Here is a 130,802-nt window from a genome sequence, read left to right on the forward strand (position 1 = left end):
TACCTCGGTTATGTAAAATATCAAAAGAAACGACAACGCCACCCACATAGCTACCTTGTGTTATTTTGAGATGGAAGCTCCATTTCCAGCACAGAAGCAAATTATTTTGGAAGATTATTTTCAAATTAGAGTTGGTCAAACAGAGAGACTGCTGCATTTCCCAATGGCAAGTAATATTGTGGAATATCCGGATGTCTCACCAACATCCATGATTATACTTTTATTCGGATAAAAAAAACTTTTATTTAATTGCCAGATAAAGGAAATGTTTAAGGTATATCATTGGTATAATCAAGACAGCAGTCTTATTTCAGCGAAAAAGACGGGAACACACTGGGAGCCAGGAGGTAGATTCTTCCCTTGTATTTGGTGCAGAGCTTTGAGAGGGTCTGTATGCTTTAGGACCTCATTCTCTCCACCTGAAAATGTAGCTTCCAGGATGGAAATGATTTGGGGTTTGCATGTGCCAGTATATACAGCAGACACAAGTGTATGTCAACTGTCCCAAGGAAGGAAAGGACTCCTCTTTTTTTTTTTTTTAACAGTCCTGAAGTATTCTTTATTGATAGAAATTTAAGGTTATTCTGTTAGATTATTTGACTTTATTGTACATATGCCATTTGTTGACAATGTGATGGTTTTTACAATAGTTTCTAGTGTATAGAGATTGCTAATGATACAGAAAGGGACAGTTCTTACATGAAGTGGAAACGGAAGTTATTTATACCAAATGTTGTTTTGCTGGGGCACACAGGTGAAAGGCTGTCCTGCTAGAGCAAACACCGGAAAGACTGTTTTCCTGAAGCAGACACAGGGGAAGGGATGTTCTGATATAGCAAACACATGAAAGGACCCTTGATGAAGGAGTCTAAATATGACCCCACAGACAGTGGGAGAAGAGCACCGTGCTTTGGTTCTGTTTGCTCCGCCCTGACATGCATGTATTGGTTTGCCTTACATAGCATTGTTGCACTCAACTTGTGATTCACTCCAACACTGAGGAAAACTCACCCAAGAACTGCCTGTGAGGTTCCTACAGCAGTTGCTGCTTCGGTGGCCTCACCTCAGTCCAGTTGGCGAGCCTGGCGGTTTCTTCGGGATTGAACTACAGCTGCTGGTTCGTGCCTGGTGTCTGCCGGCCAAGAGGACTGGCCTGCTGAGTGGTATTTGGTGTTTGCTATGGGACTGAACTGCTGCCAAAGAAGACTGAGCTCACCCCCAGAGAACTATTGCTGAACAGGTCCACTTCCCCCATATCCTAATAACTGGTGGGTGGTAGGGTAGAGGAGACGTTGAACCCTTATTAAAAGTAGGCTGCAGAAGTGTTATGCCTACACAATCCTTTTTCCTTTTCCAGTGATGTATCCAGAGTTTGATTTATACAAGGGGTTGGGCTGAAGGCTACTCATCAGAAGAGATATATGTGAGGCTGCCTTTCTCTCTCCAGTTCTACTGTGAGTAGTGCAGAGACTGGCACAGTCCCTTGTGAGTGCCACCAAGACGGCTTCTGAGCCCTTTCTATTTCAGTGGCGTTTGGCTCCATCTCAAGCCTGAGTCATTTGGCTAGCACCCGTGATGAGACATTACTACTAAACAAAGCATCTGGGAAAATAGTGTCCCTGACGATGTGACTTCTCGACAGCGGCCCTTTGATATCTCTGGTGGTGCGTCCCTAACAAAGTGCTGTTGGAAGCCCTTTCTGCTGACTTTTAACTTCAAGGACTGCGCAGAATTCCTGGCACGTTGAGCTGTGAACTCCTGAGATTAGCAACTGTGCCACAGCTCTCTGGTTGCTAGATGTGAGTTTGAATAAGTATGAATTTACTCTAAAAGTTAAGCCTAAAGAGGCTTAAAAACCCAACTAGGTCCAAAATCCACTCTTGTAGGACTAAAATTAAAGTCTGTGTGAGTGTGCACCTTTGTGTGTTGTGTATGTGCAGTGTATATGTGTGTGTAAGAGAAAGTGTGTATCTTTGTGTGGGACATATGTGGAGTGTATGTATGTGTGAAAGAGTGTGTATCTGTATGTTGTGTATGTGCTGTGTGTGTAATATATACATATATATATATAAACACACACACACACACACATATATATATATGTTGTATGTAGGTATATTATATGTTGCTTGTGTGTGTGTGGTATATAAATGTGAACATGTAGGTATGCTTACCCATGTAGACATATGAAGAGACCAGACCAGACCATCAGGTGTCTTCCTCTTTGCCCTTGGGTTTATTGCCATGAGTTGGGATCTCTCTGGGAACAGGGAGATTGTCCTCTTTGGTAGACTGACTGGCCAGCGAGCTCTTGGTATCTGTCTATCCCTGCCTTTCAATGCTGGACTTCCAGGTGTCTGGAGCCATGCCTGGCTTTTTACTTGGGTTCTGGAATTCAAGTCCTTATGTGTACAAAAGTGTGCCTAACCCATCAAGCCATTCAGCCCTTTGAGTTAATTTCTTCCTTACACCCCCAATATGATTTGGCTCTTGGTCTTGTTTGTCCAGGTTACCTGTAAATTCAGAGGCAAACCGTAGATTAAATACATGGATGGGTGAGTACTCTGGATAACTACACCTTGCACTATTTTATATAATTTCTGATAATTTCCCCTAGTGCCAATGAGAAATTATAAACATGAGGGGCCACAGAGATGGCTCAGAAGACAGAGCATTTGCACTGTAAGTGTGAAGCTCTAAGTCTGGATCCCCAAACCCATGTAAAGCCAGATATGGTAGCATGCATTTGTAATCTCATCACGTGTGCTAGGTTAACTGGACCTCATGCTTTGGGGGATTCTCCTCTACCTATTGCCCATCTCTCCACAGAAGCAGTGGTTATGGAGGCTCCTTGAGAGAGCTTCATTGATTTATGTAAAACTTGTTTGAACCCTGGCTAGATGCTAAGTTTCATTGTCTTCAAGTAACTGAATTTTTGTTATTGATTAACTTGGCAAATGTAGTTGATGGGAATAGCTAAAAAAATATGCTTCACTCTTTCACACAGTCCACTTGGCAATGTCTGTCAATAGATGAGTGGACTTCACAAGTAAATTGTCTTAAACCCTTGCATCATTTTCCCTATAAAGCAAAGGAACCATTAATATAGCTAATATTAATATAATTAATATAACATACATTCAAATGTTAAACAACCCATTTTTTATTTATTCTTCTCTTACATACTACATCTCTGCTGAAGTTCCTCCTCCCTCCTCTCATCCCAGAACCCCCACCCTCCTTTCTCCCAGACCCACTCCTCCTCCATTTCCCTTCAGAAAAGAGCAGGTCTCCCAGGGACATCAACCTGACAAGTTTTAATAAGACTATACATAAACCTTCATAACAAGGCTGCACAAGGGCAAGGCCGTCTCTAAAACAGTCCATTCTTGAATCTCCTCTTTGCCCATCTTCAAAACCCCCAAGGGGGTCACTCTGTCTGTATTGGCACTCACAGTTGACTGGTACCCTCATGGGGTGCTGGCTACCCAAACACAGGCCATCTTTCCTCCTTATCTTGCTAACAGTTCACATCTATTCTACCCTTTCTTGCTTTCCCCTAAATGCCTACTGAAACCACAAATGCTAAATCTGATCTTTGCTCTCTCTGTGATTATCCTGTGTGAATGATTACAGATGCAAAAGACACACTTAATTAGACTGGATCTTCATGCTCATCACCCTGTACAAAGCTTAAGTCCAAGTGGATCAAGGACCTCCACATCAAACCAGACACACTCAAACTAATAGAAGAAAAAGTGGGGAAGAATCTCGAACACATGGGCACTGGAGAAAATTTCCTGAACAAAAACAATCCAATGGCTTATGCTCTAAGATCAAGAATTGACAAATGGGATCTCATAAAACTGTAAAAAGCTTCTGTAAGGCAAAGGACACTGTTGTTAGGACAAACGACAACCAACAGATTGGGAAAAGATCTTTTACCAATCCTACAACTGATAGAGGCTTATATTCAAAATATACAAAGAACTCAAGAAGTTAGACTGCAGGGAGACAAATAACCCTATTAAAAAATGGGGTTCAGAGCTAAACAAAGAATTCACAGCTGAGGAATGCCGAATGGCTGAGAAACACCTAAAAAAATGTTCAACATCTTTAGTCATAAGAAAATGCAAATCAAAACAATCCTGAGATTTCACCTCACACCAGTGAGAATGGCTAAGATCAAAAACTCAGGTGACAGCAAATGCTGGCGAGGATGTGGAGAAAGAGGAACACTCCTCCATTGTTGGTGGGATTGCAGACTGGTCCAACCATTCTGGAAATCAGTCTGGAGGTTCCTCAGAAAATTGGACATTGAACTACCTGAGGACCCAGCATATACCCAAAAGATGTCCCAACATATAACAAAGACACGTGCTCCACTATGTTCATAGCAGCCTTATTTATAATAGCCAGAAGCTGGAAAGAACCCAGATGCCCTTCAACAGAGGAATGGATACAGAAAATGTGGTACATCTACACAATGGAATATTACTCAGCTATCAAAATCAATGACTTCATGAAATTCATAGGCAAATGGATGGAACTGGAAAGTATCATCCTGAACGAGGTAACCCAATCACAGAAAAACACACATGGTATGCACTCATTGATAAGTGGCTATTAGCCCAAATGCTTGAATTACCCTAGATGCACAGAACACATGAAACTTAAGAAGGATGACCAAAATGCGAATGCTTCACTCCTTTTTTAAAAGGGGAACAAGAATACCCTTGGCAGGGAATAGGGAGGCAAAGTTTAGAACAGAGGCAGATGGAACACCCATTCAGAGCCTGCCCCACATGTGGCCCATACATATACAACCACCCAATTAGATAAGATGGATGAAGCAAAGAAGTGCAGGCCGACAGGAACCAGATGTAGATCTCTCCTGAGAGACACAGCCAGAATACAGCAAATACATAGGCGAATGCCAGCAGCAAACCACTGAACTGAGAACGGGACCCCCGTTGAAGGAATCAGAGAAAGGATTGGAAGAGCTTGAAGGGGCTTGAGACCCCATATGAACAACCATGCCAAGCAACCAGAGCTTCCAGGGACTAATCCACTACCTAAAGACTATACATGGACTGACCCTGGACTCTGACCTCATAGGTAGTAATGAATAGCTTAGTAAGAGCACCAGTGGAAGGGGAAGCCCTGGGTCCTGCCAAGACTGAACCCCCAGTGAACGTGATTGTTGGGGGGAGGGCGGTAATGGGGGGAGGATGGGGAGGGGAACACCCATAGAGAAGGGGAGGGGAGGGTGAGGGGGATGTTGGCCTGGAAACTGGGAAGGGGAATAACAATCGAAATGTAAATAAGAAATACTCAAGTTAATAAAGATGGAAAAGAAAATTAGACTGAATCTTTTAACACTGCAGTTTTGCACCTTAACTGGCTCTTAATTCTTTTTTGACTCAAGATTTATGTGTTAGCCAGGGTTCTCAAGAATAACAGAACTTATAGAATGATCTTTCTCCAATGTCTCTGTCTCTGTCTCTGTCTCTGTCTCTCTCTGTCTCTCTTTCTCTCTCTCTCTCTCTCTCCCTCTCTCTCTCTCTCTCTCTGTTTTTCTCTCTCTCTCTCTGTCTCTGTCTCTCTCTGAGATTTAGTAGAATGATTACAGGCTGCAGTCTAGCTGATACAACAATGGCCAGCTGTGAACAGAAGTCCAGAAACCTAGTAGTTATTCAATCCAGGAGGCTGGATGTCTCAGCTGGTCTTCAGTTTACACTGGAATCCTGAAGAAGTAGGCTTTAATGCTTGTGACAGAGTGGACTTATGAGTAGGGTGAAAGCCAGCAGGCAAAGAGGAAAAGCTTCCTTCTCCCATGTCCTTATAAAATCTTCCAGCAGAAGGTGTGGTCCAGGTTAGAGGTGGGTCTCCTCAGCTCAAAGGTATGTCTTTGCCACCTCAGGTACAGATTCAAGGCATGTCTTTTCCCAGCTCAAAGAAATCTTGATTAAGATATGTCTTCCATCCTCAAAAATTAGGATTGGAAATTGGTCTTCCTATTTCAAATTTCTTCTGTCACCATAAAAGCATTTTATCCATCCTTAATACACCAAGCTACAGGCTGATGACGTGTAAACTCCTTAGACTCAACTAGACTCCAAACCTAACTATTTCAATTGTCTTTGATACTTCTCCTTAGAGGTAGCAAACATTTGCACTTTCATAAAAGACATTATATCTTATATTTAACACCACAAAGATTCTGAACAAGAATCTGCATGAGATGTACCCACCTTTCTACAGGAGAGTAAAAGGAACTTTCACTCTTTCAGTGCCTGAGAGAAAAATCACCTTCCAATTGACCTGTCAGATGCATTACATCACTTGCCGTGGGTTTGGTTCACAGAATCTATATCAGGTGATGCAAATCTACCTGTAACTCCAGCCCAGGCATCCAATGCTCTCTTCTGGTCCCTATAACCACATCTATAAATGTATATGCATGCTTAAAGTAAAAATGTTACAAAATTTTTAAAAAGCAAATGAGATTCATTTCTTAGTCTGAATCTGACATTTGTAGAAACACTATGAAACTGTGTCTCTAAAATACACATAGAATTTAAATCTCTCCCACATCCAACCACCTCCTCAGGTCCTCTTTACCTCCACATTCAGTCCCTGGTGCCATTCCTGCCTGCATCCCACAAGGGTGTAACTGCATTTCTACCTTAGTTCTTGTTGCTTCTAAGCATCCCCTATGTACAGGAGTAGGAGGGAGTCATTTAAAACAGAAGCCACGTGATTATACTTCTCAAGCTTTCTGAATGTTTCTCTTGGTGTGGATGGATTCGCCTCCAGGGTCTTTTGTTCTGAGGTCTTTGTTTCTTACCAAGTTCCCAAGATCTTTGATACTCTTTGGAGTGTGTGTGTGTGTGTGTGTGTGTGTGTGTGTGTGTGTGTGTGTGTGTGTGTATGTGTATTTGAGTGTGTATCTGAACGTGTATTTATGCAGTCTGTGTGTATGTTTGTATGTGTGTTTGTGTATTTATGTATGTGAGTGTGCATGTGTGTGCATGTGTGTCTTTTATCACATTCAGATTCTAAGGGCTGCCACAGCTTTCTGTGTGCAACCAGGAAGAGTAGAGTGGGACCTGCCACTTGATACCAACTGACAGGAGTTAAGTAACAACTTTTTTGAGTCTCAGTTTTCTTATTTCTTAGGGCTTTAGAAATAATGCTTATCACACGGCACCATGGATGTCATAGGTAGATCTTCAATGTCCTGCCAAAGGTGCATATTCTTTCTGATAGGAGTCTAGTGGGAGCTCATGGCAGGAGAGCCTTTGATGTGAGGAGAAGACTCCTGGGGCTTTGACTGTTTTTCATTCCTTCTTTGCTTCATCTACTCATTCATTTATTCATTCATTCATTCATTCACTACTTCACTCATTTTTCATTCTTTGCTTCATCCTCTTGTTCATTCATTCACTTCATTCATTTACTTCATTCGTTCACTCACTTTCTTCCTTCTTCCTTCTTTGCTTCATCCTCTTGTTCATTCATTTCATTCATGCATTTCCTTCATTCATTCTTCATTCCTTCTTTGCTTCTCAGTCTCCTTCAGGCAATCCTATTTGTTTAGATAAATTGCTACCCTGCCATGCTCCCATGCCAGACCCACTCTCCCCAGACTAAAGTCCCTGAAGCTGTGAGCTTAAAAAGCCTTTCCAATGTGTAAGCTAATAATAGGAAGCTTCAAATCCACATCACCTTCATCTCCTTCACCCTCATCACCATCACCATCACCATCACCATCCGAGTCATCACAGTCATTTGCCATTTCTAAATCATTAACGTTTGATCGAAACATGATATTAAAGCATAATTCTGGGCTCAAATCACTGATTTAAGATCTTGTCTACTTGTGTGGACCTGTGCGATGTATCTATAGTTTTAAGGTACGGGTATCTAAAGAGCTGGTACAGACAATGCTTGACAATCAGCCCACCTCAGCGTTTACACTCCTTCTATGTTCACTTTTGCTAGAATTCAACCATGTTTTGTAGTTGTTGAGGGCAAGGTGTGCCTGATACATCTTTATATATACAGGATGAATAATTCCAACATACTAGGCTCTAAAAGTATTAAAGTTGGAGTTATATGACTAACTTGAGGAAAGGGTGGACAGATAAAAAACACAGATGAATGGCAAACAAAACACAATATAGAGCATGGTAAGTTATAAATCAATATTGTTATTCTCTAAGCTTTAATATCAGTCATACAAAGAATATGAATTCAGGGCTGCAGGGCGGTACAGACTGCAGGTTTTATTTGGGGTCTCCTCTAATGAGGAGTCTTCAGAAACCCACAGAAACTTCGTCTGGGCCATCAAGGTGATCTTTACTAAACATGATCTGCATAAATACATATTCCAAATGAACTTAAAGGACTCAAAACATTTGACGTTTAAGTTGAGGGGCAGGCAGGAAGTCAACAGAGGTACAAAAATGAAAACTGGTCTCTGTGTGTGTCTGTGCACATATATGTGAGTGTGTGTGAATGTGTATGTTCACGTGTGTATGTTTTTACATGGGTGAATATGTGTGTGTGAATGTGTGTATATATGTGTATGTTTGTTTCTGTGTGTGACTGTGTGTGTGCGCGTGTGTGTGCTTGTTTCTATGTGTGTGTGCGCATGTGCATGCATGCGCAAATGCATATGTGTGAGTCTGTGTGTTTGTTTCTAAAGACTTAAGGGCTTAACCACAGCCTTGCTCACACTAGGCAAGCACTGTATCATTGAACTACATCTCCAAAACTCCCTTGTAACTTTTTATTTCCAGATAAAATCTCACTAAGTTGCTTAGTGTTCATCTTGTCATTCCCCTGCCTCAGCCTGCCATAGCTGCAAGCACCAGGACTGGCTTTAAAGACTGATGTGTTTTAAATTTTATAGTCTCTATATTCTCTACTCTGTTTCTAGGACTGTGTTTGTAAGGATCTTTGTGTTTTGTTTTGTTTTGGTTGCTATAACACAATGGCTCAGACTAGAATTGATAAAGAATGGGTTATTATTCTTGCTGCTTCAAAATATGGCAGAGCGCGACAATGATGAGACAGAACAAGTGTGCCAGAAAGAGCTTACTTCTCACAATCCTCACTCCCAAGGCAACCGATGACATCTTATTCTCTGCATGGCCTGTTAATGACAGCCGGGCTTGATCTAATCACCATCCAATGTCTCGCCTCCCAGAGCTGCTCACCTGAGTATGGAGTCTCCAAACCATGAACTTCCAAGGAACACGAACCCCAGCAGTTTGATCATGTTTCTGATGTGGTCACGGTTGGTTAAATTGTAGACCAGCAGGCAGGGTACCTATTTGTATAGAAATGTTGTTTTCCACTGCTGTTTCAGAAACATGCCTCTCACATTAGGCTTCTTCATTTGTCCAAAGACACAGAGAATGTTTTAATTGCTGGTGACAGCCAAATAGATAGAGACTAAATATTTGGTGAGCTGGTGAGGGATGTGCCTTCATGTACTCGCGTGGTGCGGTCTGAAGGTCTCTGTGTTGCATTTCAGATGATGCATGCAGAGGTAAGGAGCAGGAAGTATCCTTCCAGTGACAGGGAACTTCACAGTACCTGGGAGGAGATGAGGCGTGGTAAACCCCTGTTTCCCTTTACGTAGTCACACTGTATATGTGCAAAGTTACAATGTAACATAATTTACATGTTACAGTTTTTTCCTCCACCTTTCCCATTTTATGAAGGATGAGCAGAATACAGAGCAGCTTAGAGGTTGGGTAACCAACGTCATTTCATTGGTTACCTGCCTGGTGCTTTGAGAATTCAGTGTGAAAATTATTATTTTTACCTGTGAACTCAAGTCTGCAGAAAGCAGTATCCATTAAGAAGTCACTTCTCTGTTGAGTGAAAGACATAGCTTTGGTCAAAATGAGAGGTGTGCAGTTAATTTTGTTCACCTTAACTAAGAGTTCACACAGTGGGAAAGCTTTAGATCAGGTCTCGTTTCTGCTGAATTGTTCTCCATCTATTTATTTATTTACCGTTTTATTCCTGCACTTCTTTGTTGACACAGGGTCTTACTATGTAAATAAAGTTAGCTTTAATTTGGCATCCTTGTGCCTCAGCTTGTAGATATGCACCACCATCCCTCTGACTAAGCTTCTTAAAACAAACTTGAGGTTGAGTGTGATGCTGCTTGCCTATTATTCGAGCAGTCCTGAGGATAAGGGAAGAAGTTCAAAGCCAGCCTAGGGTACATAAAACATACTGTCTTCAAAGACGAAAACTGGATAACACACACACACACACACACACACACACACACACACACACTAGTTTATAGTTTATAGCAATGACCACAAAATCATCACCAACCATAATATGGGTATCAGCTTTTCGTAGAAAAAGATTTTGAATTGAAAGATCATTACACAGCTAAGGGTTACTCATTAGATTATATACATTTGGAAGAAAGGAGACTTTAAAATGTGACCATTTCACGAATGTGAATAGCGTGGTGTCTTAACATGTCAACATCTTTAGGTTTTGTGGAGAGCATGATAGGACAGTTTGAACATCTATTTAAAAATCTGTAACAGGAATCTGTAGCTTTCTGAATGCTGGCAAAAGTGTACAAGTGGAAAACTGACCTAATGTCAAGGATCGTAGTGACAGCACAAACGTACTAAACAGCTTATTAGTATCCCCAAACACGGGTGGAGGAATCCCAAACCCCAGTGCTTCTCATCCTAGGTATTGTGCAATGCAGACCCTGAGCCAGCATTGTCCAGCACAGTGTCACTCTCTGGTTCCTGCCAGGTGACCTAGCTCAGGCTGGTTTACTAGATCTACACTAGGTACTGCCCTGCAAGGAGAACACTGGCGCCCTGCTGTGGCACCAGGGGGCCACTGCCACTCACAAGCAATCACATCCCCTTCATCTCAGTGGAAGTGATAACACACCCAGCCCCCTGGAATTCTTTTTTTTTTTTTATATATTTTTTTATTATTATTAACTTGAGTATTTCTTATATACATTTTGAGTGTTATTCAAACATCCCCTCCCCTCCCTTCCTTATGGGTGTTCCCTCCCAACCCTCCCCCCTTCCCTCTCCCCAATGTATCTAAGAATTGTTAAAGCGGGCATGAAGCGAAGACGTCCTGGAGTTCATTACCTTTGAGTTGAGTCCTCAAAAAAAAAAAAAAAAAAAAAAAAAAAAAAAAAAAAAAAAACAAAACAAAAAAAACCTCAGCAAAGTGTATGACAATGGTGAGCAAAAACTCCTTTGTACCAGTTACAGAATGAGCAAAAGGCACTGCGGTAGGAGCTAGTGAGACCATTCATAGATCATAGGGGCTAGAGAAGAGGAGTGGGAGGAAGAAACACAGGTCAAACTGGGAAAATCACTGTAGGATTATGGTCTTTTTAAACGGTGCGGAAAAAGCCATGAACAGGTTTTAAGTTAGTTCAGACAGTATCTGACTGTTGCTTTCATTCATTCTGTGGGTACAGTTAAAAGCAGAGTTCCCAGGGGCTAACCTCCTTCACAGGACCCTTTGAAGAAATGGCCAAACCAATGGTAACATAGATGCCACATTAGCTTTCCTCACTGTGGCAAACACCCATTCATAGCAAGGAAAAGGATAAAGGATAAAAGGTTTGTTTTAGCTTTCAGTGAAGAGCATTCAGTCCATGGTTAGTTGATGCCACTGTTTCGTGGTCTGTGGCAAAGCAGCAGAGGGCATGACAGAGAAAACTACATACCTCATGGTAGCCAAGAAGTAACAGAGAGATGTGCCAGGGTCCCAAAATGCCCTTCAAGGTTTTGCCCTCAATGACCTAACTTCCTACCCTTAGAACTCACCTCCTAAGGGTCCACAGCCTTATAATACCACTCCACACTCATCACTCATATGTGTGATGTGTGTGTGCACACACATAATGCATGGTTGGAGTTCATAGGACAGTCTCAGGTGTTTGTTAGTCCTTGCCTTGTCTCTCGTTTGAAAGGGGTCTATTCTTGTTCACTGGTGTATATGGTAGTCTCTCCGGCCTAGGAGCAACTGGAGATTCTCCTGTCTCAGCTTTTTCTCCAGAGGAGCACTGGGCTTACAGAGGTGCAGTATTGTACCTGACTCCACATAGGTTCCGGGATTCAAATTCAGGTCTGCATACTGGCTCTGCATGGGCTGAGCCATTTCTCCAGCCCCAGAAAGTTGCTCTTTAACTCTCCCCCTTTCACCCACAAGACTGAATAAAAAGATTTACCCAAGTTTTATAAAAAAAAAAAAACAACAAACCTATTAGTCTTTATAGTAGCAGAGATTTATAGAGTATAGGGACTCCAGTGTATCAATGATCTCTGTAGATACTCTAGACAGTGATGTGGGCTGTCATTCATCCTATGATGCACAGTCGCTCTCAACACCTCATGCTTAGGGATAGCTGTCTGACTGTGTGCTTGCCCTCTTGTGATGTCACTGTGCCAAGGACTAGCAGAATTGTGCTTGCCCTTCTATGATGTCATAAAATCTAAGAATAACTGTCTGACTGTGTGCTTCCCCTGACCCGGTGATGTCACAACTCCTAAGAATAACTGTCTGACTGTGTGTTTCCCCTGACCCTGTGATGTCACAACTCCTAGGAATAACTGTCTGGCTGTGTGCTTGGCCCCTTTTGTCATCACCACATCCCAGAAACTGGCTGCTTATTCTCCGAAGAACTTCATTCTATTAAGAATTATATTTTTTAAACAACCCCTAAAATATTCCTTATTGTTCTATTTGATAAATAATCTAGAATTGGTAGTATGGGGTGGAACCAGCTTTGGTAAGACCAGGCCCCGGCGTGGATTTCTTCTAGATATTTAATCTAGAAGGGTGTTCGTGTGTGTGCGGTGTTTCACCTGTAAAATAGATACAATTTCTCCCTCCCAACTTCGGTATTTGTGATAATCGAAAATTCAAGGGAAAGTGCTTTCCCAGCACCTCTTCTGGGGAGACAGGCATTCAGGAAGGAAAGCACATTACTTTAAGAATGGGTGTGTGTGTGTGTGTGTGTGTGTGTGTGTGTGTGTGTGTGTGTGTTGATCATTGATATGCAAATGTACAGCAGGAAGGAAAAGGGGTTGAGCTCTGCCTGTTTTGGTGAATCTTTACCAGAAAACAGTAATCTCTTCACAGCCAGTTTCATTTCAAAGCTGAAAAACTGATAGATCAACAGCGACATTCTGTGTCGATTTTGTATCAACCCTGAGACTCATTCCGTTTCGGGCTAGAATGGTCCCTGCCTTTCCAAAGGCTCAAATGCTTGCCTGCTTGCCTCGGCTCAGATGGCTTCTGCTGACTGACATCTCACAGATTCTGTGAGAATTTTCTGTGTCTGACTGAAGGGTGTGTAAACAGGAGCAGAGCCATGTGGAAAAGATAAGAATTTTATTTCATAGATTTACGGGGAAACGGCGTGGTTTAACTGTGAGACAGGTGGTTTGCTTTTGGTTCCTTTCAGTTTCTCACTGTGAGAACACGGGGACAGTGGGATCGCAGGCAGGGCACCTGGCAAGGCCCCTGCGGAAGGTCGGGCTCCGGAGAAGGGCCAGTTGGCGCTGGGAGAATCCCGCTTTTCCAAACCGCAGCCCGTCCTGCCTGTAATTAGCCGAACAAGTCCGTCTAAGCTAGGCAAATCACTGGTTTTCCACGAAATAGTTATGTTTCTGATGTCCTCAGACAGATTCACTCCGAAGCCTAAAAACAGAGACTTTTTCTTCCCCAAAACTGGGGGAGGGAAGAAAAGTGGAGTCCACACTGTTACAATGAGTGGAAAAGCGGGGAGCGTGGGAGCGCTGAGTTCTCAACGGGGAGTTTCGGTGCGCAGAGAACAGGCTGTGTTCAATGTGCTTTTCTCCCGAGGGGAGCGAAGCGCAGCTCTTCTCTTTCCGAGGACCCAAGCGACTAGGTAAGTAGGTCTCCGCAGCATCAGGCAGTGGCCAAGGCTCACCAGTTCCGCCGCGCCTGGCGTCGCCTCCCTGCTTGAGCCCGCGGCGCCTCCTCGCGTGCCAGCGCCCCGGGGTGTCTCCTTGCAGGAGCCTGCGGGGGGAGGGGACAGGGCGCGACGCGTGGGTCGCGTTGGTCCCAGCCCTGATGGACGGCCGACGCTGCCTCCGGGGCGGGGACAGTTCAGGCCACCGTGCGCACCGCGCACCTAGTGCACCCACAGCTCCCGGCCTCCCGGGAGCAGCGGCTCTTGGTCCGCGGTGCCGGCTAGAGAGTGGCGCGACCTTCGCTCCCGCGTCGACTGTGGGTTGCGGCAGGTGCACGTCGCACCGGGTCCCCGCGTCCTCCCGCCCCGCCACCCGGGCGCCGCGCCCGCCCCGCCCCCGTCCCCGCCCGCCCTCGGGCCGCCTCGGGCAGGGCCTGTAGCTGCCAGGCATGGGAGGGCGGCCGCCTGCGGAGGGCGGCTGAGCGCGGCGGAGACCGCGCTGTGGCCTCCTGTTGCTGTGTTCTACCCTCTGGGCCCTGCGAGGTTCACAGCCACCGAGCTTGCTGGCGGCAGGGCCCCTGCCCCGTGGAGGCTGTGGCGTGGTACTCTCGCCATCCCGTTGAGTTAGTAGCGCTGTCCCCCAGCGATGCGCTGAGGGTGCCCAGATCCCTACACTGGCGTCCTCTGCTGCGCCTAGAGCCACCGACCCCATGGGCCCCTCAGGCACTGCGCACAGAATGCGGGCGCCACTGTCTTGGCTGCTGCTGCTGCTGCTGTCTCTGCAGGTGGCAGTGCCGGCGGGCGCACTGGCTGAGACCCTGCTGGACGCACCCGGGGCCAGGGGTGCCAGCTCCAACCCGCCAAGCCCCGCCAGTGTGGTGGCCCCGGGGACGACGCCGTTCGAGGAAAGTCGATTGCCCGTGTTCACCCTGGATTACCCCCACGTGCAAATCCCTTTCGAGATCACTTTGTGGATCCTACTGGCTTCCTTGGCCAAGATTGGTAAGGAACTGTACCCGTGGGTGGGGGCGGGGACGATCGGACTAGGGATCCTGGTGGGTGACCCGCCAAGTAGGCAAGTAATTGGTCTCAGATAGTGGCCAGCTCCTCCTGCACCAAGGCAGCCTTGGACAGACAGATTAGCTCCTGTGGTTGAAAGATCTCCTGTTCGTAATCGACACTGGCCTTGGAAATCCGGGAAAGACTGGCCCATAGCATGAGACCCACTGCAGACTTCTGCTTTGAACGTCAAGTTTGACAGCTCTGTGCAAAGTTGAGGGAGACCTGCATGCTGAGTGAGGCAGTGCACAGCTGAATTGCGGATCATCTACAAGTAGAGAGCAGAGAGGAAGTGGGTACGATCTTGGACGGCAGAGGGTGTGTTGGCAGGACACACACCCTCCTCGTGCCCCTGACTGATGAGGTGCTTAGACTGGGACTGTGGACACCTGAGTGCTTGCCAGTGCCCTGTTCCTCCTCTCTGGGCTCTTCACTGTCTAGAAAGCCTCTTCTTTAGAGGTAACTGGAGCCAGGGAGACCAACTATCCACAAATAATTAACCCACTTGCCCTACCATCCCCAAGTTGAGCCCGTTTTCTCATCTGTTAGCCTGACCACTCCATCACAACACTCGCTCACAGTTTTACTCCGTATGTAGTATTAGAATACTAATCTCTCTCGCTGTACTGTTCAAAATGTATGAGATGAGGAGAGCATGGTATTTTCTATGTTTTATGCATTCACCTTGTGGGATGTGGGTTTCCATACATCTCAGCCATTCTAGGGAACCTTTCTGATGAGCAGGGGAGAGGGCACCCATGGTTACAACACAGGAAATGCTCCTCTGACAGAGGAGTATAGCAACTGCAGTGTGGCTGTGGAGAGATGAGGGGCTCACATCCTGGCCAGACCTATACAGACCGTTTTCAAGGATGACTGGAGTCTGGTCAGTGTGAACTGTTCACCAGAAACAGCATTCTAGACTGGAAAGGGGATGGGTCTAAGCAGGCGGCAGGGGGAGTTTGTAAGAGTGTGGAACTTGCAAGCTAAACCTGGAATTGACTTCCAAGGTTAGATTTAAATCCATTAGCCTGTAATGGTGATAAACAAAGGTGTCCTATGCGACATAATGACTCTGCCGTCTGTAATTGCTGGCTCCGGCATGATTGACTAGCTGTGTGTTTTAATTCCACCTGAGCAATGGTGTAAGGGACATGGGCCTCCCTATCAAGCAAACAGCCACATAAGCTCATGGCCTCTAATAATAGCCCGAGATGCTCTCTCTTCCCATATCCCTCACAGCATCCCCACCCCGTAGGGGTGTGCAGGTGTGAATACTCTCACCCGAGAGAGAAGGGAACCAAGGCTGGAAAGTTTACACTGTGACCGACGAAGTCTGACCCACCAAATGCACACAGGTAGCTCACCTCTGGGTCTCCCCCTGTGCCTGAGTCAGAGCCCCAGGAGGGCTGCATTTGTGACCTTTTCCATTATGGACTTTTCTGCTCTGACACCCTCTTCTGTTCTTCACCCCTGATTATTTTAATCAGATTAATTACACTAATAACAGCCGCTAGTGGGCACTTAAGTTCATTATCCCTCATTTTCACAGCCCTCATCCTGGGTAGATATGATGGCCCTGCTTTGGGGGAGGAGGAAGCTGACACATGAGGAAGGTTTGCTGATGGATGGAGAGACCCAGTTCTAGGCAGAAGGGTTGGATGCCTCATCTTTGGTCCTCCCTGAAGGCTTGTTCCGGAGTGAGGATTAGAGGAGGGTGGATTTGTCCATTAACCCAGGTTGTCAAGGCAGGCATGCCACTGGTGACAGTGGTGACCGTGCTCCAGACAGCCACCGTGCTAGCTGGCACTTCTGTTGCTTTTCCACTGTCTTCTGCTGTCTCTGTGCTTCTTGCCTTCTGTCTTGATCCCTGAGCTCTTGTTCTCTTGGGTGGCCTTTGGGAGTCCTCTGAACTCAGCTGTGGTATTCCACTCATCTTAATGGACATCGTCATCCTAACTGTGTGGGACTTGGTTAAAAGTCTCCATGCTTGCGTGAGTCAAAGTTCAAGCGCATGCACCTTCGTGTCTCTCTTAACCACAGTCTTAGCCCAGGGTCCTGAACTCCCTGGCCCTCTTCCATTTTACATGCCACTTTGCCCTCATGAAGTCGGGTTTGACCATAGTTCAAACACGTTGCAGGTGTATTTCCCCAGTCCATCTGCCTTCCTTGAATTCCGTACTTCTCTGGCCACTGGGGCAGGTTAGAGATGACAGGACTTGTCCATTCTTGTCTCTTTCTCAGAGAGAGGTTCAAGTAGTCAGGTGCTGGCTCCTTGAAATAGATCTCAGAAGAGGAAGTGGAGTTTTCGAGTTAAAAAGGAAATCTGTTTGGAGTCTTTTGCTCTTTTCTTCCTATTTTGCAACCCAGCCTTCTCTTGCCTCCTTGGATGCTTCCGAAGGAATGTGCAAATACCCAGATATACCAAAGTCTCCTTTCCACATGCCCTCAAGTCTTTCTTCTCCAGACCCTCCTCTCTCTCTCTCTCTCATCACCATCTCCTCCAGACCTCCTCTCTCTCTCTGGCTTTTGAGCAAGATCACCCAGGTATTGCAGAACAATTTCATGGGCCAGGAAAATAAGTTCTGAAACAGAAACCGTGGAGATTTGTGTTAAATATTTACATTTTACATATCAAATACAGTTTATGCACTTAGCTATCTGCAAGACCAAAGCATCCATGCAGACTTAGAACTAAAAAAAGAACTGCATATTGTAACTGCTCAGCTTACCTGTCTAATGTCAGTTCTAACTGCCTGTAAGTTTATTAAGCTGTATAGGCTTTGGGTCTGGTTAATGTCAGCGAATGGTGTTTTTATTTATTTGTAGGATTTGATTTTTAACAGCAAGGTTTATTTTAGAGTTCGACAGGTTCTGTTTTAGACCTTGTGCTTGAAAGCTTTTGTTTGGGGGTGGTTCACTTACTGTAGGTAGCTTAAGTTGCTCACATTTGGGAAAGATGATGGAGTTCAAAACACACGGAGACGTGAGGTTATGGGGCAACACAAACGCCAGCTCATATAGAAACCGTGGTTTCTGTTTGGAGCATTTTAATGGAAGTACCCAGTGTGCCAGGACCTACCTGCTCAGAGAACAGGGAGAAACATTCCCAGTGATTAATCTAAACATGGATGAACAGGTTGCACCTAAGAACACTTGTAGGAGGTTTAAATACCAGTGGTGCACTTAGAGCGGCTATCTAGATTGCATTGCTTCGGGTCTTGGAGGCATCCTTAGAAATCAGAAAGCACGCTCGTTCATCTTGTTTTACAAAAGGCATAAGTCAACTTATCTTCTCCTTGCTTTATCTGGTTACTGGGGGGAAAAGTCAACGTCCTCATTATTTGGCTAGAGAGGTAGTTTTGCGGCTATAAAATGTCCTGCAAGCCTGATCAGAGAATTGATGAGATGGGCGTGTGCAGAACACTCTGGTTGAATGGGGAAGAAAAAAGAGCGCAGTGATTTTAGCCCAGCTTGCTTTTCCCTTAAGACCTCATGGCTCTACCCTTTAGACTCTCACTGTGCACACATATTTCTGGCAATGTGTTGATTCTTTTCTTTTCTTTTTTTTTTTTTTTTTTTTCAGAAAACTCTGCACAGGTTGCCCCAGTGAACCGTATGTGCAAGGATACAGCTCTAAGCTGAGAGTAAGAGGCATCTGGAGGAAGAGGCTGAGTGCAGACCCTTCCCATGCTTGCCACTGTCTGCTTTGCTTTCTTTCGTGAACTGGGCCATTGAGGGCTGTGCTTGCCCTACCGAAACTGAGTGGCTATGACTGTATATTCTACTTCTGCTCAAGGTTCAGGGACAAAGCAGTGACTCTCGTGTTTAAAGTAACTGAATTCTGGTCTTTGTTCCAGGATTCTCTGTATGCCCCATGTACAGCATTGGGGTCTCGCCCAGGATGCTCCATTTGCTTTTCCTACCTGGGTGGGTGGTCCTGGTTACCCCTGTCTTTTTTCTATTTTCTCGGCCCCACAACTTGGAGTTAGGACACAGCATTTCTACTGTTCTCCATCTTGTTGTCTGGGAAACACATTGTGTTGTTGTTGTTGTTGTTGTTGTTGTTGTTATTGCTATTTGTTGAAAGGCAAAACACTTGTCCCATGAAGACGTCTGTCCTTGGCTTTGGGCTACCTTAAGTTTAAAACACGAGTCTCAAAAGTTGTGTATGTCCCTGAATTTAGAGATCTTTATCTCTGAAAACGTCTCCTTCTACTTACTCGCCTCACACTTCGTCTACTTTGTCCCAAGCTTCTGTGCCATCTGGGGAGGGGCATGGGATGAAGTTCTTGTTCTTCAAATCTCATGTTGTACAGACCGTGTGCCCGCCGCCATGCGCTCTGACCTAATAAAGCCAACAGAGCGGTCAAGGTTCTTTTCTCTTCCGAGGACCACATATGTTCAGGGTCATCCATATGTTTCCAGTCTGAAAAAGGAAGGCGGTAGATTTTTTCTTTCTTTCTAAAGATGAATTCAGGCATCACAAAGATGACACCAGGACACTGTCATCACAGCGTTCTCATCTTTACAATGACAGCAGTGGTATTTATTTTTCTGTTTTGTTTGCTGCTTATGAACTTTCAAAAGGATAACTTTATTTACCATTAGCAAGGCACTTAGTTCTTGTAGAATTTTCATGTGCTTGGTAAGCCCCCAACACACACACACACACACACACACACACACACCCACACACACACACCACCACCCACCCCACCCACCCACACACACCACCCACCCCCCACACACACCCACCCCACACCACACACACACACACACACACACACACACACACACACACACACACACACACACACACACACACACACACACACACACACACACACACACACACACACACACACACACACACACACACACACACACACACACACAACATAGAAACATGTTTTCTTTGTAGGGCTATAAAAATTTACCTGTGAGTTTGGTGGTTTTGCTATACAGATAGGTTAGATTTGGGGTGATGACTCCATTGCTTTAAGATCTACAGTCATAGTGCTATTTGGTTTAACTGCATATTTTTTGAGTCAGTTTTGGGTCACTTATATGTTCGTATCATTTGAACTTTTACTATTGCTTAAAGATTTTTTTAGAGGCCTTAAAGTTCTCCTTCTGCATTCATGTGCCCCTTTCCTTTTAACAGTTTTATTCTTGGCTCTCATCATCTTGATCAAATATATATATTTTGATCTTATATATATATATTTTTTAAAATCATTCTTGCTTATTGGTCTCCATCTTTACAGCCTTCGATTCTACTATTGGTGCTTTCTCACTCCTGTTTTCCTTGGCTTATTAATTTACTCATCAAACTGAAAGCTTGGATCATCCGTTGTTGCATTTATTTTTCAATATTATGGCAGTGTTCACCTCACAAGGGCGATAATTCCCACAAACCACATACAATCACTGCTGTCCTAACTAGGTATCAAATACATAGGTTTTGTGACCATCTGAGCTCCAAGATTAACATGCACTTTTGCTAAAACGACCCAGGGAAGAGGGCAGAATAAGTTTCTTACCTTAGTGACTGGAACTCCTAAGTGGTCCTCTTTGTCTTCATTCTCTCTAAAACATGAGCTAGGACATGTTGTACCTTTAAGACAGTGTCACAAACAAGACTGGTTCATGGTATGTTACGTTCATATGAATTAATCTTCATTACAAATGAAATATAATACAAAATCTATTCATATCACTGGATCATATCACAGCATGCTTAGCCTCTAGAGTCAATAAAGATACCTTATAAAGTCGAATTATTCAATGCCAATCTCCTTGCCAGCTGCTGTGATTCAAAAGGATGTTCCCTAGTGTGGTGGCGATATGCACACCAAGAGAAATGCTGCCTCTGTCCTACTTCAGGCTCACTCTCAGCCTTGATAGACAGGCATTCGCTGTCATCGTCCTACATTTAAAAAACCATACTAATAAACACATTCAGACTGTTTTTTCCTCAAGACATTTCATTTTTTATTAGATTTGTTCATTTTATTTTATGTGTGTTTCATCTGCATGTATTTAGTATGCTGTGTGAGTGATTTGCTCATTTTATTTTATGTGTGCATGAATGTATGTACGTATGTAAGTATGTCTGTCTGTATGTATGTTTGCTATGTGAGTGCTTGGTGCCTGTGGAGGTTGGAAGAGGGCACCAGCTCTCCTGGAACGGTCTCCTAGTTGTTAATCTCTGTGTGCATGCTTGGAGTCAACCCAGGTCCTCTTCAAGAAAAGCAAGCCCTGTTAACCAGCGAGCCATCCCTCCAGGTCCCACAACTGTGTTTTGTTTTGATATTTAGATTTATACAGCATCGATTACATTTTGACTGGAGAGGTATGCTGATGACTTCTACGATGGTCTCAACTGTTGTGTTCTGCTGGGTTAACGTGAGATTTTTTTCTATGTGAACTTGAGAAGAGTCAAGAAAGTAAAAGTATTAGTGTCACATGCTGTGTACATACCCGGGCATGTATGTGTACACACATACATATACCACACACACATACACACACATACACACATACACACGCATATACACACATACATATACACACATACACACACCACATGCACATACACACCCACACATACCACACACATACACACACATACACACACATATACACACATACATATACACACATACACACACCACATACACATACACACACACACACACACGCACACACACACACACACACACACACACACACACACACACGAACAAGATGTCATTGTGACATTAAGCTCTTCAACGCTACTACTGTGTTTTGGCTACATTATCAGTTCTGGCCTGTGTAGAAGTGACCACTAAGAAGGGCTACTTGTAATCCCATCAAGTTTTACTTTTATCTGGTTTACCCCAGCACCTTAGGTGCATACTGACTTAGTATTGTTACATCTGGGTTCTCCTTTACAGCTTCCCTTGTGGCTACATTTGATCTTTTGTATCATTGTTGTTACTCAAAATAGAATCAGTTTGGTAATCCCTTTTCTGTATTGGTGTTGACACATCCATATTGCCCACAGGCCTCTCCTATATGTTACTAGGAAATTAGCCACATCAGTTTTATTTAAACATACCCCATTACACCCCACATAACTGGATTTTCTGCCTCTAAAAATGGAAATCTCTGCAGTTTAAAACAGGACTTTTACTTCACAGATCGCAGTGATTTATTGGGGGCTCATTTTATTCTATGCTTCTGCTTAGTGCCTTTCTTTCCTTTTCCCCCAATACTTTGACTTTGCAGCATCTTTCTTATTTATCAAATGCATTTCTGCCCCACCCATTCCCCAGCCTCCCGTCTTCTGCCCACCTCCGTCAAACACAGCATTTGTCCTTTCCATAGTTGCTATTAGCCTGCTCCCAAAGATGTTTGAACTTTATGTTTTTACAACCCTATGGCAAAGTTCAAGTGATATCAGAAGGGCTTTCTATAGGTAGCATTTATCTAGATTGACAAATGTGTTCAGGATGGTTTCTTTATGGTCACTTTCACCTCTTCTATACAGTTTCCCTTCTCCATGTATGTTCTTCAGGGAATACTTGAGGAGTAGCCTTGGTCTTTAGTTTTATTTAACCCATTCCTCTACGTGGCATTGGTTTCACCTGGGGCTTCATAGGTTCTAGACAAGTGCTCTGCCATTGAGCTCTGTCCTCGCCCTAATGTCATTATTTTGGTTATAGTCTTCAATGAAAATTAAAGTGAACACAGGATTTTGACTTATTTCCATTTGATAGATATGTTGTCATTGCTTTCTGCCTTCTCTGCTTTGGGCCACTGTGTTACCTGAACTTCAGACTTGTGTGTGTGTGTGTGTGTGTGTGTGTGTGTGTGTGTGTGTGTATTTATGCCTTACATTGGCTGTAATTTTTTTCCATGAGCTTAGCTTCACCAGGGGACGTTTCTTTGGTTGAGTCTGTGGACCTTCTAACTTGTTCGTACAACATAGTTCTCAGTGCTTTGTTTCAGTGTGTGTTTTTCTGTTGGCGTTCTTGTACGAGTGAAATGTGTTCTCTGTCATTGCTAAGTTTCTTCCTGGCCCAGAGCCACAGAGAATTGTCCAGTTTCCTTTCCTTTTTCCCTGGCTACAGGCATTTGTGTGTGTGTGTGTGTGTGTGTGTGTGTGTGTGTGTGTGTGTATGTGTGTGTTTATGTGTGTACTTTTTTTTTTACTTAGGACAAAGTAGTTCTTTGAGAGTCAGAAATTTATGCAAGAGCCCTTCCTCTACAGGTCTAAAGTCTTATTACCTGTTTTCATATAGGTGTTAAAATAGGTCCCAGTACAAGGGGTGTGGGTCCAGCTCTGTCTGGAACTCCCCTGGCTCACTGTGGCCTAGGCACCCACTGATATCTCCTGCTTTGATCTATGTCCTTATATCTGGTCTCCTAGGCGTTATCTTCTATGTTGACCCAGGCAACTAGGCATTGATATTATAATCTGTACTGAGAGGGGGATTTGTATATATATTAATATATATTATTATGATGATGGTTGGTATGAGGTTTTTAAAATAAATAGCTTTTTAAAAATGTAACTAATTTTTGTGTGTGGGTGTGCGTGCGTGTGTATACGTGTGTGCTTGATTTATATGTGCTATGGCAAGGTGCATGGTACATGTATTGAGTTCAGAGGATGAGTTTGTGGAGTCTCTCCTCTCCACCCAAGCTTAAATAAGTTCCAAGCACACAGTAAATTAGATTTGCATCTTCACTCCCTGAGACATTTTGCCTTTACGGAAAGATTTTCATACATGGTTTAAAGTTAAGGGCTAGACTGTGATGGCTTCTCACTTTGAAGTGGATATGTGTACTTTCCTCACAGTTGGGCCTGCAAAGTATATGTTGTGTTTGTTTCAGTATCTATATTTCCTTTCTTAAGCTAGCTCAGGAGCCAAAGAGTATTGGAGGAAAATGTACCCCAAAGTACATTAGAAATAGGGCAAAATCCAGTTCAATGATCGCATTCTGGCCTTAGATTTCTGGTGAGTCTTCAGCTCCTTGGGTCTCTCATTTGATTGGTAGAAGTTGGGCCATGTCTGTCCCTTATTCTTACTAGGCCTATGGACAATGTGAAGATACTACAGATAGCAAAGCTTTCACTTTTTAAGAAATAGGAACCGAAGCCAAGAGAAGTGTGTGTTTATTTTCTGAAAGCGTTGTGTGGCCATGGGTGGGTTGTCGTCCTGAATAATGCCTGCTAAACTGCAGCTGACTCACTTGCAATTAAATCTTTTTAAAGTAATGAATCATAATTGAGGTACTTCCTGAAATAATTCCTTACACTGTCCGCCACCCGTCCCAGGCTTTCTCATCTCGATGTACAAAGTTCACTCCTTGTTTGAAGGTGTCTTTATCTTCTTCTACCTCTCCACTCATCCTGTAGACAGAGACGATAGTGATTCTATCCAAGCTCTCCACGTGACTGTGCCTGACTCACGCTTGACAGGCAAATGCCTTGGTATTTCTTCATGTCGGCATATAAGCTTGGAAAAGAGAAGAAAGTAAAGAAAGGCATGATTGTATTTGGAAATTTATACTGAAGGGTTCAGGGTGTATGGCTTGTTGGCAGATACTTTATTCATTCATTCATTCATTCACTCATTCACTCATTCACTCATTCACTTATTCACTCATTCATTTGTCTAGCCATTCATAAGGACCTGAGTTTAATCTCTGTAGAAAACCACTTTAGAGATGCGCACAGGTTTTCTTTTGTTGTTGCTTTTGTTGTTTGAGTCTCATGTAATTCAGGCCATCCTTGACTTTTCTGTAGAGACAAAGAACTCTCTATTCTCCTGCCTCTGCCTCCAGCTGGGATTACAGACGTGTATGCTACCACACCCTGACAAGATTGACTTATCCATGTAAAGTACCTCAGGCAACCACAGGGCTGTGAAATAACTCCATTTCCATATTTCTGTGTCTCAGTCACTGATAATTGTGCTACTCCCAATTCCTGAACTGGTTTCCCAGGATCCCAAGGCTGGAGCCCTGAGCACTGTAGTGAGATCAGTCTTGTTTTCCTTGCCCTGTTGCAGGGAAGAAATGGATGACAGTCTCATAGTTTCTTTCCTAAGATAATAATGGCTAAGCAGGACACAACATTAGTCCCACCAGCTATTGGCTACATGCTTACTTAAATGGTTCACGTTGTTATGTAGTCTCATAGTAATGCAAAAATGTCATCCAAAGTTTCAAAACATGGAAGAAAACATGAGGTTCAAAGAGCTTAACTACATTGCCCCAGCCAGTCCAGCTGGCAGTGGTTGACCTGGGGCCAAAATTATTTCATCATTCATCTCTGTGTGGTGGTGTCTGCTCACTTCTTGGAAGAAAAAGCATATTGGATTACAGGTAGAGCTCTGTGTCTGTGGGGCCTGCTTCTGTGCAGAAACAGTGGATCAGAAACACTACAGAATTGCTAGATATATATGAAACACTTGAATATGAATGTCTTTTTCTTACTATGGTATGGTCTGGTCTAGTCTGGTCTGGTCTGGTCTGGTCTGGTCTGGTCTGGTATGGTGTGGTGTGGTGTGGTATGGTATGGTATAGTATAGTATAGTATAGTATAGTATAATATAGTATAGTATAAATAGCATTTACATTGCTCATGGGTTATAAGTCATCTACAGATCACTTAAAGTGCACAGGGAGGACATGCATAAGTGGTATGTAAACATTGCACCAATGCATGTAAAAGACTTGATCACTTGCAGCCTTTGCTGCTGTAGAGGGATTCTGGAGCCAATGTCCAGAAACCGCAAAGATCAATGATGTCGTACTCCTACCTATAGTCTCCAGAGCGCCTTGGTGGACCCGATCTGTCCATTCTTTCCTTGGAGACAAAGAGCTGTCCTTGAGACTCATTCTTGACCCTTTTACCTCTTTTGACCAGGTTAGACCATCACCATAAAAATCAGACCACAGTGGGTGTTCCACCAGCTTCCTTCACGGGGTAGTTGTGGTAACCAACCAGAATAAATAGGAATAACACACAGAAACAGCTGGTGGTCCAGAGTGAGAAGCAACATGGTTTCCTAGCAACACTCCAAGTTTGGTGGGATGGAAAGAACAAGGAGGGAGAACGTGTTATCAGCACCCGAGCTGGTACACATGTCTAGAATTTCAGAATCTTGATGTGGCCTTTTCTATTTGGTGGTATTCAATGTTTATGCTTTGAGATGCCCTGACCTGTAACTTATATCCCACAATTCCATTTACCTGTGATCATGCAGAGTCAGGGATGAATCATCTCATTAATTTCAATGGTCTTATTTCTTTCAAGAGATAATAATTGGGGTTGGTGAGATGGTTCATCAGTTAAGAGAAGACCAGAGTTTTGTTCCCAGCATTCATGTCATGGGATTTGCAACCACCTATAACTACAGGTACTAGCTAGCACCTACATTCACATACCAAAACACACAGACACACACATACGCACACATAACTGAAAAACATCTTAATAAAAGAGTATTCAAGGGAGAATAATTGCATCCACTTGACTACTTAAGTAAATCCCTGTAGCTATTCTATTTATCAGTAGCAATTTTTGTTGAACTTACACATTGTCTAACTTATAAGTTCAAATTCATCATCAGCGTGGAGCTGCATGCAAAACATAATACACATATAGGGTGTCCTACTATGTCTGATTTCAGACAGATCTGGGACTATGTCCCCATGGATCAGAGGGAGGATGCTGAAAAAATTTAATATGTTAAGGAGTCAAAGTGAGGGGAACGAGGGCTACTATATGGATTCTAATGGATATTTAATGTGAGAATTCTAAACGTGTATTTCTTGTTGTCACATACATGCATCCTGTGTGACAGACCATCATGCACATTCAGGCACATAAGCACATACAAGTGGCGTGCACTAGAAGATGTGGTCATTAAGCAGGAAGGGACAGTGTCTATTAACTCACGGTCTGGGACTGCATATGGTACTTATTAAAGAGTCAATAAATAATTATTAAGTAGGTGAATAATAATGAGAAAACCTTTTTTGTTTCTCCACACGCACATTGTACAGTAATTAAGGTAACAATACACCCTGTATGACACCTGTGGTTTAAATTTATTGTCCTGGCACATGTATTATTCATTTGGCCTTTCACTCTCAAATATCTTAGCCTATCCACTTGCTTATGATGGGCATTCTATTCTTGAACATACCTGACTGGTCCTCTAAACTCTGGTGCCCAGAGACCCAGCTCTGCCACTCACTTAGCCACGAATCTGACGTCACAGGATGACCCTCACTCGCCTTTCTTATTTCAACTATGAAATCCGATGGTGGCAGCTTTGTCACTCAGCTGTGGTTACAGCAGAGTCACTATGCTTTGAACTTGCTGTCTTAAGAACCTCAGACACGTGGCCAGCCTCGGGGAGAACAGCTTTCCTCCCAAAGCATAACAGCACACTGCAGAAATCCATCCCGTCCGCTCGTTCCATGGGAAGTCATTCGCTTATTTAGATGTTCTGGCCTCCTGCTGTTGGTGTTATGAATAGGCTTCTATCCAAGTCATACATATTTCAGGTTCCAGTGTTGTGTAAGAGCAAACACGGAAAGTCAAATGCCTACTTTTGCTTAGTTTGCCATGAAAAGGAAAGGCAGAGAACACCCACCTCTAACCCTAGATTGTCCTTGGAAATTGAAGGTTGAGCAGCCGGGCTCTGCATGTAGGGGCTATTACAGGCAAGGTGTGCCCTTCCCTGTGAGGGCAAGCTAGCTCTATGACACCATTCTGGCACCTCCCTGGCAGCCCAGAGCTGTCATGAATATCCATGGATAAGTCAATAATGCATAGGCAGTGGAAAAGAACTATAACTCTATAACTATATGTATGATAAACATTATATATAATGTATTTCCAAGTACGTGTGTGTGTTCTATGTGCAATTATTTAAGAATTTTATGCATGTCATATATATGTACACACATATATGTATGCATGTATACACACATATATGCATATATATCAATCATTCCATCTCTCGATGTCCTCTCTGATCCTCTTCATACTCCTGTAGAGCTCATTTTGCTTGTCAGCGTGTGTGCCTCTCTGCATACAATTAGAGCTGCTGAGAGGAGCATGAATGAAGGGTTATTTCCTTAGGAAGAACAACTTACCAGTGGCTACACCACAAGTTATATGACTTGCCCGAGCTAAACAGCCATTAGCTGCCTTTAGGGTATGAGGGATGGGTGAGGCCTCATGAGCCTCTCCTTAGGCATGATAGAATATTGACAGTCCCATGGGAGGTGGGAAATCCTGGGGGTGGGAAGATGGAGTTTTTATGGTTTTTGAGACAGGGTTTTGTAACCTAGGATAGCCTAGAACTCAGAATCTTTCTGCCTCCAACTCCCAGTGGAGGAGAAACCTGCTGTCCATCAAGGAACCCAGCTGTATCTTTCCCATGTGATTTTTCACTCCTAGTCTTCATGGTCGACAAGAAGGCATTATTAGTGTCAACCCTAGGCTGCTTCTTTAGTAGAATGGCATCCATCTTCCAGTCTGGAAGATGATGCTCACTGCAGCTCAAGGGATTCACAGTTTCCAAGGAAATCAGAAAACATCCTGCCCCTGTGAAACAGCTCTGTACCTCCCTCCTCTCGTAACTGCATTACGCTGCCCAGGCCAACCTTCTCAGCTTTGGCACCCTTTAGTTGGTCATCTGTGTATGAGTGGGAGACCATCAGCTGCCTCCACAGAAGCTCGGCACACAGACCTCTTGTTCTTGTATGGTTACAATGTTACAGTTAAGACCAGAACTTCCTTTTCTGCTCAGTTATTTCACAACTGCAATCTACTCCCTTCCTCAGGCTAGGACAGACTTTCTTTTATATTGTCTTGTGTTCCTGCTGATATTCATGTACAGACAATCTAAGGCAATGCTTCTCAACTTTCGTAACCCTGTGACCCTTTAATACAGTTCCTCCCGTTGTGGTGACTCTCAATCATAAAACTATGTCGTTGCTACTTCAAAGTTGTTATTTTGCTACTGTTACGAATCGTAATGTAAATATCTGATATGCAAGGCCTGCAAAAGGGTGGTTCAACTCCAAAGGGGTTACATTCCCAAACAGTTCCACTGAGACCTAAAATTCAAACACATTGGTCTCTGGGGCCATTCTCAAACCACCACCTTCTACTCCCTGGCCTCCAAAGAACCACCAGAGTACAAATATCTCCCATACCCCTGTGGTGGTTACCGTTGAGTGCTCGTAACCACTTAATTGAGAAGTGAGATTCAATGGCAATTGCTGGCAATTGTGGATTCCTTTCCTCTACTTCCATCTATTTATTTTAAGTAACTGGTCACTTGGCTTAGCAGCCAGCCTCCTGGAGGAATAAAACTCAACCATAAAATCAAGTTCCCACCCAAGGTGGTTGCAGGGGTGGGGTGACCTCCTTGGAAAAACTTGTATCACAAGGACATTGGGATACAAACAAAGAAACCCATCAGTCATTTAGTAACACAGGGTCTGGAAGAAAGGCAGGTCCTAGGTTTAACCTCTGCCCCAGAGCAATAGAGTAAGAACTACTTTGACCTGTTGGCCTGGGTGGAAGGTTTTAAATTCAGCTTAAAGCACACCCAGGTCCTTGTCCCTACCGGTTGATCTCCTTCCTTTGGCTAAACTGTGCAAAGGGCGGATTCAGAAAGAGTAGCTGGAACTTAAGGACACCAGAACTTGATCCAAAGAATGCGTCTGCACTGGACAGTCACCTGGGAAGAATCTTTTCAGTTTGAAATTTCATTAAGTTCCTTTGTCAGATGGTATTTCTAAAATGTGTGGAGTTGGGGCGGGGACACAAAATACTCCGTGGGGGACCGGGAACAGGGGGAGAAACTTAGAGAATATAAAAATGGCTCAACAGGTTCCTCACAAGTTGAGTGACCTCTGCTCGGACTTCTCCCCAGAAACATGAGACCGGTACTTTTCTAAGTAGGAATCCTTAGCATGTCCAAGGGCAACACTCTCTGTTTTAACAGCGGGATCTCATTTCCCACCTGGCTATATGAGAAATTTCCCTGGCACCCCTGGATGACTTTTCTCCTCCTGAAGAGGCACACGTTTCACACCCAGACAGGATATATGCAGAAAACATTGCGAAACTCTCTGGGGTCATTACTGTTAATTTCTGGAGCTGAATTAGAGTGTGACAGCACGCAGCCATTTTTAAATTACCAGACTTTCTTAAAGGTGTCTCTCTTGTGTATTTCACTGTCACTGTGTTCTGCTCCCAGAGAGTTGTGCATAGTAACCAGGATGGTAACAGAACCGGTGCTCTTCTGCTGAATGCTGAGGTCTGAGTATGCTAGCGGAGAAAAAAAACTGGCCATCTTCCAAAGCAGAGGATGGCCCTTACAGCCTTCCTCCCTCCTGGCTCACAAGTCGATTAATTTGAGATGATGCCCACCAGCGGGAAGGGGCCACCCTATCTGGGTACATAATTGGTTTACGTTTCATAGAAAGTTCAGAACTATTTCAATCAAAAGTGAGTCCATGGTTGAGGGAGAAGCCAAGTGCTCCCATGGTTGTAGGTTTCTGTGTTACGCCTCCTCTGTCCTTCAGGGGGAAGCTCAGCTTGCTTTCTTAGGTGGAAAGGTAGGACATCGGTTTACTTTGTATAGCATCGAGATACAAAATAAAGCAAAAAAAAACCTGTGGAGAGGTGTTTGTTACCTGCTCCCTCAGAGGCTTTCCTAAGGACTGGGACAGAACTCTTGACAAGAGGAACTTAATGAGGAAAAGTCTTTGGGTTCATTGTTTGGAGCAAGGGGTATAGTCCATGCTGGTAGGGAAGCAAAGCAGTTTAATATGTTTCGTGTGCTCTAAAAGTTTCCATAATCATGAACAGCCCTCTTCTAAACCCCCAGAGTCTCTAATATAGTATTGCCTGAAACTCAAGACAGTCTCTTAAATGTAAGCCCCCATAAAACAAAACAAAACGAAACATCTAATATACAATAGTACATGGCTTATTTGGGGTCATGGTTTGTGGGCCTTGATAGAGATAGAGAAGGCATGGTAGCAAGATAGCTGGCCATATCATGTACACAGGATGAATGGTCCTGAACTCAACTTCTCCCTTCTTTCTTTTTTTCATATTCTAGGATCCCAGACCGTGGGATAGTGTTACCCACATTCGGGATGGCTCTTTGCATCCTGAGTTAATCTTCTTAAGTACTCACAGGCATCCGAGAATGGTCTCCTAGGTGATTTCAAACCCAGTCAAATTGATGATAAAGATGAACCATCCTTCCTGCTCTCATGCATGCCTAGAAGTCATTACTGAGGTTGCCTGGGGAAACTGTGGTTGTCACTTCCTTGAGACCTATTTAGGTTTGTACTAGAGGGCGATGCCTTGCTATTATGTTATAAGAGAAGGAGTCCAGCAAGGGAACTGCTCCTTTTATAGTGTGCTTTGTGTGGGCTCAGCACCCTTAGCCCATAGGGGAGCTTCATCTGGAACTTCTTACCCAGAACTGACCTGAGCACTAGGGGCCTGAAGATACCCTGGCTCTGGGGGCTCCTGCTTCAGTTCCCCATGAGTGGGTGTATTGAGTGTTATACCCAGCATTATACCCAGACCCCCTCCCCTGTTACTATTCACAGCATAGTGTTTTCAAAACATCTAGGTGAGTGAACAAAAGTTTCCTGTTATTAGAGGGCAAACGGAGCCTGCTTTCAATCTTTGTCCACATCGAATTGCTGAAAGACACATCTTTGCCTCCCTCTGTGTATGTATGTGTGTGTGTGTAAGTGCACACGTATATGTGTATGCACGTGCGTGTGTAACAGTGCATACTTATCTTTATATGTTCCATATTCAGAAGACTTTGAGTCTGTGAAGGGAATTACCAAGTTACTGCTTAAAGCACTAAGTATAAAATTTCTATTTATAGATATTGGAGGACTCTATTGAAAAAAGTTTTTTTCCTGACTCATTTTATAGATGTTTAATCCATTACACCAAGCTCTTTGTAAACAATAAAAAATCCTTCTAAGATTTGATCTAATTTTTTTCTAATTACCTTGACTGCAAATAATAGTCTGAGATTGAAGAAAGGATTCAGCCAATGATTAAACCGGGGCATGAGTCAAACTCTGTTTCCAGCCCTGACTCTGTGATCAGATTAGGATTCTGCATCTGTACATGGGGACAGGGGTGCCAGGATGGCTGTTCACAGAAGTCCTTTTATCTCATGGATGTGGACCTCAGCAACTCTGTGCTGTGCCCTGGACCTGCAGTGACCTCGTCCACGGATGGAGAGCAACCAGCTACAGATATGAGTCTGGAGAGAGCCACGCGGGCTCTGAGCAGCAAACCTTCCCTTACAGGATCAAGGTGCTGAGATGAAAGTCTGTCTGATAAGCTGTGGAAGGCCATTGACTAAGCTTCGTTCCTGTTGAAAGGAAGATCATGTGTCTAAGAAGAACAGAGAGGAAAATGGCAGGGTTTGCCCGACTTCCACCACAGTCATAGCAGTGATGGTTGGTTTTCTCAAACTTCAGTGTAGACACAAATCAGCCAGCAGGAGGCTCCTAGGTGTCTCTGTTCTCTTCAGCATGAGAGAGGGGAGAAAGAAATGGAATCAACTGAACCCTAACCTGACTAAAGGGCACCACTGCCCAGCTCTCGGTAGTTGACATCTTGCAGAACTGAGCATAGGGTGTGTGATAGAAGATGGACCCAGTTCTGCTGGTTTTTTTTTCCCCTAGGGAGACACGTAGGAAATTCTCAGTAAGAAATCCCTCCATTTCTAAAGATGAGTGCATTTGTGGAACTGCTCCATAGACAAGTAATGTGATCAAGCAGTCAGCCCACTGTGTCATGTCAGGTTATAGACTAGCCTAAGATGTGTCACGTGACTTGAAATTTCGTTCTTATTGCAGATGCCCAACTTATAGTGCATTAGTTCCCTGTAAGTTAATGTTAAATCGAAAATATCATTAATTCAAAATAGTTAATAAACCTAACCCATGGGATAGCTTAGCTTAAGATCATAGCAACCAGAGCTGTGGTTCTCAACCTTCCTAATGCCGTGACCCTTTAATATACTTCCTCATGTCGTGGTGACACCTAGCCACAAAATTATTTCATTGCTACTTATGAAATTTTGATGCTGCTATGAATCCTAATGTAAATATGTTTAGAGATAGAGTTTTCATGCCCCACAGGTTGAGAAGAATGAAATTGGAGTCTTGGTTGTTTCCCCTTGTGACCACCTAGCTGAGTGGGAGCTGAATATGAGATGCTCACAGGACAAACTGGACCATGCCGTTCAGAAAAAGATCAATATTCCAAGTCTGGTTTCCATCGAATGTGTAGTCTTTCATAGTCCCCTGAAGTGAAAAAAAGAACAGACAAAAAAAAAAAAAATCCAAAACACAGGGACTTCATCAAATCTGCGACTTCGCACATGGTTATATTTGAGGAGTCTAAACCTATTCTGTGGGATGTGAGTGCCCTCAAGATGAGTGGGAATTTATTTGACAGGCAGATTAACACTGAAGAAAATCAGTACAGTTTCCTGCATGCAATTACAATGATAAATACATGCAAAGGCTCTGGGCACACGCCAAGCAAGAGCCACATCCCCAGACCTCTGGCAGTAATTAATCACCTAAATGAAACAGCTCCTTTACAATTGCTAAAAAGAGGTGGTTGCCTTTAGTTAGGGATAAAGATCAATGAGTTTTGTATGTATAAAATTTTTATATTGTAATTATTCTTGTGTTCTTTTTCATTGAGCATTTTTATTAATTTAAAGGAAGAATGAGTGAATAAACACACATGTGGGAGGCGGGGCTATCACGGCAATGTCAGGCTGTGAGAGGCAGGGCTATCTTGGTGTATGTCATGCTGTGAGAGGCGGGGCTATCATGGTGTATATCATGCTGTGGGAGGCGGGGCTTTTACGGCATCATATTGCAATGCAATCAAGCATTTCTCCATTTCTTCCCATTTTGCTCTGCGTGTTTTTATAAATTATGTTTTCCTTTGAATGGCCAACAATTCTCATGTATCCTTTTCCCTTTTAAAAGAGGCCACGATCACACATTTCAAAATGGAGTCCAAAGTGCCTTAAAGAGGCTCGGCTCATGCTCTTTGTCAACAGATCGGTCAGGGTGACATTTTCCGGATTAACACAACGTGTTGCTTACCAGCAAATATCCATCCGAGCACAGCATCCTCTCTTCCACCTGCTTGCTTAGCAGTGTTTACGCAGTTAAATCAATACTTAATGTTGCGCTTACACCATTATTTTATAACAATGGGAAGGAGGGGTACTAATGAAAGTGAAGATTATTTTCTTCACGATGATATACCATTTAAAATTGGCCATCTTGATTTTAATGAAATAATTTGATGACAGGGTCAGCAGTGATATCATCTTTTCTATCTTTGACAATTCTGGGGGTGGAGGGGTGTATCTTCCTTCCTTTTCTCGGGCAGGGGCTGGGAGTGGAGTATAGTCGTGTAATTAATGTCCTCAGAATTGGCTTTTCTGACTGGGGAGGATTCATTGCCATGCAGTAGAAATGAAAGTCTCACATCTCGCATTCTGATGCTGCATCAATGGCCAGGTCAAGTGTTCCCGAACTCCTGTGACGGCGGGTGGAATCTAGATGGCCCGCTCAGACCTTGCTGGTGGAGTAAGACCACAGTTTCTTCTGCGGTGTTTGGCTGGAGTAGAGCCGTTATTATTTGAAACTTCTTTCCTGTTAGGTGGATTCTTTCTAGGTCTCTTGTCCAGATAAAGCAGATCTGTGTTAGGTCCTTGGTTGTTTCTATCCACTGGGATTCCCTGGCTGCGGCTTCTTTAGTTCAAGTGTAACGATATTAGAAGGAAAAATAATACTACCAAAAAAAAATCTATAAACGATGGAGAGTCTGGACTGGTGACTCACTGAATAAGAACACTGATGCTCTCCTGAGAACCCAGGTTCAGTTCACCAGGTTGGGAAGCACCTACAAAACCCCTCAGTATTCTGCCATCCAGACCTGGAGTTGGAGCCAGGATTCTTCCCATAATCTATCGCTCTGGCCTGTTTTGCTTCATGGTTAAGGTCAGGCGCGACAAATGAGAAGCGAGATATGTCTTCCATCTTCCTGGGGAGAGAGATCTGGTCATCTTCGTTTAACCTTCATTTTCTTATCCTTCATTTTCTTCAGACTTTTAGTAAGATGACTTCAAACATTACCATGGTTTAAAATTTTTCTATTTCCATGACTTTTTTGTTTGCACTTATTTTAATTTTATTAGCATTATATGAGTTTGTCTTCACGCAAGCGTACAATGCACGTTGAGTGTAGTCCCTGGTACCTGACTCCCCGCCCCATCGCCCACGAATGCCATTGCTCCCCCTGGTCCCTTGACAGGGTTCTCCAACCTTCTGGGTTCTTTGGTATGTTGCCATCTGTTATGTCCATGAACACACAACTGATTTACAAAATAACAAATCTAGAGTGTTTTAAATATTTTTTATCATTTTACATTGGGCTGAATCCATAGCTACCCTAGGCCACATGTACGCTGAGGGCTGTATGTTAGACACCTCTGAAACAATATCATTCCTATTTTTTGTTATTTATACAATATTTGACTTCATGTGCCTGTAAAGGTCAGAACTCACAATTGAGAAAAAACTTGCAACATTTGTTCCCTGAGACTGACTTTTAATTCAGTTACTATTATCTCTGGTTGTATTCATTTTCATACAAACAATACAATTTTGTTCTTCTAATGGGATTAAAAAAGTCATACCATGAGAATAAATTCTATTTCCTCCTTCTATTCTGTCGATGGCCTCTTATCTGGACTTGCAGTTTCATTCCAATGAGTCATTAAAGGTGAAATGAAATCAGATGTTAGCATGTGAGGCAGCTCCTTGTATGTTTGTTTGTGAATTTTTTTTTTGTATTTTTCCCTTTCTAATGTTTTTAACCCTGACCTGAAGAAACCAGTAGCCAGGAAATGCCAGTGGGTACAGACAATCAAACACCTAACACTGGTCTGCTTTATCTGGACAAGATAATTGCAAAGAGTCTGTCTTGCATATGTCCCATAAGTTAGCATGAATCCTCACACATGACACAAGAATACCCGTGTGTAAGTATCTGCCATGTGTTGACTTGAAGTTCATCAGGCACATGCACAGGAGTGGCATAGCTGGGTCACATGACAGGTTCCTTTTAGTGTTTTGAGGAACCCCCTTGCTGATTTTCATAGTGGCTGGGCTAGTTTACATCCCTTCTGGTAGGATGTAAGGGTTTCCCCTCAGACATCCTCTTTGCAAGGCCAACATTTGAGTATTATTTGTTTTCATGGTGACTGCTATTCCGACTGGGTGAGATTCGATCCCAACGCAGTTTTCCCTTGCATTCCTTTGATTGTTTGAGAACTCTCTGTTCCGCTCGTTAGCCTGTTTGTTGCATGGTCTGCTTTTTGCTGTTTAGAGTTTTGGGTTCTTTGTGTACTCTAGGTCTGCATCCTCTGCGAGAGGCTACCTCTTCGATGGATTGCTTCCTTTTGTGAAGTTTCACCTCTTTCTGTTGGCTATTGCTTCAGCAGGTGACGTCCTGTTCAGACAATGCTTGCCCATACCTGGGCGTTAAAGTGTTCTTAGCAGTTCCAGAGTAGCAGGTCTTACATTAAGGTCTTTGATCCATTTTATGTGCATGTTCATAAAGGGAGAGAGAGACCAGGACCTACTTTTATTCTTCAGTGTACAAATGATCAGGTCCAGAATTTGTCAAGGAGGCTTTATTTCCTCCATCATATAATTTCAGAATCCTTGTCAAATAAGAGGTGGTTGGAGCTGTGAATGTTTATATCTGAGCCTTCGGTTCTAGTCTACTGATCTACATGTGCGATTTGGTGTTAGAGCAAAGGCCTAAATATTCCTACCTTAATATTCTTTATTTTCTTCATGATGATGGTCCTCCTTCTCTTAAACTATGACCAACTGGGAGTTTTGTTGTTTGCTATATTGAGATCAATCTCATATAGCCTAGGCTAACCTTGAACTTTCTATGTGCTTGAGGTTGACCTGGAGATCCTGGTCCTCCTGCCTCCTCCCCCCAAGGGCTGTGGTTACAGGTGTGACAAATGCACTCCACCCAGAGTCTGTCTTTTTACAGTTGAACTATAAAGAAACGTCTCTGTGTATTTCTGTTACGTCTTGCTATCTACACAATTCTGTAATGCCAATTAAATTATGCTGTCTGTCCTCATTGGTATCTGGCCTCTTTCTTTATGAGACATTCTTCTGCCTTTATGTGCCACTATCTGGATTTATAGTTTCATTCTTATGATTCATTCATGGTGCAATAAAACCATATGGCAGTGTGTGTGTGGCAGTGATTTAGAACGAGTATGACATCACATCTTTAGAAAGCCGTGGCTCTTCCATAGTGTTCTATACTTACTGCCTGCTATTTATTCTAGGTAACTCTTTAAGCAGAGTGAAGTTGTTTAAGAACATTCTGGTTGGCGTTTTCTGTCTTTCTTCCTGTTGTTCTCCAACTCAATAATGACCCACTCAATATACAGTTGGTTGAAGTAAAACTGTGGACCCCTCCTTGACCCCCTCCACCCCCAATCTCAGGACTCTCCAGGTTGGCATTGTATGTTGGAGCAACAGTATCCAAACTTGTTGATCTGACCCTCTCTTATGTGCACCTTCCTCTTGATGAAGGCCGATTCCTAGCTGTTCAAAAACATGCTGAGAGCAAACAGTCCTTTACAATCATGAATCTAGTCATAACCTACCTCTGTTCACAAGCATCCTAGATCTCCACATTATTCTCTGAAAAGATCCAAAATCTTCTCCTGGCCCCAGAATTGACATGTTCAGGCATTTGCTTGTTCTTTTCTTTCTACTGTGTTCTCCTTCACTCTCTGAGCTCCTGCCAGACTGGTCTGGTTGACCAGAAGTCTCCCAGCCTAGGGTCTCTGTTCTTGTTCTTTTCATTCATGTTTTGGAAGGAACTTATACCATGTTTAGACTCCTTTACTTCACTTGGGATTCTTGTCTCTCCCAAACCACACAGATATGAAATATCCATGAGAAGGACTGTCTCATGCTTCTCTTCTTTCCTCTATGTCCTCATTATCACCTGCTTTTGTGCATTCATATAACTTCTGTGTCTTATCATTGGATGGCCACTACTCCGCTTGTACCAGTGGTAATGACTAGTATGTGGTTGCAAGAAATGTAGATTAGATGAAGCAAAAATAATTTGATGAGGTAATGATTTCTGCTTCCTCTATTTCTTCCCATCACACACAAAATTATAGTAAATATCCCCAGTGCAATATTCTATGACTTTTCAAACCTATGAGCACAGTATACGAAGAAAGAGAGATCCTTATTATCTGAGAGTTCTTTTTTTATTACTAAGTGCCCATTCTGTCATTAACTCCTTCTTGTGTGGAGACCATCTTCCATAAGATTGTTGACAGGGCTGTAGTTAGTCCAAGCTATACTAAGCATTTCAGTCTTAGTTGTTCATAGACTTTTTCTTTACCCCGATGGTTAATCAGATTCATTTGTTTTGCCTCTTTGGGTGTTCTATTTTATTTCTAAATTTCAGTCTCTGGTTTCTTGAAAGTGACTTCTTTCTGTTTTTATCCATGTATGAATATGGGGTGACCCTACCATCTCTTCACTGGTTTCCTCTCACAGTGGTAGGGAGGTGGGTCAAGGGGTATTGCTTACATTCTGAGCAGTGTAGATCATTGCTGAATCACAGTTCCTTCAAACATGTCACAGCAAGTCCTTCTGGACCTAGTCTTTCCCCGAGCCTTCCTTTTTGCTTTGTTTCTCAAGGAATTTAAAAAGGCCTCATCAACCAATCTTAATGTCACCTTCACTCATGAAGCTTTCTTGCATGTCCTTTTCTGCGATGCTCTCCACTCCTATTTCTCTGTCATTTGTTGCATCTCCTCTATGATGACATTGATCATTATCTTTCTTCCATCATCAATTTTTTTCTTTTTTTTTCTTTTTTCTTTTTTTCGGAGCTGGGGACCGAACCCAGGGCCTTGCGCTTGCTAGGCAAGTGCTCTACCACTGAGCTAAATCCCCAACCCCCCATCATCAATTTTTATGGGCACATCTCATCTACCAGACTAGAGATGTGTTCACTGAATACAAGGTGTATCTGTGATCTAGGTCATCCAACCCTCATTGACAGAGGATGCTCAATAAATCTATGATTATGGGCCAATTCTTGTCTTTGTACCTTTCCAAAGTCCATCCTGGGTGGGGAGTCATTAGCTTTCTCTTTAAGTGGCCAAGTCATCTGGGAAATTAAGTAGCATCTGAATTCTGTTCTAGGTGATTTCAACAATGTTTGACGATTCAATTCTATTTTCAAAGTTTGCACTATTCTACTAAGATCTGTGTTTTGTAAACCCAATAGGTGTAATATTTAATGAGAAGAAAGCCAGTGTACATTGAGCTAAAATATGTTTGAGGGCGATTGTTAAATTAATCTTTCAGTCTTAGTTTATGACTAAACGTTATGTCAAGTCTACATGCTTGGTAGTATATTTTTGAATATATCTTTAATTAATTTTTATTATCATTAATAAAATATCTTTATTTTAAATAAAAAGATACATTTTAGTAGAAATATATCTTTAAAATATTTTAAAATTAATTATTTATTGAATTCTATTATTTTGTATGTTATGTATGTGTTTCATGTCTTAAGTATTTGGATTAATAGTTTACTTAGTATGATTTACTTTCTGAAATACATTCTACCCAGTTTTTACTTGAATTATATTATAAGAATTCTTTGGAATATCTGATTAAAAATAATGCTACTATTTTCTGTCTGTTATGTCCGGCCAATTTCCTTACTGCACTTCTGTTTCTGGAGATATTTATCTAGTTGTTACGTAAATAGAAATACTTAAAAAAAATAAACATGTTTTAGGCTCAGACAGTCTTGCTTATTCCTTTCCATACCTGAAAACAAGCTTTCATAGCAATTATTCCATATTCTTCTCTCTTTTCCCCAGTCAGGTAGGCATGACTTACATAGACCATTACTGACTCTCAGGAGAGCCAGCCCTAGGCCTCAGGGATGGGACAGGCAGCCAAAAATCACTGCACAGTACCACCTCGGTGCCCACATGTGATTGTCCTGTGCTTAACTCAAGCTTGGCAAATATTCGTTCATCAAATAGATGCTCTTATGTATTTCTTCAATCCGCTTTAAAATATAGAACAAAAATCAAATGGAATTGGGACATTAACATTTGTCTTTAGCTCACGCTAATGCAGCTCCTCAGAGAGTCTCAACTACTCCTTTCTGCTAATCCCCTGTCTTTCTTGAGCTGTGTATGGATGTGTATGGATGGATGGGTGTGTGTGTGTGATGTATATATATATATATATATATATATATAGAGAGAGAGAGAGAGAGAGAGAGAGAGCGCTCTCTACTTGCCTTACCTGCTTGGTTTTTATTTGTTGATGTTTTTACATTTATTTTCTATGCTTTTTTCTGATTCTGACTTTTACATTGTTGCTCTTTGGTGGATCCTGCTATCTGAAGCTTCCTGTATTTTTTCTGTTTTGCCCTCTTCCCAGAATTTGATAAAACAGGCTACTGTAGTAGCCACATTGAGAAAGTGTAGTAAATTAATCTTAGTGATTTTACTTTTAGGCAGATGTTTAGCTTTTAAGCTCAGTTTATTTCTAGACTTGTATGTAGAGGGAGATTAAATTCATGTCACTCTTGGGAAGGAGTATTGTACATTGTATTTTTATGTGAGTATATGCTTGTTCTCTTACTGAGATTTGTTACAATAAAAATAAAACAGTAAAAATTTAAAGCACTATCATTGCAGAGTTTTATATGCTTGTAATAAAAATTGAATGAGAAGAAATATGATAGCCCTCAAACAATAAACAGAACTTACCAGGAACTACAAGTAGCCTGTCCCTGGGTAGGTAAGGGCATAGCAGCCTGCTGTCCATGGATTGGCTTTGTATGGTGCATGGACAGAGGATCATTTCCAAATGACCAAAACCAAATTTAAATAAGAACATGGCAGCATGTGGAACTGTGCAGGAGTCTAGTTTCAAAGTTCGTAAATAAAGCATCATTGGAACATGGGCACAGGGATTCACTTTGTTGTTACCCATAATGCATTGTTTCATTTGCACCATGAAGTCAAACTGAAACGCAGCCTGCATGCTAAAACTATTTATTCTCTAGCACAATGCTGAAAATCTTGGCCACTCTCTGAACTGCCCAGTATTATCTCTGTAGTAGTTCATATCAGCCTCATAAAAACCAGCAACAATTTCCTTTGTTCTTCCCCCCCCCCCTCTCCAATGCCTGTTACATTTCTTACTAATACTAGGAGGATTGGACATCCAGGCACAGTGACTTCTGTCTACTGAAGTTAATTTCACCTTCATAAAATACCTAGAGAGAGAAACAAACGTATGTACATAGTGAATGTGATTGTGTGTGTGTGTGTGTGTGTGTGTGTGTGTGTGTGTGTGTGTGATATTGAAGAAGTCAGTTAAAAAAAACTATAAAAACTACCTGTTTTGGTGATCAACTGATTCCAGTTGGTCACTGAAGCATAGACGTGGGAACACAATGGCTTGTCTACCAGGGTGTCACAGGGTGCCCTTCATGCCTCTGCTTTAGTACCCTGAAGGGCACTAAGCTGAGGACGCCGGTGACCGCCTTTCATTTAATCCCATCTTGATCATGGAACAGCAGAGCAGATTCAGCAGCTACTGTCCTATTTCAGGAAACGGTCACTCGATCCATTTTGACAGACAAGAGCATTTATATAAAGTCCCAATTGACTCACAGAGCGCGTCTGATGCTGCCTGCTCCTGATTTCGCCTTTGGTTGATTTTCTTCCGGTGCATATATTTGCATATATCCTTCCGCCTCCTTGGGCCTTCTTCCCATTGGCCTGGCATTCTGATTGCCCCCTTCTTTGCTCTGTTCTGTTTGCTTCTCCGCCGCTGTTTCCTGTTGATTGAGGTTTTGGTGAGAACTTTGTTGTGTGGACCGACAAGCATTCCCGTCTGAGATACATGGACACCATCTCTGTCTCTTGTCCCTTGCTTCAGCTCATATGTTATTTGCCATCCTCTGCTCAGAGGCCTTAGGAGGCGCTTTCCACACTTGGAGAGCTTCCCTCCTGAGTGTGACAAAGCCCGCGGTCCCGAGGCTGAGTTAGGGAAGGGAAAGGAAACATCAGTAACAGGAGTGGGTGTCTCTGAAACCAGGCTTCCTCCAGTGCTGCATTGCCTCCAGGGTTCATGGTTTGCCTGCATATCATTACAAATGTTTTCTCCAGCTTTTTCCTATGAAGTAAAGGAGGCCGTTACAATTCTGGGCACTGGCAATGTTGCATGGACAGTTGCCGTGCCGTGTGGTCCGTAACCCAGTTATTGCTGAGGATTTTTACCTGGGAGGTATATATTTCACTATCTCACAGGTGAGTCAGAAGAGCCTAGATACACTAGTCACCCAGCCTCAGCCCTACATAAGAGAGTGGGGAAGCTGCGTTCCAAACTGGCAAGGTAGTCCAGTGTGGCAACTTCAAGGACCATGGTTCTGTTCGGGGCTGAGTTCCAGGAGGCAACGAATTGTGTGCTTGGATCCTGGGTTCCCCAGGAGGCTTGTTGCTGGCATGTTCTTATCATACAGGAAATTCTGGCTGCGAGAGGAGGCAGCCTGTGGGGAGATGGGGTTTTGGAGGACTTCTTATTCCATTTCACAATGAGGTCAGTGGGCCAGAGGCCATGAGCACGGGACAGCTGCTCCCACTGGCTACATTAATTCCACTTAGTACTCCAGCCTGCCAGGCCGTAGTAAGAAAACAACCCACAATAGGTCATTTGAATACCCCACATACAGATGTTCACTTTATTGTGTAAAAATTACTATTTTATATTCTTCCAGATTAAGTTGCTTCGGCTCATGGAGTCTCACAGCTCAGTATGTCATGCTGTTTGTAAGAGAGTTTCACTTATTAAAACAACCATGGCAGTGGGTCTCTGGGAACGTATTCCAGCTTGTCCACACACCTTTCCTATAATTTTGACACCTTTCTGTTTTAGACCATTCCTGGTGCTGCAACCACACTGTAGACTGGGAATTTTTTTTTTAAGGGGCATTTATTTTCTCATGGTTTTGAATGCTGGGAGTCTAAGACCAAGGTTCCAAACCTTGACCTCTAGTGATGATAGTCTCATGTGGCAAAGGCAGAAGGGCAAGGGAGGAAACATGGAGTTTCCCAAACACGGAAGGAAGGCTCTTTTTTAGCTCACAGAGTGAACACAGATCTGCAAGTCTCCTGTCTCCAAACGGCTTGCTGTCTTATCCTTTTCACCAACGCAGTAAGCTAGTGAAGGGTGAACAGAAGAGAGAGAGCCTTCTTTACACGGGGAAAGCAACTCAAACAAGGTAGAGGGTCACTGTGTGGGAGTGGGGATCTAAAACAAAACAAAACAAACAAAAAACTCAAAGATATATGTGGGTCCAGTGCACACAGTCACGTGTACACACACACACACCCAGGAATCTCTGAGCTATTTGGTGATGGTGAGAAATCAGAGTCCCAGTCCTAGCTCTCAGGCAGGCCATGCGATACCAACTGTGAGCAGTTCTTCCTTTTACAAATCCACAGAGAGTAGATCTCAGAACGTCTGGGTCTCCCAGGACAGTAAAGTTAACCCCAGGAGCACGGACAAATTTCCCCCTGAGACACTGAGGGAATGAGTCTGTCATCCTGCAGCCGCAGGTTGAGTTTTTTTTTTTTTTTTTTTTTTTTTTTTTTTTTTTTTTTTTTCTGGGGCTGGGGACCGAACCCAGGACCTTTCGCTTCCTAGGTAAGCGCTCTACCACTGAGCCAAATCCCCAACCCCGCAGGTTGAGTTTTGAGAGTCAGCCTCTGGGAGTCTGAAAGATGAGAGAAGTCTCCCTATATGAAGAAGTCTCACTATGGAAGGCACTGTAAGATATGGATGCAGGCAGACCATATTGACTAGGTGCTTGGAGAGAAATGAGTCACGAAGATGAGAACAGTGAGGAAAGAGCCGTCGGGCCTGAGGAGAAGTGGTGCCGAAGGGCAGTGTTTTCATCACCCTGCCTGTCACTACAGTGGCAGAGAGGTACACAAACGGTCCTCCAGAGAGTGCCACAGACGTGCCTGATACACGGGGTTCTCAGACGGGTACCTCAGATGCACCTGATACATGTGGTCCTTGCGAGGGCATTTCAGATGTGCCTAATATGCATAGTGCTCCTCCGGAGGGTGCCTCAGATGTACCTGATAAATATGATCCTTGGGAGGGCGCCTCAGATGTGCCTGACATACCTGGTTCTTGGAAGGGTGCCACAGATGCACCTGGCACCTGCACCCCCTTTCCACCACTAGGGCGACTTTCTGATCATCTTTGTACCAGTACAGCCTTTGCCACAGTGTCTTTAAGTTTCCTGTTGCTGCCATGCTGGCTTCCACTGCGCATCATTGCTGAGGCTGCCCAGTGTGCCTGGTTCCCAGTTTAAGAGTCAAGGTCCCAATCGTCTCCCAATGTTCCGTAATCTGCATTCTGTTGTGTTAAGATGGCCTCGGCTAGAGCCATAAGCTTTTCGTATTCTGCTTTGATTCTAAAACATAAAGTGTCTCGGGCTGATGTGTTGTTACCTCACTCTCCTGAAGCCTCTTCAGTTGATCTCCAAGGGATGTCACGTTCATTCCTCACAAGCTTTCACAGTCAATATGCCCCTCCCATTTATTCTATGACAGCCACTTCTCAGGTGTCCTCTATGTCAGAGGCACACTGGGCTCCTGCATGGAGTAGAAGATACAGCTATTTCCTTCCCCTCCTTTCTGCCAAGGCTCTTATGCCTGTCTAGGAGGTTACTCTTTAAAGTCCACATAGTGCTGGCTCCTTGTGGATGTTCTCCTTAGCCGATACCTACATTCAGCTGGATCACCTGTACCAGACTGGAGTAATTCAGAGATACCCCTGTGTCTCCACTTGTTTGGAAACACTTCCAGAGGTGGAGCTCAGTGTGTATATATTCTTCATAAAGCAGTCACTTAACATACTTTTTTTTATTTGTTTTTTTTCCCCAACAATGTCTGTCTGTGTAACAGTCCTGACTCCCCCGGGCTTAATTGTAGACCAGTCTGGTCTTGAACTCACAGATATCTGCCTTCCTCTGCCTCTCAAGTGCTGGGATTGAAGGCGTGTGCCCCACAAACAGTTCTTAGTAAATTTACTTGTTTTTTTCCCTTAAGGATCCCACATCTCAAAGATTAAACACATTCTGTATTAAAGTGAAATTAAGGATAAAGCAAATACTAACCTTTATTGACAACGGAGGAAGGAATAGAACTCATCTCTAAGATGACTCTTGACCCAAACCACCATGGTGAGAGGCTAGAGGGCTTGGCCCCTTGATTGTCACTTCAGTGTTTAAAAACATAAGAACAACTTCCTTGTCTACTACCTACTGGGTTTAGGTTAGGATGGAGTGAAACGTTAATGGGAAGATGTTCTGAACAGCATTGACTTGTTTTAAGTATAAAATTGCATTGCATGGTTTAATAGCACCACTAAGAAAGTGCTTGTCGTCCAAACACGAGATTTGATAGAACCCAGGCAAACAAGCTGGGTGGATTGGCATGTGCTTGTAATCCCAGAACTGGAGGAAGCTGATTGGTCGCTGGTCAGATTACCACGTCCTTGCTAGTTCAAGGCCCTGTCTCAAACAAACAAGCAAACAGACAACTGAAACAACAACAGCGGCAACAACCAACTCAATGTGAACAGCTCGGTCCCGAGAAACAACACTAGAAGTGTCCTCGGGCCTGCATAAGAGCCTCCCAGAAATGGAAAACAAATATTTATGTCCTTCTCCTAGTGTGCTTCTCCTAATGTAGAGAACACCTGAGCAGAAAGAAGGCTGTGGTGAAGAGGAGAGAAATGCTGAGTGCACACACGCAGGCAAAGATGTTGTACTGGCATTGCCACAAAGAGGAGCAGGGGCACGCACGGGGGCACACACGACACATACGCACAAATCTCATCGTTCTCTCCCATTTCTGCACAGCATTTTCAAAAATGTAATAAAGATATAGAAGCCCCCACATTGTGCCACGGAAACAACCTGTATTTATAGCATTTGATTTCTGGCTTAGAATTCAGTTTATGCCTCAGTAATATCTCTTGCATACACATAAATAGGTAAGTGTAAACTTTTCAAAAGTGGGCCATTTTGCAATATGGAAGCCAAGTATAGTGATCTTGGGGATTCTGAAGTTATATCCATTGTTGCTATGAGAACTAATACCCCTTTTCTTTGACTCCTGCATAACCCAAGCTCTGTGTTTCTCTTAACCAGGTTTCCATCTCTACCACAAGTTGCCCACGATCGTGCCGGAGAGCTGTCTTCTCATAATGGTTGGGCTTCTACTTGGTGGGATTATCTTCGGTGTCGATGAGAAGTCTCCCCCTGCAATGAAAACAGATGTGTTTTTCCTATACCTCCTGCCACCCATTGTTCTGGATGCTGGCTACTTCATGCCTACTCGACCTTTCTTTGAGAACTTGGGCACCATTTTCTGGTATGCTGTGGTAGGCACACTGTGGAATTCCATTGGCATTGGGCTGTCTTTGTTTGGCATCTGCCAGATTGAGGCGTTTGGCCTCAGCGACATCACCCTGCTCCAGAACCTGCTCTTCGGCAGCCTGATCTCAGCTGTGGACCCTGTGGCTGTGCTTGCTGTCTTTGAGAACATTCATGTCAACGAACAGCTCTATATTCTGGTTTTTGGCGAGTCTCTGCTCAACGATGCAGTCACAGTGGTAAGTGGAACAGATCACAGAGTATGTGGGAAACACCTACCATTCATACTGTAGAAGGCTCGCCAAGGATGCAGTGGGAACAACCAACCATGCTCATCATATCTTTCTGTATGCTTACAATACTACAGGGAAGTATCTCCCACATAACAATGGGGCAATAGATTCTATAGCAGACATCAGTTGGCTTCCGTCTAAACCAAATCATTACTGAGAGTGCTATCTAGACATAGCATCAGATACACAGGTAAGAAGAGCTCAGTCCCCCAGACTGTCTTTTGCTCATCTTCAAAGGGTAATTGCAAACCTTAGTTTGCTTGACTTGTAATTTTAACCAATGGACTGTACAACAGAATTCCCACATCTCCTCTTTACTGGAGAAGCTCACAGAGCTCATAGATACTGGTTTAATGTATCAATGTTGCAACAGACACAGATGAAGGGGCTTACCAGGCAAGACCTGGGGGGAAAGACATGAAGCTTCCACATCCCCTCTAACATATCAAGCCCCCACATGCAAGCTATCCAAAAGCCCTCTGAACCCACCCCTTTGGGTTCCTTTTACACAGGCATGATTGATAATATCATTGGTCATAGGTTAATTACATCATTGTACATATGTTATCAATTTCACCTTCCACCCTTACCCTTCCATGAGAAGATGAGGATGAAAGTCTCAGCTGTTGAACTTTGCCTTGGTCTTTTCCATGGGCAGATTCCCATCTTGCTGAATCTGCAGCCACCAACCCATTGTTATCGCTCAAAGATGCCGGCCACTAAGAAGAGTCTACAGACTGGATGTCTGGGAAGGGGTGGGAGCACTGAGTACATATTTCATTATATCAGAACCCTCCACTTTGGTTAATGATCTTATGCTGCGATCTCGAAACTCTTAATGCACATTTTAATTAATTACCTGTATTTTATTTATTAGGGTATAATTGGCTCCTTGTTTTCATTTTGCAATGGGCCCCCAAAGAGGGTGTAGCCAGCCAGCATCTTCATAATACAAAGCACGAGCACCAAGTTACGAAGCAGAAACATGACTGTGGCCATTGTATCTCTGATGGCTTAGTGCTGTGGTTTTTCTTTTTAAAGTAATGGTCTTAGGTAATAATTTGAGAGACCTCAGATCCCTGTGAGAAGGGAAGCCATTAGTATATACAAATTGTACAACACGTTTGAAGAGACCTTTACTAGTGATATACATGTATATCACTAATTATTTTAATTATCTCTTCATTATCACACACAGAGTTAAGAGTTTTCATTAACTTTACCAGAGTTCACTTCTGCCTCGCCTTCTGAACTCAGGCAAGGAGTCAGGCAGATGAAGCAGATCCTTCCCTGATCCCAGATCCTTCAGAGATCTCTCCTTTCAGTACTTACAGTCACATGATCCTGAACTGGGAAATTGGTTGGTTTGAACTAGTGGTGTCAGAGGGAGATGGCAATGGCAGCCATTAATTCCTAGTGAACAGTTTTCTCATGCCCAACTCTTTAGACAACCTATGAAGGAGGTCCTACCACACTGTAGATAAAACTGAGGTGGACAGATTGAAGCGTGTTCACTTCCCATAACCTCACTCTTTCCCCCCCGCATTACCTCTTGTCTTTCACATTCACGACTCATTTGACTGTGTGCATTGGAAAAAGCAGTTTTCTCTTAGTTATTTTTTACTGCAAAAGCAGATCCTTGAAGTAAATGAGAGTATATATTTTTTAATCTGATGTGCATTAGCTTCAGGTGGACATTAATATGGAGAAAATAATTTGATAGTTGAGTCATATAATTTTAGAATAGCTTCTAAGAAGATATTTTCTTCTAGATAGCAAGTTAACTTACTCAAATAACCGCACTCAATTCATACATTCTATTATTTATTAACAGTGATTGGTCATTAACTTTCGGTATTAAATTTTAACTAGAAGCTGCCATAACAGTTAAGACATTTTATAACTCATTCTAATTTCCCCAGGCTTCAGGTTTTTCCCCTGGGACTTATATTTATATGTAAATTTTACCCTTGCTAGAGGAGATTATGGAGCCCTGGATGTGCAATTGTTAGAGTGAGTCTATTTAATGCAAAAGAAAACTTAGAAGGAAATAAGACCACCTTGCTGGATTCCTTCTAAGGGAAAGTGAGGTTGCTTTCAGAATGACGAGCAGTTTATGGGGCCTTCTCTACCACCCAGAGAATCCCTTACCCAGTTAGATCAGTGGTCTACTCTGAGTGTTTCCAGTGTCAGATTTCATGACGGATCTGGATAACTCACAATTCAAAGTGTGCAAATGCAGCGGGAGACACTGAGGTACCTCCTGCACTTGCTCTCCAGGAGGCCCAGCCACGAGCTGTTTTGTGGATAGAGATGGATGGCTGCCCCAGTGAAAGCCAAAGAGGAACAAAGAAAGCATGGCGGGTGGGTGTTAAAGTGGAAACTCTCATCCGTGGTCAGGACAACCTAGTGGGTTTCTGTGGTAGGCCACGTGTGGCCTTGCAAGCTCTCTCAAAGCATACACTCATGGAGTATCGGAATAGTCTCCCAGGCTTGCACCAGATGACAACAAAGATAAACACCCTAATATTATTTCTCTCGCAGAACTGATTACATATCGCACCGAACTGAATCCAGGCTGGGAACAACTAGAGTAATGGTGTAAATGGTTATTTGTCTTCTCCCCAGAGTCCTTCAGAGAACAGGCATGGAGACATTTTACTGATGATCCTCGACTCAATCCCAGAGTTGTATCACCAGGAAAAGTTTTACTAACTTGTGGACTATGAAAGGCTGAGAAAATCTGGATCAGCATGCTTAGAGTCAAACAAGTAGCATCACCAGGAGTTGAAGATTGAGGGATATCAGTAAAACAGAGCAAAGCTGTGTTACATCAACCCACCCCTTCTTATCATGATAAGATCATCCAGAAAGGTTAAAGAGAAGAATTTCTAGCACAAAAGTATCTCAAAGCTCAAGCAATATTGAATCTAGAAGTTGCAGAACAAACTCACCATGCTATTATCAAAGGCAAGGATAAGCTAGAGTCAAGTAGGGAGATAGCACACAATTAGAAGACTAAAATTGTTTTCAGCTAGCATTTGCATGTTAAACCTTTATATTTATGACAAATCCAAGGGTGGTCCAAATTTCCAGATATCAGAGACATCCTACTGTTTCCACGTAGTCTGGCAAGTTGACTTACTCACATGGTAACACACCACACCATGCCAGTGCAGCCATTGACTGCTCTAGTTTTCTAAGAAGATTCATGGAACTTTCTTGAGTGTTTCCTCATTATCTACCTGTAGCTAGGCTTGGGAAAGGACAACAGGCTTTGAAGATAGAAGTGAGTGATGCATCCTGCTGGTACCTTATTATGGGCTGTGGGTGGAATTTCACTTAAGGGTGGTAAACAAGGAACATTGTCCACTCAACCTAGACCTTGCAAATCACAGAATTATCTGAAATTCGTGATATAAAGTAGTTATACACTGTGTTTCATAATAAAGTGATTTGCATGCTAGTTTCCAGAATAAACAACTTTATTTGCATAATTTGTTCTATATACCTTCACTGAATCGATGCACATTTAAAATCTGAATTCAAATTGTTTAATTCATAATCTCACATGCACATATATGTAAATCATCACAGCAAATGGGCCTTAGATAATATGACAGGCCGAAGAACACTCAGCCATCATATTAGCCTATTAGTGATTTATTACAGAGGTGTCGACTTTGGGACAACACCTGGGCTACTTGTGTCACCCACATACATCATTATAATACACACATGTAATCATATGTGAATTAAACTTCAAATCTTTTTTGTATATAGATTATCTCAGATAAGCTTAGAGCATTTAACTAAAATGAACTCTCTGTATAGTTATAATTAGTTCCAAAAGATTCAATATAAAGCACGTCGGAGCTTATGAAGACTCTCTGATCGTAGACTATGCTTCTGCCTTACCATTTGCCATTTGCTCCAGCATGGCGGCACTGGTATCTCGACAGTAAACTGGTCAAACTGGACATTCTGCCCTTGTCCCAAAGTAAAGTATTTGTGACTGAGCTTCGCTCTTTCAATATTTAGAGCAATACTGGAAGCGGAACACTGTTTGGTAAATTGGATGGTTTGAGTAGCTAGGAAAAAGGTTTGGAAGGGTTGTGACTGCGACTCTGCTGATATCAGTTATTTCATGTACAAGCACATTCAAGCTCCTTGCTCAGTCTTGTCAGTGTGATAGGTGGAGGAAGGATAGAGGAGGAGGAGACTGTCTCTGTATCCCTCCGGGAAGAGGTTTCTTATCTTGTTGGGGGAAACATGGTACTCAAGGGAAAGGTAGCCACTACAAAATAGCAAAGTGCCAACTGGTTTCTTCCTTCTGTATGTTGCAGGTCAGAGGTAAGGACAATTCCTAAAGGCTGTAGGAGTCTGGGAAGGCCCTTGGGAAGAATCAAGCTTCAGTAATGATATCTTGGGAGACAGTTCCCAGGCTTAGGGGATTGTTTTCTTCAAGGAAAACGACAGTAAAGAAAAACACAGAACAGAATGGGGATATACGTTATGTTTTGTAGAATAGTAGAACAATTCTACCTCTGCCTTTTCAGGGTGTTGTGGGAAGCAGTCAATCAGGAAGGAAGCAAAGAAGGAAGGAGAATGAAAGGGAAGGCGAGATACGTGTATTAGGATTTCTCAAAGCTGGACAACAACCAAAGACTTTGAATCTCGAGGCTAGAAAATGAAAAATCCAAGTGAGTAAGGTAGATAGACCAAGGGAGAGATGGGCTCTACTAGTGCAGGCTGCTGAGTCAGGATGGACCTACAGCATCTAAGTAGAACCAAAGGGTTCAATGCAGAAACTGAACTGACTAACCATAGCACACTCTGGGAAAAGCCACTTCTCCTGAGACACTGGAGGCTGTTACCTTTGTCTTTGATAGTGTAGAGGCAAGAGATTCATGTATCATCTTTTAAATCCTATAAGGCAGTAGTGGTGGCCCAGAGCTGTTATTGTACCCTGATTCTGCAGCAAACTCATGACAGAAAGTAAGAATTGGTACACCCACCAAGCAGGACAAAAGAAAGAAGCCATAAAAGTTGATGACTCCAAGGATCTTGTAATTCAGAGGAAAGGAGGAAACATTTATGCCAGGTCTATGAGGTAGAAGACTTTGTCAATAACTGAGATAGGGCCAGAGGGTCACAAGCGTTGGGTCATGGCTGCTTACCAGGAGGAGGCTGGCTCATGAGCTCGTGTGGAACCTTCAACACTTCACTCAGGTCAGGAAACTTCCTCTCCAACATGGCATTTTGTGTCATTTGATTTCTAAAACACTTGATTGATTTCTACATTCTGAGAACCAAATGGAGGTACATCTTAGGCCTTTGTCTCCGATGCGCTCATAAGCTGGCTTTAAAAAAATTCTGAGTGTTAAATTCCACAGTGAAAACAGTAACAGAAGGGTGGTTTGAGTTAAACAGGTCTCTGCTTCTGTGGGAAAAAGCAATGAGGCTTCGGAGTCAGTCCTTCCCCTCCCATGTAGTGCTGGAGCTTCCACACGGGGGAAAACACGTTGCCCACTGAACATGAAGCGAGTAGCACTCTTTTTTTTTTCCTAAACCCATCTGGTCCTGGGCTCATTTTGGTTGGGAGACTTTTTTCCCCCCATCTTTATTAACTTGGGTATTTCTTATTTACACTTCAATTGTTATTCCCTTTCCTGGTTTCCCAGCCAACATCCCCCTAACCCCTCCCCCTTCCCTTCTCTATGGGTGTTCCCCTCCCCATCCTCCCCCCATTACTGCCCTCCCCCTAACAATCACGTTCACTGGGGGTTCAGTCTTGGCAGGACCCAGGGCTTCCCCTTCCACTGGTGCTCTTACTAGGATATTCATTGCTACCTATGAGGTCAGAGTCCAGGGTCAGTCCATGTATAGTCTTTGGGTAGTGGCTTAGTCCCTGGAAGCTCTGGTTGCTTGGCATTGTTGTTCATATGGGGTCTCAAGCTGAAGTCTATTAAATCAAGACTTCTAAAAAACCAAACAGGAATGGCCCCGTTACTTTAGAGGCATAAAATGTGTGTGAAGCTACAACATGTTTATACTGTACATGATCACATACCATGTACAGATGACCTCTTTAAGAAACACCCTCAGGACTTTACATGATACTAGGCATGCTGCGTATGTGAGTGGAGCAAGAAGGTGGGATCTGATGTGAAGATGAGTTTCCTGGAAGGAGGACTCCTTCAGTGGGGTACCCACATTGAAGGACGGGCTCCCTCCCTGTCGTGATTCTATGATAGGACCCTGTAAAGTAAGTGTATTTTCACAGCAGACTGATATGTTTCCCTAGGACATGCGGCTTCTGAGCCATGGCAATATGTGCAGGTGTGGCGAGCAAGTATTTGAAAATAGCCTCCCTCCAGGTAGTAGCTGAAAAAATTAACAATATTAACAATATTGTTAAATATTAATATTTTAGGAATAATTTGAGTACTAACTTTGTAATATTCTCTTACTTCTCAAAATATTTATCTGAAAAGGCACCAGGACACTTTTGTCAAAGATTTTATTTAAATCCAGACTATTATTATATGTGGCAATAACTACACAATAATTTCCCCTGACATTGAACCGATCTCCTTAAAAGACTTTGTCTGTGCCCAGGAGGGTGATCGTAAGGAAAACTAGGAAGAATATTATTATTCTTTCTCATGTGTATGCATGTGGTGTGTGTGTGTGTGTGTGTGTGTGTGTGTTATGTATGTGCGTGTACCTGTGTGTGCATGTGGAGGCAAGGGTAACACTGGGAGTCTTCCTCCATCATTCTCCAGTTGTTTTTACTGAGGTAAGATATCAAAGCTGCACCCAGAGTTTGATAATGCCAGGTCACTTCTGAGGTCCCTTGTCTCTCCTAAGATTTCAAGCAGGCCTCCATGCCAACTCAGAATTTGCAAGGGTGCTGGGAACTCAAACATTGATCCTCAGGCTTGTGTGACAAGCACTTTAACTGCCGCCATGTCTCCAGCCCCAGCAGAACTGACCGTGTGCTTTCTCATCCGCCCAGGTCCTGTACAACTTGTTCAAGTCCTTCTGCCAGATGAAGACCATCCAGACCGTGGACGTGTTTGCTGGCATCGCTAACTTCTTCGTCGTGGGGATTGGCGGGGTGCTGATTGGCATCCTGCTGGGATTCATAGCAGCGTTCACCACCCGTTTCACACACAACATCCGGGTCATTGAGCCGCTCTTTGTCTTCCTGTACAGCTACTTGTCCTACATCACTGCTGAAATGTTCCACCTTTCAGGCATCATGGCGTAAGTCACCCACCGCTCACAGCCCGATTCCTGAGTTTTATTGAACTTTTGCTTTCTAATGTATTAAGTTGGCTGACTTATGTAAAAGACTAGATTTTCTTATCCTTAGAACAACTAGAAGTTGATTTCTTTAAAACCTTTGGTTGCGATGAAATGAAGTATCTATTATCCAAACTTATGCTAATGCAATATGGAGCTAACATGAAAAAGGTGCTAAAATTAATTCTTGAGTTTCCTATGAAGTATAATCATGGACTTGATTGTTGATCTGGAACGGATACTAACATTTTATGAGTCCGATCCCCATGCTCCTGGTGGGAGGCTGCAAAATATTCCAAGCAAGGTCGCATCATCTAAACTGCCCATGGAGTTCTAGAGCTGTTTCTGTGTGTCTAGTTGAATGAGCTTACACACAGTAGGTGTGTTGGTAACAGTTTAAACCCATTCAACACATGATACAATGGTTACGATCCTATAATTTCAGGATAAATTTAAACAGATTTTTAAGACATAGATTTTAAAATAGATTATCTTAAATATGGAACTTAATTTTTTTGATGAGGAGTTTAAATTATTTTGAAGTAATAAATAACTTTATGAGGTAAATAAAATTAGTTATTTATTAAGTAACATATTTATTAGGATACGTTATTATATAATACTGTATATTCATATATAAATAATAAATAAACAATAGTTACTGTTTTAGTCACTAACTGAGAGGAAGGTTTTTAAAACTTGTCCGCGTAAGCTGCAGATTGGTAGTGTTTGGATCATACTGGTCTTCCGGGTGTTACACTGAAGGAAGCTTGTCAATGAAGCGTTGTCCCCCAAACTATATCGTTATATGGTTGCCCTTTCCTTGTGGCTAGTGAAAACATGGTAGTAAAGAATAGTGGAACTCCTGCCTTGGTTTTTCTTTGACATTCAGTTGTACCCTGTACACTGTAATCTGTGTGTCAGGGTGTGGGGAATCTATTTAGAGTTCCCCCTGACCTGCTGTAGATGGGACTTTGATTAAAAAGCATTTGGGGTCATGCCTCCTGGCAGCCCATTCATTTCAGAAGCAGATAGAGTCTGTGAGGCAAAGAGGCAAAGGGAAGAAGCTGAACTCGCCGTCATAAAAGCCACGAGTTAAAGGTTGTGTGGTTTTTCCTTTCAAAGAGAACCTAAATAAAGCAGCGTATTAATCCGGTTTGACCCAGTAATGAAACGTTCCCAGTTGCTATTCATATCACTGTGTGACTTCCAGTGTCCTCGCCGTTGTGTGAGTGGCATCATTGAAAACGTGTGATCAGCTGGTTACAAGGTCTGTGTGGAGTGTGGGCTGGGCCTGGTGTCTAGTTCTACAAACAGGTTTATAGGAACCTTGAATTTCAGAATCTGTCTCTCGGACTGTGTATATATAGAACATGTTTAGAATGCTCAAGGTGGCCATGAATAATTAATCATTTTGTACAATGTTCAAGAGTGGAGATGGGGATCCCTGCAGATGCTGAATGATGGAGAAGTTGGATGAGGGTGGAAGTGGGCATGGGAGCAATGTTAGGGAGTCCTGGAGTATACTTGACTTAATGCTCCCCAAATCACCACCAACCAGAGACCAAGTATTTGACCTCAAACTTATAGAAGACATCTCATTCAGACAACCACATCTACATTGTACCAAAAATAAAAGAAATATTAAAGAAGAGATCCCGAGAGATTAAAACTTCCGTGTATAGCCATTATCCACTGATAGTAGATGGAAGGGTGTGTTTACATCAGTATGCTGGTTCTCTCAGAAGTGGGGCTCTATGTTCTAATGCAATGTGGTCAGCAGGCTTCTCAAATCATGAATGGGTATGGTGCTTCTGTAGAGTACATTAACAGGTACATTTGCAAGCACTCTCCTTGAAGTTCCCTGTTTGAACTTCAAGGCTGTAGTTACTAATATCCCTAAGACACTGGTCAGGGCATATAGCATTTCTATGTCAGGAGAAGTATGCATCCTGACTTTTCTTATGGGACTAACAAATTCTTTTGGACTTAAGTTGCATTGAGCCTAGAAATTATTCTCATTCTTCCTGTTACTTAGACTCTTATCATTAAAAAAAATCTAAGTTTAATGGAAGTTAAGATGCCAAGGATGCTGAACATGCTGAGTTTTCTCCATTGTTTGCTGGGAAGAGACTGTTATCTCAGGAATGTAAATAGGCAAGAGGGTAGCCAGGCGATCGCAGATTCTATGCTCCTCAGTAAGGACGTCCTTACTACTAAGGAAATGTAGTCTACTTCCGCTTTCCATGCTTCCTGACTCTCTCCGTAATGTCTTCCATTCTTCCCTCTCCTCATATTGCCCTTGTGGACTCTGGCTTTGGGTCCAGGAGCTTGACCTTAGCTGAACTCTTAGAAAGCCAGTCCTGGAATGATCCGGCAGTTAACACAAGAGTCTGGTTGGAAAGAAACTTGCTCTGTAGAACAAAAGAGCTGAAATCTGAGCAGACTTTCAGGTGGAAAGTGGAATTTGTGAATTGATTACAGTGAGATAGCAGAAGCAGGTGTCCTCTGGGCATCCAGAAGGTTGGTTTCTACTGCTTATTGTCACGAGAAGGTAGTCTGATAGCCACCCAAGACAACTAAATCAAATACTCTGTGGTGGAGGTATAGCTGTCTTCAGGCCTTCCCAGGGCATTCTTAGATTCAGATTTGGAGTCCACTTTTGTGGTGTCGCCTAATGTTTCGGTACTTCATTGAATGTGAAAACACCATTTCTGCTTACAATCCCCTGTATTTTTGGGTATATTTAGGGGTGTGTGTATGTGTGCATTTTTGTTTGTATGTGTGTTTGTGTGTGTGTGTGTGTGTGTGTTTGTATGTATGTGTGCTTGTGTGTGTGTGAATGTGTATGCCTATATATATGTGTCTATGTGTATTTTGTGTGTCCATATGTGTGTTTTGTATGTGTATATGTGTGTGTGTCCATATGTGTTTCTGTGTGTGTGTGTGTGTGTGTGTGTGTGTGTGTGTGTGTGTAGGATGCATCTTTGTCTAGGTGGTTCCAAGTTTACTTTCCATGACACCAGGCTTAAAGCCACAGGAAGGTTTTCATACCACCCTCTGCACAAAAAGTGCTGCATCTCAACAGCTCTGGACCCTTTGCATTATCAAAGCACGAGTGAAGGGACAGAGAAGCAACAAACAGGTCTCATAGGAATTAGAAATTCTTGGCTTCTTTATGTCAGAACATGCTCATCGTGACCCCCCTCATGATGGGGAAACTACCTTTTTTTTCTTGAGGGCTCTGACTGATGCTTTCACTCTCCCCAAAATAAAATCTATTAAAAAAATGAACTTTCATGGAAATTTGTTCTCTCCCTTTGGATCTGGTTCTCAGCTTGTACCTCACACAAACCCCTGGGGTCAGATAAACATGTTATACGGAAAAGAGCTACTTGGTCTCTATTGTAGTTTATGTGCACAGGGAAAGGATGGGTTCTCCCTCCCCTGCCCACACACACACACACACACACACACACACACACACACACACACACACACACACACACACACACACACACACAGACACACACACACACACACACACACACACACACACACACACACACACACACACACACACACACACACACACACACACACACACACACACACACACACACACACACACACACACACACACACAGGCTCCAGGAATTTCAGAGAAGAGAGTGATTTTCAGAGCTTTCTTCATGTTTTAAAAGTGTAAATAATTTCATAGAGTTTCTCTTCTGATGGATACTTCCTAAATATTTTCTATCTGCTGTTCAATTATTGTACCTGATTTATTGCAAAGAAAGTAGGAAGTGGTAGCTTTTTAGCATCATTTAATGGATGTGTCCATTGGGAACCTATTCACCTGCAGGCTGTCTTGTTGGGTAGGATTTATAGCTGTCCTCTGGGTCTCCAGCCTGGTCCATGTTAAGAAAAATGGGGGAGGGAGAAGAAACATGAAAAAGAAGGAAAAAGGAAGTTCTAGAATGCAGATGTTTCTAGACTGTTTGCCTCAGAACGGAAGTCTCAGCGAAGGTCCAGGCTGTGGCTCGAGTGGTCCCTGCTACGATGAGCATCCTCTTCTCTCTCCGTGTTTTCCTTTGTAGACCTGGCAATTGCCCCTTGTTCTACCCTTTGAGAGGAATGAGAAAGCTTATCTTGTTTTCAGTGTAGTACTGAGTCTGAGTTTCTCTATTAATTCCTCCAAAGGTTTCTAAGGAACCAGAGACATAGGTCATTGACAAAGAATATCATTCGTTCACAAAAATGGCAAAACTGAGCAGATCAGGGTCCAGAAAGGCTGTGGTAATGCGGGTTTTAGCTATTTTAACTTTAGGGGGAAATAATTGAGAGAAATGTGTAATTGGTCCATTTGCATCTGATGGGGGAAGTATGAAGGACCACGTTGGAGGAGTTTTAGGTAATTTAAGCTTGTGCTGCTGGTTCAAATGATGAGTTGGGACTGTGGGCTTTTCTAGGGAAGGATGGCTGTGGGCTCAGCCACCCTCAGCTCGTTCTTCACCGTACTTTTCAGCATCCAGGAGCTTATCACTTCCAGACCCGTGGGTATAAAGTCATTTTTCTCCATGACAGAATGAGTAGGTCTTTTACCGATGCTGTCAAAAAACTGTAAAAACCTAAGAAATCACAGGAAACCACCGGGTACACAATTGTGGCCTATTTTAGACACAAGAAGACAGATAGAGTTGGCTGGAAGGACACAGAGACAGAACCTGGAGCCCAAGATCTCTGACGTCATGGTCTTGCACTTCTTCCTGGGTTACTGTGCCTTACACACACAAGAAGCAGTCGTTGTGTATTTTCAGTTGTGGTTTATACCTTCCCTGGTATCATACCTGGGCATGACCAAGCTCTTTGAAATCAGATATGACTACTCAGATATACTCAGGTATACAGTAGAAATTATGTCAAAACCAGGAAAACGGTAGGAAAGTAAGAAGTACTACAATCATTGGAGAACCTTTAGGGAAAAGAGAAAACAAAGGAACAAACAAAAATCTTAGTATCTTTTATTAGCCCTTGCCCAAGTTTGCTTTGACAACAGGATAAGAATAGTTTTAAAGAGGGGATTTGAAATGGAATAGCCCAGAATTGTGTAGGTAAGTTAAGAACTCTTTTGTATTTATTTCTGTGTTTTAAGTTGTTCACTTAGAGTCAGCTGATGGATGCCAGGATTTACATGGTATTAGTTTTTCCTTCTAGCCCGTCTAATGTGGGGGCCCACAGATAGCTTTTGGACATCTGAAATGCAGTTAACAAAAATCAAGTAGTGCCCTCAGAGGAAGTGTTTGCTATCAGTAGGAAAAAGAAATATAGAAAATCTCATCAGTGAATTTTAGTTTAATTAAATGTTGAAGCTCATGATATTTAGTAATTTGGGCTATAAAAATCAGCATCACCAATTTTTATGTGTGTGTGCTATGCTGCGTGGGAATAAGAAACCAGTTCAAGAATCACCTCTATCAGAGTGTCGTGTGGGCATATCCATGGGACAGTTTCACGATGATTGATTCGTTTGCTTGATGGAGGGGGTCCAGCCCTCTGATGGAGGAGGTCAAATCCACAATGGGCAGTGCTGCTCACAGCTCTTTTTGTGAAATGGATTTGTAATGTGTATAACTTTCAGTATTAAAAGTACATTGGGTTGCCTCCTCTTCTTAGAAAACAATGTCAAATCATTATTTTTCACCTGTTTCAGGATGCGGGGCATTTGCGTCTTATCCCAGCATTTGAAGGGTGAGCATTTTTGAAAGGACCCCCATGAGTTGGAGGACAGCCTGGGCTGCAGAGTTGAGATCCTGCCACAAAGGCCCCAAAACAAAGAAAAGGCATTGTTCTTGTCTCCATCTTCTTTATAGAAGGCTTGGGAACGGTTAGTGTAGCCCAGCGTTGGAGATGATCAAGGCTGGGTTTTAACACTGATGGCCAGCCTTCCTTGCTTCCAGGCACAGTTCTGATTCTGCCTGCTGGCCACACTGGTGTGGTGATGATGCTACCATCTAAACACATGTTGGTTTCCAGGATGCATCAGTAGGATGAACCAAATAAACAATAAACACTGTGACTGTCCAACTTAAGAAAATCAGCACCTTCCCATGGTGACATTTGTCTAAATCAGCAGAACACTGACACCATTTTTCCTGCAGGACCTGGTTACAATGCTGGGCTTCTTAATATCAATACTAGAACAGATTAGGGGTGCTATTGGACATTCCCCAAAGAAAATAAAATATGTTGATGTTTGCCTGCTAAGTTCAAATGACAAAACGGTTCGGCAAACTGTCTCAATCCAAGAACTGATTCTGCCTTGTCCCCTTGAAGAACAAAGACGTTTGTGTGATGAGACAGTGTTGCCGCCACTAACATTGGATGGTTTCTTTACTGATCCCTTAAAACAAAAGATGCGTGATAGCACTGTTGACTTCTGTTTCAAGAATGACGAGTTAAAGAAAATCACATTGCTTTCTATTAATATTTAGTCCAAACTATAAAACAAGATAGTGAATTGTAAGTCAAATTTATTGATTTATTGCTAAGGAATAATTATCTCTTCTTTCCAAAACTTTTTTTTTTTTGGAATTGATAATGAAGTGACAGTCACTTTCTAACTAGAATGACGTTTGACTTTATTTGGGTATTGATTGATTGACTCCAAGAAAACAGTTTAAACCACAGAAAAATGTAAAGGGTTTGAGGACTTAGTTGTACAACATTAAACAACTTAGAGTGAAGTATTTAAGTACAAGGGTGTCATAGTTGGAATTTTAAAAGACTCCCTAAACCCTGTAGGCTGAAGGCTTTGTTGCCAACCTATAGGACATACTAAGACATTTTGTAGGTGAGGTTGAGTGAAAGGAAATGACATCACCCAGGGTGTGCTCCTGAAGGGGATACTGGGGTATGTGCCTCTTCCCCTCCCATTTCTCAGCCACCATAAGGCAGTTTCTCTGACACGCCTACTGATATACTTTCCCACAGGCCCAAAGCAAAAGGGCCAAGTGACTACTGTCTGAATCCCTGGGTCCAAATAAGCATCTTTTTCTTTTAGGTTAGGTATCACATGTTTCTACTGATAGACTTCCACCTAACACAGAGTGAGTCAAGGTGTGGCCTTCCAGTGACCTATTGGACACCTGAAGGCAATTACCTCACCTTGATTTAAAAGACCTCAATTTGTTTCTCATTTGTCCGCTGTATGCGGAGGCCCAGACCTGGGCGACTCTGAGGATGAACCATGTTTCACAGTGAGCAGCCATGTGAAGCTTCTTTTCATGCCAAAGCACACTTCTCTCTCTCTTTCTTTCTCTGCCACAATCAAAGCTCTGAGTTTTCACTGTTTCCAAAAGAGTTGGCCAAGTGGCCCAGCCTGCCTTCCCATGAGTCCTCACACTTAATCCGAAGCTATTTGAGGTAACTTGAGTCATCTGGTGCTCTTGTAGCCAGGTGCCCAGCTCAAATGGGAGAGCAAAGCTCTATGACTGAGAGGAATAGAAACGAGGCATTAAAATATGGGGGCCACTCGATTATGTGAGTAAGTAAATTCCCAGCAAAGACGGGTATGGATCACTGGGGACAGGACACCAAAGAATCCCTTGTTCACCATACCATCCCTTTGTCCACACCGCCCTCCTCTGTGTTGGGTACTTCAGAAACATTAAGTAATAAGTCATATAGACATTATGTATCTGCAACCTAGCTGCTTGGAGAGTGAGGGAGATCTATCCATCCAGTTCCTGTTAGGAAACATTCCCAAGGAAGGACAGTGATGGGCTCAATGGCTTGGAGATGTGATTGAATGAATCAGTCTACAGACCAACCCTGCTTCATGAAAAGTGAGAAATGTCACCAATGGAAGGCAATGGTTTTACAACTGTCCTGGGTTGAGAAAACCACCCAATGCATTAGGGGAGGGGAAACCACTTTTTAAAACTAGGATAAAAAGTTGATGACTTTGGGTGAGATCTCACTGATAGGAAAAAAATTCTGAGAGGATGGGGAAGCAAGGTGGAGGGTTCCAGGATGAGATGCAGCGGGGTCTCCAAGGAAATGAACTCGGAGGAAGGGAGGAAAACTGTCTCTCACCTTGGCCATGAAGGTATCTGAAACCCATTCTGTGCTTTCCGCACAAAACAGATACATTTGTTACTCTGTTACAAGGAAGGCAGCAGCAAATGCTTTTGTGTCTTACACCATTCCTGTGTAACTGACTGCTGGACCGTTCTGTGGGGTAAAAGCCAAAGGTTATAGCTCTAAGCCGACCAGCTGCCTCCAGGGAGAAGGAAGCTCCTCAGGACAGGATGTGCAGCTGGTGGCAGGAAGAAGATGCCTAGTTGGAGACTGAGGAAGGGAGAATAGCTGGGAAACAGAATTAAAACACCATAGCCCTCAAATCCCTCATTAGCCTTTGGGCCCACTTTCAAACAAAAGGTTAAGTAAGGCAATCTCATGTCCTGTCCATTTCCCTTTCCTGAGCCCTCTGACTATGTTCCACCTACGACCACTGCATACAGCCACCTTGACTCTCTTGAATGAAGCAAGGCATCTGCACCTTCCCAAGTGTTTCCACTAATGATGTGACTCATGGACATACTCTTCTAACACATATGCCACAAGAGACTCCAGGAAGCAGCCACTTGAGCTCACGTTCCCAGGACACAGGAGCAACCTTGAAAATACTTTGTGCCTAACAGTGTTGCAAGGGCGTTGTGTGGCAGCCCCCATGCCCAGTGCCATGAGAGATCTATCTTTGCCATGCCCATGTGGAGGGCTCCATTTTAATTTCTATGTTAGAAGCAGACCAAATCTTTCTGGTTCTTTGAAATCTTTCTTAACACTCTCCAGCTAGCCACTCAGCTTCAGAGTCCTGTGTTTCCTTTTGGTTCGTTGAATTTTGGACACTGACTTATGATCCTTCCTGTAATCCTCCTGCACCAAATCACGTTTACACCAGCTTCTGACAACCGATATGTAAGCACGGAGCTGAACTGAAGTTGAAGTAAGTTGAATCGAAAGCCTTTGTGAAAGGTAGAGGAAGCAACATGGAGCCTGCGGAAGAGGACGAGGTTAGAGGAGTAACCCACCATTCCCAGTAGTAGTTCAAGTGATTCCCATTTTTCATATTTTACAGAAGAACGTTCAGTTTTTATGCTTGAGTCTTCCTCTGAAAACAATTTTGATTTGCATTTTGTAATATGTCAAACTCGCTTTCTCTTGGTCGCTGAGTTTCCTGGAAGAGACAACTCACTCTATAGTAAACTCATGCTCTGGAATAATTGATTTACTTCACATGAGTGAATTCTTTTTCTGAGAACGTACATTGTGCCCAGAGGCACCATAAGACCTGGATTGAATCAATACAGAGAAAGTTACTGGATAGGCCTTTATCACTCCGAGGCTTGACTCCAAGTATGCCTTCATGTGGGCAAAGTTTTCATAGAAAAAAACATAGGAATTTTTGTCTTATTCCTGTGATTTTATTCATGCAGTTTAATACCACATGCATATTTTCAGTGTAAGCTAATTAAATATGCAATGGTCTATCTCCCAGAATGCTCCAAAGTGGCCCTGATTCTAGAAAGAACTTCATAATCTTAAGAACAAAATTGAAATCAGAAAATCGACCACTCTGTTTTTAAATGTACTTATTCTTATAAACTTCTAAATAATAGGCATGTCCCCTATGGAGACACACAGACGCATGTCTGCACATCTATACAGAAATGATACCTGCATTATCTGTGTAGCACAGATACACAGGTGTATGTGTGTGTATACATGTGCATACATGTTATCTTTACAACCAGAAATCTGCCTCTATCCCGTGCTTTCAGTACTGATGCTCTGTCCTTTTAGCTTTAATGACCATGACCATCTATCTAGCCAAAGGACCTGAACTTGGTGGCAACTCAGGTACAGAACCAAGCTAAGCAGAAGTGAACACAAGTCTGTACTTCTCAAAGCACACACAGATGATAGAGGGAAAATGCCGACTTAGAAGGCTGCTAGCTTCATGGGCTGGTATAACAGAATCATAGCCTCCTACAGAGGAAGGTAATCACGGGAGGAATTTTCTATTCACAGATAGTCCAATGACAGATTGTTTAAGTAGAAACTCTGTCTCACCCTTGAAGACCCTGTTAGGCAGTATTAGCTAGCATGATTTTTGCCTATGCTATATTTTAAGTAATGCCAGGATAAGGAAAACCTCAATTGCCAGTGAATGCAAAACCCACTAATTACAGTGATTTTACTTTTCCATCTCTAAATTGGTGATAATCACTGTACAGTTATGTTAAACTGAGGTAAGGTAATCACAAAGAAGAGCATCTGACCTCTCTGTGGTCTCTCCCCATGAAACCTAACACCTGTCAAAACATGTCCGTGCTTTGGTGTGTTATGTAGGCCAGGTGCTGGAATGGGGTTTGAAAATGGAATGACAAGCTATCAAGGGAAACCAATTATCTGCATCCTTTTGGCTTATGCCCTTCCAAATCTGTCCTCTACCTATGTGCCACTCCTCCAGAGGTTCTTGTCTAAAGTATAATTCAGCTCATGTCAAAGTATCCATGTAGTAAATAAGTCAGAATGCATCAGTGATGCCTGACATATACAGAGTGGGGACATTTTTCTTGTTCCCATCAGACTTAGGAGGCATGTGCAGGGACAGAGATGATGGAGATTGTCACATTCACAGATATAAATCACAGTGTCTCCTCCTGCCTATAGAGCTGGGTAGAAGCTCCCGATCGTCATGTGGAACTATCATTTTCTGACCCGGGACTTCATTTCTGATCTCTCAGGGTTGCCATTTCACTCTCTTCTGGCTACCAGAATTTTCTAGCAGCTACCTGAGCATGCCAACCTCTTTCTTTCAAACTTCTGTGCGGTCCTTAAATTGTACTTGTCCATCTGTGGGTTCCCAGCCTATGAACTGGACCAACTGCATATGAGAAATGTTTGTAAAGGTGGATTGCATAATGTTGACTGCATGAGGGTGATTATCGCTTACCTAGGGCTTACATTGTGTTAGGCATTGTAAGTCATCCTGGATCAATTTATAATGTACAAGGGAATGTGCTTAGATTGTCTTCTATTTTATGTAAGGGGCTCAAGATATCATTATTATTATTATTATTATTATTATTATTATTATTATTATTAAGATCTTATTATTGGCAGGGACTCCTCAAAATGCACCACTGCAGGAGGCCAGGGAGGAAAGCTGTACTTCTCTCCCATTTTTGTTTCTTGATGGCTTAAAATTGTATAGATGCACCCTCTTCTGTGGTGTAACTAACAACTTGCTCCCCCAAACTTCTAATGCCTTTTTTTTTGATTTCACATTATGATTTCTCCCGTGAGAATTTCATACATGTATGCAGTATGTTCTAGTCACATCCACCATCACTTCCTTCTTCCAGTTCCTTTCAACGCCCCGAGCACTACATCCTTCTCCAAACTTCATGGCCTATTTTTTAAATAAAAATAGAAAATAACAACCTAGAGTCCAAAGTGTGGTCTTTATGCACACCGTGGAAGGCCACCCACAGAGGCAAGGACAGCCCACTGGGGACTAAATCTCTGAAGAAAACTGATCTGCCACCCCCAGAAGTCATCAATCAAGTTCTCATGGACCCCTCCCACTCCATGCTCAGTAGCAACTGGCTTGATCTCGTTCCTGTGTATCAACCAGCCATAACTGCTATTCACAAATGTCATGGTGTGAAGACAATGCCAACGCATCCTTCCTGCTCTTGTGACTCATACCCGTGGTGCTGGGTAGCAGTGACCATTTCTCCCCTCAGAACGGGAGCTTTCGTAGGCTGAGTCTGTGCCCTACTGGCCTTCCTCTTCGTAGACTGCAGCTCAGAATTTCTCACCAGTAGAGTCTCAGAGAGTTTGGGTTGATGTGAAATGTTTAATTACATTGCCCACTTCTACAAATGAGAGAGCTGGATATGCATGGAATAAGTGATAGCTCAATGAGAAGAGCTAGAGAGTCAAGTCACACTGGAAATGCTGAAGGCCAATATTCTCTAATGACTGTGGAGCTAAGCAATTCAAGTAGAATTTCCTAAAATATGAAGGCTCTAATTAGACTGTTCTGTTGGTGTGGACATTGTCACACTAAACCAGGGATGCACCCCTGAGTCAGATATCTCCATGAAACTGAGGAGAGTTGAACACTACTCTATACCAGCTTTGAATGTGTACTACAGTTCTCTAGAAAACTGAAGTGAAAGCAGATTTACTGCAATGGTTAAAAATTGTCTGTTTGTAATGTGACCAGCCAGAAAGGGATAAGGAGGTTTTATTCCTCAGATACACCAGAAAAGGGCATCGGATCTCTTTACAGATGGTTGTGAGCCACCATGTGGTTGCTGGGAATTGAACTCAGGACCTCTGGAAGAGCAGTCGGGTGCTCTTAACCACTGAGCCATCTCTCCAGCCTGGAGGTTTTATTCCTTTCTGTTCACATGACACTGGTTTTTATCGTGCCTCCTTAAGAGGTAAAGAAGCTAGTAAGCTTCTTTACTGTTTTGTGTCCTTGTGACATGGTTTGATCTGTAGTCACACCAGGATAGCAAAGTCTGCGTGGTGGAGAAACACCTTTCCAAAGCCTTTGATTGAGTGACCATGGGCATCAAGTATACATGGTTAAAACAGAATGGCAATATTTGGAAACCCTACTCCAACCCATTCCATACATCAGCACTGTAGATGAACAAGACTTCCCACGCACACGGTGCGTTCCTCCACATGAACCTGCTCCATTACAGTCTGGGTCTGGCCAGCATGGACATCACTTCTGGTCCTGGTGATGTGAGTGATGGAGCATTGAAGAAGTCATCCACTCATTATTCCTATGCCCGGGCTACAACTTCAATCATATCTGAATGATCACTGTTAAGTTGCTTCCCATCAGAAGCTAAATATGAATATTGTCTTCATCATTGCCTATTGTTTAAGTAATATGGTGTTCGTGATTGCGGAGGGGTGGGTAGCACACTCACACAGCCCTATTCCTATCTTCCCCAAAGCCATTTTTCAAATGCTGGGTGAAAACTTTGAAAGCCAAGAAGAGAAGATGGTGAGTCTGGGCTGAAGAGCTTTAGCTCAACAGCAGGTAGTTTTTCCCTTTAAAACATAAAGGTAACGGAGGGAAATTAAGGAACGAGAACTTGGTAATCATTATTCTCCATAGCCGTTTATGTACTTAAAGGTCCCCTTTATCTTGAAGAATATTTACAGAAGTAATATGGCCATTATAAGTTATATCTGAATTTTCTACTTTCAACATTGAATATAAGCTATGTTGTCCTTTTTGTTGAGCCACTCTTCCCTATAAAAAAAATCTGCAATCCAAACAACTTAGAACTTTAGCATAGCTTTTGCATTATTTTGTACTAGGGAATTTATTTTGAAGATTTTTATTGTTTATTTTATTTATTTACATTTCAAATGCTATCCCCTTTCCAGTTCCCCTACCCGAAAACCCCTATCCCAACCCCCTTCCTCCTGCAACTATAAGGGTGCTCCCCCATCCACTCACTCCCACCTCATTGCCCTCACATTCGCCTACGCTGGGGCATCAAGCCTTCACAGAGCCCCCTTCTCCCCAATGATGCCAGATAAGGCCATCCCCTGCTACATATGCAACTGGAGCCATGGGCCCCATGTAAATTCTTTGGTTGGTGGTTTAGTCCCTGGGAGCTCTGGGGGTCTGGTTGGTTGATATTGTTGTTCTTCCTATGGGGTTGCAAACCCTTCAGCTCCTTCAATTCTTCTTTTAACTCCTCCCTTGGGGTCCCTGTGCTCAATTCAATGGTTGGCTGTGAGCATCCACCTCTATCAGTAAGGCTCTGGCTGAGTCTCTCAGGAGACATCTGTATTAGGTTCCTGTCAGCAAGCACTTCTTGGCATCAGCAATAGTGACTGGGTTTGATGGCTGCATATGGGATGGATCCTCAGGTTGCGCAGTCTCTGGATGGCCTTTCCTTCGATCTCTGCTCAACTTTTTGTCCCTATATTTCCTTCAGACAGGAGCAACTTTGGGTTAAATTTTTGAGAAGGGTGAGTGGCCCCATCCCTCAACCGGGGGCCACATCTAACCTCTAGATAAAGTCTCTACAGGTTCTCTCTCCTCTTTATTGGGTATTTCAGCCAATATCATCCCTGTTGGGTTCTGGGAGCCTCTTGTTTTCCTGGTGTCTGGGACTCTCTGGTGGCTACACCCAGTTCCCCATCCCCCATTGCTACACATTTCAGTTCAATTTCCTGACCCTCTGTACATCTCTCCTGTCTCCTCCCATACCCCCTTCTTCTCTCTTCCTCCCGAGTCCCTCCCACATTCTACCTCCTGTGATTTTTTTTTGGTCCCCCTTCTAAGTAGGACTGAAGCATCCACACTTTGGTCTTCCTTCCTTATGAGCTTCATATAGTCTGTAAGTTATATCATGGGTATTCCGAGTTTTTTCCTAATATCCACTTATCAGTGAGTATATGCCATGTGTGTTCTTTTGTGATTGTGTTACCTCATTCAGGATGATATTTTCTAGTTCCATCCATTTGCCTGCAAATTTCATGAAGTCACTGTTTTTTTTTTATCTTTATTAACTTGAGTATTTCTTATTTACATTTCGATTGTTATTCCCTTGCCTGGTTTCCTGGCCAACATCCCCCAACCCTTCTATATTGGTGTTCCCCTCCCCATCCTCCCCCCATTACCGCCCTCCCCCCAACAATCCCGTTCACCGGGGGTTCAGTCTTGGCAGGACCAAGGGCTTCCCCTTCCGCTGGTGCTCTTACTAGGCTATTCATTGCTACCTATGAGGTCAGAGTCCAGGGTCAGTCCATGTATAGTCTTTGGGTAGTGACTTAGTCCCTGGAAGCTCTGGTTGCTTGGCATTGTTGTTCATATGGGGTCTCAAGCCCTTCAAGCTCTTCCAGTCCTTTCTCTGATTCCTTCAACGGGGGTCCTGCTCTCAGTTCAGTGGTTTGCTGCTGGCATTCGCCTATGTATTTGCTGTATTCTGGCTGTGTCTCTCAGGAGAGATCTACATCCGTTCCTGTCGGCCTGAACCTCTTTGCTTCATCCATCTTATCTAATTGGGTGGCTGTATAAGTATGGGCCACATGTGGGGCAGGCTCTGAATGGGTGTTCCTTCTGCCTCTGTTTTAAATTTTGCCTCCCTGTTCCCTGCCAAGGGTATTCTTGTTCCCCTTTTAAAGAAGGAGTGAAGTATTCGCATTTTGGTCATCCCTCTTGAGTTTCATGTGTTCTGTGCATCTAGGGCAATTCAAGCATTTGGGCTAATAGCCACTTATCAATGAGTGCATACCATGTGTGTTTTTCTGTGATTGGGCTACCTCACTCAGGATGATATTTTCCATTTCCATCCATTTGCCTATGAATTTCATAAAGTCATTGTTTTTGATAGCTAAGTAATATTCCATTGTGTAGATGTACCACATTTTCTGTATCCATTCCTCTGTGGAAGGGCATCTGGGTTCTTTCCAGCTTCTGGCTATTATAAATAAGGCTGCTATGAACATAGTGGAGCATGTGTCTTTGTTATATGTTGGGGCATCTTTTGGGTATATGCCCAAGAGAGGTATAGCTGGGTCCTCAGGTAGTTCAATGTCCAATTTTCTGAGGAACCTACAGACTGATTTCCAGAATGGTTGGACCAGTCTGCAATCCGCTGAGTAGTACTCCATTGTGTAAACATACCACAATTTCTGTATCCATTCCTTTGAAGAGGGACATCTGGGTTCTTTCCAGCTTCTGGCTATTATAAATAAGGCTGCTATGAACATAATGGAGCATGTGTCCTTGTTATATGTTGGAACATCTTTTGGATATATGCCCAGGAATGGCATAGCTGAGTTCTCAGGTAATACTATATCCAATTTTTTGAGGAACCTCCAGACTGACATCCAGAGTGGTTGTACCAGCTTGAGATCCCACCAGCAGTGGAGGAGTGTTCCTCTTTCTCCACATCCTTACCAGCATCTGCTGTCACCTGAGTTTTAATTCCTAAGCGTTTGATCTTAAAAATTCAAGTAAGCTGAGACGGGTGGTACAGGGCTGTAAATCCAGCAACATAGAGGAAGCTAAGTCAGGAGAATTGCAAGCTCAAGGCTGGCATTAGAGAAACTTTAAGGCCAACATAAGCAACCTAGTGAGACTTTGTCGGGAGATTATAGGTGAAATGACTGATGCAGATGATGGTCAGCAGGGGGAGAATGCCTGGTGTGCAGAAGCCTGCGACGTAGCCCCAGTTACTTCCACCATATTATGCCAAAGCATAAAAAACAAAGCTGGATTTCTAAGGTATAATTAACCAGGAGTACCCAGAGACTTTTACATCCTAATTCATAGAACTTGTTAATAGCTTGCAGAAGACAAATGGGGCATTGCAGGTGAGATTCAATTAGGTTCTTGAGATGGGGAAGCAGCCATAAATAATCCCATGGGCTTGGTATAATCACAAGACCCTTATGAGAGAGAGTTAATCATCAGAATCAGGTGTATATTGGGGGCAGACTGATGTGACCACAGGCCAAAGACTTTGAGCAGCTTTGAGAAGTTAGAACAGAACAGAAGGAACACAGCTCCCATCACCATTGTGGTTTCTGATTTTGATTTATGCAAGTAAGATCAAATAGACCTTGAAGTGTTAATGTCTTACAATAGACATAGGAGGCAAATGCAGATTGCCTTATTCTTGAGAGTAAAGTGACCAAGGCTTGGCAGGAAGTGGGAGCCTTCTTACCCATAAGTCCACTGGGCTTACTGAGGACTCCCAGGAGTGAGGGTCTGGTCTACAACAGCACTGACTTCCTGGATGAGCATTTGGGCACCACCATTTACTAGCTGTGAAATCTTGAGTCCATCTTTGTTCTCCCACTTCCAAAAGGTGTGGGTGATGATAGATCTTGCCTCATAAATATGTTATGAGGATTAGCTGACACAACCCACACAGAGGGTTTACACAGTCCCTGGCTCCAAGGAAAGGTTCTTCAAGCACAAAACTGTATTGTATCAGCCCTCAGCTATGCAGAGGCTTGGCCATGTTTGTGGCTGCTCAGTTTTATTAGCTCACCCTTTCTTTTGAAAAGGGCATGAATTATACTGTCTTCACCCATATAAATCTAAAAGAAACACTTTCTTGTTCTAGTGATGGTAGCATTGTGTCTAAATGCAGGGTCCTTACAAAGGTGGAGCATTGGTTTTGTTTTCATATAAAAACAATGTAAAAATGTTCATGTAAGGAACAGGTCTGTTTGCTACAAGAACACAGGCTCGTGCCTCTCTGCTGGCTCTGGTCTCAGAGCATCTCAGGTTTGCATTATTCAACTGTCCCATGTCATAGGAGGAAGCTTTCCTTACAAACAAATGTCTTGGGTTAAGGAGGCCACCGCACAGGCAGAAGGCAGTGCAGGCAGCTTTGGTGTGGCTCTGTGGTTGAACCAGACACACTGTGCCTGACAGCTGCTTTATGGCTCAGTTACACTCAGTGGAAGCTGGGGCAGTTCACCAGAATCCCATCTCTGTTTCCCCTTCAGCTCACTATGCTAATGAAGTCCTTTGGCACTAAACAGTGACCATACCTCTTCATACAGGACTTTGCTGCTGTCACATGCATAACAGAACAACTCCATCTTTGGCTTGAATTTGAGTTGGTTAGGGGGTGATATCCTGGGAAGATAGAGCCTTGTGTGTCCGCAAAGCAGATGATATTCAAGACCATGGTATGCTTTGTAGGTGACCGGCAGTCGAGGTATGAAGTGTGGGCCAGATGTGCAAGGTAGAGTGAGGGAAGGATAGGAAATGTGTGGTCCAGTGAGGGAGATGCACAAGGAATGTGAGTGCCCACCTTGCTAGCATGTGTCTGATCTGATCTTTATCTGAGGCATGCTTAGATGCTGTGTCAGAACTGCTACCCTAAGAGTGGTAGCAAGGAGCACAGTGGCCCCATCGTTGTGAAGTAAATGCTAGAAAAAAGAAACAAAAACTTTACTTAGGGATTCTTGGGGCCTATTTTGAATTTCATAGAAACAGACCCAGTAGACTCGTTGAGATGACGTTCAGAATGCAGGCATTATGGTATAGGGATGGCTAAGTGGGTCTAAGGCATGTTCACAAGGAAGAATTGAACATAGATGACACCCAGTTATATGGAGAAGTATTCAGTGAGGGAGAGTGGCAGTGGAGGATCCCACTGCAAATGGAGAGAGTGTAGGGTTTTATTTTCTCATCAAGGTTTTTAGATAAATAAAAATAAAATATGTACGGGTGGAGAGTTGCTTTTGTGGGATGATAGTGGGTTTCAAATTATTTTGGACCTTTACAATTGGGATGTTCAAAAGAGGGTTGATGGTGATGGTGACCATTGGTTGTTAAAAGAATGTGGGTATAGAATAAGCAGGCTGAAGGGTCTAGAAAGCCAGAGTAGGGTGCTTTACACCACGAGTATTAAAGAAGACCTTCAGAGAGTGTGATAGTTTTAGGCTCACATGCAAATCCTGTTCATTTACAAAATCCACAGGCCATGAGCAGAAGGTAAAGGCCTTATTTAGGGGTGCGCACAAGCATGGAGCAGTGCTATGATTTGGGGTTTAGGAGTCAACTCTGGCAATCTGACTGCAGTAGAGGTGACGTTTAAATCGAAGTCACGTCTCCCCTCTAGGATCACGGCCTGTGCCATGACGATGAACAAGTACGTGGAAGAGAACGTGTCCCAGACGTCGTACACGACCATCAAGTACTTCATGAAGATGCTGAGCAGCGTGAGTGAGACCCTGATCTTCATCTTCATGGGCGTGTCCACCGTTGGGAAGAACCATGAGTGGAACTGGGCTTTCGTCTGCTTCACCCTGGCCTTCTGCCTGATCTGGCGAGCACTGGGTAATGAACAGTCATCTGCTCCGTGAACAGTTGGGAGAGCTCGCTCTGCTTCTGTTACCTATTTATTTTCATTTCTTCCTCTTCCCCTTCCCCTTCCCCTTCCCCTTCCCCTTCTTCCCCTTCCCCTACCTCCTCCTCCTCTTCCTCTTCCTCCTCCTCGTTCTCCTCCTCCTCCTCTTCCTCCTCCTTCTTCTTCTTCCCCTTCTTCTTCACTTCCTCTTCTTCCCCTCCTTCCCCTCCCTCTTCTCCTTCTCTTCCTCCTTCTCCTCCTTCTTCTTTGTCTCTTCTTCATCTTCCTTTTCTTTCTCTTCCTCCCTCTACTCTTCTTCCCTCTCCTCTTCCTCCTTATTCTCCTCCCCTAATTTTCCTCCCTCTCCTGTCCCCTCCTTCTCTTCATTCCCCTCCCCTTCTTCTCTTCCTCACCTTCCTCTCCTCTTCCTCCTCATTCTCCTTTCCTTCTTCCCTTCCCCTCTCCCCTCTTCTTTCCCCTCCCCATCCTCTTCCTCCTTCTTCCTCTTCTACTCCCTGCTCTCCTCTTCTCCCTTCCCCATTCTTCTCCCACTGACTTCTTTTTCCCCTAACCTCGTTCTGTTTTCAACCCCCCTTATTTATCTCTTCCCCTTTTCTTTGTGCTTATTTATCTTTTCCAAGCTTTCATTATAAATAAAATTAGCCCCTCTTTTTGTCTCTAGTCATGATAGGTGGAAGTATGTTATCTTGACAAAATAAGAAAAAGAACCCAAGAGTCCTCAGTATTTGCAGTTCAGGGGGCAGGGTCGGGGGTGGGTGGGCCTATCAGGTCTTTCCTTAACACTTTCCACAGTCACAGAGACTTGGAATTCCCAGTCCATATTCACAAAGTCCACCTCTGGGTCTCTCTTTGTCCATAGGTGTCTTTGTCCTGACTCAGGTGATTAACTGGTTCCGGACCATCCCACTGACCTTCAAGGACCAGTTCATCATTGCCTATGGAGGGCTCCGCGGGGCCATCTGCTTTGCACTGGTGTTCCTCCTGCCTGCTACTGTGTTTCCCCGAAAGAAGCTGTTCATCACAGCTGCCATCGTCGTTATATTCTTCACTGTCTTCATCCTGGTGAGTGTAGCTTTCTTCTGGAAAAGTCTCTCCCTTCCACAGGAGACTCGCAAGTTCCGGTTACCCGGATGAACACTGTCGGCGGATGCAAATGTGAAGCTGCGTAAGTGCGTTGAAGCTTTCAGAGCCATGCGAACAGGAAACACGATACTTCCTGTCAGGGTTCATGTGCTGGATTGTGTGGGATATTACAAGAGTCCAATTTGGTCACTTGGCCCCATAGAGGGAATGGTTATTTAAGGAAAGTCAGCTCAGGGACTTTTACTACTGGAAACTGATGAACTGCACACTCTAATCCTTGTTCTCCGACCTAGTAAATGTACTTGCTAAGTACTGGTTGTGAGCCATGACCTTCCAACAGCTACTTGACAGAAGCTGTCGGCTCACAGTACTTTCCCTGGAGCAGGGAAATGGTGAGTCCAGCATGTTGTGGGGAAGCAGTAAGCAACTTGGTCAATAGGCCAGCTCTCAGATTATAATTTGCACATATTCATTCAGCAAAGATGTATTTGTCTCACGTTCTGTGACAGGCGCTGCTTTCAGAATTTAGGATTCTTCTTGAGCAAATGTTCTTGTCCTTGCAGAACTTCCATTCTTTTCAGAAGTTAGGGGAGAAACCTGATAGCAATATATGGAATAGACTTAAAGAGGGGAGATACTATACAATAAGTGAGAGAGGTATCAGGAATGGAGAGGGCACCATACACACAGGGTAGGTTACAACTCTAAATTGATATTCACAGAAGGGAAAGGTGAGGATTATGACATTTGCCTATAGAAGGCAGAGACATTATCCAAGCTGAGGAACATCGAAGGCACATGTGTTCAGGGATATCTTGTTTCCCAAGCAGAATGTTCTTGGCTTGAGTATAGGGTGGGCTAGAGTAACATGGAGGACATAGTGGAAGCTTATATAATTTGGGGGTGCTGTGAAGAGCTTTGCTCTTCTCCAAGGGAAGGGGACACAAAGTAGAGACAAGGAAGATTGCATATAAACCCTGATGGTGGCCTGCAAAGGGGTTAATTCCCAAGGTACATTCTGAATGCAGAGCCTACGGGATCTCTCTAGATGTGACATCTGTGTATGGAGGAGGAAGGGGAGGAGGCCTTGCTTATTCTCAAGACTGATGACTGAGAGAGGAGAAGAACAGATTTGCCCCAAAGTGGGAAGGGGAGGTCTGTAATGGGAGGTCTGTGACAGAAGGACACCAGAAGTGGGGGATTATCAGTTCAATTGCAAGTTTGTTGGACTCAGGGCATCCATGAGATTTATAAGTTCAGACTGATGGAGCAGGTATTGGGAACTCAGGTTCAGTAAAGAGGGCAGTCTTCCTTCAGTAGTGATATTTGAAGCCATGAAATGGAAGAGATTATCCAGAAAGTGAAGTTTTAAAGTGAGGAAAGAGAGAACACCAAGTCTTGAGACTTCCTGACCTTAAGGCCTTGGCAGAGAAGAAAGCAGTCATCGAAACTATTTTGAGAAGGTTTCCATCGTATGTACGCATCTGCACATGCTTCCTAGATGCCTTACCCAGAGCATCACCTGCAGTATTAGTTCCTGCAACGCTCAAAACTATTCTTGCCACACAACTCCAAGAGCTCATTACCCCTGGTTGTTGGATAAAGGAAGTCAGGCTCAGAAACTGAAGTTAACTGGTTTTGTAAAGTTGATCAGCACCAGGTAGGTCTTTACCATGAACTGAGACTGCACAAAAAAAGGCCAGGTGTGTAGAGTCCTCAGAATTGCAGTCCAAACAGATTCTATAGCCCATTCCCCACAAGGCAGCTCAGCTCTGCTTGTGCTCAGGCCTCCCAGAATGAGGACAGTGAACTCTGTGGTGTCCTGGCCATGGATGCTCAGGAGACCCCATTAGGTTGAGATGACACTTTCCATTACAGTCTTTGTCATCCACACCTTTATAGGTCTCTTCAGGGGCTACCGCAAGGTGGTGAGCATGTCAGGGGTCAGGTTGGAGCTTTCCTATGGGTGTCATCTCATTTTGTCCTCAAACAAATCCTCTGACATGAAGACCAGCATCACCTCCCGGGAGCAAACTCATTCTCAGAGAAGAAAATGATCCCAGGGTGAAGTTCCGAGCCCAAGGCTGACTTCAGCCTCAAACACACCAAGCTCTTTCTTTTCAGTACCCCTAATGCACTGAAAGAGGCTCGTATTCACTGAGTTATGGATATGTGCAAGTGGCAGTGGGAATATGTACAGAGAAAGACATCAGAAATTCCACTGCTGTGTTAACATCACTGGCATGTGTGCACAAAGCCACTTATACACCCTCAGGCAACATGATATGCAGAACACCACCAACCATGGACTTTCATGTCCTTTGTGCCTTGGCATTAACTGTGACACTACAGGAAACATGTAAGACTTAAGACACAGTGGACAGGTAATACTGTCCACAATCTATGGTTAGCAAGCTCTGGGTGGAAGTGATTATGAATGTAAGAGATGAAGGATGGTTGATGAGTCTACACTATGAAGGATGGGACACCAGCTAGCACCTGGGCAAAGACCACTCCAGGTGCAAGGAGGAGCTCACACAAAGGTGCTGAGGTGGGAAATGTACAGAACAGCATCATCAATGAACCACATACCACACTGAAGCAGCCAGGTGGAGGCAAAGGTTTCTGAGCACTCAGAACGCTCGGGTAGAATACGCGCTTAACTGACAGATATTAAGAAGTGCTTGTAGCAAGGGATTCTTTTGACAGGCACCCCTTGCTCTTTGATGGGAGAGTGAAATATGAGAGATGACAATAGGAACAGGGAGACTGCTTTGCCTGCTTGTGCATGAGGGTGAGGTGTAAGGGTCTCAGCGGAGAAGAAGGGACTCAGTCAACAGGACATAGGAGCCATGCATCAGCTCCTTTGAGTTTGCTGAACATATCAGGCTGGCTAGCCCTCTAGTGAAGGTGCATTTTAGGGGTCAGTGGTTAGACTATGCTAGTGCACACAGGCCAGTCTTTCCCATAAGCTAGAGGATCACTTGATCAAACTCATTCTGATAGCCATACAGAAGGAGTGGCCATAGTCCTCCACATTATACTAATGCCCCTTTTCCTTCCAGTGGGTGCACACCAGTTGACTGTGACCACACCGCTCCTTCCTGCATTTTTCTCACCACTGTTTCTCTAGACGACACAAGTCATATATGCCCACTCATGCAACACATATGTCCATGAATGCACACACACAAATTTACACTGACACATCCTTCAAAAAAAATGGATCCCTGAAATAAATCTTAATGAATTATGAATAATGGTAAGAATAGCTGGTCACAAACCCATGCAGGCACATCCATATTTGTGCCTTTCAAGTAAGACATCTGTTTTCTCTCAAAGGACAGCTTTTATGTTGCTGGACCTATTCTCACAATTTAAAAATGATTTATTTGCATATGGGTGTTTTTATGCGTGTACCTTTTTTGGGGGCCACATGCACGGCTGGTACTCTCATGGACCAGAAGATGGCATGAGATACGCTTGAAACAGAGTTACGAACTGTTGTGGGCTGCCATGTGGGTGCTGGGAATAAAACCCGGGTCCTCTGTGAGAGCAGCCTGTGCCCTTAGTGAACAAACTGTCTCCCCAACAGTTCCCATTTATGAAATTTTAAGATCTATTTCCCTCTCCTTACATCCGAATTTCTTGAAGGATAAATTCCTCTAGCCTGATACATCACTATGGCTGTCTTCAAAAATAGGCTATGTGTGACATGATTTATTATTTATTGTAACTCATCATGATAATTTAAACCTTGCTTAAATCATGCTGCAAATTTGAGTAACACATGGCACTACCATTGAATGCAGCATTACTTACGGATCTACAAATGAGCAGTCTCAATGTCTAGACATCTGAGTTCATTTTCTTTCCAACAAAGAAATATTTCAACCAATAATATTATTTATATACTCTATGGTCAACAGGTCATGTTCTAAAATTGTAGTAGAAGCTGGGATCTGTGAGGTTCACAGCACAAAATGAGACTTTAATAGGACCAATCTGGTTTGTTCTTTTGACCTCGTTCCATGTATGTTCTATTGGCTTCAGTTTACCTAGCTGTAGGAGGTAGATTGTGGAACTTTTTTTTCAGGTATTGTAGGGGAATATGTATAAAGAGTGCAATACCTGACAGAGTTTTGATCTCATGATTCCATGTAAAATATTAGGCTAAAAATAACAGAAGAGAAATGATGTTGTCATTTAGTATACTTTGATTTGGGCTGAAAAGCAGAGCACAGTAGTTATTAGTTATCCCTACAGTCATGCAGAAGATCCTATAAATCTGTCCAGAAGCTACCTGTAAATGAATGAACTAAATGTAAAAACAACAACCCATCAGCTCTCTGTTGCCATGTCCTTGTGTAGATGGTGAGGCAAGCAGGTGGGTACCAACACCAGTCTGATGGTTCAAAGACAGAAGACTTTATTATTCATGGCAGGAATAGCCAGAATATTGTGTCAATTTCACTTAGCCCTCGGTTCCATGGAAGTGGCACAAAGGGCTCATGAATGACAGATGCCTGTGTAATGGCCTGCTTTACAGGAGGGATATGGAGCTTAGGAATTTATCACTGTCTGTGAAGGTTATGTTATTGTATTTCTCAAGACTGTTCTTTGCTCACACCCTCAGGAATGCCCCAGATAAAAGACTCTTTGTACATGCAGGGGCATGGGGATGCTCAGAGCCCATGTGCCCTTAGTGATAAGCATTTGATGGTGTTGCCTGACAAACTGAAGTGATGGTGCTCGATACCCGATAGACATGGTGAGGCCCCTACCATGTGCTTTCTTTTGTTAAATAAAATACTATATTTGATTAACGTAACATTGCCAACCGGGTAGAATTCCACAGAGATCATGATATTTAATAGAGTCCTAGATCAAAAGAATAGAAAGATCCATTATTAAAAGAAAGAAAATTGTGTGGAAATGATTTAGAACATGAAGAGAACAGTGAAAGTTATTGCCCAGTATTTTTAATTGAGCAATCAGAGTTAATTTAGTGATGAACAACTAGGGAATTATTGAATCTGTGTGTGAGTGAGTGTGTGTGTGTGTGTGTGTGTGTGTGTGTGTGTGTGTGTTGGGGGTAATTTCTCTATAGCTATGTAGGGTTTGGTGATCTGGAGTTCATGATAGAGGCCTGAGAGATGGGTGACCCCAACTGTAGAGTCACTTGAATCACTTGAAATAGACAGCTTTTAAAGAATGAGATGGGAAGAAATTATTCTAATGAGGAAAGAAGAAGAAGGAGGAGGAGGAGGAGGAGGAGGAGGAGGAGGAGGAGGAGGAGGAGGAGGAGGAGAAGAAGAAGAAGAAGAAGAAGAAGAAGAAGAAGAAGAAGAAGAAGAAGAAGAAGAAGAAGAAGAAGAAGAAGAGGAAAAGTGGAAGAAGAGAGGAAGGAAGATGAGAAGAAGAGAAGGAGGAAGAAGTGGAGGAGGAGGAGGAGGTGGAGGAGGAGGAGGTGGAGGAGGAGGAGGAGGAGGATGTTCTTAGGGAAGAGCCTAGACACAGCATTAACTGATAAATTGTTGAAGAAGCTGGATAATTCCAGGAGAGTAAACACAGTGGTTGGTGATGAAAAAAGTATGGATGAGGAGAGGCAGAAGCCAAGGGGTGAGAGAGTTTGCAGAGAATAGTCCATGACCTTAGAAAAAAGCAAAAGCATCCTGAGCGAGGAGTGCCCATTTTCACAGGAGCTCTATGATGAGGGTGACCCTGTGACCAACCGAATCCAAAAGAGATACACTAGGGGTGAATGATCTGCCAAGACAAAGATTATAGGTAAGGGACACTTGACAAATATGGCTTTAGTTTCAATCTTTGTAAGAGGAGAGCTTCAGCCACACATTTGATTGTAGAAAGTGTTTCTTTCAGTGTGCTAACAGAGTCCAAAGATGGACTTCTGGTATACCCCTCTATCACTCAAAGTGCCTTATTCACTTGAACTTGAAACAGGATCTGGTCTCTTACTGAACCTGGAACTCCTCGTGTTCCAGGTTCCAGGTTTACTTCTGGGTAAGCTGGAGGCTAGCAAGCCCAGCAATCTTTCTGTCTCACCTCCCTCAAGCACAGCACTATTACTGATACATGTGGCCATGCCGGACTGAATTCAGGATCTGTGTAGCAAGAATTCTTACCCATTGAGCCATCTCCCCAGACAAACAGTGATAGTTTTAATAGATAAATTTCTTGCAAGTTTTCTAGGAAAATCCTTGCTAACTCAGCAATGAAATAGTAGAAGCCCCTGTTTGTCAATATTAATTCCGCAAATAGGAACTCATTTTTCCCCTGTGAACGGACCAAAAGAATGCTTATCTTAACCAAATAACAGGTTGGGTTTTCCTCCTCTTTTCTCTCATTGGTGGAAGAGAGGAGGTGTGAGGCAGCGATAGAACAAGGTAGAAATCTTGCTAGCAGTAATTCTCCATGCTTGCTGTTAAATGACTCTGAGGAGGACCCCAATTTGTGGTGCTATATTTGTTGTGCCAAACTTGAATGGCAGGTGAGAATTTATTTGCAATTTGCATTTTTTTCATATTCTATTGCAAAACTCTGGATTACATTTTAAATGTTTTATCCTTCATGGATAGTGATAAGTTATCATATTCTTAGAAGTCCTATTTAATGGCTTCCTGTGTAACCCAAATTAGAAATTTCCCAAAGGGATAAAATAGGTGTCCCATTGGAGGTATCATCTCTCTGTCCTTCCAAACCAGAGGCTTTGCCTCACCTAATAAAATATCCTGATTGGTCAGGCAAAGCACGCATACAAGCCACATGCTCTACTTCCAAATAGTTGCCCCAGAGAGGAAGAAGAGAAGAGGGAGAGGGACAGATTAGTGTCTCATAAATGGTTTCTATTTGGTGTGATATGACAACTGAAAGTAGTACCCAGAGATGAATGTATACTGAAAGGAATGTAATTTTAATTAGATTCACAATCCCTCAGTTACTGTAAACTTAATGTGTTATACTTTTACCAACTTGAATTGATCTGGGGGGGGGGTCTCCACATTTGCTTCCTGGATTTGATCAGTTCACTGACTTTCAGTCTGTCTGGCCAGTAGGAATCAACATCAGAATTGAAGATACCCATTCTTACTTCCATATTCTATGGTTCCATATGCAGGATATTCCCTTTAACTTACTGAATAAATGCTAAAAGGGGAAGAATATGTTAGACATTTTCAAGGTTAAGAATTACACTGGCTCTCTTGTTTTCATCTCGAGCTGCTAGTGTTCAGCCTGTAGATGGATGGGATTTGAAACTCAGTGAGGTCACCAACTCTGAAAAATCACAATCTTGTTCATTTGTTTTTCATACATTAAAAATTCTAGAACGTGTTGATTGGGAAACTGTTATTAGCTCCCGTGTTATTTCCAAGTGACAGACTGAAACAAAAATATAACACGAGATGTCTCATACCAAATTTAGTTAAAATTGGTTTTCACTTAAGAAAGTAAAAAAAATTAAAAAATGAAATTTATGCTAGGAAAATGATCCTACTGGATTGATGGCACAAAACTTTGAAAAGGGGTGTGTGCATGTAGAGGTTTTATGTAATCAAAAATTATTTTTAATTAATAAATTTATTTATATACTTTACATCCTTATTTCAGCTTCCCCCCCACATCTCCTTCCAGCTATCCCCTTCTTCCTCTTCCCCTATCCATTCCAACTTCCTTTCTCTTCAGAAAAGGGGAGGCTTCTCATGAATATCAACCAGCTTTGGCAGGTCAAGTTGCAGTAAGACTAGGAGCATCTTCTACTGACGCTAGACAAGACAGCCCAGTTAGGGGGAAAAAAAGGCAGGCAACAGAATCAGAGACAGACCCTGCTCCTGCTTTTAGGAATCCCACATGAAGATCAAGCTATACAACTGTTACATATATTTAGAGGACCTAGGTCAGTCCCATGCATGCTCTTTTGTTGTTGGTTTAGTATCTGTGAGCTCCTATGTGCTCAAGTTAGTTGATGCTGTGGGTTTTCTAGTGGTGTCCTTGACCCCTCTGGCTCCTACAATCCTTTCTCCCCCCTCTTCCAAAGGATTCCCCCAAGCTCCGTCTAATGTTTAGCTCTGGGTCTCTGCATCTGTTTCCATCAGTTGCTGGGTGAAGCCTCTCAGATGACATTTATGCTTGACTCCTATCTGCAAGCATAGTAGAGTATTATTTACAGTGTCAGAGGGAGACTCCCTCTTGCGACATGGGTCTCAAGCTGGACCAGCCCCTCAATTTCTATTGAAACCATTTGGAAAGGGTGAAAGGCAAACTAAGAGTGAAAGCTCACAATGGCAATTTTACCAATTGAGAGGTAAGTGAGATAGGAGGATTGATAACAATGTCAAGGCTAGCCTGGGTTACATAGTGAGTTCTAAGCAAGCATGGGCTTGTGTCAACTCAACATCTAAATACAGATGGAAAGGTGAAATGGAAATCAAATAGCATACTATATACTTAACCATAATCCCTCCTCTCACCAAGGAAACAGTCCATCTCATACATGCAACTTTCATATTACTCCAGAGCCTGGTGCTGTTCTCCCATACTATCTCTCCTGCCTCTTTTGGTACCAATATCACACCTTATGTGTGTCATAGCTGGTAGATTGTGTTGTATCAGCAAATTCCCCTTTATTTTCCTTTTTTTTTTAAAAAAAAAAATTCAGGTCACTTTTTCTGTTGTAGGTTAATTAAAGATTGTCCAAGTTCTGCTTCACATCTGAACATTACATTATCATGTTGTGTTGTGTGTAGGCATTAGTTAAGAAATAATGTCATTATAATCTATTTATCCTATTTAAAACTTTAAGTGTAATTTTGAATTTCAAATCTTTCTAATTTCCTTCAGTTAAATTTTACCATTGTCCATATAAGGGTCTATGCAATTCTCATAAGGCCTCATATATATGAATATAAAAACATAGAATGTATCTAATATGAATTTAATATATACATAGTTTCTCCCAGTATATGTGTCATGTTATACAGTAGTATATATTAGTTACACAAGCATGCCCTCTAGCCACAATATGATGTAATACATAAGAAAATAAACATTGCTACTGTGTGGTTATTATTGAGACTCTTTAAGGGGTGGATTGTGTGTGTTGATTTTATACTATGTTGCTGTTTCCATAGAGAAGGAATGTCTTAAGTTTTAGGACAAAGACACAAACTGTCCATCAGCATGGAATTCTTGCCACATTGTTGTCAGCACTTCCTGCCTTTTCTCTCAGCTCTGGTTGAGAGCTCTGGTAGGGCAACCTGTGAATCTGTGCCAAACAGAACTGAGTGCCTTTGCTCTCTGTGCCTCTAGTGGAAATACTTTTAATGTTTCATTACCAAGTGAGGTGTTGACTGTGGAATTTTACGGAGATCTCTGTTCAGAGTATGGAGTTTCCTTTATTCCCCTACTTTTCTCAGGACCTTGTCATTTTCTCTGGTTAACCCCTGAGTATTCCAATCTCGCCCTTGCAATGTTTCCCGCTGCTGCTCGGAGGCTCTCCTGAAGTCTCTGTCAGGAGGTGAAGCCAGCACCTTTCAGGATTCTTGCTGAGCACTTCCTGGGTTTGAAGCTTCCTTGGCTCTCCATGTGACTGTCACTCCTTTGGTGTACCTCCTCTGTAACTGTGTTGGGATAGAGGTGACCTTCTTCTAGATGCGCTTCCAGAGCCTTGGTTCTTCGCTGTCCATCATTATGTTCTCATGCCCAAGCCCCATGACAGGCATGCAGAAGCAGCTTAGTGAAAATTGTCTCTGTAGAATGAACAAATGGGAAAAAAATCACTGGAGAGTGTTCCTCTGGGCAACACAGCAAGTAACAAATACCTCTGAACTTCATTATTTCTTATAGTTATTTTCCAATAATTTCCATTTTTGGCTTCTGTTTTATGTTGAAAATGGTCTTATGAGAATCAGACATCTGAGGAAAACAAAGATAAGAAAACAAAAATTTTGCATTTCCTGTCTGTATCCTTAGCAACAGTCTAGCTTTCATTGGTGGTCAGCAATTCTTAGGAGATGATAATGATGGCGCAAGCTTTTTCTTATGAGAAAATCTATTTATGTACATATTTTCATGCAGGGAATAACCATCCGGCCACTGGTGGAGTTTCTTGATGTTAAGAGATCCAATAAGAAGCAGCAAGCTGTCAGTGAAGAGATCCACTGTCGGGTAGGTGCTGACTGGCGAAGAGCATAATAAAGAAAACGTGTGGTAATGAGAGAAACAGCATTGCACTACTGTGCACTGCTGGAAAGGGACGGGAAGAGTAGACGGCTCAAGCGGATGGGGGATGTGTGCCTTGAGAAGGTCTGTGATGGAGGCAGACATACAATAATAACCCCATAGTATCCAATCCGAGGCAGCTAAAGTCCTGAGGGAGCTAAAGTCCCGAGCCAGCAGAAGGAAACAAAAGCCTTCAACCTGGAAATGTTTCTGCCAGCTATTTCTTGTCATTTTGAAAATTATGATCAAACTTAGGATGATCAAAATGGTAAAAATACTGACTCAGGACTTGAAGATAAATTGTTGACTGACTGCTTCCAGCAAAACCAACTGTGAGTGTCCCTGGAGTTAGGCATGATGCCAGTGGATAAGAAAAAGGCAATGATTAGCCCATCTCTCCTTCTGTTTTAGTTTTTTGATCATGTGAAGACTGGGATTGAAGATGTTTGTGGACACTGGGGTCACAACTTCTGGAGAGACAAGTAAGAGGCCAAGCAACATCCTATCAAAATGGTTCTGAATCATCATTGAAAACAAAATATCTGAGTCACTATCGGAAACAAAATATACCTAGTTGTATGTTGCAGTAAAATTTAAAAAAATGGTTTCTTTTATCTTGCACTAGATCTGGCACCATAGAGCCTCATGGTATCTGTGGGATATTTTCATCTCAGTCAACATAGTATCCTGCCCACCTAGCTTCATCCCATATCACACTGCCGATGGCTACTACCAATCTAGTTCCCAAGGCAAGTTGCCACCATGCCAGACATACACATCCCAAGTCTGTGGTAGCCCAGGGTGTCCAGCCACCACACACTCTCTTGAACTCAATTAAATCACCACATGAAAAAACACATAATCCAATAGCCTCTGATCCAATTGATAGTATATAATTTGCTCATCTAGACACACAAAATCCTGTACACATCCATCCCTTAAGAATATTCATAACAACCTGTAAATGTGCAGAGAGGAATCTTAATATCTGCCCCCATGTTCTGTCGGCTGCTTCTCCTCGTCTCCTCTCTCACTCTCGTCTCCTCCCCCTCTCTAAAACTTCTCTCCCACCCATCCTTCCTTCTCATCCAATGACAGGCCTCGTTCTATCCTATACCTGCCTTCATCTGTATAATGACATTATCCTACATGTATACTGTTTTCCAGGCTGGGAATCCTATGTGGTCCTACTGTGTGTTCTTTTAAGGTTACTCCTACTGTGGACAGGCATACAAGCCTGCAATCCCAGAACCCTAGCATCTAAGGCAGGAAGCTCCACATGAGTTTGAGGGCAGGTTTGAGGGCAGGTTAGTGACTATGGCAACAATTACAACATCTTCGCTATAGCAGAAATATAAAATTATTATAAACTAGGCAGGACCTTATTTCCCTATATGAATAACGTGAAACAGGAGACCCAGGCTTAGCAGATGAAAATACTACCCCATGTTCCTAGGGTAGAGCCATGAACCAGGAGTGGCCTCCGTACTTGCCCCGGATGCAGAATCACTCCTTCAGTGTCATCCACTTCAGAGGCAAGATGGAAGAAAGACCATCTGAAGACAAGATATCTTCTGCCATCACTAACCAGGGGCCTCGGAAATAGTCAAACAGGTTTTCCATGCAGATCTCATGACTAGGGACCTTTGTGGCCATTCCTCACTGCAGAGGGACCAAGAGCCCCAGTCAATGAGTTAAAAGCATGATTAGGAATAAGAGGTGACATCCTGTTTGGCCTTCTATTGCTGTGATGTAGACCAGGACTCAAAGCAATTTGTAGAGGAAAGGGAATCATTCATCATATAGCTTCAGTGGACCATGAAGGGGAAGTCAAGGCAGGTGCTTAAGGCACGAACAGAGACTTTGTAGGAACATTGCTCCCTGGCTTGTTCCTAGTTCAACCTGTTTTTCTTTCCACCCAGTACCACATGTCTAGGAGTGACAGTTGGCTGTATTCTACTATATCAATCAATAATCAGGAAAATGTCAGTCTTATGAAGGTCCTTTCTCAATTGATATATCTTCTACATAGATAATGCTAGTTTGTGTCAAACTAACAACAACAACAAAAACAAAAACAAAAAACCTAACCAGCGCCAGAAGGGGATGGTGAGGCTGAGACCATGAGGGTTTGTAGAGGAACCCAGTTGAAAGAAATCCATGTGTTCCTTGAGGTCCACAGATGTCTTGCAAGCAAACCTTTCAAGGAAGTCATAGCTGGACTATGACCATAAACAAAAGGAGCACTGACATGTCTAGCTTGTGTCTGGAAGCAAATGTTGCTTTTCCACGATGCTATTCACCAGCAACAAATAGTCTTAATTAGTCCACAGTATTTTCACAATCCCACATTCAATTCCCAAACAAACTCCAAAACAGTTTCTCAATTGTCGTGTCTACTGCACAATCATCAGGAAAGTGGATATGGGACACTGGGTGCTGACATAAACTGTTGTCATAGTATATCAATTATGAATATCCTCTTGGATGTGTACAGAGCTGTTGACACCACCAAAAGGAGCATACAAAAAGAATATCCTTTCCTTATTCCAAAGCCCTGGTGTTACAGGACCTGATTGGCTCTGGAAGAGAATTCTTGAGGCGCTTGATTTGATCAGCTGAGAACAGAGTGAAAGGTGACACGGTGGTGACATTGCTGAGGCCCAGCAACCTCGAGCCCGGTGATGTGAAAGGCAACACCCGTGCGGAGCTTGGCAGAAGGGGAGTGGGAGAGGGCAATAAGAAAACAGGCCCTCCCCGTGCAGGACAGACCAGCTGCCCCTCCCATCCCTGTCACTCTCCCTTTATTTTACCCCCCCCCAGTAAAAATCTCAAGCAACAATAGTCATATGAGAAGCCGTAGAGGCCTTTTATTACTGAGGAGAATCCTGGCATTGTAAGCCTGGCACAAAATTCAAAATAAACATCGGAAAGAGTAGGCCCAGCCTTCTGATAGTAGTGGGCCACTAGCACAGCGCCTTCAGGGTGGCTCCTTAATTATTCAGATCCCTCCAGCACTCAGGACAAAGGAGCAGTGCCAAGAATGTGGGTGAACGTCGGTTTCCCTCATAGCACAGGTGTGCCAGCCGGTGAATCGCCTTGGGCTGATAGTGAATCCATGTTATATACCTATTTCTTTCTCAGCAAATATTTATTGCCTATTGTTTTACTTACACACTGGCATGTGTGGTGTTGCGTAACCACATCCACAAAGCCAGCTGATCAAAATAGCAGTCATTTATTATTAACCTGTGTGAGTCTAGAAGCTTCACGTGGGCTGGACCGGACTGGGCTGGGCTCATCTGGGCTGGGTTTGTTCTTGCTCCTGCAGGGTGAAAGGTAGTCAGCTGATCGGGCCAGAGCTTGTCTCATACGGTAGGGGTAAAATAAGGACATTGTTTACATCCTGTTCACCTTGGTTCATAGACTTGATGGCGTGCGCCTAAGGTGCTATGGACACGCAGGATCTGGATTCCATGGCGAGCCTCTTTAATCACTGTGTCAGGAGCAGGATATTCACCAAAACAAGTAACATTATTGTTCACCGTGACTATGAAAAGTCAAAAGTCACCTAGACTATGACAGAAAGCTATTGTTGGATGCATGAAGGTCCTGGGGCCAACTAATATGTCTATAATACACAAGCTTAAATTGTGCCTGGCTTAGCTCTCTTCATTGGGGATACAGAGGTGGGGAGAATCCTTATAATACTGATTTTACCTTTGGCTGCAAGGGATGGACTCTAGGATGAATAAGAAAATTTCATACCGTGCCACAAAATGATAGCTGCCCGATAGAAAAATACATCTGGACAGTGAGAGAGGATGCAAAGGAGTGGAGAATAGAGCAAGGTAGAAACTGTTACATTTGGAAACATAGCACACAGAGGTCTGGCTCATGGAGTTTCTTTGACGATAACTACTGCTGAATATTACAGAGAGACACAAGAAAGCATTCTTAGTAGATGGGACAATGACGATGCAGACCCCCTGAGTACAGGTGCCAAGGACCCCACATGGGCAGTACAGCCCTGAGGGCAGTACCATGGTCCACCACGAGAGTATGGCAGTGTTCAGGTGGCATTTCCAGAGACTCTAGTTTCTGGGCTGAGAATACACTGCAGGGGCAAGGACACCTAGTAGGTGCCCAAATCAGTATCAACGTCTAGGAGAAAAAAAGAAAAAACAGAATGGCATCTGGGTCCATAGTGATGGCACTAGAGGTGCTGAAAGTGACTATGCTTTTGTATATATTTTGATGGAGGAACTTAAAGTGATCGCTGACCAAGCGGTATGGAATGCTGGTTGGCCAGGGCTGCCATTTTGAAGCTGTACACAGTGGGAGGTTTAAACAACAGAAATGGGCTGTCTTGCTTTTATGAGGAATATAAATTCAAAGGCAGGATGTTAACAGGGGCCATTCACCTCGCGGGCTTTAGGGAAGGAGGTGTTGCTCTTTGCTTGCAGACGGCTGTGCACTCTGATGCTCTTCATATTCAGGTCTCCTTGAGCATCTGTGGCTAAGCATATCCTTCTTACAAGTGTGGCAGCCACACTGAGGGGACCCCATTCTAATGACATCAAGTCCACTTAGTCATGTTTGGGAAGGCCACATCTCCAAATGGGCTCTCAGCCTGATACACTAGGAATAGACATGGGAGCTTCATCCCATATCATGGAACGTGGAAGAGACCGATTACACAGGATGTCAAAGAGTTTGGCTGCTGGAGGCTGGGGGAGGGCCAGGAAGATCCGCTCCTTTCTGAACACTCAGAGGTTGAACACTCATTAGTTACATCATGTATGTGTGCATATATTTACACACACAAAAGCATATGTAAAAATACACATATGGTAAGACTAGTTCTTTACTTTGGGGTACTTTTCTTATTCAGTGAGGTCTTTATTAATTTAAACTCTGATTTTACTTATTTGTAGGTTTAAGAAATTTGATGACAAATACCTTCGGAAGCTTCTGATTCGGGAAAACCAACCCAAGTCTAGCATTGTGTCCTTATATAAAAAGCTTGAAATAAAACATGCCATAGAGATGGCAGAGACAGGGATGATAAGCACTGTCCCCTCATTTGCATCTCTCAAGTGAGTACCACATTATGAAGGGAAGTGAATATAGGAAAGTATGCATTGGATGGTTTCAAGACCTGTGATAGTAATAGTATCATAGTGATACTATACTATATACATTATTGTGTACATATGTTTATACTATATACATGTATATAGTATATATGTACTATATAAAATTTAAATGCTATATAATAACATATTATATACATTGTATAATATACACAATATTATATACATATATAACATGTATGTTATAGTATATGATGTATGATTTATGATATATGAAATGTGATATATGCTATGTTATATAATGTGTAATATTTAAAATACAATATGCAGTACATGATACATGTTATATGATATATTATATATAATATATAGTATATGTATATATAATATACAATGTATGGTATACAATATATAATATATAATCTATAATATAAACACCATAGCATATACATTATAGTATATAACATACATGTATATAGCATATATAGCATATACTATAAAACACATGTATATATTATATATGTACTTAATATGTGTATGATATTGTGCATATTATACAATGTGTATCATATATGATATATTCTATTATGTATGAAATATACATTATAGTATATATAATGTGTACATAGTATTACATATAATATACTGTATATATTACATATATTATAAACCATAATGGTATAGTATACTTTAACAATAGTATTGTTGATGTAAATCCTAGAGTGATGTTTTAAGATCTCCAGAGTTAGACTCTGGTTAAATACCATAGCTCTGAGTGTTTAGTATGTCTGTCCTGTTTTATGTTACATTATGCTGTATGTTATGTTATATTGGGAATGGAAAGTCCAAAACTACACTCATTTAGTATAGAGTGTTGATGCCTTTGTCAAATTAGTTTTGGGAGGTTCAGTACCAGTTGAAAGTGAGTTAAAAACTCTCTTAGCCTTGTCAAATGGACTGTTCTTAAGGTGTGTTAGGTTTGCTCCTGTGACTGTACCCAGAATGCAGCGGTCTCTTTATTGAGGATCCACAGCAGTGTACTTAGGCTTGGGGAAACACACATGGTTTCTGGATGCAGTGGTTCTCAACCATGGCTGAACATTGGGGACATCTTGGAAGTATAAGAGACGATAAATGGCCTGGGTGTCACTCTGTAAGAACTCAATCCACAATCCCTGGCTGGGGTTTAACAAATTAAATTAGACTTCTAATTGGACATGTGCTAATTAAATTTCTATTGGAACTGATGATGCTACATTAGTTTCCGCTGGGAATAATGAATAGCTAACACTGGGAGCCATGTTTATTTTAAAAACTAATCACACGAGAAGCTGGCTGTGATAACATGTACCTGCAGTCACAGTGTCCCAGGGCCAGGGTCTCAGGAGGGCGAGCTTCTAGGCTAGCCTGGGCTACAACACAAGAGAGACATGGCATAATAGTTGACTCATGTGCAGTTCAACTTACCAGGAATAGTTTTATCACTGAGATTAGTTTTAGCAACCTAATGATTCCGAAAACTGAGCACTTAAAAAATATTCAGAATATTTGGAAATTATCGAGCAACTCCTAATTGCTCTTTTTAAACAAAAATCTTACTCTGAAGTAATGACGTCATAGTACTAAAGTGGGAATTGATGAGTCTACTTCCCAAGGTAAAACATGTTGTCTCCCCTAACCATTTACAGCGACTGCCGTGAAGAGAAAATAAGGAAGCTCACGCCAGGAGAAATGGATGAAATTAGAGAGATATTGTCAAGGAATCTCTATCAAATCCGTCAGCGGGTAGGAAAAATTTATGCATCAGAATACTTGATTTTGGCTAAAACATGTTTTCCAGTTGGGCTCGACAAATAGGTTTTTCTCTAGATATCTGTGCTGGTGAGTATCACATGGGAGAAATCCATCCTGGAGACTCCCTAAGTTCTCCAGGACACCTTTGCTGAAGCATCAAAGGCCCGGGGGTACTGATGCTTTGATTTTAGAGATAAAGGCTGTGGTGCTGACCAGGTATGAAAAAAATGAGCCGATTGTTTTATATTAAAGTACTCGTGGGTCTCAGGGCATAGCACAGCTCTTCTAGAGGACTTGAGCTGTATTTCTAGCACCCATGCGGGGTGACCCACAATCACATTTAAGTCCGGCTCCAAAGGGATCCAGTGCCTCTTGGGCATCGGCACACATGTACATATACCCCTCCCCAGACACAGGCACAAACAGATAATAAATATTATTTTAAGAAGAAAGTCTTATAGGGCTGGAGAGATGGGTCGGCAGTTAGGAGCACTGGCTGTTCCTCCAGAGGTCCTGAGTTCAATTCCCAGCAACCACATTGGTGGCTCACAAACATTGTAATGGGATCTGATGCCCTCTTGTGGTGTGTCTGCAGACAGCTACAGTGTACACATACAAATAAAACTGTATCTTTAAAAAAAAAAACTTATCCCTTAGACTGTAAATGTATCAACTATTCAAAAAGTGCTAGAACTTCTTTCTGTCTTTCAAGCTCCTTTCGGTGCTAACGCCCTATTCTAATAATATGGAAATGATATGCTAACAACATGTCAATCATCCAGGCTTCTTGCCCTTTGCCATTCATTTAGTCATTTAGCATGCAGCTGTGTTAACTCCTTCGAGCCCCTCACAGTGCTAGGTGTAATTGCCGTCTCTGTTTCACAGAAGAGGAAACTGAGGCATGCTCAGCCTTGCAGAGATCGTCTTCATGTCTTCAGAACCTACACCCGTAGACTTAGCTGTCCCCATGTAGTCCATATTTGCTCCTTTCTCTGTGGCTCCTTCAAGGGCAGCAGCTTTCTGTTTAAAATGAAACAAAATAGCGTCCGTTGTTTCCAGGATAATTTGGGGCCTCCACTGCCAAGCTCCACTTTATCCAACACCATTCCATCCATCCACCCACTTCACTCTTCATGGAACAGATTCTGTGCTCAAGGTTTGCCCTGTGCAGGGTGTACTATCTCTCTATACTAGAGCCATCCCTACTTCCTGTTCTCTGGCCCATAGCCTCCCAGGTTTAGGTTCTTGCCAAGAACCATACTCTCCCAGCCATATTCTAGTTCCAGACAACACATGGAGCTTATGCAGTGCATCTGGTTGAGCATTTGACTTTATGGCTTTATTAGACTCCAATGTTCAACTAGACAGTAAACTCCTTGAGGCAGAAGTCGAATCTAAACCTCCTCCCCTTTTTATTGGCTCGTGGGACCCAGTGTATTTCAGAACAGAGGTTACTTCCAAGATGTTTGTTCCAGTTCTATCAGGAAATGAACGTAAGCAGTAACCATGCTGTATGCGGCAGGATCTGGAGAGCCTTCATTCAGAGATGAAAGTTGCTGGTGGTGACTGACAGCCCTGAAATTAGTCAGAAGGGTTGGTGCCACCGAGTATCAGCACAACTCACGTTTATGACCGCAATCTCTACTCAGGAGAGGATGTGTTCGAAAACGATTTTTGCTTTGCTGTTAATCGTGGCTGGAGCATATGAAGCAGACAAGATGTTTGTGAATTAAATTGCTTTTCTAATGTACAAAGCCCACACCTTTCAGTAAAGGAAACTATACTCCCTGACTTATAAAAGAATTAAATTCTTTCAAAATACAAGTGACAACTCTGAGACTGGCTTTCGATTTTGGTTTTTGTCCTACTTGATAGTAAAGTCGAGGAGAACTGATGGCTCCTTTGGTAAAATGTCCCGTATGCTTTTGTCATTTCAGACCTTGTCCTACAACAGACACAACCTGACGGCAGACACAAGTGAGAGGCAAGCCAAGGAGATCTTGATTCGCCGACGGCACAGTCTTCGGGAAAGTCTTAGGAAGGACAACAGCTCAAACCGAGAGCGCAGGGTAACGGTTACCCCCAGAGTCACAGGACTTCCAAGGGCAGAGCCCTCAGCTGTCCCTCTCACCAGCTGACAGGAAGAATCTTTGGCAGTGCTGGTTAAATGGCTGCCAAGGACCAATTCCCAGATACCCTAGGACGGAACAAATAATAAAGTCTTTTTACCATGTCCTGCTCCTATAGCCCCAACTACTTGAAAAGCTGAATCAGAACTGATTGAGGCCAGCCTAGGCAATATAATGTGAGACATACCTTAAGAAAAATACAGACAAATAATAATCCAGTCCTTTTAGAGTGTTTCTTTTGCTTTTGCTTCATTTACTCAAAATCTTATGTAACCCAGGCTGGCCTTGATCTCCCTATATAGGTAGCCAAGGATGCCTTTGAACTCCTGATCCTCCTACCTAAGATGTGCAGGGTCTATAGGCCTGCCTGCATCGTTCCATCACGTTTTATATTTAAAAATCTAGTTTTGTCATAAAAATTTAGCTTCCAGCAGACAGTTGCTGGCATTTCCGTCATGTGAATAGCATTTTCTATTTCTTTTACAGGCTTCTACTTCAACCTCCCGGTATTTATCCTTACCTAAAAACACAAAGCTTCCCGAGAAGTTGCAGAAGAAGAATAAGGTTTCAAATGCAGGTAATGATCTTGCCCTGAGCAGAAATGCCTCTGGTCTGGTTACAAATGCTTATAAAGTAAAACGTCTAGTTTCCTTCATTAAGGACAAGCCCAATCACTTGTAAACCTTAAATAGCAATGGGCTCCCTTGCATTAGCCTTGTGACCTTACTTGACTGATATGTCAGTGCATAGGATAAATAATCCAATCCGGTGTTCTTTCGGAATGATCCTTTAATTATAGCAAAAGCAAATTTTTACTGTGGACCTATAAGGCTGTAAATACAAAGTTGTAAATCGGAAGATATGTAACATTTACATTCATGCTATAATTCTAATGTATTTTCATGGAATAGACCATAGATTTTTGCCTCCTTTCTTGATGATAATCTCAAGTATACACAGGAGTTCTTCTCTGTAAACTCTAGCAATATGTTAGGATTCTATTTTGCTAAAATATGGGCGCTAACAATTTAGAACCCTTTGAAACACCTTTGCTTATTTTTTGTTTGTTTTACTTTTTGTTTTGTTTTGATTTTGTTTGTTTAAGTTCATTAAGAAGAGGTTACTTGTAAGATTGGAGGGAGGAGGGAGAACTAAGAAGCAGGGAAATGGAAGGCAAGATAGTGGCTATTTGTAACTGTCTTGTTACCACTGGGTTTCCAGAGAAGCATCCAATTCCAGTCGTGCCAGCTGGTAGGTGAGGGGTGGTTGGCACTGGTAGTCTTCCGGTGAATCCCAGCCCCCAGACTGGGATCTAATATCTATTCACACTTCTTCCCTGGGCTTAATAAGTATGTTGATGCTTGGGTCCTTCTGTAAACGCAGAGCACAAAGCTACATGTAAAATTCTAAATGAAGGCAAGAGAGTCTAAGTAGCAGAAAATTCTGTCTGGTTACTTGCCAGTGTCAGGCACAGAGTTGAGCTCTCTTGGGAGGATCCTGGCAGCAGGCAAAGAGAGCCAGAACTTCTCAGACTAAATTTTAGTCCCAGCACTTACTTGCTAATATCTGTTGGACCTACAACCTCACTCTAAAAAGTAGAGGAGACAAAATGGCGTCAGTCAGTGGGGAAATGCATATAGCAGTTAAAGTAAGTGGTTCAAAATTAGCACAGACACTGCTCCTGTGACCCAAACATTCAAGGCCACTGAGCTGGAGTTAAGAGTGAGATTTCTGACTTCTACCTTCCCCAAACTCCCCCGGGGAGGGGAGGGGACTCACTGTGATTTTGCTGTGACTCGTGCTATCTCTGTTCTGCTCTGCTTGTCCACACGGCCCTTCTATTCCGTGACAGATGGAAATAGCAGCGACTCGGACATGGATGGAACCACTGTACTCAATTTGCAGCCCAGGACCAGGCGCTTCTTGCCAGATCAGTTCTCAAAGAAAGCCTCACCAGCCTACAAAATGGAATGGAAGAATGAGGTGGACGTGGGTTCTGCGCGAGCGCCCCCCAGCGTCCCTCCAGCGCCTCGCAGTAAAGAGGGGGGCACCCAGACACCAGGGGTGCTGAGGCAGCCCCTGCTCTCCAAAGACCAACGGTTTGGCCGGGGCAGGGAAGACAGTTTGACTGAAGACGTTCCACCCAAGCCCCCACCAAGGTTGGTGCGACGAGCATCAGAACCCGGAAATAGGAAAGGCCGCCTTGGCAACGAAAAGCCATGATATGAAGCCAAAGCAGACTTGCGGTGAATGGGCAAGCATGGTTGTGACTTGTTACTCAAACCTGATCGACCGTGGAATCCACTTAAAGTCCTCTATCCAGAGGCATTCTTTGGGAAGTAGAGTCAAGCCACTGATTCATGGGAGGAGCGCTGCTTATGTATCCCAAGAAGAGGAAGGTCAGAGGAAGGAAGTCCCACAAAATGACTTTTGTGACTTTTGGTTAGTAAATGTATTCTTTCAAGGCCTGAAAGGAAAAAAAAATGTGTGCCTTTATCGAACTTGAATGACAGAACTTGAAAATTTTAACGCACCTTTGTTGGTGAAAATTTTAATATATTACAAATATGCCTCAGATTTATTTATGAAAAAAAAGTGTTTATCTGTAGCGATCTTTTTTTTCCCAAGGGAATGAAAACGTGGCAAGAACATTTTTTCCAAGGGGGTAAAGGTCAGCTCCTAGAGGTGGGTCTTAAGATCCAGATCCCACCATCCCCATCCTGAGCTGATGGACCACTTGGTGGAGTAGAACACTGTCCCCAGCAGAGGCCTTGGCTGACCGTATTAGGGCACAGGTTGGAATGTATAGGCAGATGAAATGCCCTGACTCTCAGAGTGTGGGTGGGAAGTCCCTGTACAACTTTGAAACAAGGAGGTTCAGACTGCTCTCGGTCCATTCCTGTGTTTTCCATGGCTTTGGAGTAACTTGTAATCTCCACCCACCCCTTACCCCTGCCTCGGTCCCCGTTTTTATCTAGGTACAGAAAGATTCACTTGGGCAAAATCAGCCCATAGTGTTTATAGGCTTGGTGGCAGCTTCCGAGAAGTCCTACCAGTGAGGACCTCTTGTGGCCAGTGTGAGGGCAGCCACTAGTGACCGCCTGGGTTTTATGCGTGTGGTGATGGGAGGAAAGGGAGGTGGTTCCTTTCATTAGGGATCCATGGCCACCTGCTTTAATAAAATTGTCCTGCAGTCCCTTCAGAGCTGCGAGCTGGGAAGGGTCAACGTTTATACGAACCGCTTTCCAGTGTTAAAGGAAATGGTGGGTCTTTGGGTTTGACTTCGAATGAGGAAGCACTTTGGAGAAACCCCCCACTTTTTGCACTAGTTTTTAATTTGTTACCTCTTCACCTTTGATGATGTAGTGACTCAAATTTGTCATTAAAAAAATTAGATTCCATTCTCTGAAATACTTTTTAGGAGTATGGCAGAGAGGAAACAGTGGGACGCAATCATTAAAGATTCATATTTAAACCAATGCCTCTTAAGCTGCAGATTTATTATTAAAGATTCATATTTAAACGAATGTCTCATAAGCTGAAGATTTATTGACTTCTCGCGTGTTTTCTGAATTTATTCTTTAACGGTTTCCTGGGTTTACATTTTAAACAAAGCCAGTACTGTAGTTTTTATCTGAGCCCTTTTGGCCACAACAAAGGATACAAAACAGCTTGGAAGGGTCCTTCGCTTTTTGGTGGCTGTGATAACCCACTCTGACTTAAAAAACACTGTCATTATTGGTGGTTGCTGTGGGAAGCCCCAGTCCACTGTGACCCACACCATCCCGAGTGCGAGCCTTGGCTGCATAAGAAAGCAAGCTAAGCATGAGCCTCAAGGGAAACCCGTGATCTTCTCCCGTCCCTGGTTTTGCTTCAGTTCTTGCCCTAACTACCCTCGAGGATGGTCTGTGACCCGAAGTATAAGGTGAAATAACAATCTTCTCAGACATGGCTGGCCATAGGCCAGTCTGATCCAGGCAATTCTTCTATCGAGGTTCCTTCTTCCCAGGTGACTCTAAGTTGTGTCAAATTGACAACAAACTTAGCCAGGATAGAAGGTAAGAACATGCCTAGGTGGGCATAGGAGCAGCTCTGAGGCTCCTTCTCCACCACAGTTAATGTGGCTTTTCTTGTGTTCTTGTCTTGAGAGGCTGCTAGGCCATCAGGCGAGCCTGAAAATAATGCACAGTTAGAGCATGTCCTACCCCGGCAATCCAAGACGCATCCACGGGAAGCCATGTAAAACACAATTGGAAAGCTGCATGCTTAGAACCCTGTGCCAAAACCCAACAATCTCCATTTTAAATGACTGTATCTTTTTATAAGCCATGTATTCCTTCTGAGAAGAAATCAAAAGTTTTATAGGTAATTTTACGATAGAAATAGAATTCATAAAATGCTATGGTGTTTGTTTTCCAAAACACATCGTCACTGTGCATGCTAATAATAATTTATGACTTCTGGCAAGGAAGGCAGAAGCTGAAAATAACCTGCATATAATTTTACTGGTTCTCTATATCAATAAATATTATAAGACTTAATAACTTTCTGAAACTGAAGGAAGAAACATGAACTAGCATGTAACATTTCGGACTAAATCGACCCAAATTCATCTTTCACAAAGGAAAACATCATATTTTTTTTTTAGTTTTTATTGTATTTTTATTTTCCAAAAGTTATAGAAAATTGTCTTTGTACATACTTATTCTAGTAGTATCAAAGGGATTGTCCCCATTATCATTTGAATTTGTAGTTTTTCCTTTTTACTGGATATTTTCTTTATTTGCATTTCAAATGCTATCCTCTTTCCTGATTTCCCCTCTGGAATCCCCCTATCCCTTTCCCCTCTCCCCCTACCTCTATGAGAGTGTTCCACCACCCGTCCACTCACTCCTTCTGCCTCCCCAACCTGGCATTCCCCTACACAGAAGCATTGAGTCTTCACAGAACCAAAGGTCTCTCATTGATGCCCGATAAGGCCATCCTCTGCTACATATGTGGCTGGAGCCATGGGTCCTCAATGTGTACTCTTTGATTGGTGGTTTAGTCTCTGGGAGCTCTGGGCTGTCTGGTTGGTTGCTATTGTTGTTCTTCCTATGGGGTGAAAACCCCTTCAGGTCCTTCAGTCCTTTCTCTAACTCCTCCATTGGGGGGCCCTGTTTTCAGTTCAATGGTTGGTTGAGAGCATCTGACTCTGTATTTCTCAGGCTCTGGCAGAGCCTCTCAGGAGACATCTATATCAGGCTCCCGTCTGCATGCACTTTTTTGCATCCACAATATTGTCTGGGGAAAACATCATATTAAGTATGAGTGACACTATAAATTTTAGAGAAGGAATGTCCAAGTAGTTTTATCTTAATTATCGGTTTAAATTTTCCTAATTTGATGACAAAGTCAATAAAATAAATTTCATGTTAGCCTTTTCTCTGTCGTTGCTTCTTTTGATGATTGCTTGATTCCAGTCACAATAAAAAAGGTACTAGAGATGTAAAACTCTTTGAGAGCAGTAACCATGTAAACTTCTGAAGTATAGATTGAGTCTTAGTCCTTGGTAAATGACTCCTCTTGTCTAAACATCACCTAGCCCCCATTAAAGGACTCTAGTTCCTAGAGAATTTTGAGAGCTCCCCTGTTCATTGTAAGACTCTGAACCGCCCTAGTTGTAAGAGCTGCAGCTGACGCTCTCAGAATGTCAGCAAGCGAAAAAGACTTGGCACGAAATGCAATACTTTTGAAATTGTGTGTTCTGTGTACATGCCTCCAAATGTCTGGGATGGAATTTCATTAATCCATTTCTGTGTAGTGGGGGTGTTTATATAAAGAGTGTAGCCAGGAAGTTATCATGCATTCCTACATTCTGCATTTGGGTTAAAACTGGCATTTTATCACTGGTCATAAGAACAGTAGCATTAGAGCCAGTTCAAAGTGCACATCGCTAATACTGCTTGGTCTAGGAGAAGCAGCAGATGGTACAGTCTGTGAGCCATGAGTACCACTAAGGCTTGGATCCTGGAACCCCTTCAGGACATGAAATTCTTCAGAGGCCCAGGTCCCTTATACAAAATGCTACAGTTTACACAGAGCTCAAGCCTGTCCTCTGGATACATACTGATCTTGACATGGCCACTAACACTTACAAGGCACATGCTCCTTCAACAGTACCCCCCTCTGTGTTTAGGGTGAAAAAGACTGGATAAACAAATCTGCATATGCTCAGCAGAGATGCATGATGGGGTTTTTTGTTTGTTTGTTTGTTTGTTTTTGCGATACGGTTTCCTCCTTGTACTTCTGGCTGTACAAGTAACCACAATTGCTATGAGTCCTTGAGTGCTACATCAATTCCATTTCCTGGAGAAGAATATAATTGTATATATTGCACACACACACACACACACACACACACACACACACACACACACACACCACTTTGGAAGCAGCTCCCTTCTAAGAAAATGGGAACCTCATTGGCTGCCACGCACTTACCATATAGCTCATTGTCCCTCATAGATAGCAGCCCCTTCCTCCAGAATTCCTAAGCAATCTACCCATCTACCTCCATAAGCTGAGGTCTCCAGAGAGGGGTCAGCCACTCTAGCTATGTGTAAAAGAAACACCCATGTGGGCAGTTGCTTTAGCTGCCGAACAGGTAACAGATTGGCGCAGCTTCAAAGTGTCCTTTTCTGTGTCAGCTGCAACTTTGTGTTGATGTGCAATCTGAGCACACCTGCAGCCAAGCCTGGCCAGCATTTTAACACACTACATTTTAACACTCCACTCTAAGGACTAGAGGTAACCATACCTCAAATGGGTCTACTTTCTTACAGTTTGACTGTAACTGACCATGAACTGGAACGCACCTGCTCTAGTACCTTCCAATGTGAATACATAGAGTCCCAAAGAAACTCTAAGCCTCTGCTGTTCAAGAAGACCGTTGCTTAGAAAACCTTACTGTAGGTCAGTGGTTCTCCACCTTTGGGTTGCAACCCCTTCAGACGTTGTTACGGGCATCACCAGATATCCTGCACATCAGATATTTACACTGAGATTCAGAACAGTAGCAAAATTACAGTTACGAAGTAGCAATGAAAATAATTTTATGGATGGGGTTACCACGACATGAAGAACTGCATTGAAGGGTCCCAGCATTATGGAGGCTGAGAACCACTGTTCTGGGATGTTTAGGGCCACAGCAGCAGGAAGGCTGAGAAACTCTGCCCTAGGCTCTCTCATCATGGCTGTACTTACTTTAACTTTGCATTTACAAGGGTGCAACCGTTTATAGCCTTGAAATTTTAATTCATGCTGAACTGGTACATTACTCTAATATTTTCCCTCTAGCTTATGCAAGTTGACAACAAGGTCTTCCCATCTGGGTCAACTAGATCTTTTATGCGTGTACACTGTTAAAGAAAAAACTTTTCCTGTTTTGATGAAAGACATCTTAACCATGTGTGGAGCAAATGATGTCACAGGAAACCAGAGCACCAGAGCACTCCCAGAAATGCCAGTTTGAAGCATGTCACTTTGACTCTTGCTTGTACTGGATAGGTCGTGACGGCTGCAGTCTGCGCAAGAGCAAGAATTTTGGATTTTGAACAGCTTTGAATTATACTGAATTGTAATAAATATCTCATCCTGGGAATAACACTAGACCTCTGACCTGACCCTATCCATGTCTCTAATTGCCACCTTTCATTTTGATTGTATTTATTTTCCTTCAGTGTCTGCACTGAAGAAAGGATTTTTATTTATCAAGATAGAAAAGGGTTTCAGTGGACTAAGAAAAATGCAATTTTTTCCATTATTGCAATCTACAATTACCTTCAATCATTGCTCTGTTTTTATTTTTTTTTTTAAAAAGGCATATTCTGTCTTAATCTTTTTAGTTATTCTTTGAGAATTTCAGTGTAATTTTTTTTTGTCACATTCACCCCTCCCATGACTTCTCCCAGGTCTCTCTCCACCCCTCTCCACACCCAACTAACTGTCCTCTTATTCATACTCTTGTGTGGGGGGACAGCCAGGAGGTGATGGGCCTGCCAGGGGGTTATACCATTAAGGAAAAAGACTCTCCATGCACATTGCCAGTGGTCTACTACCAATCACCAGTAGCTCCTCAGCTAGGACTGGGGCTTCTGGCTGCACCTCTACCCTGCCTCCTACTCTCTCCAGTGATCCTCAACCCTGTGTGTTAAGTGTCTGGACCTTGGGGGTCAAGGCGTACATCCAGATAGAGAACTAGCATTATCTTGCTCCTCAGCGGGCTACGGGAAGGACTTAGACACATCATCCTTCTTGCTGCTCAGCTCATGGCTGAAGCTTTCCAAATATGGCTCCCTGGTCTCCATTTTTTACTTTCTCTAGACTGAGCCATGAGCCTTCTGCTCTGTGGGAAAGCCATGCCTTCTGAAACATACAGCTCCATGAGAGGCCAGTTCCATAGCATCTATCTGTGGCTGGAACATTGGGGGTGGGTGGGTAAGCTCCCTTCACAAACACTCCATGTCTCTCAAGCAAGTTTCCCCACAGCTCCAAGATAGACTATATGGAGGTGATTTTCACTTACACAGAACGAATTAATGTGGCTCAACCTGATACTTCAGACAGGATTATGGACATGATGCAAAAGAATAAAGAATACGACACACGCGTTAACTGAACAGATTTAATTTCCCTGAGATTTTAGCCCGATAAAATGATATAAACTCCACTCACCAGACCAGTGGTCACCAAAGTTTTCTGTGTAAACAAATCGGCTACATGGCTCCTTCTCAGAGTGGCCCCTAGCAGGAATACGCCTGGGCTGGAGCATGTGCGTATCCCAGGACACGGTGGTCTATGGACCACACTTTGAACAAGACACCAGACGAGATGAAACGTGAGCAACCATTTACCAACTAAGAAGACAGAGCAGAAAACCCACCAAAGTCATTAACAACTCCCAGAGTCACTAATCCAGGGTAGCAAGCGTTTCTCCAGATCCTGGTCGATTTGGGTTTTCAGTATCTCCATGGGTCTTATTAATTTTAAAGACTCACTAAGTTCATTTCACTTAAAAAATAAAGTGCTGCGGTTTCAAGAATAAAAACATGGCTTCCGTAAGCATTTGTAAGAAAAGTTCACTGTCTTTGAGGGTACAGTCTTGGTAGAAACACTTTGAAATCTTACTTCATTACGCCATACCATCAGTTTAATCATTGTCCCTCTGAGTCCCATCTCCATGACATTCAGATGCTGCGTGAGGACATGGCCATCTGCGCCACACTTTGGTCCCTCAAGAGTTCTTTGTGCCTGTGTTAAAATTCACAGTGGAAACAGCTTAAAAGTGAATTGGTTTTCCCGCAGCCAGAGAGGAAGGGGGATGGCTTTCAAGCTAAAATATACTTCCAACGGTCATAAATACTTGAGTTTATACCACATACAATGCCTAAAACTATGCAAACCCCTCATTTTTTCTGACTTATAAATAATAAAAACGTTAGAGTTATGAATAATTAGTGCATTGAAGAACCACTCACAACTACATGTGTTAGGTTGAAAATGGGCAATCACACACTAGAGGAATAGTCAAGAAGATTATACGGAATGTGGATCTTGGGTCCCAGAAGTTGGGGCTCTGGTGGGGGGGGGTCCGGAGTCCAAAGTGACTGAGTCCCTAAGAGAAGAGAGGGCAGCCCTGAAAGTTGCTTGTGCCTGGTGCAGTCTGAGTCCCGAGAGGTGGGAAAGGTGATGTGCCCCAGTTGCGATCAGTAGGTTTAGTAGTTAACTATTAAAAACACTGCAGTCTCCAATTTTTACTTTAATCAAAACCTTCATGTCTCAGTGTTCCTCCCCAGTCCGTGAAAAATGGCCACTGGGCCTTAAAAGCCCATAGGTCTGACCTCAGTGAGGCCCATGTATCTAAATGTCTGGGGGTAAGGACTCAGCATCTGATGTTACCAGCTGAGAAAGCAACAGGCTGGTTTAAATAAAGCAGCTGCATCGATTACAGGGAACTACAATCCAGACAGATGTCCAGTCCATGATTAACACCGAGGCTTCCCTCCACATTCCAAGTCACTCTCCCACCTCTTGTAGCATGCTGCCTTTTTCCAGAAGCAATGTTAACTTTACTGTGCCCAGGTAGGAAGAAAAGCCTTTCAGGTAAGCTTCTGACATGGTCACCCCTGACAGGGCTGGGCTCAGTCTGAACTTTCCTATCTGCAGCTGACTTCTGTGCAGGTGAAGACCGGGCACAGCCATCTGGGAATAACTGCACTTGGGCCACCCACTATCTCTGAAATGCCCATCTTTGTCCCCTAGTTGCCTGGTTCTAAATCTGCTTCTCCAAGTGGTCCCAATCCTACTCCCGTTTGAGTCTCTCGCTCCCATCCCCACTGAAGGGAGGTCTGTATAGAGTCATGATTAAAATAGCTACCAGAGCTAAAGCAGCACCCAGGCTTGGAGGGCCACAGGGACTGATCTCCTGGGCCACTCCGGAGAGCAGTGGGGCAAGGATGCGGCCCACTGCAGTCACAGACTGGCCCACACCTATGACGGTGCCACTGGCCTGGGCTCCGCCCACACTCAGCTGGAGGTCTGTGATGCAGGTTCTCCCAATGGTGGTGGAGAAGGACAGAAGAGTGGAGGACAAGACCACCATGGCCATGGAGTTGGTCGTGGAGTAGAGCAGCAGCAGCAGGCAGGTGAGTGCGCCGGAGTGCAGGAGGACCATGTGTGAGTTGTGCTTGTATAGCCGTAGAATGGGCCCCACAGCAAAGCCAGCCAGGGTACCCAGGGCACTGGTGTAGCTGATGAGGTACCCTGTGGTCTTGGGCCGTACCCCAAAACGCTCCTCCAGGGCCAGGACAAAGTTACTGTAGTACAGCATGACGGCCACCCCCATCAGCAAGCGCACGAGGAAGACGTCCCACAGTGCAGAGAAGATCAGGTTCTTCATGTCCTTCAAGGCTGACAAGACCTCAACCCAGGGCGGCCGCAGGTTCCTCCCACTCCTCCTGGCCTCAGGGGTGGTGGCTGCTCCCTGCAGTGTACTTTCTGACTTTATGGTCACTGTAGCGTGCTTCTGATCCAAGCTCCAACCACTGTCTGGGATGTTGAGGCTTGTTTCTCTCCAAGGTAACAGCCAGACTAGACCTATTGAAGGGGAGAGAGACTTGTAAGGTGGCCAGTGTGCTGGATTCTCACAGTGGATCCCAGGGAGGGGCAGTATGATGATAGGAAGGAGTATTTGTGTTAGATTGATCACCCAAGCCAGTGTGCTGAACTCCTCGTGGATGAACAAGTATGTGTGTTAGAGCAATGGCCTGTGCTTTATACCAGACTTACTTGCTTGTGTTGAGTCCAGCTTTCCCACTGTTCCCAAGGTGCAGCCTTAGGATCCCAACAATGGACCCTTGAGCTCTCTAAAAAGCTACTGGAACCACAGGCAATAGTCACTGTCTTCTCAATTGTGTGCTGGCTTCTCCTGTGGTACCACTTCATAGCTACACTCTTAGGTTCATTAAAGTATCCATGTAAATGCTTTCCTCAGCAAACTTTCTAACTAACCTAACTACCTGTCCACTCATCTATCCATCTGTGCGAGTATAAACGGTTCCCAGAGTGCTTTTCCAATGTGCTAACGACACTGGAAATACACAAATAAACAAGTCAAGGACCAGTGGAAAAAGCCTGCCCTCCAAAAACCCAGACCTAAAAACAGGCTTAGAGAGGACAGGGGCAGGAGGTTCAAAGTCATCTTCAGCTACATAAAAAGTTGGAGGCTAACCTGGGCTACAAGAGGCCAACCTGGGCTACAATGACACTTGAGTAAAACTGCTTTTTTGTGTAAAATCTCCTATGGCTCCTGTAGCCAGGCCACAAGCTTTGCTATAGCACACATTAGACTAGAAGAAGAGAAGACAGAAGAAACATTCTCATGCCTCACACTGATAGACGGAAAGGCAGGAAATGAGCTTGAGTCTGTGAGACACTGCAGTCTAATTTCTTAGCCAGAGAAACCCAGAGAGGAGGGAATGATGGAGCAGGGTGATGAGAAAACCAGAGGCTTCTCATTCGTGCTGGCTACCTGGCTGAGGACTGCCAGGAGTACCTGGACTCTGCACCTAGCTGGATTGTTCTCCCAACCCTCTGGTACGCTCCCCCTAGCCCCAGGACTGCCTATTCCCAGATATCTGAAGTGGGGTAAAGAGATCTCTATCATTTAGCCAGCGTAGCCAGGAACACGTGCAACCCACTGTACACTCCTAATACACCTGACGTCAGACCACAGGCACAGGCTGAGGGACCGTACCAAACAGTGCTATCATTGGGATCTAAAGATGCAGGAGGTGGTTCTCCAGGCAAAAAAGCCACCACCTTCATCATAGCAGCTGTGCCCACTCCCAGGAAGTCATGACACACATGTATGCCCGCATGCACTTGTGCCAATAATAGAAACGGGAGAGACTATGAATTTGAGAGTAAGTGTGGGGGATGGGAGGGCTGGGAGGAAGGGTACAGGAGGGGCTAGAGAGAGGAAAGGGAAGGCCAAGTGATACATTTTAATTAAGGTTTACTTTTAAATTTTTTTTTAAAAAGGAATAAATGACCATGCAGACATTCCCTCACAGAAGGAGCCTGAGATTCCAGGGCTCCCTCCAAACCATTGTGTGCAATTCTACTCTAATTATACAAGGCATCAAGAAGTGTCAAAGGAGGGTCTAGACTATGTAGGCTTGGAAACTGATTAAGAGGGTCTGCATCTATGTCGCTGTTCGAGGGATGCATCAGCCATGCCGACTGAAGACTTCCCAGTGTGGCTGCTCAGAATTATAGTTGATGTCTACATGCAGGAGAGGGCTGGCACAAGGTAAGGCGAGGCCTGTGATTGGCCAGTGAAAAAGTAAGGCAGGAGAGAGAAAAAGAAAAGGGAAGAACCAAGACGGAGGCAGAGAAGGATGACCCAGATCCACGTGGCCTAAAATGGCCACTGGTAGCTATGAATATTGCTTAAGGGATGGATCTTTATAGGACAGTTTGTCTTCTCTAGGTGGGCAGTTTATATCATTATCAATTGATTGTGAGTTTATCATGTGGATGTTTTGTGGACTGAGAATTTAAGATATAAATCTGACTGCTAAATTATGAGCTTGTTGAGTTTTGATTTTAACCGGTTGCTGGGAGTTGCAGCTATAACACAGCGGAGGATGCTGGAAATGTGAGCAGAGTCCACAGCAAGAGATCTGCAAGAGGGCAGCTGCTGCCCGGGCTCAGGGCGTAGCCAGCGGCAGCCAGCGAGGGATGGCAAGTTGGGTTGAGACGCTTTGCTCTTTAAGATGAAAATACCCTGTAGATGCCACGGGGCCCTACAGTGATGGCACTGGGGTGGGATGGTAGAGATTCTTTTTTAGTATTTACCGCAACACAGAATGACTTATGAGTCCTCACCCAAGCTCTGTAGTAAGAAGGGCCTATAATCCACAGGCTTCCCAGGTTGAACTTTGGTGTAATTGCTCTTGGCTTCCTCCTTGGAATGTTTTAAGGAGAGGTAGGTATCCTTTGGTCTTCCACGAGAGGGAGGTCTGTCTATAAAGCTGAACCTCTACAGTCATGCTTCTAAAAGTATTAAACATTTACCTTCTCTTTTATCATAAACTTGTGTTTATGACCTGGGCGGAGGGCAGTGCGGGTTCAGATCTGGATAGAAATTATAAAGTGGTTCTGTCACAGCTGAAACTAAACATATGGACTTTGCTTCCTGGACCTGAAATCAACCCAGCATGGAGCTGTATGGCTCATTATCTTGTCCCAGGGTGAAGGTTCAAACCCAGAAGCAAAGTGGCGTAAGATTAAACGGATGAGTAAACAGTCCGCTTGGTTTTCTCGTGTTTGCAAAGCTGTTTATCAAGACCTGTCCATGCCATGGTATCTGGGCAAAGGGGATGAGTCTCTGAATGCTCACTGGAGGGTGGCAAAGTATGGGAGGCATTTTTCATTCATTGAATACCGTGGGATACGTCCAGGGACATGTACGCAGAGGTCATCAGGCCTAATTCCAGTCCCTGTGTAGAATGTAAGCATGATGCTAAAATAGCAACAGAATTTTGGAGGTGCTAAGAAAAACCCTGTATGTTCAGAACGGTCGGGCAAAGAGAAATGAAGCAAATGTCTGAAATGAATGGTGAAGGAGGCTGAGAAAGACACGTGAGAAAAATCTTCAGAGGAGGAGTCAGGCAAAGTCTTCCCGTGGGAGCCGGCCTACATGTGTGAGGAAGTCGCTACAGCTGTAAAGGTGGGAGGGAGAAAAATGACACTGCCTATCACTAGGTAGCGGGTGAATAAGGCCTGATGTTACACTGACCAAGGGGGTCTGTGGCTAAAAATGCACTCATTAAAAAAAAAAAAAAACTTGCATACTTTATTGAAAAACTTAACAGACCTATTAAAAGTAGAGATGTTTTCATATAAGTTATAGTAACTAAGATGATATATTATTATCGAACAAAATGATAGAATCGGCCCCTATCTTTTGCCTCCACAAAAATAAACTCAAGATGTACTGAAGATGAATATCAGACCTAAACATACAATCCCTTGAAGAAAAAGGAGGAAAGCCACGTGTGAGAGCTGGGCTTAGCAAAGGTGTTTCCAGCACACTATCCCAAGGACAGGCAACAAAAGCACACAGGGACAGTGGACCCACAGCATTCTGAAAGGCTTCCGCATAGCAGGGAAACAGTCTCTGCAGTCAATGGATGATGTAAAGGCGAGGTATTATTTATAGAACTCAAATCTGATGAAAAGTTAATGTTAAGTCATACAGAATCCCAATAAGGAGCAGAGATGTGGGCACAAAGTCCCACTCCATGTGGGGGATTATTGTTAACTGCTGCTAGACATGAGAGGGAGAGGTTGCTCTAGGGGTGTGGCTGCTGGTAGGTCTAACACACTCCAGTGAATTAAGACACTTACAAGCATATGGGCTGCACTAATGAGATTTTTTTTTTGTTCTTTTGGTTTTTTTTAATAAATAAAGATATGAGTTGGTTAGATATGGAGTGAAGAGTGGACCTTAGGAGAGATGAATTTCCTCAAAATATAATGTATGGAATTCTTAAATAATTAAAAAAAAACCCTATTTTATCTGAAGAGTAAGTGTATTCCAGATAGAAGGCTGGAAAAAAGGATCAAAATTTAACACTTTGTAATGTTTTCTGACACATTTGTATCCAAAGTATTTCACATGTGTAGTAACATAGCAGTTAAATTTTTGTAAAATATTTTTAAAAGTTAAAATCTGAGCTATACAAGGTATTCTTTCAACCAATAGCAAAAAGGCCAAGCAAAATAAAATAAGACTTAGCAGGATTTGGATAAACGCATCTCCAACAAATGGTCGGCAAGATGTTGACCAACATCATCACCAGCAAACGGAGTCCAAGTAAAAGCCATACTAAGATACTAAGTTGTTACCTCCTCTTCTAGGTGATTACTGAATGGCAGCAATGCTGTGATAGTGAGGAAGCCCGCGCAGTGCTGGTGAGATGAAATGCCATTCAGTCACCACGAAAGCAAGAGAGAGTGCCCATGGCAGAGATGGCATGACATGGTTCCTACCCCTGGAACAGAGAGAGCAGGACATAGGCCCCTTCCACAAGTGTTGACAGTTGTTTGTATAAAGATATACATATTTTACTTCATATTCCTCCTTTGGGAAATATTCTCCCTGCCAAGCTTATCAGGGAATGTCTTCTCTGTCAAGGTTAATGACTTCATGATAATCAGAGACAGCACAAGTCTGGGAGGTCAGCATGTGTCTATGTCCTTAGTGAAAATGGTAAATGCTGTGCCCCTCAGGACAGTCCTTAAGGCTGTGAGAAAGAAGTCTGAAAATATGAGTTCAAAAATATATAATTTCTCAACTATGCAAAATGTAATGAAGCAATATGAATTATATGAGGGGCTTCACAAACCTCAAAGAACAGAGGCAGCTGTGCTATGAGCCAGCTTGTCAGAAAGATACAAAGACAGACAGATACCCAAGTTTGAGGTCAGCCTGGAACAGGGTGAATTTAGGCCCAAGTATGGTAGGAATGGTGATCTCAGAGCTAGATCCTACCCAGCTAGCTTATTGTCTGTGCTTCTAGAGGCATGCCTCTAGATTCATTTGCAATGTTAAGAACAATGTGCTTGCTGTCTTTTTCTAGGAGTCAAGGGGCTAAGGTAAAAATATGCTGATTGGTGGGATAACAAAAAGGAAACCTGGAGTGGAGGATTGAATTGATATATAAATATAAGACTGGGCTCTGGTTTGAGAGACCTGAGTTATCTGGTAATCTTTAGAAAGTTGTCTCAAGCAGAACATAGGATTTCAGTTTGTACTTACAATTTGACTCCCAGTTTGGTGTGTGTGTGTGTGTGTGTGTTGCCACTCCTGAATATCCCTTCCTCAGGACCCCCTCTCTAAGCTGAGACTGGTCCTTGGCAAGAGAAGATCATCAAATTAACTTTCATTCTTAAACAACTCTACCCACTCTATTATAATCATTATTACATTAATATGTATGTAAGTGTATGTGTCTGTGTGAGTTTTATGTGCACAAATTGGGACCTGGATTGTGCTGTCTGGGTTTGTGGTGCTGCAGCAGTTGGGGGTCTGTGATCGGCAAAGCCCAGGTGGACATCCCTGGTCTGGACTGCCACTCCGTGCCATATTGATCTCTGAGGGTTGTGCAGAACTAGTCCCACCCCTGGCCTGGGCCTCCTGAGAGCATGAGAACAGGAGAGCTATGCCTACCCTTCACCAGATGTAGTACTAGGGAAAGTGGCCCCACACCTTGTCCAAGAGCCACCGTAGAGTTTGCTATGATTGCATGAGTACTTGTGAGCCAGCCTTGAGGGCCTGAATGTGGGACAGCTGCTGTGCCGCCTGTCTGCTATGCTGAGTTGAATATGCTTGACCTAGGGAGTTGCACTATTAGGAGATGTGGCCTTTTGGAGTAGGTGTGGCCTTGCTGGAAGAAGTGTATCACTGTAGGGTAGACTCCTATGCTCAAGCTCCTCCCAATGTGGAAGACAGCCTCCTCCTAGCTGCCTGCAGAAGCCAGTCCCCTTCTACTGCCTGCAAATCAAGATGTAGAAATCTTGGCTCCTCTAGTACTATGTCTGCCTGAATGCTGCCATCTTTACCATCAAGACGATGATGGACTTAAACTCTGAAAGTTTAAGCCAACCCCAATTAAATGTTTTATGCATAAGAGTTGCCTTGGTCATAGGGTCTCTTCACAACAATAAAACCCTAAGGTATCTGCTTCGTGGTGCTATGGGCATGGAAAAGATTCCCTCCCCTATCCGTTGCCCTCGACACCTGCAGTGGGTGGGAGAGCTGGCCCTGCACCTCACCGGCTGCAGCATTCAGAAGAATGGACCCTGTCCCCTACCTGGCCAGCACAAAAGAGTTGGTCCTGGTTATAGGGAATGCAGGTGAGCCATCCCCAAGGGTGTGAGAGCAAGGAAGCTGGCCTAGCCCCTTGACTGCTGCAGCACTTGGGAGAACAGGCCCTGTACCTCATCTGGGCACCACAGTAGAGCTGGCCCTGAGGTCATGGGTGGGGCTAGAGTTGGCTCTGCCCCTGGCAGCTGTGGCATTGGATGAGTTAGCCACACCAGTGCTGGGGAGCTTGCCCTGTGGTGAGGGTGCAGGAGAGCTGGCAGGCTGACCAGCTCAGATACCGTCCAGGCCCAGATCCAGGGCTCTGAGTTGGCCAACCCTGACATCTACCTCATTGATGAACTGCTGGAACTCATAAAGAAGCCAGTCCTACAGATAGATAGATCCAAAGCTAGAAGATCTCCATGACACAGGGCAACAACAAGGCATTCAAGAGGAGTCCCAGGGAGTTCTAGTACTGACAGCATAGCAGAAGTCAGAGAGCTCAAAACAGACCAGCAACTGATTGCAATAAACATGTGCAAGCAAAGATGTATGGACAAAAAGGTATACTGTCATCAGACACACTGTGACAGACTAAGGCTTCCATACCAAGATTACTTTTTTTAATTTTTAAGGGTGGGGGGCAGGTAGGAGGGAATGAGGAGATTAGGGAGATGGGGTACATGATATGAAACTCACAGAGAACAGATAAAATGTTACAAAGAATCTCAAGAAGACAGAAGTGGATAGATGTGTGAGTTTGAGTATACCTGCCCAACAGTCAACTCACCAGCATTGAGGAGGAAGACAGAGCAGCAAATGAAGGCTGTCACGTAGAATCCACCATCCAGTTCAGTCAGATACCCACCAACCACTGGGCCCAAGATGAAGCCCACGCCTGAGGCTGTGTTGAACTGTCCCAGCACAAGTGGCCTCTCCTTCTCTGTGACCAGGTCAGAAAGCAGTGCTCTGGAGATGGAGAGTGTGTGTTTAAAAACACCTGCAAGGGAGAAGAGATGCGTGCTCTGTGACCTTCAGAACTCTGAAGGAGCAGACCCCTCTGGGCTGCTCCTCATCCCCGAGCCAAATGCAGTTCTGGTTTCCATTTTCTCTGAACCATTATGGCTGTCAGGACTCACTCCATCGTGAATGGACTCCAAAGCCAGCATGGTTGGCCACCTCTAGCACCGAGTGCCTTAGACTTCAGCTTTCCCATATCTTGTCTTGACACCCCAACATTCTTTGTCATCTGTCTGAAATCCCTTGTGGCTATTAGATCACAGGCAGCCCAGCTATACAGAAATGACCTCATTATGGATTATAGGGGGATTTCTGGTGTTTAAATAAACCCTAGCATTCCTCAGGAACCTGTGAAACTGAAACCAGTTCCCATCTGCCAAAGGAGTCCTTTCCCTCAGCTCAGGCAGAAGGGAGAAATGGCTGCCTGTGGTTGCTGGCCTCCAGCCTCCCTCAGTATCACAAGCACCTGTTAAATATCTCCAAGTCCATGTGAGCATCCTAGCTCTCTCCTACCCACCTCATTTCCCTCCTCTTTTATAACCCACTGTTCTCCCTCACTCCCTCCCTCCTTCCCCCCTGTCTCTTGATATCTACTTTCAGTATGCTCTATTCTATCTCTTGCTATCTCTCTGTCTGTCTGTCTGTCTTTTGATATCCATTTACTCTCTCTGTATGCTCTATTCTATTTCTTGCTATATCTCTCTGTCTGTCTGCCTTGTCTGCCTGTCTGTCTCTTGCTATCTCACTATACTCTCTATGCTCTCCACATCCAAACTGCTAACTGCTGGCCATGTCCAGTCTCCTCCTTTTGCTCTCTGCTCTGGATATTTTCTCTTTTTCTTTTACCCCCAATAAAAACCATAACTGCAGAACAGGTCTGTCATGTAGGAAGTCTCTTTGCTGCACTCCCTTGCATACAGTGTACAGGGGCTTTCTCCCAGTTACCTAGTTACCATGATTTCTTTGCTCACTAACTACAAAATATTACTGCATTCTAGTCTATGCTACCATGGATCCCTCTGTGGATAAAGCAATGATGATGATAATAATAATAATAATAATAATAATAATAATAATAATAATAACAATAATAATAATAAACAACTAATTATTATTATTACTAAATTAAAAAATAAAACCAAACCACAAATAAACAGCAAAATCCACCCTCATGGAATGTAGATTTCTTGGGGTAAGGTAAACAGGATATAATATAAGGTAATTAGGGATCTAGTCAGGAACAGTGGAGAAGAAACTTATGAGAAGAAACATGAGGCATATTCATCTAACCAACGCCGAATGCCACACACTAATGTGTGACTCTAGTGACTATGACTATCTTCATATAACCAATGCCAACTGCTTCCTTCTGGTCAGACTCCTGGTTTGTTTGCCAACTACCTGAGGGCTTCAGCATGACTGTAGGTTCCTGAGGATTATTTGACATCCGTGTGAGGAATATTTAGGGATATACTGATGAGCTGTGGGAATGATTGCAGTCATTTTAGTCAACATTGGTAAGCTCCCTGCAGATCACTGTACATCATTTCAAGCTGTAGCACGACACGGTGGCTCCTGCTGGGATCCTTACCTAACACGAATGGTGGAGTTTAGTGAGGTGTATGTAGTACTGAAGACATACCATCAACCAAACCATAATATAATAAATGCAACACCAGGATGTGTGTGAACAGCTAATAAGTGTAATTTAGAATGTGCTGGTGGTGTTCGACTGTGGACCACACCTAAGGAGAGAGCTTCTAAAGGTACAGCCACTGATATGTAGGAGGTGTCGTCAATAACTTTCGTGTCCCACATGCATGTCAAAGAAAGTGTGGCAACTTCAAACGAGCTGACCCTTAGCTGTGTGCTGTTAGTGGTAGAGCACTCTTCTCTGTGGTGTTAATGGAGCAAGAAGCTTAACTCCATGAGGGCCGATATGTAGTGTAGTGGCCTTGCGAATAGGGTAATAGAATCTGTCCATGCTGTGCCAGCTAAGGAAAGAAAATTGGTGAGATTTGGAACTCTGGATGCTCAGAAAAGCAAGGAGGGATACAGTTTCCACAGCAGGTCCCTAACCACCAGATACCTACGGGCGCAGTTCCTAAGAGTTGATAAAACATCTCAAGGTGTTAGAAAGAGTCAAGAACAGTCTGGAAGAAGGAGACCAACTCCGGGTTCTCCTACATAATAGTCTGCAGTCAGATCGCCAGGGGGATTCAGCTAAGCTTCTGAGCCACATCTCAGTGTGAATCACAGAGACAGCTGAAGGCGTCTCGCATGGTCTTAATTGTCTGAACACGGAGAGGCAGGGCAACAGGAAAGAGGCAGGTCAGGTACGGCAGAATAATTCACACTAACAAATCAGAGAGGCTGTTGTAGGCTAGGCTAGAAGCTCTGGATAAGTTACCAGAGGGGCTGCCAGTAGCAAATGCTCAGTAAACAGCAATGGTAATCAAGTGGTCACTGCCATCATTAGCACAGCCACTGGTCTCTCTGGAGCGCTCATTGACGAGGCATTGTCCAGCAGGTTCAGGTTCACATGGAGACACACACTGAGAACACATCCTCTGGGATCAGAACTCACCTACAGGGACTCTAGCCAGCGTAAACAGGAACACATTGGTGGACATTCCAAGGAGGAGGTAGCCCAGGGCACTGAGCAGAATGCACACCAGCAAGGAGCACCGTCTTCCAACCACATCACTCCAGCAGCCCTGAGAGGAACAAGCAGAGGTCTCCAATAGCAACGAACACCACACAGATACCAATATGACATGGTCCCAGGAGACGTCAGGGACTCATAAATGGGTACGTTGTATCATGCCCTGTGCCATGTGCTATTTTCTCTAACTATCCCACAAGGCGAGACAAAGATGCCACATGCAACATCATGCCTGATGATCCGGGAGCTGAGAAATTCACTGGTCGGTGAAATAAAAGGTCAAGTTCCAAAGCTTCATTTCCATCTTTGTTTTTATCATTTCTAGGCAACTATGCTCCTTGGAAACCAGGTTGTTTAGGGAGTTTAGAAAAATACTGAAAATGAAAGTGAATGGGGAAAAATAGCCTCTGTGATCCCAAATCAATGCAAGCATAGGCCAGGGTAGAAGAAAAAGGCTCAGAGTAGGGGGTGTCCCATCCGGGGTGGAGGGCAAGGGGGTCGGGGACAGGCCAGCTCTCTGTTCTTAGACTTTATCTATCCCTCACAGCCAGACCCCAGATGAAACACATCAAGCCTTCTAGCTGGATGACAGAGCTAGTGAGAGAATGTCGGAGTCACCGCCTGCAGCTTCGAAAACATATCTGCTCTTCGTCCTCTTCCTACAGTTTAGAGCATCCCCAACTTGGGTGTTAGGTAGACTTCACATTTTTAAAAGATGTATTATTATTATTATTATTATTATTATTATTATTATTATTATCATTTAGTGTGCCTGAGTGTTTTACCTGTTGGACATCTGTGTCACATGTTCATGTTGAGCCCAAGGACACTGGATTGGGCTGGGCAAAGTGGCCCATTCTGTTACACCCAGCACTTGAGAAGCAGGAAAATCTCTGTAGGCTCATTCGAGGCCAGCCTCATCTACCAAGGGGACTTCCAGGATACAAATAGCTACATGGAGACAACCTGTCTCCAATACAATAAAATGAAAATGTAGAGGACACTGTATTCTCTGGAAGTGGAGTCACAGGCTATGAGCTGTGCAGTGGTGCTAAGAACTGAACAGGCTGGAGAGATGGCTCAGGGGTAAAGAGCACTGACTGCTCTTCCAGAGGCCCTGAGTTCAAATCCCAGCAACCACATGCTGGCTCACAACCATCTGTAATCAGATCAGACGCCCTCTTCTGGTGTGTCTGAAAACAGCTACAGTGTACTCATATATAATACATAAATACATCTTTAAAAAAAAAAAAAAGAACTGAATCTGGGTCCTTTTTAAGAGAGGACAGCGCTCTCAACTGCCCAGCCCTCTCTTCAGTACATGCCTATTTAGTGTTTAAAGAGTTGAAAGAAAGATAAATCAGGGAGTGTAATTGTTTATCCACTTGACAATATTTATAGGTTCTCATTCAATGCCCTTTAAAGCTATTCTTTGGTCAGGGAGCAGCTGGGAAAACACAAGCCAAACATGAGAGATGACAGCCAGTTGCTTCAATCAGTCGCTCCTGGCAACCTGTGAGACTGATGACTGAACTTCCTGACTGCGAACACTGAGGCCTCCAGACCTCCAGGGGGCGGCAGTGGGGAGACAGGAGGCTCTCTGGACTTGAGACTACCAAGTGGCCAGAAGAGGGAGAAGATCACGCCTGAATCCCTCTGCACCATCTTTCAGATAACTAACCAATCAATTCTAAAGTTCTACCAAATGCCCTCATAAATAATGAGACAATTAGCTCAGTTACACGCTTCCAGACAGAATCGTAGAAATGCAGGTGGACTTGACTGCAGTGCGTTGTGTGAATCAAACTTCTGTTTATATTCTGTTTTATACTCTTTTTCTCAAAAACTAATTCTGAGTCACAGGGCCAGCCTGTTATGATGTAATGCATGTTCCTCCAACATGTATGGGTGGCTCAGTGTACTTCAAAGACTTTGAAGCACATGTCTTCCAGGGGGCCAAAGGGGAAAGGATGGGATTCTACCCAGTTCCTTAACTAACGAAGCTGTTTTGTAACCACCCGCCCACCCACTATTCAGTAATCCTTGAGTTTCAAAAGCACAAGGTGGAGGACCCACAATAGCGTATGCCTAAGAGCTGGAGAGGGGCTGCTTGAGAAAGAATAACTTACTTGAGGGAGGATAGCTTACCACAAAGGTGCTGGAGAAGAGTTGCAAAATGCCATAGGAGGAGCCTGAAAAACAATCCATAGGGTTAAAAGGGGTGTGGGCGTGGCTAAGTGAATCCAGAAACTAAGGGAGAGGGCATCCTCGGGAAGCTAAACTGTTCTACTTCTTCTCTAAAACAATTCAAAGGCCTTCAAAATAAAATGTGAGCAAGCAAAAGAGAAGGACAACAAGGGCCAGTCTCGGGGACCCCCAAAAGTAGCATTGTCCTGTCTTAGAGAGCAAACATCAGAATCCTAGAAAACCAGGATCCAGTGCTGAACCACGCCGCTCAAGCATTTTAGAGGTGAAAGAAGAGGGTCAGCAATATTCATGACTGGAAATATTGCAAGAGGATACATGCTAACGACAATGACAAACAGCAGTGCAAATAAAAACGAGCAAATTTCAAAAAGGAAAGGCTCTAGTTATTTAAGGAACTTACAGAGTTCCTTCCTTCCCCTCCCTCCTTATGCAACAGGTTCATTTGGCTTTTTCTAAAGGTCTATAAGCAGAACAGGGATCAAGATATGTGTGTGTATGTGTGTGAATGTGTGTACACACACATACACACACATATATATTTATATATATGTGTATATATATATACATATACATATATATATACACACATTACACACACACACACACACAAAAAACGGTGAAATGGAAAACTGCCTAACTTCTCCAACTTGTGAAGGATTCTAGGGTGGTTAGCATTAAGAGATTTTCAGTGCTTAGCATGCACAGTTCTAAGCCCCAGGGACTCCTTTCTCTTTTACAAATTGAGAAAATTTGGATGGGATTTCACGATGCCCGGGAGAACCACCATGGACTTCTGGGGTGTGCTGGTGGAATGGGAAGCCTGTAGCTCGTTTCCAAAAGTGGTCACCCATTAGGTGTGACTTCTGTTAGACTGCCCCTTTAGATTCACATTAAGTTCCAGAACTATGCTTCTGGAAAGGGGTTCAGAGGCTGTGCCTTGCCTGCAAACATACCGGACCCAAACTACCAGAGGCCTAGGAAGCAGAGCTTCAGTCAGTATGGGCTGAGGAAATAACTCAAACCCCAAGCCTTCCTGAAGGCAGGTTGTTGGGGAAAGATTCAGTCCATTTGCTTCAGGGTGGTACTTGGAAGCACACCGCAAGGTCATTCCGTTTCCCCTTTCCTTGTGGGTGAGGTTTGGTTAAGGGCTGGATTATTTTCAGAGCATTTGAAAAACCAGTGTTTTGCAAATAAGCAGGCTTAAAAACACTCACCTACTATTCCAGCAATGACGGGACTTACTCCAAGGGATCTGACATGAAGATTCAACAATGGGACAACCATGCTGACACCAAACAGATCCTGTGAAACCAAAGAGCGACTCAAGTTAGTACTAGGGTTTAGCACTATTCAAACTGGTGACCCTAACACTACAATTCAATGTCAAACACAAAACCTACATCTAAACGTCTGAACAGCAGACCACCACAGCCAGGTTAAAAGTCATGATGGAATCCAGATAAGTCTGAATGCCTGACTAGTTTGCAGGCCAGGGTCAGTTTTCATTTCAGCTTCTTTGTCTGAGGAGGATTGCAAAAGCAAGCCCCCCACCTGAAGCAAAACAAGAATGAACTGAAAACCCCAGGGCCGCGTGGATGATGACGGAAGGGTGCTCCACGTTTATTAGTAAAGCTGTTTTTGCTTCTGTAAGAATCTCAAGTTACTGAAAAGAACTGACGGACCGGAGTCTGTGCTTTTGAGACAGCCTCATCATGTAGCCCAGGATGACCTTGTGCCGCAGCCTCCTGAGAACTGATGTCACAAGTGTGTTCCACTATGCTAGGCTTCAAACTCTGTCACGCATCGATACCTGAGCCCAGGAAAGCATGCACAAAGTGGAAGGCTGGTAAAATACTGATATCCAGAGACTAAGAACTATGGGATACAGGCTCGTGAGCACGAGCTCTCGACACCACGTTAGCACTCAGTGGCTCTAAAATAATCACTGCTTTTACCAGGAACGTTTGCAGCTGACTCTCTCTTCTCGGGAAGTTCTAAAGTAAAATCTCTCCTCCTGCACTGCAGTGAGTATTTCCTTCCTGATCTACACTTCCTACAGAGCCATCCTTTTTCATGCAACGGATCTGACAAACGCTGCACCCATTCATAAGGAAGTCAGCCTGATGGCACCACCTAATCCTCCCCTGAGCATCAGCCTCTCCCAACGGGAACTGATGACAGCATTCGAGCTTCACGGCCCGGCCGTGTACAGGGAATGAAACCCACTGTTTCTCCTACGCGGGGCTGTCCCGAAGAAGATAAATTGTCACCTGCTACAGGCTGGGAAGAAGGAAGAAAATGGACCAGGTATCTGGAGAAAAGAGGATGATGTCAGAGACTTCGGCACCATCTTAGTTTAACCAAGACGCACAAAACGAATGAGTTCAGTATTCCTAGTGAATGCAATTAAAATATCAAAGGTACCAAGAGCTAAGACTAGAAGATTTGGTAAGTGACTTCTCCAATCTTACGCCCTTCCTCTTCCAAACAGAAAACATTTTCTGAAGCCTTTGGGGTCATGGAGGACAGGAAGACAGTAATTAAACTGTGTGTAATATCATGTTATTTAATAAGTCAGCAAAGCTCCTTCAACAATATGTACAGCTGGGTGAGATAAAACTTTTCACAACATTTCTCAATGAAGAAAAAAAAAACCGGAAACCTTAAAAAACAAACTATTAGAAAAGCATATGTATTTCCCTCAGGATATGCTTTTGGATATATTATTCTCTTAAATATATTATCCTTCTCGCAAATTTTACGTCAGACTAGATTTGCCCTGTGCACAGCATATGGAAATCAGAAGAGGCTGTGAGTATCCAAGTCTGTGCTGGACAGAATGAATGTGCTGCACAGAATGAATGATGTATGAACTGCTTGACTTTATCATAATTCTCAAACTCTTCTGAATTCTCACTCCCGGTGGCTGCCGTTACCCTCCTGGTGAAGTCTGGATGTTTCAAGTGAGGGCCCGAGGCTTCTCCACAAATAACTGAGGTGCCCTCTGTTGTGGGGCCTCAGCAGGTTGGAGACATGCACCACCCCGAGTGGATGACGATTTCCCAGAACAATCCACACTCAGTGGCTTTGGATTCTGAATAACCAGAGTACACAGTGAAAGTAAGCAACGTCTGCATCCCTAAACACAACCTAAAAGCAAGGACGTTAGACTCTAACGTCAAGGCATAGTGCCTAAGAAGGGAAATTATGTATCTTGGGACCTACATAGTGCACTTTAGGTAGAGATGTCTCTCAGGGATGGTACTCAATACCTCCTAGGTCTGTAAATACAGACATTTGGTGAAATCTACTTCCTTCAAGATTCTAACAAGTATTAATTGAACAGAACCTCTACCAACGATCGGACAATTTGTAATCTGAACAGAGACTGTCTCTCTGCTTCTCAGCTACATGGCTTAGCATGCTAACTCCTAATCCCAGCAACAACTTCAGTCTGGAAGAAAAAAAATAGACTTATTTCATCAGGCTCAGTATTAATCAGATAGATACTTGCCACAAAGTCTTCTCCCCATTGACCATTCAACAAACTGGTTCCTTCTGCCTGATGAAGAAATCCCACAGAATAATTCTTCCTGCTGCATATAACCAGGCCTATTGAACCAAACCTAGACTTGAAAGAGGAGTGGGAATCAGGGTTCCTGCGCGGAAAACGGCCCAAGACTAAGACTGTAAATTCTCTGGAAGCAGAAATTGCTTATGATGTCAGTGCTAGAGGGCTTGTACCGCGAGCAGCTGCAGGCATTCAGAAACCTCATGAATATTCATTAACAATGAAACTTCATTAATAAACGGATGAATGGATGGAAGAATAACTTCTTAAGCTTCTCATTCTACAGGGCAAAGGACTACTGGCGAACCAAACCAATACACACATGCACATAAATTATAACAAAACAAAAACACACGTGCCATTTTGCCAAAGGCAGTTGTATGCAGTTCACCGTGACTTCCAATTTCCAACTTCAAGGCCTCCAGTGTAGACGGGGTCAAGGAGCCACACCTGAGGTCGGTGGCGAAAGGGCTAGAGGAGGCACCTCACAGCACACTTTAGGCTCCTGGCTGGAGCTGTGTAAATGCCTGGAAACTTGCGGTAAGCACAGCCCTTCCAGGACCCCATGTCTGCAGAGACAGCTTTTCCCTAGCCCAGGGGCGGGCACTCACCAAGAAGCCTACCAGGTAGAGCCAGAGCAGGAAGCGGCGGGAGCTCACAGCACTGGACGATGCTGTGGCCGTCACCGGGGTCTCTGAAGTTAGACCCTGCCCCGAGGCCCCGCGCCCCCGGACCCCCAGCGCCATTCCCCTGAGGGCTGGGGGTGCGGACAGCCTAGCCGCTGCAGACCACGCCCCCGCCGCGGCCACGCCCAGGATTGACCACGCCCATAGCGGAAGCGATCGGCGTGCGCCTGCGCAGATGGAAGTTCGCGCCGCCGAGCCGGCTGCCAGATTACTGGTTTAGTGATAGCTACCGCGGGCATATTGATTGAAGATACTTGACAAACGCAAATTCTGTGACAAGTGACTGGTGCCATCTTTCCTCGCTCCCTGGTGGTGAGACGCAGGAAGGATATTGTGTCTTTTTGCTAGTACCTCGTTTTCTTCAGTGATAGCCGTTCTGGCTTTAAGGATCACAGACCCAGGACCTACTTCCTACTTGGCTTGCCAGACCTGAAACAAGTTAAGGCGGCTGTGGAAACAATGGGTAGTAATTTAGAGAGACTTCTATGGAAAAGTCTATATAGTATTAGCACTTCATAGCTCTACAAGGGAAACAGGATAGAAATGGGCTCCTCAGAGTTGAGCCTCTGGGAGTAACAGCAGCACACCACTAAGAGTATGAAAAGTTGTGAGTAATAAACATACAGTAGAGGAATACACAAAGTCATAGGACACGTGGCATAAGGAAGTGTGTGCTTTAGTGTGCTTGTGGGATCTCCTTAAATCCAACGGAACTCAAACTCCAGGTCAATGCAGATGACAAAAACTTATTGTAATCAAGACACTACTGATGTAGGAGGGCCACAGAACAGACAGGAGAGCTGAACTATGATTCTGAGGAGATGTTGTATATTTAAAGCATAAAACCATAAAGGCGGGGAAGCTAAGTGGGCTGTAGCATTGTCAATCATATTTTAAGGTAGTCGAGCAAGGGAGTTTCCATCAATCAGGATGGGAGTTGATTCCTGGATCTGGGAACATGTTTTGTTTCACCCTGCCAGCAAGATGGAGAAGTTGTCCCTGAGACATCTGGACTCAGATAACTGTTTCCTTACAACAGAAGCTGTTCGGTTCCTGGGAAGTCCCCAGCTCCCTAGGGCCTGGGACCTTGAATTTCCTTTCTCCCTGTGATTAAATGGAGATTCCCTGAAAACGAAATGGTAGGAACTAGAATGAATTTCCTTTGCTTGTTCCCAACGTGCTGACCCAGGAGGTAGAGTCTGGAATGCCTTAGGCGTCGAAGCTGAGACGGGTGTGACGGAAGCATCCAAAGATACCGATGTGGAATAGACAGGGCTTCCGTCATCTGTAACCTAAAATGCCTCAGCAGCATTTGGAGGTTTCATTCTGAGAGCAGTGGGTGGGAACTAAGTGGATGTGTGATATTTAATAGTGCAGCGTGGCAGGTATTGAACTATTAACCACTGTTGGTAGCCCCTCTTTAATTGTGTGAGCACATGTATGTGCAAGTGTAAGCATGTGTGCACGAGAGTGTGTGTGTGTGTGTGTGTGTGTGTTATCGGTTAAAATGCCTTGGCCTGCAGGAATCCTTGGCTGTGCCTGATTGCCTATGGGATCTGGAGCAGAAGAAAACCAACACTTACTGCAACATTTCTTAAGTTTTGTCACAGAAGAGACTGGAATTAGTAGCTCAAAGTCTGACTTGATTCCCTGCAATTGAGAAGAGTCAAGCCTGCACTCCCTCAGCTTATTCAAACCATTCACAGAGCATTTTGAATGAAGAGTCCATCCAGCGTCTTGAGGCTCCAGACTATAAAACTTCATAGCTTCCTTGGGCAACCACAGCCCTTCGGTAGTGTGGCTGTCACAGCCCTTCGGTAGTGTGGCTGTCCAATTATTGTTCCATCATCACGTCAAAGTACCAGAGAGAAATATAAAGGGAACTGTCTCCTTAGCATCATAGTCTGGAACCTTCCAGTGTTATGGGCAGGGACCTGGGTTTAGATGACTCTTGATAAAGTGTCCATCTTCTTTTGTCCCAGGACAAAGGATTGCAGAACAACACATAACTACAAATAGAAATGCAGAAAATTTATTGAGAAAGGAAAAACAGTCCCAGGAGTAGGACTGGCCTAGTGATAGGGGAAAGGCCTGTCTGGCATGTGGACCCATGATCATCCACACTGTATGTCCCTGACCCTCATTCTATATTGACCCATGATCATCCACACAGTATGTCCCTGACCATCGTTGTATATTGTGGCTTTAGTCATTCAAGCTCTGTCTGTTGCATGTAGCCTGAGGAAGGAAGAGTTTCCAATCTCTCGTTTTCCTCCTCAACTGACTTCTTTCATAAGTTCATCTTGGTGTGGCCCTTTTCAGGTTCCTGGTCTCCTGGCACGCTAGCCCAGGATCAGTCAGTCGTCCTGCTCACAGATGGTGCAAGGCAGCATCAGTGCAGAGTGTAATAGAGCAAAGGTGTCACTTCATGGCTCTGAAGCAAGAGTAGGCAAGGAAAGTGCCGAGGTCCCACAGTCTCATTAAGGGCCTTACAGACCTGCGCATGATGCAGACGACAGCAGAGATCACTCTGGTTTCCTGAGAATTACTAGACATTGTCTTAAACTGACACTAATTCTTAGGAGCTCAGAATGCCATTATGTTCCATCAGTCAAGGCAGAATTATTTTTGGAAGTCCCCAAGTCTATTTCCCCAGATTCAGAAATCTTCTAGAAGAAGTCACAAACCTCACAATATAGCTGTGTTATAGCTTAATTCTATTAATTAGATGAGAGACTTGTTCTAGTCTGCATTCTCTTGCTGTGATAAACAACCATGACCAAAAGCAACTTGAGGAAGAAATATTTCAGCTTACAATTATAGTACACCATCTAGGACAATGGTTCCCAACCTGTGGGTTGTGACCCATTTGGTGGGTCACTTATCAGATATTTACATTCTGATTCATAACAGAAGCAAAGTTATAATTACCAAGTAGTAATGGAAGAATTTTGTGGTTGGGCTCATGACAATATGAGGAACTGTATTTATGTTTGCAGCTCTGGAGGAAGCTTCTACAGTAAGGAACACTAGCCATGATATTGTTTGGGCTGCATAATTCACTAATGATTGATGCTGTTCACAATACTCCTTGGTTCCTTTGTTAAACCTAGTATGGGAGACACAGAATGCTTCTCTGAGTTGCCCTGGCAAATGCAGTTTTTCTTACCACATACAGATTCTTCAGGGTCTTTGTACAGAGTATACAATCAACTGTCAGACACTCCCTTCAAGACTGTGTGTTCTCTGTGTCTCTGCACTTGTTCCTCATACGTGTTACAATAAACTGCCACAGACTCCTTGATTGAAAACAGCAGCAGTTTGCTCTTTGTGGCACTGGTAGCAAGAAAGATACAATCTGTATCGCTGGTTGGATACAGAGTGTACTGGCTGGTTTTGTGTGTCAACTTGACACAAGCTGGAGTTATCAGAGAAAGGAGCCTCTGGAGGAAATGTCTCCATGAGACCCAGCTGTAAGACATTTTCTCAATTAGTGAACAAGGGTAGGAGGTCCCTCATTGTGGGTTTTGTTATCCTTAGGCTGGTGGTCCTGGGTTCTAAGAAAGCAAGCTGAGCAAGCCAGGGGAAGCAAGCCAGTAAGTAACATCCCTCCATGGCCTCTGCATCAGCTCCTGCTTCCTGACCTGCTTGAGTTCCAGTCCTGACTTCCTTTGGTGATGACCAGCAATGTGGAAGTGTAAGCTGAGTAAACCCTTTCCTCCCCAACTTGCTTCTTGGTCATGATGTTTTGTGAAGGAATAGAAACCCTGCAAAGACAGAGGACTGTGCTCTTTTCTGGCGATTCTCATGGAAAAGCTTTTTCTCTATTGCCCTTTGCTTGTTTTCTTCTTCAGCTTCAGGCAGTTCAATCATTTCTTGGCTTAAAGCTGCATCACACTGTATTTCCACTGTCTAATCTTTTGTGTATCTATCCTATCTTCCACTCTCTCCCTCTTTAAGATGCTCCAGGATGATGTCCTGTCCCAGTTAGGGTCAGCTGTCAACTCGAAACAGCCCGGAGTATTTGAGGTAGGAAGTCCATTGAGGTATTGTCCAGATAATATGGGCAATCTGTGGGGAGATTGTCTTCATTATTTATTGATTTATTTATTGATTATTGATAGTGGAGCACTCATTCCACTGAGGATGATTCTATCCCCGAGAGCCGATGGCAAAGCAGAGATCAGGCCATCAAGGAGGAGTGTTCCACCATCACTCCTGCCTCTAGGTCTCTGCCTCAGCTTCTTGCCTTGACCTTGCTAAATGATGGTGTATTAGTCAGGGTTCTCTAGAATCACAGAACTCACGGAATGTCTCAATATAGTAAAAGAATTTATTGAAATGACTTACAGTCTGCAGTCCAACTAACCCAGCAATGCGCAGCTGTAGCAGAATGGTGGGGCCGCCTCTATGTAAACACTGGGAGTCTCGCAGCCGCAAAAGCATTCCCTGCAGGAGGACCCAACTGGGGACTACCTGAGAGACCAAAGATTACTGGTGCAAACAATCCAGCCAATCAGGAACTGCTGTTTAGAAGAGACGCTTTCTTGGGACCAACGGTGGCACAGGTGGAGGGTATTAAGAAAGCTTGGAACAGTGTCAGAGAGCTGCAGTGGTTTTCACCTGATCCTGGAGTCTGTGCCACCTCACTCCCAACCTCCGAGGACAGGTAAGGTCAGGGTCAGTTGAGCAGCCCCGGGCACAGGCAACAAGCATCTGTGAACCGGAAGTCTAGGAATCTAGCAGTTGCTCAGTCCCACAGGGCTACTTGTTTCATCTGGTCTTCTCTATAAACTGGAATCCCGAAGAAGTAGGATCCAATATCTGTGCTGGCAAGAAGTCAAAGAAGAGTGAGTTTTCCTTCACCCATTGTCCTTGTGTAGGCCTCCAACAGAAGGTATGGCCCAGATAGAAGGTGTATACCACCGTGCCTGGACTTGAAACCTGCTCTGTCCCAGGCTGGCCTTGATCTCAGAGATCTGCTTGGCTCAGTCACCTGGGCTTAAAGGCATGTACTACCTTACCTGGGCCTAAGCTTTTCATGGCCACTGTGCCTTAAAGCCTGGATCACAGATAAGTCCTCTACTTCTGGATTGTGTAGTTCAGTCCATATGTAGTCGGGTTGATAACCAGGAATAGCCATCACAGATAAGTTATGACCGGAAAGTGTAAGATAAAAAAGACCTTTACCTCCTCAAGTTGCTTATGGTTCTCTCACCTTCAACTGGAAGAGACTGTCCTCACAACGACTAGGAATGGTTTACTAAAGGCTCTGTTCATTAGTAGACAAGGCCAACCCCCTAAAGAAACAGATTATATCTTATATCTGGAGCGTATTGAAGTGTTCTTTGAGTTAGAGATCCTTTATGCTGACTCCTACGTAGCCACAATTTATGAGTTTAGACTGGAAAGGGTAAAAGGTAGCCATACCACTAGTAATTCATCCACAGATCACTCCATCTCAATCCGACAACAGCCAACTCTGCTCTTTGGACCCCAGGGTGTCAGAGCAAAGGTTAAGTGAGAAGATAGCAGCACAGCCTGGACACTATGGATAAGATTACTCTCTTGGCTGGAGCAATCAGTTCTAATCACAAAGAAAGTGAATTCACAGTACACAGTCGAGGAAGAGGATCACATCTGAGAAGTAGGCCTGGGAAAGGCTGGGAAGGCAAAGTGCTGCCTTGAGAACACAAGGAATTCAGATTAGTTCCCACAAACACACAAAAAAGACATGAGCTTGTAAATGCAGCCCTGGTGCAGCAGAGATGGATGGATCCTGGGTCTCCCTGGCCAGCCAGCCTACGATCCATAGTGAGACCCAGGCCAGTGAGACTCTGTCATGGAGAAGGATGGCAACTGCGGAACAGCAGCCCAGTTGTCATCAGGTTTCCATGTGCGTATGTACGCAAGTGTCTTTCTTTCGCACACATACACACACATGCACACACACATACACACACAGGAAACATACATGTGCACACATGTACAAACACACACATACAAACAAACACAAAACGTGCACATATGGACAGGTGCATACACTTGCACACATACACACACAGGAAACATGTGCGCACATACACACAGACATACACACAAGCACATGCACACACACAAAAACACAAACACACAGGAAACATGCACACTTGTGTGCATGTGTATACACACACAATACACACACACCCACGTGTGCAAGTGTGTACACACATGAAACATGCACACAATCACACCAATCTAAAGTAGTAGAAGAATTCAAGAGTCACGCCTTCCTTGAACAAATGTGTCTATCACTCAGTGAACTGCAGAATGCCAAGCACTTGGGTCGAGGTCAGGTGAAATAGAAAATATGAAAGAAGCTACTGATGTTGACAGTGTCCTAATGGTCATATACAGAAGCGACATACTGTTAATGTTACCATTTTTGTCTATTATATGTGCATGTATATTTATAGATGACAACGGCCCCCTCCTCCTCTCTTCACCCAAATATAATTTTATACCCAAGTGTTTGGGACTTGGCTTGGTTTGTGTGAGAGCAACTGAATCTGAGGTTTAATCACAGACACTAAGTGTAGGAGGAGTGAATCAGCATACCCTGGTTGGTGGCCCATATTGTCCCACACATGTGCAACAGCTGCAACAGCATTTTTTTTTTTTTTTTTTTTTTTTTTTTTTGGTTCTTTTTTTTTTTTTTTCGGAGCTGGGGACCGAACCCAGGGCCTTGCGCTTCCTAGGCAAGCGCTCTACCACTGAGCTAAATCCCCAGCCCCTGCAACAGCATTTTACAACCTTAAGATCTGCCAGTCACACGGAGAGAAATGATGACAGAGAATATGACCTGGCCAGCCAATCAGATTGTGTGCTAGCAACAAGGGACAGATGTCATGGGTGAGGCATGGGTGGAGGATATAAAGGCACACTTTGACCCCACAATAAATGAGCCAACTTCCCTTCCAGTCCTCACCCAACCACCAGAGTCTGTGTCGTTGATTCTCGGCTGAGGGGCTGAAGGCTAGGGCAAGAATTAAGGAGCACTGATATCAACCTTCGTTAAGTACAAACCCAGAATCATGTATAACTAAGAACTGTATACAGGTGTGGCTTGGAACATAGAGACAAGAGGATCAAGTGTTCAGAATATAAAAGACACTAAACTACAAGGGAAGATAGTTGGGATGAGGAACAGGCTCAATAGGTGTGGGAGGGAGACAAGAGACTGCCATGGAATGAACATGACCAAACCACACATGCACATAAAGGAAATGCCAGGAGGAAACCAGCTGTTACACATAACTAGTACATACTAAAAGGCACACTTAGAAGAAATTCAAGGTTACTCTCAGATACACAGCAAGTATGAGGACAGCCTACGCTCCATGAGACCATGTAGTCTCTGCAAGAGCATGACAAATGCAGAGAAGGATGCTCGCAGGCAACCATCGAACTGAGAATGGGGTCCCCATTGGAGGAGTTAAAGGATTGAAGGAGCTGAAGGGTTTTGCAACCCCATAACAACAATGCCAACCAACCAGAGCTCCTAGGGACTAAACCACTACTCAAAGACTATACATGGACTGACTTATGGCTCCAGCTGCATATGTAGCAGAGGATGGCCTTGTTGGGCACCAATGGGAGGAGAAGCCCTTGATCCTGCTGAGGCTCGATGCCCCAGTGTGGGGGAATGTCAGGGCGGGGAGGTGGGAAGGGATGGGTGGTTGGGTGGGGGACACTCTTATAGAAGCAGGGGGATGGGGGATGGGATAGGAGGGTTATGGAGGGGAAACTGGGAAAGGGGCTAACATTTGAATTGTAAATAAAAAAATCCAATTAAAAAAAAAAGAAATTCACATATGTTATGGCAAAAAAAAGAGAGCGAAAGGAACACAAGAAAAATTAATAAGAGGTAACCAGAGAATGTGTTTGGCAGTTTGTAGGCAAGAGATAGGCAAAGACATCATCAGTTGTGTCCTCAGCTCCATGCCCTGCATTGTGTTCACCTTTATAGAATGATGTGGTGTTAAACTTGGCCGTCAGATGGCGCTGTGGGCAATTGCCTGAGCCAGGGCACTCAATGGGTGTGCATCTATCTCTCTTGCTTCACAAGTCTGGCAGACACAAAGAAGGCTGCAGGGCTTACTCTGGTCCTTAGTCTTTACTTTCACGGAGGAAGCGGCTTAGGGGCTCGCAAGAGCACAAGAGCAATCAGTTCATGCTGTTGGCTATGCTGTAAAGAGCTCTCTTGTCTCTGACCCTGTGATTTTGTTTTCTGCTGGCAATAGCAACAGGCTGGTTTTAATTGGCTTTGCTTTATTTTCTGAGGCAGGCTCACCTGTAGTAGCCCAGGGTGGCCGTAAACACATCATCCACCTGACTTTATCTCTCAGTTGTTGGGAAGGCAGGCAGTACCAGACCAGGATTTCTTAGGTTCTTGTTATAGTTTAGACATATAACTCTGATCAATTTAAAGAGACACAACAGACACCTGTACACTGAGACCTGAAAATATTGGAAAAAATAATTTAAAATACAAAAAGTTGATAAAGATATGTAGAATCATCATGGTGGAAGAGTGAATATTATAATAGCCATTCTTCGCTTTTTAAAGGTTTATTTTTATTTTTAATTATGTCTCTGTACGTATATGTGCACACAGGTGTAAGTGCCCGTGGATGCCATAAAAGGGCATCAGACGACTTGGACCTGGAGTTACAGGCAGTTGAGAGCCTCCTGACAGAGGTGCTGGAAACCAAACCAAACCATCTCAAGCCCTTAATGGTCAAGCAATACCTCCACCTACTGTCGCTGTTCTTATTTAAAGCCCACCACACTACCGACTTGTTTTTATTGATGTGTAAAAAGTTTTGTATCTAAATTTCAGAGACTGTGAAGTGGTACTGGTGGGGATCCAGGATGGCAAAACCAGGTCAGGAAAGAAGTCTGAAATCTCGTAGACGGTTACGATTAGACACACCTACCTCATGAGTACCTTATGCCTAAGATGTGTTCGCTCCAGGGACACAAGAGCATAAACAAGGCTTTGTACACTCAGAGATGTCTATGTGAACTTTGTAGTAAGCCTGTGCTGGAAACAACCCAAATCCCCATCAACAAGAGAATGGCTGAATAGAGGTGGTGGACTCATAAAACTGCGTGCTGTAAACAATTCAAATCATGAATTCTGAATCCTGTGGCAGCACGGATGTGCCGACATAGGCTAAGTAAAGAAGCCAGACCAAAAGAAACACATATGCTATGCTTCCGTCCACTAGTCAGGGTTCTCTAGAGTCACAGAACTTATGGATGGTCTCTATATAGTAAGGGGATTTGTTGTGATGACTTAAGAGTCTGTAGTCCAACTCCCCGACAATGGTCAGCTGAGAATGGGAAGTCCAAGGATCTAGTAGTTGCTCAGTCCCACAAGGCTAGTAGACTCCAACAGTTGTGCTGGCAAGTAAGTGCAAGCAGGCAAAGAAGAGTGAATCCTTCCTTCTTCCAACGTTCTTATGTAGGTCTCCAGCAGAAGGTGTGGCCCAGATTAAAGGTGTGTGCCACCATGCCTGGATCTGGGACTTGTTTTGTCCCAGGCTGACCTTGAACTCAGAGAG

The 130,802-nt window shown here is 43.6% G+C and overlaps 2 protein-coding genes across 4 annotated transcripts; one reads left to right on the plus strand and one right to left on the minus strand.

Annotated features, from left to right (window-relative positions):
- Window positions 1-14,095: 14,095 nt before the first annotated feature.
- Slc9a2 (solute carrier family 9 member A2) lies at window positions 14,096-97,152 on the plus strand. Its single transcript, XM_032901019.1, has 12 exons — window positions 14,096-14,974; window positions 46,500-46,963; window positions 54,039-54,289; window positions 73,039-73,256; window positions 74,147-74,349; window positions 84,466-84,555; window positions 85,021-85,091; window positions 89,547-89,708; window positions 91,394-91,490; window positions 93,437-93,568; window positions 94,115-94,205; window positions 95,481-97,152. Exons 1-12 carry the CDS (start codon window positions 14,683-14,685, stop codon window positions 95,849-95,851), a joined length of 2,442 nt encoding a protein of 813 aa, XP_032756910.1. The 5' UTR covers window positions 14,096-14,682; the 3' UTR covers window positions 95,852-97,152.
- A 5,126-nt stretch (window positions 97,153-102,278) lies between these two features.
- Window positions 102,279-121,307, minus strand: Mfsd9 (major facilitator superfamily domain containing 9). 3 transcript variants are annotated; one of them, XM_032901020.1, is made up of 6 exons: window positions 121,120-121,307; window positions 118,152-118,239; window positions 116,878-116,921; window positions 114,652-114,781; window positions 111,835-112,044; window positions 102,279-104,764 (listed from the first exon to the last, which is right to left on the minus strand). In XM_032901020.1, exons 1-6 carry the CDS (start codon window positions 121,252-121,254, stop codon window positions 103,971-103,973), a joined length of 1,401 nt encoding a protein of 466 aa, XP_032756911.1. In that variant the 5' UTR covers window positions 121,255-121,307; the 3' UTR covers window positions 102,279-103,970. The 3 variants fall into 3 exon arrangements, with proteins under 3 accessions (XP_032756911.1, XP_032756912.1, XP_032756913.1); XM_032901021.1 differs by having other exon boundaries at window positions 121,132-121,300; XM_032901022.1 differs by lacking the exon at window positions 121,120-121,307 and adding an exon at window positions 120,868-120,966.
- Window positions 121,308-130,802: the final 9,495 nt, after the last annotated feature.

Source organism: Rattus rattus, chromosome 4, assembly GCF_011064425.1.
Source record: "Rattus rattus isolate New Zealand chromosome 4, Rrattus_CSIRO_v1, whole genome shotgun sequence".
NCBI classification, from domain to species: domain Eukaryota; kingdom Metazoa; phylum Chordata; class Mammalia; order Rodentia; family Muridae; genus Rattus; species Rattus rattus.

What these genes read in the sequence shown, in the direction of transcription:
- Slc9a2 (XM_032901019.1), top strand. Translation starts at nt 14,683, where the DNA reads ATGGGCCCCTCAGGCACTGCGCACAGAATGCGGGCGCCACTGTCTTGG. An exon ending in TCAACGATGCAGTCACAGTG is followed by an intron (nt 46,964 to 54,038) that starts GTAAGTGGAACA and finishes TCATCCGCCCAG; the next exon opens with GTCCTGTACAACTTGTTCAA. An exon ending in GAATAAGGTTTCAAATGCAG is followed by an intron (nt 94,206 to 95,480) that starts GTAATGATCTTG and finishes ATTCCGTGACAG; the next exon opens with ATGGAAATAGCAGCGACTCG.
- Mfsd9 (XM_032901020.1), bottom strand. Translation starts at nt 121,254, where the DNA reads ATGGCGCTGGGGGTCCGGGGGCGCGGGGCCTCGGGGCAGGGTCTAACT. An exon ending in TCTACCTGGTAGGCTTCTTG is followed by an intron (nt 118,240 to 121,119) that starts GTGAGTGCCCGC and finishes TTGGTTTCACAG; the next exon opens with GATCTGTTTGGTGTCAGCAT. An exon ending in CGTCATTGCTGGAATAGTAG is followed by an intron (nt 116,922 to 118,151) that starts GTGAGTGTTTTT and finishes ATTGTTTTTCAG; the next exon opens with GCTCCTCCTATGGCATTTTG.